At 40.9% G+C, this 117932-nt stretch overlaps 1 protein-coding gene across 1 annotated transcript; it reads left to right on the forward strand.

Moving 5' to 3' along the window:
* The first annotated feature begins 731 nt into the window (after nucleotides 1-731).
* iglon5 (IgLON family member 5) lies at nucleotides 732-109017 on the forward strand. The gene is made up of 12 exons (XM_036557911.1): nucleotides 732-787; nucleotides 22782-22843; nucleotides 27861-28094; nucleotides 54475-54517; nucleotides 58672-58802; nucleotides 70690-70771; nucleotides 74710-74942; nucleotides 80007-80126; nucleotides 94769-94900; nucleotides 96764-96884; nucleotides 97661-97812; nucleotides 105996-109017. Exons 1-12 carry the CDS (start codon nucleotides 732-734, stop codon nucleotides 106094-106096), a joined length of 1467 nt encoding a protein of 488 aa, XP_036413804.1. The 3' UTR covers nucleotides 106097-109017.
* The last annotated feature ends 8915 nt before the right edge of the window (nucleotides 109018-117932 follow it).

The following is a 117932-nucleotide window of genomic DNA, read 5'->3' on the forward strand; positions in this document are numbered from 1 at the left end:
GGAACAGCTAATCCTAATGTTTTGCTCATCTTGGACAGGAACAACAGAGAACATGGTCCGTTAAAGCCGTCACGCATGTTTATCGCGGCCTCTACTGTAAATCCAGCCAGTTAATCAGCGTCTTGCTCTGGGCATGTGCAGACGCTCTCCTCTGTCTTCTCTGTCAGGCCTGCTAATGAACTTCAGCAGGCTAATTAAGCAGCAGAGTGCGATTAGCTCTGTGGTTAGCTTGGAGAGAAGCTGGTGTGTCCACTGAACTCTGGTCACTGCCTCTCTCCAGGTCAGTAAACACTTTCTTGTCTCGGCAGGACAGTTTGTACGGTACCCATTGTTGCAGTGTAGCCGAGGCCGGGGGACGCACTAGCGGGAGAAACAGCAAAACTAATTATCCTCCCGTTCTCTGCTGCTGGGAGCCACGCAAGGAGCCTGTACGTCTCTTCCCCATGCGCCGAAAGCTCTCACTGCTCTCATTCACCGGGATAAAAATGGGAATAAAAAAAGAAAAAAGCACGCGTCTGCTCTTCCTTGAAGTCATTTCAGAAACATTTATAATCTCTTTAGAAAGAAGTGTTGGGGGGTGGCGAGGGAGTGTATTGGAGGGGGGGGTGATATCGCAGCGGTTGTTATTTCCCATTCTCCCACCAGAAACGCTTCAGAAAGGAAGCAAAAAGGAACAAAGAGACGCCAGGGAGCGAGACTGAGAGCGAATCCGCTGATTAAATCAAGACGGCATGGCCCCTCAGACGGTGGCCTGCCTCGGAGGTCCCTGCAAAGAGGGCCAGGACAGGTGGGCCGTTGAGTGACGCAGTGGCACGGGGAGCTGGGCTCCTTCTGTTCTCTAGGGCTGAGATCCTTCAGGTACCTCTTAATTAGCAGCTCATTAAATCGAGAGCGGCTGAAGAAAAAACAAATGTAGCCGGAATGATTACCTAAATAAGGAGCTGAATTTTGTAATTAAGATCTGAGGAGGAGAGGAGGGGTAATGAGAAAGCAGGGGAGGATACTGGAGGAGATGGCCACACCTGGACTGTCTGTTGGCTGAACCCCTGGTGGACTTTCAGGTGGCGGCGTCCCACCAGAGGGCCAATTTAGAGTGGCTAAGTGCGGGTGCGCGCAAACTCCCAAATAGCAGAGCCCGACTCTGTAGATTGTTTACCGGGGTAACTATGATCTAATCAAGTTTCCCTGTTGGAGCCACTTCAATGAGCGGGTGCTGAGTGTGGGACAGAAATAGAGAATGCTCCACAGAATAGAAACTCACCGCAAGCAGAAAAAACTGGGGATGAAAAAAGCAGGGTACCTCATCTAGTGGGAAATCACTGCTGGGAGGCAGCAGAGAGGCTGGCTATCTCGCAGGTTCTCGTGATTCATAAACAAGCCTGGCGAAAAGAGGCTTTGATTTAATCTCAGTCAATGTCAGAAGATTTGCGACACTTGATGGGAGAGATACAGTGGACTGTGTAGCACTTAACCCGCCTGCCATGCCGGAGGATTCACTCCAGCTCTCTGACTGGCAGTGCGATTCTCCGGCAGCCAGGCTGTCATCTGACTCGCATAGACTACACTGAGTCTCATTAGAAGTACGAAGAGGAAGACCCTGGCAGTTCTTCCTGCCTAGAATCTTCCCCTGTCTCCGCCTTACCTGAAGTCTGAAGGGGCTTCCAGGGATGCTAAGAGAAAGAAGCGGGGAAAGGCGGGTATCTTTGCCGGCCGGATGAAGGAGAATGGAATGATGCGAAAAGCAGATCCAGCACATCATTGACGGAGGAGAGGAAAGCTTTGGCTTTGGCTCAGGGGGTGTGTTTGTCTTTCTCAGATCAATAGCCCCTCCGCTGAAGCTCTGAAAGACAATTTATGAGCCATAAAGGACATGGGCGATGCTTTCGTTCTACTCTTTCTCACTTTCATTCTCTCCGTATGTGTGTGCGTCTTTTTCAGGGTTCTCTCTCCTTCTCTTTCTTTTGCATCCTCTCCAATCTTCCTTTCTCTCTCCCTTTCTGTCTGTCTGTCTCTCCCTCTCTCTCTCTCTCTCTTTTGCCAGCTGTGCTCAGGGGCATAGGGTGATGAGGGCTCTCTCGTGCCTTTCCAGATGGTTCACTGAGCAACAGCTGCCACCGGGTGGGGGGAGAGGGGGAGCTAGGGGGGTCCATGAGGAATGATTACAGTTTCCTGAAGCGGGCAGGTAAAAATGACAGAAGGAAAGAAGGAAGGAAAGAAAGAAAGAAAGAAAGAAAGAAAGAAAGAGAAAACATAATCAGTTGTCAGGGCAAGGGTCATTTTCAGCAGCTTGCTACAGTGGCTCATTACTGTCCAGCCATAGTTGTGCTGGAGCTCGTGCACAGTGCAAGATGTAATAGTCCGGGCACTGACCTTGTTATGGGAGGGCAAGAGGTGTCATTTTCGGAGGGTGAAGGTGAGTGCAGCCATTAGCGGGCCACTGCGCACAAATTAATTATAACCATATGCAGCTCCATAAATGATAAATGCTCCAATGTAAGTGTATGCAAGTGTTGTCTGCCTGTGTTACTATGAATAAGAAGATTTGATATGCAGCTGAATTATAAATGAAGAGCATGGGGCTCTAGATTGCTCAGATTGATGACCTTGTTTTTGCCGGCCGGGCGAGGCCTTCTACGGGGACTTCCATCTTTGAATAAGCAGAAGGGCACTTTGATCTCATCCTTTCAGTGATTGAAGTGGAACACAATAAGTGCCAGTGCTATAATGGTGATACAACGTTCTTTCCTTTGTCCGAAAGGACTGTTCGTCAAGACTTATGACATCTCTAATGTTTTCAGATGCTGCTACGGCTGCTTTATGGCTGCTCCAACAGGTTCTGTAGTAATACTGCTGCTACACTCTTAAATATAAAGGTTCCCAAATGGTTCCTGGCTTCTGTTCTGGGAAAAATCTTTAATTGGTATAGAGCCTTAACTTATTTGGATGTTTTTTTTTGTGGGTAGGTTAGAGCAGTTAATCAGAGGTAAAGCAGAGGACCAAAAGCTTATAAAAGGCAAAAAATCACAATAAATTAGCAAGAAAAAAAGGTATAGTACTCCAACGAGCAAACATGGATGTACCAGTATTGCATACCAGGGAGTATTGGCCCACTTCAAATACAATGCAACCATCTGACAGATCCTCCCTTTGTTGCGCCGCATTATAACCCTCGCACTGCTCACGATTTCACCCCTGATGGGCCCCACTGCTTGCGCTAAATTATCTCCTACACATGTTAATACAAGGGCAGGGAGGTCCACTTACAGAGGCATTTTACTATGACCTTTGGGAGGAGGTGAAGTGAGAGTTAGAGGAGACTGGCAGGAACAGAATCAGCTTGAACTCAGTGTCACCAATGAGCTCAGATTCAGAAAAAGGAACAGCCCTTGTCGTCTTCTACAGCAGTGGTTCCCAACCCTGCTTCTGGAGTACTTGTGCTCTGCATATTTAGGGCCAGATATATGTATGTGTGCCAGCGCAAAGCTAAATGTGCAAAGCTGTACCTACTAACCACAGCTCGTTAGGCGCAGGGCTTAAAAGATGCAGAGACATAATGGAGTCATCAGCAAACTCAAGACAAAAAAAGAAACTTCAGTGACAAAGAAATTGCAGTGTTAATAAATGAAGTTCATTTTTTTGCACCATCCTCTCATGTTATGTGCAGTTCTTCCTTAAATGTATGAGCAAACGCGTAACTTGCATATGAACAATAAGTTGCACATTTAGGCTTGTGCACCTTTATACATGCACTTACCATGTAGGTGCACTTTGTAGTTCTACAATTACACACTGTAGTCCATCTGTTTCTCTGCATACTTTGTTAGCCTGTTCTTTAATGGTCAGGACTCCCACAGGACCACCAAAGAGGTATTATTTGGGTGCTGGACCATTCTCAACATTCAACTCATACCAGCGCAACACACACTAACCACATCAGTGTCACTACAGTGCTGAGAATGGTCCACCATCCAAATAATACCTGCTCTGTGGTGGTCCTGTGGGGGTCCTGACCATTAAAGAACAAGGTAAAAGGGGGCTAACAAAGTATGTGGAGAAACAGATGGACTACAGTCTGTAACTGTATAACTACAAAGTGCACCTATATGGTAAATAGAGCTGATAAAATGGAGCAAGAAGGAGGTGATTTTACTGTTATGGCTGATTGGTGTACGTAACACATGACCAGAATACATTTGATTTGCACCTGAAACTGGTGTAAAAGGCTTGTAAACACTTGGCTTGGATGTGTTGGAGTAGGGAAAACTCCAAAAACCCTGCAGGACAGTGTTGCTCCAGGACCAGGGTGGGGAACCACTGTTTTACAGCACATTTCTCTTTTCACCCCACATCCAAAGTCACCAGATTTCCTGTCTGCTTTGAACAAGGCCTGCTTTCTTCCTCCATGTGTGGGAAAAATGGAGCAAGTAGTGGAGGGGCTCGGAGGGAGAGCGAGAGCCAGAGAGGCCGGCACAAGGAGATGGAAGGAGCCAGCATGCCTCCGTGCATGACAATGAGGAGGCCATTCAATTAGCAGCAGTTTATGGCCCCTGACGTTGATTACCTCAGACAGGCCGGCAGATCCTGGCCCCCACGCTGATTAAAATAAGCGCAAGCAAGAGCAGGGCAGCACAGAACTATGGGAACTATTAGGTTCTTCCTTTCAGAAGTCGTCATGGGGACACAGGCAGTCTGCCACATTTTTGTGGCCTCGTCCCCGGTTTGCACTCGTTACGTTTGAAGACTGTACCATGGCAAAGATGGGATACTGCAATATAAAGGTGTCTCTTGGACCCCTAGCTTTGCTACAGTTTAAATTTTGGAGGCGTCATGTCATTTTTGGACAGTTAAAAAGTCATAATATCATAATGGACATCATAATAGAAGCAGTATAACGTTTACCGTTTCCTGACAGGTTTCTGTATTCTATGCGGATGATGGAATTTGTCACGGATGATATTTGAGGATGATGGTCCAGTTAGGCGCGCGTCACGCTTAATGGCTTTCAGCACGAGAGGCTCGGCGCCAGCCGCATTGGGACGGCTATTCATCATATTGACACTTACATTATTTGTCATCATGATAGATCATCTATTAATTTGTTAAGCCACAGCACTCCCTGCTCGGTAACGGCGGATGGACGCTTGTTGCAAAAGACTGGCACGCTTTAAAGGGCATTTTAATTGAAGGTTTTTCATTAAGATTGCACATGAGACGCTGCCAAAAATCCATCATAAAGCCCCCTGACAGGCTTCCTATTTAAATACTGATATCTCATTTAAAGTTAGCAAGCTGGCAAAGGGACAGACGGGGCAGGTAAAGTTACTGGAACATCAGAGCGAGCGAGTGAGTGAGTGAGAGAGAGAGCAGTTGGGTGTATGTGTAGGTGTTTGTGTCTGTCTGTTTTCCTTTCTTTCACTCCAGGCAAAATACTTGTCAGACCCCGGGCTGCATAATTGCACGCGCACAAAAATAAACACTGACATTAACGTTGCAAAGGCCAGCCGGTGCAGAGCGCCGTATCTCTGGATCTCGTCTCCAGCTAAAAAGGCCGCTGACGGACAGGTTTGACGTCCAGCGAGGGAAACAGGGAGGGGAGAATGACGAGGACACAGGCCTCTTTAATCACATCACTCTCTGCTGCCAGCTTTGTTTTTTATTTATTCTACCTCTTTCATTTTTTCCTGACTTAATTTATCCCAAAAGCCACTGACCCACTCAATTAAATTTCAGTCTGGAGGTTTTGCCCGTTGTGCCTTTTTCTTGCGAAAGGCAGACGAAGAGACAAATAAAATATCACAAATTTCAGTATTCAAACAGGACTCGGGGGAGACGGAGAAATGTGATTGCCACGGTAATTAAGAAAAGAAGGCAAGTCGGAGGGAGAGAGAAAGAGAGAGAGAGAATGCGGTCGGGGAAGGTGTTAGTCATATCGCTAATGCGTTCGCGACGAGATTACAGAGGGGGAAAACAGAAGTGGATCATGAAGGGGAGGGGAAGGAGCTGTCCATGGTACCTCTCCGCTGGCAGGGTAATGGCTGACAATCTTCACTTGGTAAGGGTCAGACGTTTGTGCTCTTCTAGAAGGGAACACTGACCATTTCTTGGCCAATGCAGTCACACATTTTCAGCCATTATGGTCAAGGTCAAATAGCCCCAGCATTGCTTAGGTTTTTAGACACCTCAGTGTCCCTGCAAGGTTGAGAGGGTCCGCCATCCAGAAGCGTCTAACCAAGAGTTGCCATGTGGTCAGAAAGCAATGATGAAGGACTAGAGCAGGGGTCTTTTACGGCCCTTGTGCAGCTCCACAGCAGAATTAGATTTTAGGTAAAAATAAAATAATCCTCCTTTGTTGTGAAATAAAGCTCTGCTGATCGTTCAACACTGTTTTAAGATGAAATGGTCTTAAATGCTGGAGTTATATGCACAGCTGCTCATTCACCCTTTAACCCTGAAAGTTGGTGCACAGACTGCTGGTCACCGCAACAACACAGACAAAAATCTGGCCTAGCTAGTAACGTGGTTAGGGGGGTGTTTCTGATAAAGCCAGTTTGTAAAAAACCCCAGCAACACTACTGTACCCAAAATGCTCACTACTGTGCTGAGAATGGTCCACCACCCAGTGGGGGTCCTGTGGTGGTTCCTTTCCATTAATGAACAGGGTAGAAAGGGCACTGATGAAGCAACGGTTGGGCTAGATTCTTTTGATGCAAACCTAATCAGATGTTTCTAAAAAACTGGCAACTTATATTTATGTATATACTACTATGCAAAAGATATTTTTTCTCACCTCCAAAGTTAAGTCTTAGAAATTGTTTGCACTTTGGTATGCTTCTCACAATTCCAAGAAATCCCAAAGACATTCAGTGACGTTGAGGTCTGGACTCTGGGGTGGTCAGTGCATTGTTCAGCTTCTTTGTTTGATGTGTCTCCTTTTCTCTGTGAGGCTTCTTCACAGCTACACATCCTTTCAGGCCCAGTGAAAGGCATTGAGTTGTCTTCTCACAGTAGAAGAATAGACAGAAACAAGTGTTGATTCTTTCAAATGTGAAGCAACAATGGAGCTTAATCTCTCAAAGGTAAAAGCTTTAAGTGCTGTTAATTTGATGGAGACAGTTTTGGTGGTCTACTGTGGTCTTGCACCATTGTTAGGAGTCCCACGTTACTTGTCTTTTCCAGATTTTCTCCTTTCTTGTGCAAATGGATTGCTTTATACCTAATCTCAGAAATATCTCCTGAAAAAGGAATGACATACTAAATAGCTGTTGTGACTGAAAATTAAGTACATGAAAGTTGGTCTCTGACTTTTACACAGCACTTTATGTGCATGCAGTACCAATTCAACCTCACCTCTCTCTCTCTTTCTCTCTTCTCTAATTGCTGTAGAATAGAGGGGGTTTGCCTTACCCTGTCTATTACAGCAGGTGTCAGTCCAGTTCACTGGCCCTATACCAGCCCATTTGATCAGGGAGGAGGGAATGGACAGGAGTGGACAGGGGCTTTTGGAGTGGTTGGCATGATTGGGGGTGCAAAAGCCTGGCAGGCCTGGTGAAGGGTGTCCAGGATCAATGGCTTCTGGAACAAAGAGCTGCAGCCCCTGGTGCCGGCGCGCTGGAAATTGCTTCTTCAAGGAAAACGTGCTTGATGAGATTGTGGGATCAATAGAGAAAGGAATGTGGGGCTGAATGAGAATGGGCCTCGCTAACCTTCCCCCATCGCTCTCATAAAACACGTCTCATCACAGTGCCCGCCAAACAGGAGCGGGGGTCCGACCTTTGCACATCTGGCCACGTCTGTACACCTTCACCGCCAGATGGTAAATTGACCATTCAGTAGTGGGGGCTCATGTCAGAGGAAGTTGTGTAAAGGCATTTATTAAGGCTGGGTGCTTTAATACAGCTTTGCGGCTGATAGAACTTTTCTAACATGGCATACCTACACTGTCTGTCAAAGGTTACAAATGGGCATGATTTCTTTGTGAGTTTGCAACTTACTTAACATATTAAAGACTAACCAGATGTGTTTAGGTGAAAATAGCATTGTGTGTATATATATATATATTTTGATAATAACTTAGAAAAAAACACTAAAAATAAATAAAAGCCATTAAAATCCAGGGCTTTTTATTCAGTAACTACATGGACAACAATGTCAACTATTCTTAAGTTATATAATTGTAGAGGGGAACCTCATGACCTTCTAGACCTTCAACAAAGGCCTAACGCTTCATTCAAGTTTTGGTTTGAAGGGTTAAAATCTTGAAAATGCCGATGATTAGTAATTATCCAATTGGGTCTTTTTTTCTCTGTGGAATTATTATAGATACAGTCAAGCAAGCTATCCCATTGGTTAGAACTTTAGGAGCTGGATTGAAGGCTTCACACAATAGATTAACTGCTAATATAATAAAGAATTGACAGTGGGATCATCCAGTCAGTGTTTAATTTACAGTGGGACCAATTTTGTCATAAAACATCGATCTAGACTTTCTGGAAGTTCTGAATACATTACCGACTGCATATACTAGCTGCAGTCTATCCAGGTTAGTTGTTAGGAATGCAAAACAGTGGTGGCAGCTCTACGCCAGGACTCTTTACTAAAAGAGTCTGTAAAACTGACACAATGTAAAATATGTTGTAACAATAACACTAATGAAATGTCTTTAATGAGTTTTGATTGTCCACATTTAATCTAGAATGGCCAAAAAATGTGCACCAGTGTTGACTTGGTGCTAACAAATTATTGGAAATCTCAGAGGGGTGCTAGACATTTGATGTGGCAACCCTAGTCTCAGCCATTAAATTGGTCAAATTATAAATGCCCCTGTAACAGCCGCACTCAGTCTGTTTTTTTATATGAATACTTAGGAATGTCAGGAAAAGCTAATCATATGAAGAAAGTTTGTGTTTTTTAGTTATTTTTTTGATGAATGTATTTTTTTATTGGTGTTGGTGTGTAATAGATACCACTTCATAATGCTTTATGAATGCTTTATGAATGCTTTAAAATCAGTTCATGAATTTTAATTAGGTCATAAACACCTTAAAAACATGAGCAGTTATAGCATAAATAAATCAACGGTGACTTCTTGTTGGCCAAATAGTCAGACGCCGCTTATATACACCAACAAACTGTGGGCTGCCACTAGTGGGCCATGGTGGTACTGCCAAATTCCATTACAATATGAAGACATTAAACTAAACCAAATAAATATTACAGTTGTGACATGTTTGCAAGAATAAAACATTAAAAATACCCAAATATTTAAGTCGAGCACAGTGGCTGGTCTGGCGAAATGCATGACCAACATAGTTAGCTGAATATGTTTATTTTTAATGTCATCAAGTTTTAAATGGTTCTTTTTTCTATCATATTAAATTCCTTCACCATGAATACATGGCCACAAACATTTTTGTGTTTATTATATTGTGTTATTATACAGTCATGAAATTCGATTGGCTACATTCATGTCAATTCAACTTGATTTGTACAGATAGATCTTGTATGTCGTGTAAGCCTTTGTGGTCAGTTGTATGGGCCACAAGTTGGGGACCCCTGATCTATACCCTTAAAGCTCAGATGTCGTTGGTTACTGATCTTACTTGCTCTTCTCCATCAGCCAGAATTATACCTGTCAGCTTCATCAGATATCAGATGAACATGAAAAACATCTCATGTTTGCTTTTTTATTAATGTGTTATACCTTCTTAACAAATTTTAAACTCTTCATAAACCCTTTATAATGACAGTTTTATGGTAAAGTGGTGCCGTTTAGTCAGTTTAAGTATTGGAACACATGCTCATTTGCATACAACCATTATGATAAGCAAGTGTCCCCAAACTTATGACAGGCAGCGTGTATACATTTGAGCAGGCTGTAAGCAGCATATGTAGTGCTAGGGGCTCCGGTGCACCTCCGCATAAGCAGGTGGGCAGATCGTCCACACTTATATAAACAGAATTAAAGCTGCTTATTCACATTCAGATACATAAACACTCATTCATACAAGTATGAGTACACACACACACACACACACACAAACACACACTCTCAGCGAACGCACGTAAGTCCAGCAATGCGGCAGATCCCCCCACCCCTCCTTCCCGTGGCTGTTTCCATGGCAACAAGCTCCGGTTTCTGGCATTGAAAAGTGGAAACTGACAGGAAGTGCACGCCGCCTCCAGGGGGGCGGAGTGGGGTGTTGTTAGAGAGTGAGGGGGGGTGGACTGACTTGGGGGGGTGATGAAAGAGCAGGTGTAGGCTAGAATAATGATCAACTTGCCCCTCTTTCTCCACCCCCTCCACCTCCCCCCACCTCCCATGTTTGTACAGCAGCGCCGGGGGGCTAGGGGTGTGGGGTGGGGAAGGGGGAACATTGATTGGCACCAAAACATTTACTCCCTTTTAAATGGCTCTCGGCTGTAGGCACTGTTGTGTGGGTCAAAAGTTCAGAGATACACCACTGTTGATTTTTTAACCCCCCGTCGAATTTAGCCTGGAGTTTCTTCTTAGCCAAAAAAAAAAAACACTGTTGAATCTGGTGAGTCAGGAGATTTCACCTTCAGCTCACTCTGCATGCTATATAAAGAATATGCATGGAACGATATCCTGTCAAAAAAACAGTGAAACTTACTTGACTTACTTTTGTAAGTTAAAACATTGAGTCATTTTTATGGTGTACTTTCAAATGCATGTTGTTTATTGTTCTGTCAACTCACTACAAATTAAATCATCTTAAATCTAGTCAATATGTCTAATACAGGGATGGGCAGCCCAAATGTTAAGAAGAGCAGTGAAAACCAAGCCACCTTGGGAGCCACAACATTTTATGTCCATTTTACTAATTTACTAGCGCTAATGTAGGCTAACTAATTTATTATATAGGAAAACGCAAACTTACTTTGCTCTGCTTTAAGGTTTAGCTCAGCTATAGCTGCTTTTCTCGCATCTCCGGCAGGAAACTTTTCCGAAAGTGGAATAGTTTCTTGTAAAATGTCTCTCAATTTTCAATGTTTTGTGAGGCTGAAGTCAGCTTCTCATTCACCAGCTTCTTGTTCGACTTTTCCCGTTCCACCTTAAATAGTGCAGCAGGCACCCATTAAGGTGGAACAGGAGAAATCGAACAAGAAGCTGACTTCAGCTTTGCAACTTTGTTTGACAGTTTCTCGTTGCAGATTAAACGTATCAGGAAAACAGCTGGAGTGCTTATCTACACAAATAAGTCAATTTGTCTCCAAATTATCGATGTTCATCTTAAATCTCTCTCATTGCTGTTTTGTTAGCTACTAGCTAGGCAAGATTGTTGTTTAATTTGCTATAGTAACCAGCAGTCTGTGCACCAATCTTCAGGGTTAAAGGATGAATTAGCAGTTCTATATTAACTCCAGACGTTAAGACCATTTATTGTTGATAGCTTTATTTTACTGCAAAGGAGGATTTGTATTGTAGATTTTGCAACAATGTTAAAACATTATTTAACTTATTTTTAGGAATTTTTACTTATTTAAAGACTTTGTTGTGAAATTAGTGTTAGCATGTAGCATTACTTCTTGAAACAAGAAAAAAGTTAATAAAGTGAGTAAAACATGTTGAAAAAGGTTTTCTGTTCTGATTGATGTGTTTACATGGACGTATTCTATTCTGATTGAGCTATTAGTTGAATTATTAATGGATTATCAGGCAGCACGTAATGGTAGCTAGTGATATTGAGGTGGTCAGTCCTTTGTTCTGAGAACACCAGCAGCTCCTTTGTTTGATGTGTCTGTCTTTTCTCAGTGAGGTCTTGACAGCTACATATCCTTTCAGACTCATATTGCTGAGTTGTCTGCTCAGCGGAAGGATGGACAGGAACACCTGTGGATGTTTTCAGATCTGAAGCAGCTTGATTTTCTTCTCTTTCTCAAAAATGCTGTTTGTCTAATAGGGACAGTGTTGGTGTCTATCAGGTCTTCCAGGTGGTTGTTAGGAGTCACATTTTCTCTGTAGCTTTGTGTTCTTTTGCAGGTGAATATCTTATATCTTATATAATGTCCTCAGAAATATTACCTGAAAAACAATGAGTAACTTGTACTGAATGGCTGTTATGACTCACAATTCCATAAACGAAAGGTGCTCTTTGGATTTTGGACAGCACTGTACATGTCAGTTGACATTCTGTAACCTATCAACACTGCTAAAGCTAAAAATCGATATGTGTGGCCAGCTGTAATGGTTTTCTGAGAGGTGAAACTACATTTTGTTGGAGAAGTTCAGGTAAGAGTCAGGCTTTCTTTATGCCACTGAGTTTTTTTCTTTGGAAAATGTACCTGAGCTATAACAAATTCCCATTAAAACATCAAAACCTGGTCCAAAGCATGCAGCGAAAATCCAAAAATCACTGGAGGGGAAAGCGCTAAAAGCTTCTATTTCAGTTAAAGCAGAGATGCTCTTGAAAAATTACTGACCAAGACACCTGTATTTTATGCAGGCCCAGGGTTTACGCCAAAAACGTCACGCATTGATCCCCCCGCTGTGCTGATGCCTGCATTATTTCGAAAATACTGGAGGATGCAGAGTAAAGGGTAAGACGTTTATAGTAGGCCTTATCATTTCAGTAAGTAATACATAAAGCCTTTGATGAATTCAGCGAGCAGAGCAGGTAGCGTATGATGGATGCACTGCTAGCTGAAGCTGACAGAAGTTGGGGAGAATTACTCATGGCTTCAGCAGTCCTTGACTACCAGCATTTATTATGTAGCTTACTGAATTACTGCAACCTGATTTACCATCATCACCCATGCTGTTTACCTTTTTCGCTGTTTCGCCAAATGCGAACAGATCCGCCAATTATGTCAATTTATTTCGGAGGTCTGGCAGACTGGCCTGTGTCACTTCAGTGATCAATAGCTTCAGCTGCTCCGATTAGTTCAGTGCAGCACTACAGCTGCAGGCCCGGCTCAAACAAATGAATATGCGCTTCGCAATCTGACTGGTCTGCAGTGCAAGAGCTTTTTTTTTTCCCTCTCCTGAAAAAGATTCAGCGTAGCGTTAAAAGAACAAGTAATGGAGCAGAAAGTGAAAATCGTCTCTCAGTAAGTGTAGCAGGGTAAAAAGTTGTCAGATTCAGGGATTCTCAAGTGAAGTGCTAAAGATCTTTGGAAATTTAAAAAAAAAAAGGCTGTAATTTTACGAACGTTTTGTTAAATCGGGTTTGATTGACCAATTATGTCAATTTGAGGGCGGCGTAGACTTCGGCAGCTTTGCGGAAAAATCAGACATCAATTTTTAATCAGTGGCACATTTTTTGATCTTCCTTGATGACAGATTCTATCTTTAAAGGGACAAAACGGAAAAGTGTAACCATCACTACATCTGTTGTAAACATGTCTAGTCGCATCCTACACTCTGAAAAAGGATGGTTCTTTAAGGGTTCTTTAGGAAAGAAAATGGTTCTATATAGAACCTTGAACTATGCATGATGAAAGGGTTATTTGCATCATGAAATGCTTCTTCAGACTGATGGAGAATGTGCTGTAGATGGTTCTATATAGAATCTTCTTAAAAAAGGGTTCATTATAGCACCAAAAAGGGTTCTGCCATTGTAACAATGTCAAGCTTGTAATAATAGAAGAACGCTTTTGGGTGCTGTATAGAACCTAGTTCACTTTCCTATGCAAAGAATGTTTTGGTCAAGCAAAGAGTCCTTTCAGTGTTTATGGTTCTACATAGAACCATTTTCTTGACTAAAGAACCCTTGAAAGACCATCTTCTTTAAATGTGTATATAGCAACAAAAGGGTTCTGCTATTGTAACAATGTCAAGCATGTAACAGTAGAAGAAAACTTATGGATGCTAAACAGAACCATTGTCAAAAGGTTCTGTATAGAACCATATAAAACACATTCTCCATCTATCTGAAGAACACTTTCACGAAGAAAAGAATGCTTAAGTCATGCAAAGAGTTCTTTGAGTGTTCTTACTAAAGAGTCATTTTTTTTCTTTTTTCTTACTTTGAGTGAATTTACTAAAGATCCCTTGAAGAACCATCATTTTTTAAGTGTGTATATAGCACCAACAAGGCTTCTGCTATTGTAACGATGTCAAGCTTTTAACAATCAAAGAACCCTTTGGGTGTTTTATAGAACCCTTGTCAACAATGTTCTGTAGAGAACCAAATGAAACACTTTTTCCATCAATTCGAAGAACACTTTCATGATGTATATAGAACCATTTTCTCGACTAAAGAACCCTTGAAGAACCATCTTTAAGTGTGTAGGACCGCAACGGTCTCTACAGTGACATTTTCCAGTTTGGGATGTACAATAAACATGTTAATACCTCACAGAAAGTCATACTGTTCTAATCCACATTGATGTTTAGGTCTTAAATGCTAAATCAACATTATACTGATGAAGATATGATGACAGTAGTAGATAATTCACTCTCATCCTCTGAAGACACGTCCTTCACCAAGTTTTGACCGAGCGTGCTCACAGATTCATCTACACCGGGCTTGAAGCACAACCCATGTTACTATGTTCTTCTCCACATTGCATGCAATTGCACATTTCCACCACAGAGGTCTCCAAATCACCAAAACTTACATTGTGTAGCTTTAATGATACCTTGGATGCAGTTCAGAGATGTTTTGTGGATGTATTTCCAGAAAAGATTTGGGTGACTATTAACTTCTTGTGTTTGTCAGCAATGTAAGCCTCGTAGCTCCAGCACTAAACTAGAGAAGGAAGGTTTGGACACCAAACATGTCTAAGGTGACTGACTACATCTGGGGAATGTGGGAAATTGTGTAAATTAGATTTTTCACCAAACTATTCCTTCGAAGTTCTCTGTTTCTGTCAGCCCATTTAGACTCATTAAGGCCTTTCTGCGTTGACATGATCATCCATAAACAAGCCCAGAACAATGCTAAATCAACACAACACTAGAATCGGAGATAATAGTCTATAAACAACCTTCGCTTTCAAAATACAGATATAGTAGATGACAGGTGGTCCGCATTGACAAAGGAAGGCTTGCTGGTTTAATAGCTTAAAGAAAAGTTTTCATATAGCAGCCTTTCTGCACTCACATTATTCACTAATTAATTTGTCATTTATTATCTTCCTATGGGCCGGCCTAATAAATGAGCAAACAAATAAATATATAAATTAAGCAATTAAGTCAATAAACAAGGAAGATTACAGCTGGCTTTAGCAGCTGTAGCCTTTTTTTCTACTTCACTACATTTCTAATAAAACTGCGGAATCACATTGGAAAGCAGGAGTAAGCGTTCGATGCCTTGAGGCACTCTGTCAAATAACAAACTCATTATATTTAGCAGATAAAGTAACTTGACTGTATTCCAGGTGTCAAAAAGAGCATTAAGTGCCTAAGCAGTGGTGATGGCAGCCCGGAGAGTGCTATCCTGAAGTGTTCGCTGCGTCAGGCAGCTGGAGATAAGGGCTAGTTAGGACTGGCGTTCACATCCTTCTCACCATCTCTCTGTGGAGAAAGTCCTGAACAACTGCCTGAAAGCCTTCTCGTCCTCTGCACTTTTCCCCTCAGTTCATCCTCTCATCCCCCCCCTTCTCTCTGTCACCCTCTTCGTCTCTCTTTCCTCCTCTTTCTCCTTTCTGTACCTCAAAATGGACTTGATTGACATATCAAGGGTAATCCCCAAGCACTCGACTTAAAAAAAAAAAAAAACACTTTTTAAATTTAAGCGAAGCGTACACACAGTTTAAAGAGATGTGTCGCTCGTCACGTCTTCCGCTGCTTCCTCCCAACGGATTTACATGTTTACACACATATCAGTCGGTTCAGGAGGTAAGAGAGGAGCAGTGCTGAGTTTTTAACAATGATACCCTGACAACATCTTTTTGGATCATGTCAAAAAGGTTTTTTTGGCCATGTCAGACTGGAAAAAATAACTATTACTTCTTTGTTTGATGAGGTCATAGTGACGGTTAATGGTCCATAGGTAAAACAGTAGCATATGTAACAATTATTATTAACAACCATTAACAAACAATTTGATAATGATTGACTAGCTGTTTATTAAGGCCTGTTATTGTAGAGTGTCACAGAATACTTCAATCAAAAAAGCCAATGTTGCTAACAATAAGTGAAAATGAACAACTAGCATTTTGCAAATGGATTCATGCTAATTAGTTGCTACTTGCTCAGTTCAGTGTTAGCTGCATTGATCACGCCATTCGCTTCTTTCATTATTATCTACTTTAGCATTCTTGGTGAAACTATCCATTACATTTGAAAAGCTATCAGAGGCCTGAGAGGATTTGTATGGCGAGAAGATGATGTGCTGACCCAAAGATCTCAAGAAGGCCACGCAGGCTTAAGCCCACATCAAGGCTAGTTTCTATTTTTTTTTCAATTTTTCTTAAAACCCTCCATGCTGAATATACCAAGCACATTCAATTTCCCGAAACATATAAGATGACAAACACACACAATAAGAAAAGGTCAAGAAGGTCATGGATCTTTTGCTCTTACATAAGGACTGCTCGGCAGACCTTTGATATCCTGTGTTCATCACTTCAGCTCCATCCTCCTGCTTCGCCTGACCCACTTCCTTTAATTGAGCTTTTTTTTTCTTCGCCACATCTCACTCCTAATCCCTCGTGAGTCAGTGTTTCTCTCCTCTTTCTGTTTTTCTATTTGCTCCCATCCCTCTTCGCCCCTTTCCTCTTCCTCTGCTCCGGCAGCCTTTCATTATTGCCTCCCTCCGTCTCTTTCCTTCTATTTTTTTCCCCGTTCCCCCCCCGATGTCTAGCTCATCCGCTCCGACTCTTTGTCGGACTTTTCCCTCCTCTAACACACCCCCACAGAATCTATTTGTCTCCCTTTCCTCTTGAAGGGAGATGCGCTTCAATTCGGCTCCAATTGGGTACCATCTCTCTTCCCTGTCCTGCTTCTTGGGGCCTTCCGTGGCACTGAACAAATCTGATGATCGATTTTGCCTCTCCTGACCCGAACTGAAGAAAGAGCACCCTTGCCAGTCGCCTGCCAATCAATTACCACACGACTCGTGGCCCCACCACCACCGAAAAGCCTCCTCACACTCTCTGGATCCCACTATCCCTTCTTCCGTTCCTTTCTCTCAACAATAAGAAGTCCCACCACCATCACCTCCAATTACCCAGTTCGACAAAGGGTGCCCTCCCACAGGGTCCTTCCTGATTGTCTTAGCCTTCCTTCCCTGCTTCTCACCCTACGCTCTTCTCGCTCTGTCACCACCCCCCCCCACCACCCCACCCCCCACCACCTTCCATCTCCTCAACACAATTACAATTATCACAGTATCCTCAGACACCCTACCCATGCTCCTCGAATACTTCTCTTCCGTCTCTCTCTTGCCCATCTCCCAGAGGTATGTATCCCTGGTTCTCCGGCGCTTTAATTAAGGCCCCGATCCCACCGGTTCCTCACGAGCATGTTACTCATTACTCATAGTCTGGGTGCATTGCCTGCCGCCGAATGGCGGTCCACCACACTCTCATTTATGGGTTATGTCGGAGGAATGTGCGAGCCTTCTAGTGTCTAATAGGTACCGCTGCCATTCACCTCCTGCCTTTGGCCTGTTAGCGATCCGCTAATTAACACTACCACAGCACAATGATTCCTTTTTGGACTTCTCCCTTGGTCTCCATTCTGTTAGATTCTATTAATGTAACATTTTTCTCGCCTGAGCTCATGACGGGGTTGCTGTAGATATCTCCAGACTTGCTCCCAGAGAGCTACCCTCCTGCAGAGTTTAGTTCCAACACTAATCTAACACTTCTGATCTGAGGTTTTCAAAAGGATATGTATACATGAAAAAGGTGCATTGTAGTAGTTTTGAAAGTGTTAACTGGTTGATATAGACTGGCCTCAATTTCCAGGTGACAGTATCACCTGGATGTGTAGCAACACCAGCACACAGGAACTGATAAAACAGTACCAATATTTTAATATTTCCAATGCTGCATTTCTAAACCAGTTAGCACAAAATGACCAAGTGGTTACAATGCTCCTTTTTCAGTGGATGTATGTAGGTTTAATATAAAATATGGTCGACACAATGTTAGTATTTAGTGTGTCCACTCTTTGCCTTTATTACAGTTTCCATTCTTTTCAGGACACTCGCTTTCAGTTTTCCAAAGAAATTTGCAGGGATATTTTTCCACACCACCAAAGTTCAGTCTTAGAAGGTGGTTGAATCTTTTTCTTCTCACGATCCAAGTAATATCAAACACATTCAGTGATGTTGAGGTGTGGACTCTGGGGCGGTCAGTCCATTGTTTAGCTTCTTTGTTTAATGTGTCTGTCTCCTTTTCTCAGTGAGGCTTCTTGAGCAGCTACACATCCTTTCAGACCCATAGCGCTGAGTTGTCTTCTCACATTGAAAGAGTGGACAGAAACAACTATGGGTTTTTTCAGATGTGAAGCAAGCATGAAGCTTGATTTTCTTCCAAAGACAAAAAGCTTTAAGTGCTGTTTATCTGACGGGGACAGTTTTGGTGGTCTACCAGGTCTTGCACAGCTGTTAGGAGTCCCATTTTTTTCTGTAGCTTTCAAAACCCAAGTTTGAAAATTGCATCTTATTCTTAAAATGTAATTTTGATTTGAATCGATTTGGCAGTTTGGAAGTAAGACACATATAATACACTAGTGGGGCTACATGGAGGGTAACAATAAAATCATTATCTGCTAATAAAGGTTTCAAATGAATGTTGGTGATCTGGAACAGTTAAGTATGGCCGTGTGTTCCGTAGCATTTTTGTTCCTAGAAAAATACAGTCGATTTTCAGGGTTTTTTTCCCACTCTTGTTGCTCGAACAGGTTTGGAGCTCTGAGCAGCACCGTTCTGGGGAAGGGGGAAATGTTTCTTGCAAATGTCAGCCATTTTCCTCCAGCAATTCAAATAACCATAGAGATGTGACATGGGATTTAGAGTAGCAAATGAAGCTTTCTTTAATGCAACCAATCTGACTCACCCTCCTAAATGCCATGGAGGAACTGTGCTGGATCCAGACGTCATTGCAAAACTCATGAAGCCTGGAATGGAGACTAGATTTTCCACATGAGGTTTGTTTTATATTTGACAGGGCAAGGCTCGGTGGGTTGTCCAGGCAGCAAAGCTGCAGGCAAACACAGCTAATCTGAGTCCCCACTTTTCCTCCCACTTCATCAGTTCATTGCGTAACACGTTTATTTTTGTTGGTGCATCGCAGGACTCCCCATGCCTTTCATGGCCGTGTGGGATTTCTCTGGCTGAGTGCACACATTCATCCCGCTCAGCATACAGGGAGCAGCCCTTGTTTGTTTATGTGGTTCACTCTCATTTGTTTGCTTGGCAGTCTAATGGCAGTTAATGCTAAGGTCTCTTGCTTGGCTAAGCCTTTATAAGCTAGAAGTTCATCAGCAGTTCACTTTGATGGTCCATGATAGTTGTCTTGTTACAGTCGTATGCAAATTTATTTGAATGACTTTGGTCAGACTACATGTGCTGTTGATTTTCTAAGTGAAAATACGTTAACACGTCCACTACAGCAGTGGTCACTAACCCTCTTGCAGGAGATCTACTGTCCTGAAGAGTTAAGTTCCAACCTACATTTAACACACTGCCCCTCCCCTCAACAAGAGCCAATGCACATGATCCAGCCAATCAAGGACTTCTAAAGAAGTTAATTGGCTGGAGCAGGTGTAGCAGATTGCAGATCTAGATTTTACAGAAAGGTAGATCTCCAGGACCAGGTTTAGTGACCACTGCTCTACAGGGAACTTAAACATGGCATTTTCCTGTAAATTCTTGTGCACAGGTTCTATTTCTTTTACATATTGGAAAAAAAAAAAACAAAATTTTTGCACAGGGCACATTTTATGAAACGCATGCTCTCTGTAGACGGTGTGTTAACTTATTTTCACTCAGAAAATCAACAAAAAGTGTCATTTGACCAGGGGCGCACAAACTTTTGTATGCGACTGTGATGCTTGCTTTGTCTTTAGCTGACATTTCATTAAATTTCTATTAAATTCAACTTAAAATTAAACTCCACCTAAATTCTACATTAAACTAAAAGAATTTGATAGAATGATAAAAGAATTTGGTAGAATGATAAAAGGAGGATGTGACAGTGGAAAAAAATGAACGACTGATAAACATAAAGAAAGATTATCTGGAGGGCCCAAAGTGCAATATTTGTGGTGGGAAAAAGGCCAAAAAGACAAAAAACGTACAAACAAAGTAGGGCTGGACCCGAAAATTAGACCATTTGGATATTTGTTTGTTGGATATATATTTAATTTTTATTTTTGCCATTCAGATATTTTTTTTTTCAAATGTAGGGTATCAATAAAGGTGAAGTGCAGGTGAAAATACTGTAATGTTCAAGATTCAAGTTTCAGGAGAAATTTACACAATTTGAGGTTACAGTCCATAACTTTGGTTCATCTGGTCTACCAACAAAGTTTAGCTCCATTTTTGTAATGTGATGGAAATGTAAATTGTTTCCAAGCCTATGTGAAGTCCTTTTAACCCAGGGCGGCCCAAAGTTGGCATATGAGATCGCTTGATTCGGCCTACTAGAAATGTACACTAAACCATCCCCTCACAAAATGAGAGAAAACAAGTATTTTATACGAATTACAACTTATTAAATTCTTATTTTCTTTCTAAATGTTTGAAAAAAGTTCTTTAATAACACAAAAAAATATAAAAACTCAGTTTAAACCCACAAACATTCTGTATTTCAGGGCTGTCCTGAATACCATTTTTTGTGCTCTAAAGCTTTGTTAGTAATTAACAGTAAAGATTCAGTGCTTGAACACGGGTGGGGTGGTAGGTTTTCCAGAGTAGAACAGGGGGCTGTTTAGCGCTGGAGAGGCTGTGTTTCTTCTCAGCAAATTAAAAATAAAGTTGTGTTATGGACCATATCCTCGAGTCATCTAAGTTTTTGCCAAGAACCCTGAATGTTTCAGTATTTTCACCTGCAGTTCACCTTTACTGATAGCCTACATTTAGCCAAAAAACAAATATCTGAATCCCAAATTAGATTAATTAAAAACTGAATACCTGTCCAACGAATGAATATCCGAATGGTCGAATATTCGGGTCCAGCTCTACTCTATTTGTATGTTGTTTTGTTTATTTTGGCCCTTTTCTCACCACAAACCGTGCACTTTGGGCCCTCCAGACAATCACAAAACAGTTGCGTTACACATTCTCGCATCAGTCCATTCGCTTATCCACAGCACCTTGAAATGTAACGTCCTCCTTGTATCACTCGATTAAATTCTTCCGTCCGTTCATCTTGCCAGTTGCTCAGATTATTTATCTGAAAAAATTCTAAAGCATTCTGTTGTATAGATGTCACCAGTATGTATACAGTTGCCATGACTGAGATGGAATTTAGCCAGTTGAGTTCAGTTGGCTAGTTAAGTCAGTAGGCTGGTGTTTCCAAATGCATTGAATGAAGTTGGGCACAGAGTTGAACTATTTCACAGGTTTTGTGGATAAACTGTTTTGCTTCTACCAGCAGTCTCTTAAAAAAGGAGGCGCTGTATCCAAGCATGCAGTTAAAGGGACAAGAAGGGTTCTTGATGTCAGATCGGCAGCATCATTGTTTGGAACAATGCCTTTTGCTAGTTTAAAGGCTTTAGTGTGACCTTCATCTGATGAGCTATTGATATAATTCTGATGCCAAAACCGACGAACAAGGAACAGCAAGTAAATGAACAGCCTTAATTCTGGCATTTAGACCGAAACAGGCCTTTATCACATTTTCATGACATCAGTGCTTAGAACTGTATATAATACCACATACACTGAACAACTGACACCGACAGAAAAAGTATTGCTTCCCCTCCTCCAAAATCCCAGTTGAACTCCTGCTTGTGGGATGCTGTAGAAATAAAGTGTGACCACAAGTTCAGGTTCATGTACAGTGTTGTCTAAAAGTCAGAGATCAACCTTCATGTATTTAACCTGCAGCCATAATGGTGATTATGCACTTCAACAGTCAATCAGGAAAAGAGTAGAAAATCATATTTTAATGGAAAGTTGTGAAACTAATCATCAATCAAGCGTCCACTTTTTACCTTTATGTGTCTTTTAAATCTGTTGTTTACAATCACTTTTTAATGTTTTTACTTCTACATCTTTTACATTTTAATGTACGTTTGTATTTTCGTATTTGTAAGTCAACTTGAATGGCCGCGGTGTATGAAAGGTGCTATAAAAATAAACCTGCCTCGCCTCGCTTCCATTCTTTTCTCGCTTGCAGTTTTTCAGGGATTTTTTCCCCGCCTCCAAAGTTCAGTCTTAGACATTGGTTTAGCATTTTCTGCTTCTCACAATCCTCCATGATCTTGCTTAGTGGCCAATTTGTCTGGAAATGAAATAAGTGAAGGTTTGTCTTTGACTTTTGCACTGTATTGTACTGCCCTGCTAGACCTTTCCTCCTTCACAGCCAAAGTTCCTAGTGTGAATTGTCCGAAAAGCCCTGCCAGCTCCAGTGGGATTTAAGGTCCAGTAACTGCCGATCATTAAGCCTTGAAATAATAACACCATTCAGGCTTCAGACGCTGACCAGACATGCTGTATCCTTAAGAGGGACAGCACTGCGTGCCATGCATGCCAATTCTGCGCTCTTCCTGCCATGGCAGCATATCAGAAGATAATTCCGAGCCAGCTCCGTACCCCACGCAGACGGCCCTGGGCAGATTGAGATAACAGAGTACCTCTCATTTGTAACAATCTGTCAATAGTGTTTTTCTGACCTTTAATCCTGCTGCAATCTCTCAGCATCCCGTTTCTGACTCCTCACCCCAATCTGGAGATCCCCATCCCGGAGCTGAGGCATCAAAGTTGGTGCCCAAAAGAGCAAAAGAAGAAGAAGGAGGGGGGAAAAAAACCCTTCCTTACTCTTCATTTCAGAAGTTCTTTTGAAGTAAAAGTTCACTCAGTAACATTTTGCGAACAACTTATTCTCTATCTGTTTGCTTGATTTCCTATCGATTTCCCCGCGCCTTGGTCTCGGCAGAAAAGACGAGAGAAGAAAAAAGGAAGAAAAAGAAGAAAGACAGAAGGAGGGAGAAAGACAGATCAATGTTAGCGTGACCTCCCACAGGGATATCAGACGGATGCGCTTCTCGGCGATCATTAACCAATTCCACGCTGCTAGTCCAAGCAGAAAAACTTAAAAACCATTTCATACTTTTTAATATATCACTCCAGTTTTTTTTCTTTTTTTTCCCAAGGAATACCTGATAATCTTATTCCTGCGCTGTTCTAGGAGGGAGTTGGGGGCTTTTTCCATATTGGATTCACGAAAGCTGTGACCGTATGATGCTGGCCCATTATTCTAAATCGTTAGAATGCATCAATATCTGTGCCCGGAGGAGCGGAGAGGAAGGGAAGCGTGCCAGGTGCTGCTGCCAGCGCGCAGCTCTTGCCCGGAGAGAGATAGGGAGCGTGTGGGCCATGTTCACCTGCTCTGTTGGCATGGTTGCGGACCCGCGTGTGATTCATCCATGTATGGTTCACTTCAGCTCTTGATTCGAACAATTCCGCTCCTCGACACAAAGACGAGAGCATCGTGGAGGCCTGATCTAATGTAGACCTCAAACGATGCTCTATTTAGACGTCCTATGGGGCGCTGCCAGATTAGACGGAGCCGTCTGTTGTCGAAAAATGGGGTCACAAGAAAAAGCCTGTCAATATTTGCGCAGTAGGCCTTGAGGTTAGTTCAGTCTAACAATGCTGATGTAGTTCATAGTTGGCAGTCATTATTATGCTACGTTTGCTATTCGATTGACCTTTAATGCAACGAAATCAATTAAGCACGCATTAAAAGGCTTTGCAATGGATTGAGGTTTTTAAATATGTAATAATAATTACCTGGATATCACTGCTGCTGTTTGAAAACCATTTCAGTTTTAAAGGGTTGTTAGAGAGCAAAATGAAAGCTGTTTGCTGTTTTTTAAACTCACAGGAAATAAAAAATCAACCCTAAATGCATTAAGTTTGGTAGTAATTTAATAAACTGGTCCAAGTTCACACAATTTTCTACTTGTAATCCAGATGCAGTCAGCAAAAAGATGTTTTTGCTTCTTTGGCTTAGTGTACAAAGCTAATGTTGCTAACACTAGAAGTCAATAGTCACCCAAATGTTTTCTGTAAATACATCCCCAAAACGTTTCTCAGCTCGCTCAAACCACATCCAGGTCTTCATTAATGTTGCACAGTTGTCAATGTGGTTTAGGACACAGTGTGACCGACTGTGAACTATAAAAATGAACAAAAACTCACCGTGTAGCTGAATGCAGCAGGCATTTTAGACAGTGGGTGTTGTGCTAAATTCGGCTTCCATCTGCTGAATCCAGCTACCCCAGTATGTCACATGGACATATGGACACTAGATTCCATTCACGATTTCTGCTCTTTCTATTTAAAGTATTTATTTACAGTTCAAAACTAAAATTATCAATTATTTATAAAGAAAAAAACAAAACAAATTGTGATGCGTAGCATCCATTAGGACTGGGCACTATGACAATATATATCATTATCTTGATAAATTACATCACAATATGTCACAATATACTCTTCTGAGCATACTGTAGACATTGTCAGTACTTAAAAACACTTCTGAACAGCATATATAAACAGCATAACTGTGTAACGTCATTGAAATGTTCAAATCATTATATTCATAGGTTTTAAAAGTCAATAGCAATTTACCAGATGTCAGAAAAGCATATATATATATATATATATATATATATATATATATATATATATATATATATATCGCTGCTGTCGGAAGAAAACCTTGTATCTCCAAAATGGTAACTTTACAAGAGAAGGAAAAAACGTACTTTACTTTTAATGTAAGTCAATGGAACCAGACATTTTTCAAGTCATTTTCGGTCATTTCTTTTAGTCCGTTCATCATTGAAATTTTTCAAATTATGTCAAAAACTTGAAAAAGTCATAAATGGAGATATGAGGTTTTCTACCGACAACAGCGATATATATATATATATATACATACATATATATATATATATATATATATATATATATATATATATATATATATATATAGTGATATATTGTGTATTGTGAAAATTTCTTGAAAAATATTCATGTGATTATATTTTTACATTTTTGTCATATCATTCTCTTATAGTGTCCATGATTTAGCACAACACCTGTTGCCAGACATGGCAATGTACTGTGTACACAATGAAGTTTTGTTCATTTTTATAGCTCACAGTATGACTTACATGCCAAATCTTAACAACCTTCCTGAAGCTCTAGATGCAGTTTGAGTGGCTTGAGAGAAGTTTTGGACATGTATTTATAGAAAAGATTCGACTTCTGGTGTTTGTTAGCATATTAGCCTTGTAGCTCTAGCACAAGATGCCTAGGCACCAAACATGCCTTGGCTGATTGACTCCATCTGTCATAAGAGGAAAACTATGTACTTTTGATTTTTTGCCAAACCGTTCTTTTAAGATGAGCATCTAAAAGTAGGCTATGATGCTAAAAATGCTCTACTCAGACGTTCTGTTACCCCACAGGAGGAACAACACAGCTAACAGCAGATCACAGAATGTGAGCGAGCGCTATTTCAGGATAGATTTGTTACAGGATTGGAACAGATTCGCTCATTTTTTTCCCCTCAGATATCCCATCCAGTACTTTCTGCTGATATTGGCCAGGCACCGGTACATGCCATGTCTAATTCTGTTCTCGCTTAAAAAGCTGTTGTTTTGGAAAAATACTGTCTGCTGACAGTAAATCATATACAGTATGGGACAGTGCACATGCACCTACTTTCCAATGTGTCTGTAAAAAGATCGTCTGCACTCTTACTGACATAGGCCACTGTATGATAATGGCTAACTGGAGTCGAGGCTGGATTTAGTGCTCTTGCCTGCCCAAAATAACGCTTGAGGCAAAATATGACATGGTTTAGGCACATAGATCCACTGGCCTCCTCACTCTCCGAGTCTGAAAAGCCACACTCATTCCATTAAACAGGTCGTATTTACTGTTATTTATATTGTATAAAACCTGAGGGATGATACTCGGTGATTGGTTGCCTACGCTGCCAGATTGTTGTCATGTTAATCACGATTAAAATGTTTTTGCTAAGGGACGGGTGATGCAATTGGAGCTGTTTTGAGGCAATGGAGGTTGCGTGATCTGTATGGGGTCGGGGGCTGACAAAAGTTTGAAAGATGATATGCACATAATTAGAAGAGAACTTTGCCCAAAAAATGCTAATGTGGCCAGTAATGAATAAAAGCTACAGTTTAACAAATCATACATCATGCCTACTAGTTCCCCCTCTAGCTGTCCATTCACAGCCAGCTGTATTAGTACAATCACATTTTTGCAGTCCCTTAATGTTGACCAGGGGAACATTTAGGGGCCTTAAACAATATCAGACTTAAATAGCATTACTTTGTGTTTAATAAATCGTATTACTTTGTAAGAGTGAAAAATGAACTACTTAATGCAAATTAATATGTAATTTCATAGAAAAGTAATATGAAAGTTTAACAAATCACCACTGTTGGAACAAAACCTTATAGCAATATTTTTTTACACATTTTTTTTTTCCTAAATTTGAATAATCCAGCTGCCCTTTACATTGTATCTGAATTTCATGATGAATGGGTGAATACAAATGGTTCAGAATTGCTTGGAAATAAATTATTGCTGCATTAACTTCCACTAAAGATTAAGAACGTTTTTCCTTTCTCCTCTAAAGTTACCACTTCGGACAAGGTTGTCCACTTTTGATACAATCTTGTGACAGCGATGGTTAGGTAGCTAACTTTTATCATAGATGGGTATAAACTTGCTAGCTATCTAGCAACTTAACCCCTTAAAATCCAGGCTTATTAGATACTAAGGCTTATTATTCAGTGCAAACTGATTGAGCTATTCTTAGGTTATAGAAGTGTGTAATAATACTTTGGGCCTTCTGACAGGCCCTGGCCTTTTAAGGGGTTAATATGAGTTAGCCTAACAGTTCTTATCCTTGATGCTAGCTAGTTAGCCACGGACTTTTCAGCCACTGCCTGACTCACTGACCATTTTCACCAAACAAAATGCAAAAGATTGCATACTCACAGGGCCCCCTGGTGGCTTGGAGCCTTACATTACTGCTTATAGTGTTTACAGCAAAAACAGTCCTGATTTCCACCAATATTTTAAAATGTCTGCATAATTATTAGGATATATACAGTCTTGCAGAGTGGTTTGATGTGAAATGCTCTGTTCTAGAGAAAACTCACCAAGTTAGAATCACAGTGGTGGTGAGAGGAACCAGACGTCCACATCTAAAAGTTTCCTCACAGCAAGTTATTACATGAAATGGTTAGGAATACATTGCTGGATGCCTGAGACATATTTTACGAGAGTGCTAAGATAGGCTTTTGTCCTAAAATGTACTTTTTTAACACCTTTGTGAGGTAAAGGCAGGGCCATACCATAATCAACATTACAAATAAAAATTCAAAAGACAATTGCAATTCTCTGGTCATTTCAGATAGTAAATAAAATGGCCAGGCTTGTAATGCAGACATCACAATCCCTGGTTCTTATCACCGTATACAAATCAGAGTCTGTAAGTGTGTCTAGAATAGAGCCATTCATGAAACCACTCTAAATGACTCAACAATTCAATTATGCAGAAATGTAAAAAAAAATCAGTACCCCGTAACATTGGGAAACCAAAGGGAGTGTCCCAATTAACACAGCCCCAAAGGTCTTAGGGAGCATTGATCAAACCCACCAATTAGCACCCAGAGTACCTAGCACCATCTCTGGCCTCATGCTGTGTTGATGTCCCCCTCGCTGTAGCCTCCTCCGTGGCTCAGACCAAGCGTGCAAAAGGCAAATGGGCAGCGTCAGCCCTGGCAGCCCTGGCTGGCCTGTCATGTATTATTCATGAACGCTCGGGCACACGGCTCTCTGCACCACTGGCCGTCACACTCGGCACGCTCGGGCCAGAGAGGAACTCTCCCACGGCCTCGTCCTTCGTGACATTTTCGCTTTATGCGCCGCCGCTGCGCTCCTATTCTTCTGGGGAAGGAAGTAATAATGGTAATGGCTGAGCAGGACAAGGGCAGACGTGGGCCCATGCCAGCAGCATCTTGAGATGCTACGACACTGGAGCGAGCCATTGTGCTCGCAGGAATGTAGAGAAAAGAAATCTATGGCAATTCCAATTCCAGTCTACACTCTACTGGATGTAAGACGTGGATGCATTGCTGCACATAAACTGCTATGTGGGCATGAAGGGAGAAAGCTTCGCTCCACTTGCTATGCTGGAGTGGCGCAAGGACGTTCGCTTTAGCTGGGAGACAGGCCAAAAAACGAGGAGCCGTACCCCCTTGGCCACTCGCAAAGAACAGATGAGCAGTTAAGTGACCAGGCAGCAGGGATGTGCTGTTGCCATGATTACATGGCCATGGCGCAGTTTGGTTGCTGATTAAATTTCTCTCCGGAAAAACATTACTGGCCTCCAGGCGTAATACCCCAAGACCAAAGTCTGGGAGACCATTTAAGTGCTGTTTAAATGAGCCCATGAATAAATTAACTTACCAACACACCAGTCATAACTTTATAGCTGTCCAAGATTTGCAGTGTAGATGGTGTGCCAAGATGCCAAGAGTGTAAGCTAAAGTCATTTGCACTGAAATGCGCAATATCAGTTTAAGGGGCCATTACATTGGGCAGGGAGCATTGTTAACTGTGTCTATATCCCATTTTTATCAATCGTATCAATGTACATGTTAGTCTTTTTTATCCTTATGACTGTCATTTGGCCTTGATCCCAGCTGCACATTATTACGGTTGAAAGAAGACGGCAAAGACGACAGCTGCAGCATAATACAAAGCCCAGCAGATCACTACATCAACAGTCACATTTTCCCATATTTCACCGTAATGTTGTAGCTGTGGAATAAACCGAATGTTGCTGTTTTAAGAAAAATGGACACTGAACAACTAGTAGAAGTCCAGGTGTTTTCATTCATCTCGAATAAAACAAAGGTACAATGTGTCATTTATGCATCACTCCAATGAAACACCAAAAGTCACTGAGTTATAAAGCTGCATTTGACTAAAGCCCATATCTTGGAATTTCCCATCTCCATCTAGGAAAAATCAAAGACAACCCCCCCTCAACTGGGAATTCCTGCTCTGAACGTTGGTCAGATCTGTAAGACTGACCATTAAGTTTGCTGTTTTGAGGAGGTACATACATGATGATAATTAAATTTATCACTCATATCATTACCGTTAGCTGGCTAGTGTGTTGCTAATAATACTCGCTTCCATTTCAGGTCTTCTTCACTTTGTAACGTGAATGTGTGGATGTTAAAAATGACGCAATTCCGAGCTCCTACTTCACAATTCCAAGCCAAGTCAAACACAGTGGTCGTTATGGCAGTCACATGTCGAGATCAATTCTAGAGGGTGGCCCAGGTGAGAAACAGAATCAGATTGGGGGAGGGGGGATCTATAAATACTGTAATTTATCCTTGCAAGTAATAGGACTTCTATTTTGTAGACTTCCATATTCCCAAAACTAAACAGTCTTAATATGTCCATTAACATCTCCTATTATCATATATGCAAAAATATTTTACAGTCACTGGTGTTATATAAATGTGGTGTAACACCAGTGACTGTGACACCAGTGACATTCTGGTTAATACTGAGGATTTTGTAAACTCATTGGTTGTCAGGTGACCTTGTGCAACTATTTAAAATCAGTAATAAAAATGATATTTGGCATTATTTTGACAAAATTTTAATTACCCAGCCATTAAATCTCATAACACTGCCGACACATAGAAGTTATGTGCTGCCTGATAAACAAAATCTTAATAAATTAATGAAATATAGTGAATAAGTATGGCCCTCTCATGCCTTGAGATGCTTCCTATCTGATGAGTCTTGACCCAACGAAGCATTTTAGTAGAGCTGGAAATACTGTTAAAATGTAATATAAGTGTCCTGATAACACCAGTGACCAAAATCTCTGTGACAAAACTATTTTGTATATGAAATACATATTCTTTAAATGCAGTATAACGTTAATTATGTAAAAAGTAAACATGCATCTTTTTTATACAAATTCCTAAATTAAACCTCTTAAAAATATTGTTTTATGTTAAAAATGGTTCCTCAAATGTTAAAAGTTGGCTATGTTGTACATATGCAGAGCGACACAGCATACCTATGAAGACAGGATAAAAAAATCTGTGGGGGCCAAAATATAAGGGCCAATCTATAGGGGACCAAACTGTGGGGGTCAGTTAAGCACGTGGCAGTCTCTGGGGGCCAATCTGTGAGGGCCAATACCACCACAGCCCCTCTCCCCTCATGCTACTGAATAGCACCCCCTTGTGGAGAACCTTCAGCCTGCTAAATGTGAGTGAGTTTCAGGTCAGATCCATAAGAAAAATTATAACCTCCACTATTTTGTCAACCTTAAATAAACAATCAAGACTACCGAAGCTTTCCTTCAATTGTCATCAATTTTCTGATGGACTAAAAACAATGTCATCAACATGGCAACTATTTACATGGCAAAAGAAGAAGAAATTGGCTCTGCTCTGTAACACAATTGTTGATTTATAGATAGTTGTTAGTTCCAGATATATAAAAATAATTTGTCCTTGTTGACAAGCAGTAACAGTTCCATTGATTTTGCATTGGAGAATGTGCTTTTGCTCTCTATGTTAACATGGCTGCGTAATGCATAGTTCACCTACCGTCGCTGCTTCTACCAATTCTGTACCGAAGCAAACTCCAGTGCCAATACATAAACACAGCATGCTCGCTGTGTGATAAATATTGGCCTGGAGGCCGTATCTTCTCCATGTTTGGAAGGATTGAAGTCCTTGTCTTACATTCTGTCCTCAGAGGTCACACTATTGTGCCAGTAACTGTTTAAGTAGTGCAGAGTTCGCCAAGGATCAATTGAGCGATTACGTTTTAATGAGAAACTGTTGATGCGCATTCAGCCAGATTTAGAGCTTCTATCCATCATTGCCATCCCTCCTTTTCTTCTTCTCTTTAGCCCACTCAATCCATCTCTCCTCGCTAAACGATACGGGGACGGGAGGAAAGTGTTCCCTTATTAAAATTTAATTGCTGGCAATTTTGCTTTTTTTCAATCAAAGAGCCCTCAGTCATTTACAGATACACCTTTGTCTTGGTTTGCCGAAGCATTTTCGCTGCTGCCACTGTTCTGGATTCCACTGTTATGACTTTTCTGGGCAATTACTTGTACTATTAAGGTTCCGATTGGTTCTTTCAGCCACGGGGGCGAAAAAAGAACCATCTAGAAAACATTAAGCAATGATGTGGACGAAGCTCATTAAAAGGCAGCTCAGACTGCTGAGAAGAAAAATCCATGTTTCAAAGCTGTTGCTCAACGTTTTACCAGCAGCTGAGTATATAATGTTCATTTATTCTAACAGGCCATTCTGAGAGACTGCAGTATGCTACAGGAAGCATAGGGGGCGGTGTTGCTTCTGTTGTTTTGTTTGCATATTCTTAAAGTAAATGTGGCAAAACAAGGGCTCTTTTTTTTGCCTTGGGGTGCCAAAATGCAGTGTTTGTGTTTGGAAGCACGCCAAAAAATAAACAAAACAGTATGCAAATGAAGAAGGTAGGTGGTTTTTTACATGTTAATCGGGTTATAAACATGTTATTTTGCACTATTTATATTAATAATAATAATAATACCTCAGAATGCAACAACAGATTTTTTAAAAGAAGAATTTATATAAAAATGTACTTTTTCTCTCATTGTGATAGATGTCGAGCCAAATCAAATGTCCTTGAGGGTTGGGCCTGGGCAACACTTTGGACATCTTTTCATTGGAAGGTTCTTTTTTTAAAGAACCATCTTTGTACATGAGCAAGTCTGGAGAGAGCAAGTCTCCTTTAAAAAGTTCAAAGCAGTTGTTCTCAAACCGGTGCACAGTTTTGCTAGATCCCAGTTGTTCATCGTGGGCGGGGGCTTTGAGAACCACTTGTTTAAAGAACCTCCATATAATGTAAAGGTTTTTTACCAGTTCAAGATTTTCCCTAGAACTGTACATTTGAAATCCAAGAACTATTTCAGAACATTTAATTTTAAGGTACACTCTTTAAAAAGATGGTTCTTCAAAGTTTCTTAAGTAAAGATCCATGAACACTAAAAGAACCCATTACATGAGCAAATGATTCTTTGCATTGTGAAATGGTTCTTTAAGGGTTCTATAGTTAAGACAATGGTCCTATATAGATCCATGAACACTAAAAGAACGCTTTGTATGCTTTCAGGGTTTTTCAGCTTGATTGAGAATGTGTTGTACATGGTCCTATATAGAACATTTTTGAAAAGGGTTCTATATAGCACCAACAATGTTCTTCTTTTTCTACAAACTTGACATCGTAAGAAGACCAGAACCTTTTTTGATGCTATATAGAACCGAAAAAGGTTCTATATAGAAACATGTACAACACATTCTCCATCAATCTGAAGAACCATTTCTCCGTGCAAAAAAAGCATTTAAGCATGCAAATGGTTCATTGTCGTTACTAAAGAACCCTTGAAGAACCATCTTTTTTAAGCACTTTTAAAGAAGAACTTTGACTTATGGTGGCAAAGTAAGAAAAGCTACAGAAGCAAGAATGGTTTTAGTGAATTAATTGAATAATGTTATGTCCTTAATTGACCCTACAAGGGAAATTTGCCACCTTGGGCGGGGATGACATAACCAGGTATACCCAGCCAGTGCTAGGATTCGAAGCCATGACCTTTTAGTTGCTCCTGATTGGCTTAGTTCTCCTACCACCAGGCAGCCAACAAACTCAATAAATCAATCAATAGTCAGACAGATTAATCGATTATATAAATAATCATTAGTTGCAGCTCTAGATTACAGTGGTCTTGAAGCGCAGTCACCAATCCGTGAAAACCCTCCCATCTCCTTGCAGCTTAGAGTGGCTACTAGTGGCATAATTTCATTATTAGATCATCAGAGTTGACTGCCTCCCTTGTCCAGGCCTAATGGACGTCGGCCTCTCGCTTCGGCCTTGAGCTTTGATCCTCTGTAATGGTACAGTGGTCAGTCACCCTTTGCATGGGAGATTTCACTAAATTTCCATCAACGCCCTCCCTCTGCATTGCTGTAGACCCTCCCTCCCTCTTTTCTTCTCTCCTTCCATCTCCTGCCAGCACCTCTGTTCTTTAATGACCCATGACTTCCCCGTTGCTCGCTCGCACACCTCAGCCAAATTGTGGAGCGTCCTACATGCGTATGTCCTGTTGTTGTTGCCTCTGTGTTTATGGAGGGTGGTAAATGTGTTTGTGCTGCTGTGGCTGTGTACGGTCGATTGCTTCATAATGAATTTATAACACTGCAGTGAGTATCTGCATATGAACACGCGTACATAGGAGGGTGTCTCTGCGTGTGTACAGTTCTGTGCAATAATCAGAGACTCTTCATTCATTTTATTTCCAGTCAAAACAGTCATTAAATACAGGTTTTTCATTTTTAAGGAGATATTTCTGAGGAGATGAGTTATAAGACACTTAGGTGAGGGGCTTCACTCTTCACTCTTGCTTTAGATCCAGATTCAGTTTTTTGTCCATCTTCCACTGTGAGAAGACTACGGAGCCCTGTTGGTGACATACTGTATAAATAATAGTAACATATGGGAACGAGATCCTAATGCATGGCCATGACATAGGTGTGGGAACGGGATAATTAAGTTGTGGCCATGCCTTAGTAAGGCATGGGAACAAGATCATGCGTTACTAAGCTGTGGCCAAGATTTAATCATCTACAGAGCCCTGCTGGTGACATCCCATATAAACACAAATAATGTGTGGGAATGAGATAATTAAGTCGTGGCTACCACTTAGTAAGGCGTGGGAATGAGATCATGCCTTAATAAGGATTCATTAGAATCTTGTTCCCATGCCTTACTAAGTCATGGCCACACATTATTTTTATTTATACAGGATGTCACCAGTGGGGCTCCATAATTATCTCATTCCCACGTCTTACTAAGTCATGGCCACGCATTCGGATCTCATTCCCACACCTTATTAAGTCGTGGCTGTGACTTAGTAAGGTGTGGAAACGAGATAATTAAGTTGTGACCATGACTTTGTAAGGCATGGAAACAAAAACAGATGTGGCCAAGGCTTAATTATCTACAGAGCCTTGCTGGTGACATCCCATATAAATAAAAATAATGTGTGGCCATGACTTAGTAAAGCATGGGAATGAGATAATGAAGTCATGGCCACCACTTAGTAAGGCGTGGTAATGAGATCATGCCTTAGTAAGTCATGGCCACACATTAGGATCTCGTTTCTATGCCTTAATAAGTCATGGCCATGACTTAATTATCTTGTTCCCATGCTTTACTAAGTCGTGGCCACGTATTATTTTTATTTATACAGGATGTCACAAATGGGGCTCTGTAATTACCTCATTCCCACATTTTACTAAGCCATGGCCATGCATTCGCATATCGTTCCCATGCCTTACTAAGTTGTGGGAACAAGATACTTAAGTCATGGCCACGACTTAGTAAGTCTTAGAAAGTTACACTGCAGAAAATCAGATTTTGTCAGTAATCCGAGCAAGACGTTTACATTCACTTAAGTAATCAGACAATGCGTCTACATGAGTCAGGCAGTAATCAGATTTCTGCTTTGAAATCAACCAATAAACTCACAGAAGAAGACGTGACATAAATGTAACATAAAACTCAAACTTCATGCCGCACCTTTTTTTTTTTTTTAATCATCACACCACTTTATCTGAAAATATGAACATACATCATCTATGATGATGAAGAATATTTAAATACTTCATTTTGTCCATGTATTTGGATTCAGCGTCGCTCCAAAAGTGTTTTGCTGCCGTCTCACGGCAACGCTGCTTGCTTATTTCTGGTACTGCGGTCTGTTTCGCATATGCACAGACTGAGAAATCCGAAAGAGATCAGAGTAAGAGTTTACACGCACTGAGAAATCTGATTACTAAGCTAAAATCCAGCTCTCTTTATCGGACTTCTTAATCCGATTTCCAGACCTTACTCTGATCTAAGAAATCAGAGTATGCTGTTTACATGACCATTTGACTAATCAGATAACTGCAGAAATCCAATTGTGATCAGATTACTGAGTGCATGTAACCACACTCACTGTAAAACTGCTACACGGTAAAATATATATTAATGGCTGTTACAAGCTTGAAATAAAACATACGGAATGTCTTTTACAAACTTCAGATGTGCATGTTTAATCTAGAATGGGCATGTGCTTAGCTTAGTGCTAACATACTATTAGCATATTATCAGAAATAAGCTTAATAAGTTGTTTTTTCTTTTTCTTTTGACATTTACGGCCCGAGCTGAAGGCTAAGATCTAATAGTCATGCTTCAAAACTAAAAAATAACACCAAACCCTTAATTTTCAGAAAATGAGCTCAAATTTGATATTCAGTTTATGTTATTATAATCAGTTATAATTGGATTCTGACATCGCTGCAGTTTAATCAGATGCATTTTGCTCTCCTAGTGAACACAGCGGTGTGCCTCTGCATGCATGTGTACAAGTGTACATACAGAAGCATGTGTGTGTGTGTGTGTGTGTGTGTGTGTGTGCATGCTTGCAGTGCGTATATGAGTAATGGACACTGCAGTGCTTTGGTGCAATGGGTCCATAGAGAAAACTCTGAAGGGCTCCTATGACGGCCATCTCATTGCCCCATATAGGCCACTCCAGTCACTCTGCGCAGGGATGTCACTGCACAACACTGCATAGCGGCATTCGTTACTTCAACACTACAACTGAACAGCCGCGCTGAGGCAGAATTCCACTGGTAGAGTAACAGAAGGTGTTGTGAGACAGGTGCGCAGGTATCACTGGGCTATTGTACAGTGTCATTACCCTGAAAAGAACAAGTGTGATCGGCAGGCTTTATATGAAGACGGCAACAAGATGACAGAAAAGAACAGCCATCTGTTCTAAACAGCATGAAATATGAACTTTTCACGAATGAAGGTAAAGCAAAAGAGGAGGAGGGAAAAGGAGAATAAAAAAAATGATTCTTACAACTTGAACTAATTAAAACTATGTGGGATTATTAAAACCGAGAAACACCAGGAGGTTAGTTGGAAAGCTATTTCAGGCAAAATCTTGAACACCCCCAGTCAAGTAACATGTTTTGCTGAACACATCCTCCACAGGAAAGATAATGAAATATGACACTTTTTTTCTGCAAATTTTAGAGCACTTTGAGTTTAACACACTTGAAAAAATATTTAAATATAAAAAAAAATAACATAACTTTTGCACAGGCCATATTAGTAGAACCATAGTAGTGCATTCATACATATATATAAATATATAAATAATATGTAAGTATGAATGCACTACTACGGGCCTACTAATGTTGTCTGTGCAAAGGTTATAGATTATGGTGTGAACCTGGTCACTTCTTGATATAAATATAGACCCCAATTAGTATTAATTATCAGTTATCAGTATTATACCATAATCTATAACTTTTGCAAAGGCCACATTAATAGAAGTGATAATCAAAAAGTTAAAATGTTACCTACCAGGTTCACACCATAATCTATATATGAAGTTCAATAGAGTAAGGCAAGTTAAAACTCTAAAAACTGCTCACAATTACTGAAAACATTTACATATTTATCAGATACTCTTATCCAAACTTACAATGACAAGTAAATGGTAGATGGCTTAAGGGCTCTTATTTTGATGTTCTTCCCTGGAGACCAAATTGATTGTCCACAATAGACCTCTGAGATATCATCATGCTGTAGTCAGCATCATATCCACATAAGGAATTCTATGGGAAAGACAAATGGCATTTTTGAAAATTCTCGCTGTCAACAAAATAGGTAAACAAAATAGTTCCAATTACAAGGCAGCTTAGCAGTCGAAATATGAATAATGCTACACACATCCTGCAAGCAAGCTAATGCTCTGGCATTCAAATGGTGTCACATGAAAGTAACACCTTGTCTTGACAGCAAGCAACGTGAACAAGCCACAACGTCAAAACCAGAGCACTTTCCTCAGTAGAGCTAACTGCACTAGCCGTGAGTGGTAGAGTGATGCAGTGTGATGAGCAATCTTGCCTTTCAGGATGAAAGAGGAGAAAGTCATTGATAAAGTGGTGAAAAAGAGACCATCCAGTAAATATTACACGCATGTTTACACAAAGGAAGCAAATTGAAGAGAAATTGCCAGAGTGCTGGATGTGAATGAATGAATAGCCTGTCACTAATCGATAAGGATACTTAGCTAGTTAGCTGAGTAGCAGACGTTAGCAGAGCTGCCAAAAACAATAGCTTGGCTAAAGCCCTATTAGAGCTGGATTAGTTTAGCTTGGTGAGGTACTGTAGCTTGAGTAATTACCTGCAAGATCCATGATTTTAATCCAGTATGAATCTGCACTGTCCATAGTTTTCAAGCCCCACACTTAAAAAAAAGATGCTTCTTCAAGGGTTCTTTAGTAAAGCAAATAGTTGGCGTGATTAAAGGGTTCTTTGCAGCATGAAAGCGTTCTTCAGATTGATGGAGAATGTGTTGTATAAGGAGTTATATAGCACCTTTTTGAAAGGGGTGACCAATTTTGACCAATTTCTTTACCAAAAAAACCCCGAAGAGACATCTTTTTTGTATTAAGTAATAATTCTGGTGTGATTCACCTTCTGTAATTCACCCAACTCAAATCAGCTTGACAGTAAGGTAATAACAACTCACTCAATTTAGCTGAATTCTTGAACAGGTCAGCTCTTTATGTGCAGACCTGATGTGCACTTGATGCTTCCAGTAAAGACATCTTGAAAACTGTGCAGTACGATGCAGTACAACATTAGCTTGAGAAATAAGTCAACTATTAAACTTAAACTTTATTACACACTAACAACAACTGCTCAAACTGCGGCCTAAAACTACCAAAGCAATTCAATAACCACATTTGACAAAGCTTGCCGGTTTGTGTGGAGTATTATGGCAAGGTTGCCAGTCTTATGAAGTCAGGTCTGCAGTCCTTAACAACCTCATAATTCAGAGGGTCCAGTGACATTCAGGGGAAAAATGTGCGCAGTTTGAAATGCATCAGGCTTTAACATTTTTATATCACAGGATATATATATATATATATATATACACGATAGCAGCGATTTTCAAAAACGCCATTCATTTATCCCATGAAGAAAAATAGCTTAGACCTGGAACTCCTAATATGCGCATGACGACAGGATTTCAAAGGTCTGTTAGTTGCTATACGTATGTCCATCCCCTAATTTTAATATTGGACAAACAGCATCAGCAGGTTCTTTACATATTTACCACAGATTTGTTGTGCTGGCTGAGAAAAGAGCTCGGTGAAAGCACTGGGAGAAATAAGGAAAGAGAGGCTACTCCAGTTCTGCAGCTTACAGGACCTAATCAATTATTAATGCTGTGCAGATTAGCAGGGGAGCCAACAAATACTGCCATGATCACCGTCCACTCCATCTGGGAGGGGGGGGGGTTATTTATACCCCTTTATTTAGCCAAGAAAGCCTTTCTAAGATTAAAAATCTCTTTCATAGGGGTGTCCTGCCAAGACATAAAGCAGCACAAATAAAGTCCACATGTACAAATAACATGAAATACCTACCTGAAGACCAGAAACCAATAAAATAAATATACAGCAAAAAATCTACCATCAGTAGGGATAGTGGGGAAGGGGAGAGAAGATAGGGCTACAATTAATATTTGATAAAATGTGATAAATCTACTGATCAGAATATTCAAAAACAGTAGACTCATTTAAAAATCAGTATTTTTCTTTATGTTTGAAATCTGAATTAAACTGAGCATTCTTTGCTAACCACAAGAACCTAACGATCTAGGTCAGGGGTATTTAATGAGAATTCAAGTTAGAGAAAATTTCCTCAAGCAAAGGTCCAGAACTTCATAATGTCTAACTTGCATCATGATTCAATGCCATATACTGCATACTGAAGTAGCCTAGTAGGTATATCAACATCTTATGTAGTCAACAACTGAACGTCAAATCCAATTAAAGTACAATTCAGTCATATTTCAACAATATTTACTGTCGGTTTCTCTTTTTAGAGCTGCCATGTGAAATAACTTACCTATGACTCACTTTCTTCTCCGACTGCTGTGTCTCGCCCCGTCCCACCCCTGTGTGTGCGGCACTCACTCGAGTCTCAGTGCTCATCGTAATGCACAGCTCTGATTGGCTGAGTAGCATCACGTGCGATATGTACAAAAAATGAGATTGGTCTGTGAGTTTCCCAGGCCGCTAAAGCCATACCGCAAAGGCTAGAAAAGTTACGCTGATAAAAATAGGACCACCCCGTCGAAATGAAATAATTCTCCATCGTTTATCAGTTGGAGGTCCAGGTCCTCATAGGACAGCATCTGGGACCGGACTCGGACCGCGGCCTGCCTATTAGTGACCTCTGATGTAGGTACTGACCCCACTCACCCAAAAAAAGGAAAGCTAAATCTGTCGCCATACGAGTTACGTCACAGCAACAGTAAAATCATTTTAGCACTTTTTTCGTGTACATTATTTGAGCTGTCTGTGAGCTACCACTGTATAAAACATGCACAAGCCTTCCTTTCGTGTTGGATGAAGTAATTTAGAGTGCAGTTTGAAACAGTAGGTGTTTATTATTGTTTTGTTTATTTAGAGTAATATAATATACTGATGTGTGACTTCCTAAGAAACACACCCATGTGGGGCCCAAATAGGCAACTGGGTTCCATTTATGGAATCCCTCCAGGGTCAGTGATGTGACCCAAAGATGTTAAACATGGGCACCTTCTGGGCTCTACACTGGGCCCCACGTGGGGTGTAGGTGGGACCCATGAGCTAAAGGTGGACTGCAAAGATGGGACTGATTTTGGTTGCCCCAACTAGGTACACCTAACTGGTTCAAATCAAATTTTGTCTGTGGGTTACACGTTGGCCAATGTGGCCCAAATGGATATTTATTAGGATGGGTTAAACAAGGGCTCCTTCTGGGCTGTACATTGGGTCAACACTCGGGCTAGAGGTGGGTTTCTAAAGTACCACAGCACTTACTTTTTAAAACATCTTTAAGTTCCATTGACTTACAGAGAGGGGTGATGTGTGGGTGGACACATCACTGCTATCACAAAATAAAACACTAGCTCTGAGCTAATATGCTAATTGCAAGCTTACACACTAATCACAAGCCTCAGGCTGAAGTGCTAACTGCAAGATAAAGTCACAACTGCAAACTGACATACAAGCCCTGAGCTAATACGCTAGCCCCGAGCTAAAGTGCTAACAGTGAGCTAACACTGTAGCTTTAAGCTAACATTAGCCAACTACTTTATATATTTAAAGGTAAAATGTAAGTTAAAATTAGCCACAAAGGACTGGCAATATAAAGACATGAACTAAACCTTGATAGCCTATTCGTTAGCTAGCATTTAGTTAGCTAGCCTTTAGTTAGTGAGTGCTTTTCAAGTGTTATGCCATAATGGTGCACACACTTAGCCTAAGACCTAACACTAAATAACACTAGGTACAGTCCTAATGCGTTTCCTACTGTTCCGAATTGCTTGTTGGCTAGCATGCTCTCATTTATTCCTGAAAATAAAGACAACTGCAAGCCTGCTAGCTAACTGCTCACTAGCTAGTAAGCTATTCTAAGCAGTTAGAGATGAATTCAGGCTGCACATGGTGTTAAGCTCGGTACGGATGCTGAGTTTAATAGAAATGAATTGGAATGAAGAAGAAGAAAAAGAAATATACTGTAGATACTCTAATTTTGTTCTTTAGAATATTCAAAAATGAAAATATGTAATAGTTGCAGCCTTAAATAAAGTGAGAGAAAGAGCAAAAGAAGGACTGTGTGTGTGTGTGTGTGTGAGAGAGAGAGAGAGAGAGAGAGAGAGAGAGAGAGTTTTTGTTTATTCTGAGCCCACTGTTTGTGCTGGCTACCGTTAAAGGCCACGGCAGCCGTCCTGACCGCACGGCCCACGCTGCACTGCAGAGAGGGGGCCTGAGGGCCAGCTGCAGACAGGCTTAACACTCAGCAGGGGGCGCTACCACTGTGCCGCGGAGTTCCCTTAATTACCTCCACACCCGCCCTCTCCTCAGAGATCTGAATTAAAGCCTCAGCCAGGAACTGCCCAATCACAATCACGGCTGCCTTGACCTTATGCACTGGAGTTCAGAATTGCATTCAAGCTACATTTTGTTGCTCAGATCAGATCTTGCTGCCTTGATGGTTAACTTGTCTGTATGTAAGTATCTGGCATGAGTGTCCAGCCTGAAACAACCCAGATGTGCACATTGTTTGACGTCCACAAACGAAAGAATGTAAAAATTTACTACTGCAATTGCGGTAAAACAAGCAAACAAACACGCAGCACAGGCCTTCATCTTGAAGATTATTTGCTCTGGAGGTCAGCAGGTTTATCACATATCAAAGATGATTCAAATATTTGAAATGTTTTCCAAATGTCAAGCAAATTTCACTGATTCTCCAGTAGTTACAGTCACCAGTGCCATCCTCAGGTTTTTTCAGGTTAGCTCCTGATGACCTGCATGCCTACACTGCATGACCACAGTCATTTGATAGGCAAATGTGCAGTGAAGTAAGATGCGAAATGATATAAAAACAAGCGATCTGATATGATATATAGTCTCATTTATAGCTGCATACATCATGACCTCTCTTCAGATTGGGTCCTGTATTGTGCCTCATTCAAAAAGTATTGAATGATGGCTCTCAAGTGGTACAATTGTCTAAGCGAGGCATGTCAAACTGGGGACCAAAGTGCTGTGGAGATCAGCGTTTACCCTCATCTAAAGCTCTGAATTCAGTTCATGAAGGCCTTGCTGATTAGCTGATGAGCTGAATTAGGTGTGTTTGAGGCAGTGTGCTGATGTCTGCAGTGTTTTGGCCTGCAAGGACTGGAGCCTGACACGTGTGGTCAAAGCTTTAACTTTGACGTCCCACAGCCATCAGTGGAAGATTTATCTGATGGGGACAGTTTTGGTGTCTACCAGGTCTTCCAGGTGGTTTTTAGGAGTCCAATTTTTTTCTGTAGCTTTTAATCATTTTTTGAAAATTCTGTTTTTTCACTTATTTTCCTTTGACTTCGGATTGTTTTGTATCTAAGCTCCTGAAAAAAAGATTTACATGTGCTTAATGGCCATTTTGCCTAGAAAGGGTGGTCTGACAATTGCACAGTACTGTATAACCTTTTTCTTTGGTAAAGAACAAACGAAGAACCACTTTTCAAGAGCTAGATTTTCATGAAGTGTGTTTGAAAGTTATATATAGCGTATTAATGGACAGCTAAACCTGCTTACACACCAGACCCCTCAGCACAGGTTTGGGTGGTCAGCTGTGCTTCTCAGAAACTCCATTAATGTTACAGTCTTCCATGGCTGGCGTAATGTGTGTGCTGTAAATGGCCCTGAACTGCTGATTTGCATGTTGCGGCCGCCCCGGGAGTGGTTTTAGGGCACGGCTGTGCTGTTAGTTATTCAGGTGGCCACCCACGCCAAGCCCCATTTTACAGAGTCAAAGCCGGGAACAGAGCGAAACAGCCGTGCAAATCAGAAATGTGTGTTTGAAATAGGAAATGAGAGGAAGGGGGGGTGGGTGGGAAAGTTGGGGGTGAGTGACAGTGAGATATTAAAACGAAACTTTCCCCCAGCTGAAGAACATTGCCGTGGTCTTCTGGGAGATGTGTTTCAGCCCTAGAAGGAATGAACAGGGTTTTGCAATTAACTAAAGTAGGATAAAGGGATGAGCATGAAGAAGAGAGGGGGACAAGAGAGAGAGAGAAAGGAGGAAAGACATGGAGGAGAGAAAAAGAGCGAGAGAGAAGGAGCAGGAAGAGTGAGCAAGTGTGTCGGGACAAAGAGTGGAAAATGGCCTGAGTGTGAAAGTGTGGAGAAGGAGAGAGGCCATAGCCAGGAGAATAGGCAGAGGGAGGAAAAGAGCCTAACGGCCCATTTAATTTCAGTGAGCCACAGCCAGGGCCTGAGAGAGAGAGAGAGAGAGAGAGAGAGAGATTAAAAATAGCCAATGTCTGTGCTTCCATAGGCAACTTTATAGTCAAAATAATACAGTTTATGTGTCTAAGCTGTTATACAAAAACAGTAGCTTTAGCTTTTACTATCTACCCCATTTTAAAATACCTGCTTCCATTTATATTATATGAACACTTCATAACAAATGGATTAACAGAAATGCTCCAAAATTGCTTTGAATATGACCTTGTTACATTAACATAAATCAAAGCTGCACTATGTAAGATTTGGGGATTTGGAGACCTCTCTGGTGGAAATGTGTAATTGCATGCAACATGAGGAAGACCACTTTGTAACGTGGGTTGTGCTTCAGACCCCTTCCCCGAGTAGATCAGTCTGATGATTGTGAGTGAGTTGACAGAGCATTCAAAGTGAACTCGGTTAAAACTTGGTGAAGGACATGAGTGAATGATCTACCATTGTCATCTTCATCAGTCTAATGTTGATTTTGGGTTTGAGACCTAAACATCGAGCTGAACTTTCTTTTTGAGTCTGTTCATGAGACGTTAATACAGAAAGACATATAGAGTGGTCGGAAAAACTCCTCACCCGACACTTTGGACCGTTAAATCGCTATTTCAGGCTTTACAGGGCAACTCGCAGCAGCATACGAACACCATATTTAGCCTTTTTTGTCTTCTCTAAATTTTAACAAAAGAATTTACATAGTGGTGCTTTGAAGTCAAACCAACCTGAAATCTAAATTAACTTTTTTTTTTACATTGTTAGTTGATGCTCCTGGTCATATTAAGCATGATTCATCACATCAGATTGTTCAAAAGACAAAATTCCTGTTTTTTTGTAATCTTCCTTTAGAATGGCTTTTTTAATGGCTTTTGTCCACTTCTAAAACAGAGGTCATCAAGTCTTGACCATGAGTGGTTTATGGTTCTGGGCTGTGTTTCCTGAAGGCATCAATGATGTTTCTTAAATGGTAGAGCGAGCATTACGCTGAACACTCTCTCTGCCAGTTAAGATCTCAATACTAAGATGATTTTGGGAAACTGGGCCCTGATTTGTGATCACTGTTAATTTACTGATTGTAACTGTTATTGTAGCTGTTTGGCCAGAATGATTACAAATTGATTACACAGTGATTACAAAATACAGAACTGGATAAAGGATTCAAGGTCCTTGCCTGTAACACATTTTTTGGTTTTTGACTATGTCAACATGCACCAGCGAGGCAGCGAGTTCGGGTCGGGGAGTGGCAGAAATTATATCATGCTTAACTACATGCTTTTTTGTTTTTTCTGCTGTCTGAAACTTGATGCTGTGGTCTGAAGATATCTGAAATGTCCACTGTAACACAGTCAGTGTTGTATTTGCCTGCAGCACTGAGCATGTTCAACCAGCTCAGCTCAACAGCCACATTTGCAGAACAATATCATCTTTGTTAGATACAATTAATGCAGTTTTAATGTAGGATAGCACATTACCTAACACAGTGGTTTTCAAACTGGTCCTTGGAGACCCCCACATGGTCCGCAATTTTGCTCTAACCCAACTTAAAAAGCATAGAGATGATGGCAAAAATGTGGAATATTTGGGGGACCCTGAGGAGCAGTTTGAGAATCACTGACCTAACGTTTAAAAATTCAGATTTCTTAATGTTTGGGTAAACTAGTGTCTTGCTGCGGTTTGCATGAAATAAATAAATGTGATGTTTTTTAAACTCATGGCAAATGAGTTTTTATCGCCACTAGGGGTTACCGTGGTAACTTAGTTTACCATCACCGGGCACAGGCCTAGTAATTGTTTTTATTGTCTATATTGCACAATTCCTCCAGTCTTGTTTGTATTGTATTGTCTGTATATTTTATATTTTATAAATATAATTCTGAAAATCGAATCTACGTTTTTTCCACTGAATCGTTTCCCAAAGGATCAGAATTGGTCTGAGGTCAGAGATTTACAACCCTTAACAGATTTAAATGCTTTGGCAAGATGTGGACGTGCAAAGCTAAAGCTTCTTTGAGTTGAGTTGAGACAAAAAGAAAGAGAGAGAGATAGTGAGAGAGAGCAAGCGAGAGAGAGAGTAGAGGCATTCTCTTTTACCTCCTCTCTCCTCAGCCAGAAGCTGTCTGCTCTGCCATCTGTGTCTGCGAAAGTGCCTGAAATTCATTAACGTTCCGAGCAAGAGAGGACTGGAGACGCCGCCGCTGCCTCTGCTCTGCAGGGGGACAAAAGACAGAGAAAACGAGGCGGAGACGCAGGGCGAGGGACGGAAGATGGGAGAGAGAACGAAAGAGAGAGTGGCAATAGCTACAGTTGGCTCTTTGAGGCTGTCAGGGGGGCTGACTAAAGATCCAGCTTTTTGTGACACATCTGTACAAAATCTCCGTCACTCACTTCCTGTCTGGGTTTTTATCTCTAGCCCAGGGGGGTCTCTCTTCTCTTTTCCCTCTGTCTCTCTTTCTCTCCTCTCCGCCCTTGTCTTTCTCCTCCCCGCCCTTCTCCGGCTCCTGCTCTCCGGGGATCCGAGCTGCGAGGGGCCGCGAGAGAGTCTTGTCGAACGTGTGAGCTCAGATAAGCTGGGGAATTAGAGGCAGGGGATCAGCCACAGTGTCAGTGATGAGTTCACGGAGCACGCGAGGAAATGGGAACAGACACAGCCCCCCCCCAAACCCCCCGACCTGCTCTGCTCCTGCCGGTAGCTATCAAAGCGGTTCGGGCCCAAATCAAATCAAGTTTTCCTCCTTAAACCCAAAGGTAGTCGATCAGACAAGACATGTTTGGTGTGTAAGTGTTTTCTACTTTAGCTTTGCACTGGAGATGCAAGGCTAATGTGGCTAAGAAGTCATGAAAGCTTAAATGCTAGCAGTTAGCATTGTCCATACACTCGCCTCAAGCATTGAGTTGTAATGTCTGTGTGGTTTCTGACACTATGAATATGGACAAAAGCACAGAGACATTTCAGACTTGCTACTGCTGTTTTTAGCCATGCAACATGCGCAGTTGACGCGCAACGTAGCATTGCATGAAAAAGCGCATCTGCGCTACATACAGCACGTCATAATCAGAGAGCTGATAAACATCAAACTCAAGCTCTTTTTACTCTATAATCGTGTAGTTTTCTTGGAAAAAAGCTTTCATCATCGTTCAAATGTGTTTATCATGTTTGGTAAAAGCTAACCAACTAATGAATTCTTCACAATCTCACCGCTTTACGAGGGTATAATTCCCAGGGCCTTATGTCCCCAGGGTTCTGTTTTCCAAGTCCCTTTACTTTCTCATCAAAATTTCAGGAAACAGTTCCCCAGGCCCTGTAATTTTTGAATCCGCCCTATATTCCCAGGGTCCTATATTCCTACAGTCCTATTTTCCTTCATTAAAATCTTCATGGGAAATAGCTCTGTGTTCCCATGTTGCCTCAACATGACAATAAGAGTATATTTACCAACTTACATATTCAGATGTTATATGTTCAATAAATAAAATAAGAAAGTGTGCTTATGTACAGTGATGCTTGAATGTTTGTGATCCCTTTAGAGTTTTCTATATTTCTCCATAAATTTGACCTAAAACTCAGATTTTCACACCTAAAAGTCCTAGAAGTAGATAAAGAGAGCCAAATTAAACAAATGAGACAAAAATATTAGACTAGGTCATTTACTTATTGAGGAAAATGATCCAATATTACATATGTGTGAGTGGCAAAAGTATGTGAACCTTTGCTTTCAGTATCTGGTGTGACCCCCTTGTGCAGCCATAACTGCAACTAAACGTTTCCGGTAACTGTCGATTCATCCTGCACATCAGCTTGGTGGGATTATAGCCCGTTCCTCCACACAAAACAGCTTCAACTCTGTTACGTTGGTGGGTTTCCTCCCATTACCTGCTTGCTTCAGGTCCTTCCTCAATATTTCTATAGGATTATTGTCAGGTCCTTTCCAAAACATTGACTTATTCTTCATTAACCATTCTTTGGTAGAGCGAATTGTGAGCTTAGGGTCATTGCCTTGCTGCATGACCCACGAGCTTTAGAGTGTCAGATCATAGACAGATGTCCTAACATTTTCCTTTCGAATTTTCCTTTAGAATTGTGTTTGTGCCATGATACACTTCCACAAACGTGTTATGCAGATCAGACTGTGGTAGATCCCTGTTAAATAAAACAATATGTAATAAGATATGTAATATTGGACCATTTTCCTAAATAGATAAATGACTAAGTCTAATATTTCTTGTCTCATTTGTTTCATTTGGTTCTCCTTATCTACTTTAAGGGATGTGAAGAGAATGTGTTGTGTACACAACCAAAAAGGGTTCTTCTATTGTTACAATCTCATGCCTGTAACAATAAAAGAACCCTTTTTGGTGCTATATAGAACCATTTTCAGAAAGGTTCCATATATTACCATATGCAACACATTCTCCATCAATCTGGCGGATGCTTTTATGATGCAGCAAACCCTTTAATCATGCAGAGGGTTCTTTTTGTGTTCATGGTTCTATATAGAACCATTTTCTTTACTAAAAAACACTTGAAGAACCATCATTTTAAGTGTGTAGGCCACTTGCACTGTTAAAATTCCAAAATGTCAGAACCAGGAATGTTAATTTCAAGCTAACTTTAATTAGCTAACATTAGCTAACGATTCACAGAATTCACAGTTCAATTCAATATGATACAGCAGTGTCCTGATTCAGTCTGCTTTTTGATTTTTTGATTAGAATAGTAGTGCTATGTTTGGAAAATGTAATGTTTTTATAGCATCAGGATCTAAGATTCTAGCAAAAAATGTAATGTGTGTAAAATGTTAGCCTTAAGCTAACACACTAGCCACAACCTAACATGCTAGTTGTGATACAATATGATACGTTGCGATAGAACATGAAATGCTGTACTGTTACATCCTTGCTGACTGATAACCTAGACAAGATACAATTATGTTAGACACCAGGCAATCATTTCTCATCTCCCTTTAGTGCAAGACATTAGCAAATACTAATGAAGCACATACTGTAAGATATAGTTTATAGTACCCGATCTGAGGTGGTACTCACAGGGATGGACTCAGTCTACACCAAATCCAACCACAAAGATCAGGTTCAGGGGGAAATGTGTCCAACGACTGATTTGATTAGCTGCTCGCGGGCAGCCCTAGGGCTCCTGATGTTCGAGGGGAATGGGGATGTTCAGATGGCACGTTAATCTTTCTTCATGCCTCTCAGAAATCTGCGAAATGCTTTTTGATCGAGGAAGGCCAACTGTGAGTCGACAGTGTTGTGACACCGGCCCTGATCTGACTCTGAAGCAGTAATGTGACTGAATCATTACGGCTTTCCGTGTTGTTCGTCTATTGGATTTTGGCTGGCAGCGTGACCGGCATTCATGAGGGGCATGCTTGTTGTTTTATTTATGTTCGGAGGATGAGCTCACAGGCTTGACGCTTCTAAAGTCGGAGCATAAGAGCCGGGTGCTGGGGAAACGAGAAAGGGGCTTCTGAAAGCGCGGAGACAGGCGCGGGCTCTAGCGACCGGCAGTCCCTGAGGGCAGGGGCAGGTTTTTGTTCTGTGGGGCACCAATAAACATTGTGTCTAGGCCCCAACTGAAGGCATCTGCTGGTGCACTGAAACAGCTCTGTATAGATCTATAGATGTATCCACATCTAAAAATTCCACTCCACCGATGCATCCGATATTCATATAGATGCTCATAGGTTTAATTTTGCCGCATCTGTTCATCCCACCTCAATTTGTGACTTGATAAAGAGTATTTAGTCCTTTATGAGGTACAAGTTGGACTTTCCGAATGTTGACACCTCCAGCTGTGGTAGCAGGTGCTTTGCTCACTGTGCCAGGAATAAGAACTCATCTGAGACATCTCACTTTCCATTGTTTGTGAGTTAATGTTGTTTTGCTAATTTTGTTGCACCAATTTTGTGACGCTAATTTCGTTGTACTGTTAAATAGCCCTTCCTCTCCTCCCTCACCTCTACCCTCATTACCCACAACATCCTGTTGCATCTGCAACTGTCCGAATATGCATTTTTGAAAATGCTGAAAGGGAGGAGACCAGCAGAAATCAAGAGTGGGTGTACTCTTTAAGGCAAAATAGATCTCTGAAAAAAAACTGTTCTTATCCTGTAGTGCAGGACCGGGGTGTAGCAACAGGGTGGCCTCGGGTGGCCTAGGCTCTCTCACTTGGAAGCTAGGCCCCCAAATTTCTTACTACTCAAAAAAGTCCCTCAATGGCAAAGGAAGTGTAACAATATATAATTTGTCTTGCACTCTTGAACCGCAAGGCACTGAGTGCTTGTGTCATCATGCCTTTATTCTAAGTTAAATAAATTAACTAATTCTAACAAAGCTGAATTAGGTCATCGACAACTTTCAGAGACCATAGCAACATTAGCAGCGTTAGTAGCTACAATTAAGTAGGCTAGTTCATGTCATCATCCTCACTGTGGTCATGTTTTGAGACATAATGCTTCCTAGCTGGTTCCCCAACCAGTAACCAGACCCCCAAACTCTCCAAATTGAAAATTTGACTACACCACTGATGCAGGATTATTCAAGTCTAGTTGCCAGTATCCAGCACAGTTTGTTGATTACCCTGCTCAAACACAGCTGATTCATCTCTACTGTTAATTGCCATTTTAGTGGGTGTGTTTGAGTAGGGAAATCACCAATCTGTGCCGGATGCTGGCCCTTCAGGACTGGAGTTGAAGACACTTCTTTTAGTGCTACTTTCTGCTGTCAGAACTGAAACATCCTGAATGGTAAATTTAGTTTCCCGACCACCGAGTGGTCAAATGGCAAGTATAAAATCTTCACCTGATAGCCTAACCTCCTCTTCATTGAGTGGTTAATTTCTTGATTATTTAGGATGTACTAGGGTACAAACATTCCTTGAATGCTTTGGGTAAGTTAAAAAAGCCTATATTTGCTAGCAAGTAGTGGTATGTATTATATATAATGCCCCTAGTTTTTTGGGCCTTCAAGCATAAAAATGGGCAATATGATGATGTTTTTTGTTACTGTGATAAATTACGCCATGATATGCTTTTCATCAGCACTTCTAGAACACTGAACAACAGGATATATCATAAAAAAGCAGATCTGAATTATTTTTAGAGAGCCTGTAAACGACAACAACCAGTGTATAGCTCAATAAACTGCATAGGACTAAGATGGAAGCACATCATGACATTTTTTGCAGAGTTTCTTAAGAATGGTACTATTTTGCAGGTACATTTAGTCCATTTCAACTTCGTGATATTACATTTTTGCCATATCGCCCACCCTTGCACAAGCATTTACATGACTTGAATGTTCGTAAACAATGCCGCTATTTGTGGAAAAGGAAAAGTTTTCTGTTTCTGTTTACTGCTCAAAGAACTTCCACATTAACACTCAAGAACATTTTGGACATGATCAAGGTTTAACTGACATCCAATAGAAGTATAATTGTTTTACACATTTGATGTTGTGGGATTTCTGCTTTGCAAATTTGTGCCATGCAAGTTTTTCGAGCGAAAAGAAGCAAGACAAATCAGACAGCTGACTTAGTTGTTAGAATACCACCGAGACTGACTCATGTCTGTGCTTTTTATGTAATCAAGCAGATGAGGTGTTCACCAGGCGCCGCATGCTTTTGATTACAGCCTTAGTTAATACCTCTTGAATGCCAATAAATGGCAATGTCTCCATGAATACTCAGGGCGCCAGACATGAATATGAACAACTCAGACACAAAGGAAATTTCCATAGACATTACCCACTGGCAAATGCAGGGGACTTAGGGGTCTCAGTTACAACGAACACAATCAATCATACATTGTTTTAAAGCTTAATTTATAGATCGCGCAGCCCACTTTATAAGAAACACCTACCTTGTAGCTCTACCTCGCTGGTGTACAGTTCTAGACTATAGCACAGTCTGTACTCATTTTGTATTGGCCATTTATTAATCCTTCATCATTGGTCAGTTTCTGACAGCAGAGCCGCTCTTGGTTGGACATCTTTGGGTGGTCAACTTCGCAGTTACACTGACGTGTGTAAAAACCCCAGTAAGGCCAGTGAGTGGAAAGACAAGGTAGGTGTTTCTAATAAAGTGGCCAGTGAGTGGAAGCACAAGGTAGGTCTCATAGACTCATATCAGCACCACACACCACACTACTGTCAGTGTCACTGCTGTGCAGAGGATAATATCTGGACAAAGTGGTCCTGTGGTCAGAAACTGACCAATGGTATATGTAGTATAGGGGGGCTGATTAGCTGTGGAGTAACAAATGGACTACAGTCTGTAATAGTACATATATATTGTGGAGCTTTAAGGTAGATGAAGCAAAGAAAATGGCCAGAGAGTGGAAACACAAGGTTGGTGTTTATAATAAAGTGGCCAGTGAGTGGAAGCACAAGGTTGGTGTTTCTAATAAAGTGGCCAGTGAGTGGAAGCACAAGCTTGGTGTTTCTAATAAAGTGACCAATGAGTGGAAGCACAAGGTAGGTGTTTCTAATAAAGTGGCCAGTAATCGGAAGCACAAGGTTGGTGTTTCTGATAAAGTGGCCAGTGAGTGGAAGCACAAGGTAGGTGTTTCTAATAAAGTGGCCAGTGAGTGGAAACACAAGGTTGGTGTTTCTAATAAAGTGGCCAGTGAGTGGAAGCACAAGGTAGGTGTTTCTAATAAAGTGGCCAGTGAGTGGAAGCAGAAGGTTGGTGTTTCTAATAAAGTGGCCAGTGAGCGGAAGCAGAAGGTTGGTCTTTCTAATAAAGTGGCCAGTGAGTGGAAGCAGAAGGTTGATGTTTCTAATAAAGTGGCCAGTGAGCGGAAGCAGAAGGTTGATGTTTCTAATAAAGTGGCCAGTGAGTGGAAGCACAAGGTTGGTGTTTCTAATAAAGTGGCCAATAGCATGTTGCATTTTCACTGTCTGAAGAATCAAGTTTGATATGCAAGACATCAGTTGTACATGTGTTCTAATTAACTGACATTCGGACAAATCATGTTGTGTGCAGAGGACCATGCTCTAAATACCCAGTCTTATAAATAATTATGAAACAATCACACATACATATAATAACATACAGTGCTCAACACCCTCAGCTAACTACACACAGACTCAGTCAGTCTGCAGCTGCTGTATGAAACCCATAATGACACCACTCTTGAATGAAAGACAGAAGCGATGAGCATTGTGCTTCTCTCATCCAATCCACACTCCACCCGCTCCGAGAGCAAATTAAATAGCTGTCTATCGATTTCAGGCCTCTAATGGGCCTTCCCTCTCAAAAGCTGAGACATTAAAAAAATATGTAGTTGTTCAGGCGGGTGAGGACGGTTTGTCTGGCCTGGAGCTTCACGAGGCTGAAGGATGGGTGGGTTGCCGTGGTGAGAACTGTGGCGTTGTCGAGGGAAACCGTGGACTTGCACAAGTACCCTTTGCGAAAAAGAACAAAAATACAAGTGCGTCATGTGGAGGCATGCCAGGGAACTCTCGGAGCTCCAGTGATGTTTCAGGAAAGAGCTGCTTGTGTTTCAGTGCATTGTGGGAGATTCCCAAGTCAGTAAGTATCACTGACTGTCTTTGGGTTTCTGCTCTGCTTCAGAATAACAAGGATGTGCAAGTTCTAGGGAGCCAACAGACTTGAATACACTTCATAATAAAGGTTCCTGAACTGTTATTGGTTTGGACATAAACAGTATTCTGTGCAAAGGTCAGAGACCCCCCTTCATTTCATTAATTTTCAGTCAAAATGGCCATTGAGTACAAGTTCTTTCTCTAAGGAGGTTAGGTATAAGTATGTAGGATGTGTAGCTGCCAAAATGTCCCTACTGAGAAAAGGAAATAGACAAAACAGAAGAACATGTGCAAAACAAAGAAGTTACTGGTGTTCTCAGAACAGTGGACTGACCACCCAGGAGTCCAGACCTCAACATCATGTGAAGCAGAAAGTACAAACAACTTCTAAGACTAAACTTTGGAGATGTGGCTGCAGATTTCTTTAAAAAACTGAAAGTAAGTCTTTTGAAAAGAGTGTGAGCTCTACTAAGGGCAACTAGTGGACACTAAATACTGAATATGATTTGATACTAGCTGCTCATGGCTGCTTTGACTGGAAATTGAATAAACAAGGGATGGTCTCTGTCTTTTGAAAACTAGAGCTGTTCTAAGAAAAGCCTTTATTTGGAGGTGCTTCAAACTTTGAAAAGGTCCTTCACACTCACATATCTCATTTCCTCAAATGCTTCTTCAAGGAACTAGCCATAGGGAACCGAAAGTGGTTCTTCGACAGCATCTCTCTAAAGAACCCTTATGCACATCTTTAGTTTAGAGTTTCCCTGCAGTGAAGACTAAGAACTAAGAGTTATTGCCATTTTGCTCTACATGAGATGTAGTTACATCATTATTTAAAAGTAATTACATAGTAACATAATTATTACATAGTAATATAATAACAATTACATTGAATCTACATTCTGCATCGGTATTTTTAAGTTTGCACCTCTCATTTTTCTCTGTATGTTGAAAAAGGAAAATGTGGCAAACACATAAATGATTGTTATTCTTTATGCTAAACAGAAGGAGTTTCTAGTAAAGTGGCCAGTATGTAAGCAACCTTTAAAATCTACAGTCTAATGTCAAATCTGTTGTCCTGTTTCAAGTACAAGATGTTGGAGATGTGATCCCAGCAAACTTTTACTGTTCATATATTTTAAACAATGCAAGTCTGGGTTTATTCTCACTGTGGATTGTATACTGTTGCAATACAGATGTAACTACACAGTAACATACATTAATTACATAGATGAGTTACATTTACATTTGATTTTCACTGTTTTATGTTATGATGTCAAGACATCTGCAGTTCTCACACTGCTTCTTTAAGCACTGCTTCTAAAATTACACCAGTCTTTTGTTATGTTGTTGCTGACTTCCAGGGGTTAAACACTAGATTCGCGTCAGAAACAGACTTGATAGCTGGTGAGCTGAAATGAGCGTGTTACAGCAGGATAAACACTACTGTGTGCTGGGTGAGGGCCCTCCAGGGTTTGGTGTGCCATAATTGGAACTTATTGGATAATAAGGTTGGTACTGTCATGAGATCCAGTCAATGGCAAAAGTAGAAGTGTTGCTGAAATAAGAGGCAGTCGGCGATGAAGATGCTGAACTAAGGGTACAGGAGGCCATGCCTGGGAGGAAAACAGGAACACGGCAGTGTGGAAAATGGGTAAATGTACAACCGAGAAGGAAACATAGATGTAACCAACATAAAACTCTCTTTTCCTCTTTCTCGCTCTAACTGCAATGGCAGTCCCATGCCATGTGTTCCGCTCTCCCACCTCTCTTGCCCCCAGGGCTCCCTCCTAAGCAGGTGTTAGCTGGTTCGAGCTCCCCAAGGTAATTTGATTTTGTTCTAGGCACAAGTGCTGGAGTGCTGAATTATCTTGACAAACCCAAAAGCTCCTGGGTAGCAGGCCCCCGCCCCCCGCTCCCCCCAAGAGGAGCCTGAGCAATGAACCCAGTGTTGAACTGTGTTATGAAGGCAAACATTCTTTTTCTTTGAAAGACATAGGGACATGTTTAAACAACTGCATGAGCATAATGTACAATAATACACTAAATGGCCAAAAGTATGTGGACACCCAGCCTTATCCTGCATAACCTACCAGTATGCATAGTGCCAACTGAATTCAGGTGTTTCAACCACACCCATTGCTAACAGGTGTATAAAATTAAGCACATAGGCATGCAATCCCCATAGACAAACACTGGCAATAAAATGGATTGTACTGAAGAGCTTATTGGCTTTAAACATGCCACTGTTGTTGGATGAATTTCTGTCCTGCTAGATGCCAATCAAAAGTGCTGTTATTGTGAAACATGAAACAGAAACGTCTAGCAACAACAGATCAGCCACAAAGTGGTGGATTGTGCAAACTCACAGAGCGTGTAGTACATAAAAATCGTCTACCCTGTATTGCTTCTTGAGTGATGAATCTCGCTTCTGGAAGTCTGATGGATGAATCTGGGTTTGGTGGATGCCATTAATGCAAAGTGCCAACAGAAAAGTTTGGTAGAGGAGGGATAATGGGCTGGGGTAGTTTTTCAAGGTTTCGGCCCCTTAGTTCCAGTGAAGAGTGATGTTAACGCTACAGCACACAAAGATGTTTTATACAATGATATGCATCCAACTTTGTGGCAGCAGTTTGGTAAAGACCCATTCCTGTTCCACCATGGCAGAGTCCCATAAAGACATGGTTTGCCATGTTTGGTGTGGAGGAACTCCAGTGGACTGCACAGAACCCTGACCTCAACCCCACTGAACATTGGATAAACTGGAGTGTTGATTGCAAGCCAGACCCTCTTGTCCAACACAGTGTCTGACCTCACGAATGCTCTTTTGACTGAAAAGGCAGACATTTCTTCAGACACACTCTAAAATCTTGTGGGAAGCCTTTTAAAAAGGGGCGCAACTCCATATTAATGGCCATGGTTTTGGAATGGGATGTCCAACAAGCTTATATGGGTGTGATGGTCAGGTGTCCACATTCTTGTGTCCGTGTAGTATGTAATTTTATGTAGCCTCCCCTAAAACAAAACTTGGCAACAAGAGCATATCTTACTCTGCAAGACTGGATTGAGAAGTGTTGAAAATGTCACAATTCAGAGGAGCAAGAAGTTGCTTTATAAACAAGCACGTCTGATTCTTAACACTGTCATGACATCAAATGAAATGCTGATATGAGCTGATCAATCAGTGTGTATAAACAAGTATCAGCATGCGAGCGCCTTATTTACATATCATTTGCAAATGATATGCATTCATTTGCCCTCATATACGAAGATGTGTAAAAGTCAGAGACCTGCTTTTGTGCTTGATAGAGTCAAGTACAAGTTACGCACTTTTCAGTGTCAGGAAATAACAGAAAACATATATTTAAGAGAAAATTACACAAAGTCTGAACAAATAAATGTAAGATCTTTTTTGTTTATTTATTTATTTATTTATTGATAATTAGTCTGTCCAACCTTTGTTTATTCCAGCTTCCACTCTTTTCAGGAGACTCGCTTTCAGTTTCTCAAAGAAATCTGCAGCCACACCTCCAAAGTTCAGTCTTAGAAGGTGGTTGAATTGTCTACTTCTCATGTTCCAAGTAATCCCAAACACATTCAGTGATGTTGAGATCTGGACTCTGGGGTGGTCAGTCCATTGTCCAGCTTCTTTATTTCATGTGTCTGTCTCCTTTTCTCTGTGAGGCTTCTTGACAGCTACACATCCTTTCAGACCCATAGCGCTGAGTTGTCTTCTCACAGTGGAAGGATGGCTGTGGAACATTGTTGGCGTAAGATGGTTTATTCATATGTAAATGATGTATAGATTTGAACTGAGTAAGTTCGGTGCACTTTTTTAGTACACACAAAAAACAAAAAGGTACATTTAGTTTTCATCTTGGCAAACAGTTTAAATCAGCTTGGATTGTTTTGGCCATAAATAGTTTCAGCATCTTGCTTCAGCAACAATGTGATGATAGCTGGCTTTAAACCTGCTAACAATAATTTGATGTATTTGCTACCTAGGGAGTTCGATATGCTGACAACGTTTAGGTATTGTTAGCTACACTGTAAATATTTTCACTGTAAAAGTACTGTAAAAATTGAATAGTCAAGATCTGTTTTTTGGAGAAAAGGTTAAATTCCTGTAAATAAACCATACACATGCTGTGTTTTAACTCTGCTGTGGTTAATTTACAGAAATACACTCAAACAAATGATCTTTATTTCACAGACAATTGCGATTATTTTAATGATTGTTACTGTTATTGTTATGGTAGATTACTGTATGTCAGAATATAAGAATAAGCAGTTGAACTAGTGAAAGGGGTGAATTACAGTCATCTCTTAAAAAGCCAGCATTTCTAAGAAATTGAACTGTAATTTTACAAATTTTTACCATCATTGAGAAAACATATTTTACTGTTAATTAAAAGATTTTGTCTGCTTTTTACCGCTTTTCTCAGCTTTTTAATTTGTTTTTTTTTTCTTTGTCAAGATTTTCTAGCAAAGTCTAAGTCAGCAGAAAACAAGCAACTGAGTAATTAGCTGCCTAGCAACTTAGCTCAGCAAGCATTGACTTAATGTTACTGTAATACAGAGGGGGTGAACTGAGGGTCAAAGTCCAGCACAGTTTGGTGATTTCCCTGCTCTAGCACACCAACCAAACTTAGTAATTAACTGATAGGCTGAATCCAGTGTGCTTGAGCAGAAAAATCACCAAACTGTGCAGGAACCCGGCCCTTCAGGACCAGAGTTTTTGCCCCTGCATTAACAGAACCCACCCTTAAAAGAACACCATTTTCACTAAAAACGCAACACCACACCTTACACCTGTCTCCTTTCCTCACCTCTCATAACCCCCCAGAGTCAACAGATGTATCCAAGACACGCCTCATATACAGAATGAGCCTCCATACTGTATCTTTAGCTTTGGATCAATCTAAGATAGATAATACCGAAAGTTAACTTCTATTTATCAATGTCAAGTGCAGAGCAGCTAGCAGAATTAATGCAGTATGACTGTGTATTCATGCTGGGGTGGATTCTGAAGGCCTGAAAAGTGAGCAGAGCATCAACAGACTCCTTTGTGTTGTGTATTCTCGTGTCTTGAAAGCAGAACAGAGAGGGTGACATATGGCAGTGTGGTTGGAGTGCTGCTTTTCTCTGTCAGTGGCCTACATTCTCACTGTCACCGAGTTGCTCCTCTGAGCGTCGCGCCGCGTATCACGCACGCTCTGCTAAAACATAGCGCGAGACTGAATTATTAAAAAGCCACAAGCACTGTGCAGCGTGGAGCTGTTAATAAGCTAATTCCATTGTGATCCGCCGCTGAGCTTAGGCACGCAAGAAACTAAACAAAAAGTCAAATGAGATCTAAATGCCAGCTCCGAAATGAATACAGATTTCTTCCTCGAATTCAATTTTGCTGACGCTAATTTTTCCGCTGCGGTCGGCTGGAGGAAGCTCCTATTTCACGCACTCGCTCCGGCCGTTTCTTCCCCTTTGCTTTTTCACTCACACTGACTTTTTTTTACCTCCACCATTTTTACTCGTTCTGACCGTTTCGTCTCCTCCATTTTTCATGCTCGCACCTTGGCCTGACACTTTAGCTTTGCCTGCACTGCGAAAGTCCCTCAGCCTCGGCAGAGCGATGACAGTGCCTCTTTAAAAAAGACTCTGAGTCCCCCTCAGTGGCAACTCTGTCAAATTATCTGTTCAGCCAGGACCATGGGACCTCGGCCAGCGTTCTTTTTTCTTCTACTACAGAGGAAATAACAGTTTAACTAGTATATCGATTTCTGAGAGCAGAGGGGATTTTGAGTTTCTTTGCAGCCAAAAATGGGGGTTAAAAACGGACAGGGCTTCGGGGAGATTGTCCCGCGTGCCGCTCTTGGCAGCATGCACGGAGCTGCTTCAATGCTAAAGATCCACAGCCGTCTATTGAGTCTCCGCTGCCGTTGAAGTCTGGAGCTGCATATTGACTGATGTGTGCGGAGGGAATGGCGTCTGGAGAGGAGATTGAGTGCTGCGGGAGGCTTTATATGCAGCAGGCGCGCGCCGCCGCTTAAAGGATGGAAACAGACGTCTGTGTGCTGGTTGGGTGATAGCAGTCAAGTAACAGAGCAAGGTATTAGACTCGCGTTTGACAGCTGTGTCTTACGTAGTCTGGTGTATAACACAACATACGTATGCAAAGCGAGCTTTGTAAATGAACTCATTTCAATCCAAACTAGACATGGAGCCAATTGTATTCTATGCTATAAGCGTGGGAGTATGAAGTTTGTTCACTGGATCCCTCAAGGATTGGCCTTGAGATTCAAGCAACTGAGGTCTGCTTGAGTTATAAAAATTCAGTCCTTCAGATTTTTAGGGGATTTCATTTGTAATGGAAATAATATCAGAACGAAATATGTGAATGCTTATTTTATTCACTTTTGACAAGGTTACTGCTGTGAAAAGGAAAACAAGCCAGAAATTCTCATATGTAGTGGCATATGACCTGAGCTAGGAATGTGGATTGTGACTAACATTGGCTTTCAGGCATCTGTAAGAGATAATGAAAAGATATTTGGTTAAGAAAAACCAAAAAAGGCCAAACTAAAAACAGATCTACAGCCAGCGTTTAACCGAGGCTGCCCCTTCGGATGAGCTACTGAGCTAACACTAGAGCTAACCAGTACAGTGTTGAATGCAGAAAAGGACTCGTCGTCTTCCACACAAGGTCTTTTTTTCCTCAGTGGACGATGTGCCTTTGTCAGAGAAATATGTTGTTACTGTCATTAACCGTTATTGGAATAGTACAGGGTATTAATAAGCCAAGGTAGAGAATTTCCACCGTCTCTGCAAGTTTTGAAAACTGCTACATGCCTGAAGAGAATTCTAAGCAGCTGATGAGGCAACTATTAGCAAAGGTGTGTGTGTATCGTCAAAAGGGAGGAAACTGGGCCTGTGAACCTACACCAGACAGATCTTACAAATGTGGAATGCACAACTTATATAATTACTGAGGTTAAGATTAACATTAAATAACATTCAGTAAAACAGATACTCTAACATACTGACAATTATATTTTTGCTATTATCCTGTCCTACACAACTTAATCAATCATGAAATAAGCTGTCAAATGCTCTATCTTATCTAGCTAACAGCTCCTTTTCCCTATATGTCTTCACACTTCAAAAAAAAAAAAGTTAACTTCACAGAACAGCACTCCAGGCTTGTCTCCCTGTTCTCCTCATCTCCATGCCTCTTCACTGACCAGTCCAAGTAAGAGCATTTGTGGGCGTTGAGTGATCCCTCTTGTGCTGCAAGTGGTGTCCAGAGGGCAATGGTCTACTTCCATCAGTCGGGTTATCAGAGAGAGGCGGGTGAAGCGAGACAGGTTGAGTTGAACAGTGAAGCTCTATGGGTCTAAAGGAGTGTTTGTTTGTGTGTTTTTGTACATTTTCTGGACACAAATAACTTTGTAGGAAAACATGAGAAAACAGGAGAACTCACCCAAAGTGTGTTTTAATAAAATCAAAAATGTATTTGTGTAACAGATTTCCACTTGCCACTGCTAACAGGTGGGTCAAACTAAGCATAAAGCCTTGCAGTCTCAATAGACAAACACTGGCAGTAGAAAGGGTCGTACTGATGAGCTCAGTGACTTTAAACATGGCACTGTCATAGGATGCCACCTCTGCCACAAGTCAGTTGGTGAAATGTCTGTCCCGTTAGATCTGCCCCGGACAACAGTAAGTGCTATTATTGTGAAATGGAAGCATGTAGGAGGAACAGCAGCTTAGCCATGAAGCACAAACCCACAGAGCGGGGCGACCAAGTAGCATTGTGCCAACTGTAAAGTTTGGTGGAGGAGGGATAATGCTATGGGGTCGTTTTTCAGGGGTTGACCCAGGCCCCTTAGTTCCAGTAAAGGGAAATCTTAATGCTTCAGCAAACCAAGACATTATGGACAATTGTACGTTTTCTAACTTTGTGGGAACAGTTTGTGTCCCTAAAGGCATGGTTGGGTGAGTTTGGTGTGGAAGAACTTGACTGGCCTGTACAGAGCCCTGACCTCAACCCCATCGAACACCTTTGGGATGAATTTGAACGGGGATTGTGAGCCAGGCCCTCTCATTCAACATCAGTGTCTGCTCCTCTGGACAAATGGGCAAAAATTCCTACAGACACGCTCCAAAATCTTGTAGAAAGCTTCCCAGAAGAATGGGGACCAACTCCATGTTAATGTCTACGGATTTAGAATGGGATATACTATATAATGCATGGGGCTTATATATCTATATTAACATATAGATAACGGCACATAATACATGTAGGACATATGTATTAAGTCTACTTTCTGACAAGATATAAAAACAAAACTGTCTGTATGTGTGGAGTGGGGGTGGACTGGGGGAAGGGAGAGGGGTCGATGCAGCCTGGCCAGTGTTAATGGGATCAGGCGTGGAAGAAAAGGGGATCTATCTGCCAGTTAATGTTTAATCCTCTCCTGCCCCAGGCTTCTAGCATCTGATAATCCTCTGGCTGCCTCTCTTCATCACCGAGGTGTCGGAGGGAAGCGCCTCTGTAAATATTTAATTGGCTGCAGCGTGCCACTGTTAATTATGCGGGTGTGCCTCCCCTTTCTCACTCCTCCTCCCATGCCTTCCTTCCTTCCTTCCTTCTTGCCCTCCCCTCTTCCATCATCGTTCGTTCCGCACCTCCACGTCTCCTGCTGTCTTGCTCCGGTGGGTTGCTGTGGTGTTCTTTTCTTCTATTCTGCTCCTCATCGCTTCTGTTGTTCCAATGTCCTTCTCAGAAGCATGTTTATTTCCATTTGATTGCATACCTTCCAGTGGTCATTAGGACCCTCACAGGACCACCGTGTCCACACAGAGCACACGACTGCCACGTCAGTGTCATTGCAGGGCTAAGAATGATCCACCACCCAAATAATACCCACTCTGTGAGGGTCCTGTGGGGGTCCTGACCATTGAACAGGGTAACAAAGTATGTGAAGAAACGGATAAACTACAGACAGGTACAGGGAGGTGCTTAGTGAAGTGGCTGGTTGGCATATTCTTCTATATTTATATACACTTTTAATAATGACTCCATTACTTATATTCCATCTACATATATTTGAATGTATTTGAATATATTGGCATATATGAAGTGGATCATGAACCCTGTTCTCCCACATATGGGGCAACCACGGCAACACTATGCTATCCACTGACACTAAGAATAGCCATGGCATTGTAACATTTATTGAGACACATGCAAAATTGGCCTGCATTCATTTCAAGGAGAGTGCTTATAATAGTTCTATATTATAATGAATAATAGTTTAAACAATAATAATTATAATAATGGCTATTTGTTTAGCCTGATGTTTATTTGATTGTTTTAGTAAAGGTTTAAATTAACCCCTTAAATGGCCTGGGCCTGCCAGCAGGCCCAAAGTTGTATTACACACTTCTATAGCCTAAGAATAGCTCAAGCAGTTTACAATGAAGCCCCTTGGCTACTGAATAATAAGGCTTAGTATGTAATACGCCTGGGATTAAGGGGTTAACTTTGAATACCAAGTTGGACTCTTAAGGAAGGACATAAATAACATAAAGAACATAAAGAAACCTATTTGGTGTCTTTATAACATCTCATTATATTGTCGTTTAAAAAGACTTGACCATGCACTATGTGACATATATTTGGAATTTCAGTACTGAGACATTTTGAGTAATGAAGCACAGTTTGGTAGTTTCCCTACTCGAACACACCCACTAAACCTGGCGATTAACAGATGAGTTGAATCAAGTATGTTCAACCAGGTAAATCACCAAATTGTGCTGGATGCTGGGCCTCCAGGACCAGAGCTGTGCACCCCTGCACTAGACACTTCATTCCTCCTGATGTGCTTAGGTATGCTGTTAGATCACCAGCACCTTTATTTGTCACTGACCCCAACCAAAATGAAAATGTGATTTTCTTCTGTAATTCGTCTGTGAATTTGTGTTTCCGTTTGGACATTTATAAGCTGTTCAGGCACCATGAGCTGCTGTCGACAAGCAGCTCTGTCTGTTGCAGTGGTACTGAGGGTAATGATAGAGATGCAGTTTGACCAATGTTTGTGTGAAGGGCGTGTACATGACTGACCAATGGTGGCGTGCGAGAGGATGGGACCAAAAGAGAAAGGTCAAAGCAATGCAAACATGCACACAATTAACAGGTGATCGTATCAAGTCAAAGCTGAATACTGGACATTTTTGGCGATTAAGAAATCCCTGCTGGATGCATTTTTGAGGTAACAAGAGCTGCATGTGGCTCTTTTACTGCCCTGTTGTGGCTCCACAGAAAAATTAGATGTTCAGGTAAAAATAAAATAATCCTCCTTTGCAGTAAAATAAAGCTCTGCTGATCGTTCTAACACAGTGTTAACAATAAATGGCCTTAAACTGCTGGACACCATAGCAATGCAGACAACAGTCTGGCCTAGCTAGAGATTGTTGAACATCGGATGTACTTACCTGCATTCATAATCACTCCAGCTGGTTTCCTGATACGTTTAATCTGCAATGAGAAACTGTCAAACATTAAAAGGTCGTGAAGCTAAGGTCAGCTTCTCATTCACCAGCTTCTCATTCTAATTTTCCCGTTTCACCTTAAATGGTGCAGCAGTTACATACTGGCGCCTCAGGCACCATTTAAGGTGAAATGGGAAAATTCGAACAAGAAGCTGGCGAAAGAGACACCTGGTAAAAAAAATTAACAGTTGAGAGACATTTTACAATAACTGTTCCACCTTTTTGGAAAAGTATCCTGTCAGAGATGTGAGAAAAGTGGCTATATCTGAGCTAAAGTTTTCATTTGTATTAAATTTGATAGCCTATACTAGGACATTAGCACATACTGAGACATATTTACAGTCAAGAGGTAAGGAACAGCCAAGGTGGTTTGATTTTTGTTGAAAGGACAAAATGGCTCTTCTTAACATTTGGGTTGCGACTCCTGATATAAAGTATTCAAGTTTTTGACAGCATGACTGTATATGTAAGCATTAGCGGTGTAATGATTGATTTGTTTTCTTGAAACATTGCTCATAATTCCATTGCAACCTTTTGAATCGATTGAGTCAACTCAAAGATTCACCCTCCTAATAAAAACAGATATAAGTATTTGCACATCAGTAGTAGGAGCCATACTTTCGTCCATTTTTATATATTATACAATGTCAGAAAGCACATTAGCAAGTCTGAGGCAAGTGTTTGGTGATTTAGGTGGGCTGCTAACCGATGCCGTAAGATTCCATTACCTGTAAATCTTATAGCTCCAGTGTAAGATGTCCAACATGTCTTCACTGATTGACAACATTTGGGTTAAATTGTAGAAAACTGTGTACAATTTTCAGCTGAAGTGTTGCTTTAAGAGGATTATTATTATGCGGCGCTCTTTCCTCAGTGCTGCTACCCATCTTGATGGGCTGGCTTTCAAAAGTTTCCTGTGTTTATTTGATCGTCAAGGGCAACAAGCAATAGATGTACAGTACAAAGACGGCAAGGCCTCTTCAGTGTCTGGCTCCGGCTCGCTCCGGTTAATGACTCTGCGGCAGAAGCAAGCGCAATTACACACCAGAGTATGTAAAAGTCAAGAGGATACAAATCACGCTTAAATGAATGTCCCGTGGGTGTTGAGGAATCAAGCCCCACAGCTTTCCTGTTTTTTTTTTGAGGTGAAGTACAAAGCGTGGAGAGCAGAACATGCGTTTCAGGCTGGCAGAAGCAGCAGGACCAAGCGTGTCTGTCTGGACAGCAGGAGGTTAGCAACCCCACCACATCACTAAGCCTTTGAGATGGTAGCTTTGGAAGCAGAAGCTTGCAAGAGGCCAAGCTGTTGAACGTATGCCAGAGTTTTCGGAATGATGTGAATTAGCTAGAGAGAATATGGTGCAATTTGGAGAAAAGGGGGAAAAAAAAACAAAAAAGCTAGACCATGAGAGCTTTCCCCAAGTCATGCTGATTGAATCTTCCAGCCCATCATAATAGCAGCCAACACAAAGCCGCAAGGTTACATCAATTTCGCTGTAGCTAGCGTGCAATCTGCCTGAATCTCAAAGCATCTCTCTTTCTCAAACTCCAGCTCGCCCGCCCACGCTCTCCCACCTCCTGCTACTCTTTACGTTCTCCCTCACTCTCTCTCTCTCCATCTCACTTTCACCTCGTCTCTCACTCTCCCACAGAAACTACGTCTCACTCTATCATTCATTCATTACGCCGCGCTCCATTCTGCATCACTGATACACTCTCTCACTTACACTTTCTAGCTCTCCATGCACACTTGGTGCATTATTGATGTTGAAGGGTGGCGGATGTCTCCCAGGTGTTTTCGCACCCTGTCTATGATCCTTAACGGCCCAGAGCCCAGATCTGACAGCACGCCGTCAGCAGCGTGAGACGCAGTGGGTCCTGCAGCAGGCTTGGTCGATACAAAGAGAAGGGACTGGCATGTGGGAAGCAGGGGCGCACCCCCAGATTTCAGGGTTGCAACCGCTAACAATATTCATAATAAAACACAAAAATATGAAGATCTGAACTTTGTAATACTTTAAGCCTACTAAAGACCCATGTGTGCTAGTTTTAGAGTGGAGGTTCGATCTTTCTTTTGGTGAATTTTTAAAGGCAGCACTGTCGCCTCACAGCAAGAAGGGCCCGGGTTCAATTCCCCGGCCTGGCGACAAGCGTGTGGAGTTCTCCCTGTGTCTGCGTGGGTTTCCTCCTACAGTCGAAAGACATGCAGTCAGGCCAATTGGAGATGCTAAATTGCCCCTAGGTGTGAATGTGTGTGTGAATGTGTATGTCTGTGTGTCTGCCCTGTGATGGACTGTCAAACTGTCCAGGGTGTTTCCTGCCTTCTGCCCAGTGAGCCTTGGGATAGGCTACAGCACCCATTGCGACCCATGGCTTGGTAAGAGGTTAACTGGCTTTGGTGTTGCTATGGTATTCCAGGTGGTTGCTAAGCTATTGCTATGTTATCCTAGGTAGTTGCTAAGGTGTTGCCATGTTATCCAAGGTTGTTGCTAAGGTGTTGCTAGGCCATTGCTATAGCATCACAGGTGATTGCAAAGGTGTTGCTGGGCCATCGCTATGGCATTCCAGGTGGTTGCTAAAGTGTTGCTAGGTTATTGCCATGGCATCCCAGGTGGTTGCTAAAGTGTTGCTACATAATTGATATGGCATCCCAGGTGATTGCTAAAGTGTTGCTAGACCATTGAAGTGACATCATAGGTGGTTGCTAATGTGTTGGTAGGCCATTGCTATGGCATCGCAGGTGATTGCAATCATGTTGGTAGGCTATTGCTATGTTATCCCAGGTGATTGCTAAAGTGTTGCTAGTCCACTTATATGGCACGCTAGGTGGTTGCTAAGGTGTTGCTAAGCTGTTGCATTGTTATTCAAGGTGGTTGATATAGTGTTGCTTGGCCATTGATATGACATCCTAGGTGGTGGCTAAGGTGTAGCTAGGCCATTGCTATGGCATCACAGGTGATTGCTAAGGTGTTGCTGAACCATTTATATGGCATCCCAGGTGATTGCTAAAGTGCTGCTAGGGCATTGCTATGGCAACCTAGACGGTTGCCAAGGTGTTGTTAGGCCACTGACATGCTGTCCCAGGTGGTTGCTATCTAAGGTTTTTGCTAAAGTGTTGCCACACCACTGATATGTTATCCAAGATGGTCGCTGCAGTGTTGCTAGGCCATTGCTGTGGTGTCCCCCGGCAGTTGCTAATGCATTGCTAAGGCAATCCTATGTTATCCCAGATGATTAAACAAAGTATAAAAATAAACAGTTCTTTAACTTTTTATTTTATTACAAAACGTTCAGTGAACTCACGCTGTTGTTTTCCTTTCCCCATACAGATAGCATTTGGAAAAAAACAGGTTTGCTTCTGACAGCGAAAATATGCTTATTTATACTTGACTAGGCAGGGTGAGGGATGCCATGCATGCCAAAAAATTGACTTAGCACATAGCGAATTAGGATGATATCTTGTATTCCCATAGTAATTCAGCATGTATGAGCGAGTGCCCTCACTAACATATTGCATCAAGCCAGAGAGAGAAGAGGGAGGCTGCTATTAGAACCATAGGTGCCAATTGAGCTGTGAAAATGGGAATTGAGTAGGGAATAGGGAATAGCCCCCCTCTTCGTTTTATGGCCTACTCGGTGCTGTTTTGGGGTTTTAGCTTACACACACATCGCCTACTTAGCATGTGTGTGTGCGTGTGGGTATGCGTACGTGTGTGAATACAGGCGTTTGTGAGTGTATGAGTATGTGAGGGAAAGCAGTGAATTGAATTAACCTCAATACTCCACTTCTAGCGTGCAACTCAATGAACTGCAGTTGTTCCACATGGATGGAAAAGCAGCAGCAGCTATTGCAACAGCCGCAGCTCGCGCACACACACGCTTTCATACATCAAGCACCCTTCGTCTGCTCTCAGACACACAGACGGAGGTGCGCGCCGCTGTGTGTGCAGCGTGCTGGCTGGCTTCAAGTGCGCAGTGGCTGGTGCTAATGTGATTAGGGCTTTTAGCTGGAGATTTCAGGGTCGCGCTCTCTCCTTCGACGATCCATTTAGTTAGCACTCCGCCTGTTCCTTACCTTACTGGGCTGTTAAATAGGCGCATATGTTCGGTTGTTGTGTGCTTCTGTTTTCAAAGTGTTCGGAATGTCTGCATACTTCAGCGGTTGAGATGTAAACAGTCATTCAGACTGGTTTGATATGAAGTGGTTGATTGTAGAGAAACTTGCTGACTCAGATGTCTTTACAGTGGTGGTGATAGGAACCAGGGGTCACGATGTCTACAACACAAGTATAGCCATTTTTCTCACTATATAAAACCCCCAGTGAACCTACACATGTCTTGTAAGTTTTTATATGGAATGTTGATGATGGTAAAATTGTGAAAAGTCTATCCCTTCACAATTTATGGATTTTAAAGGTATGTTTTAGACCAAAGCCTTCTCCAAACTCTCATAAAACATTGTCTCAGGCATAAGGCACTGTATTCTTAATCATCTTATGTAGCAACTCTGTGGGGGGGCTTTTAGAAGCATTAAACTCTAATGACATCTGGTTCCTATCACCATCACTGAAAACAGCTCTGACTGTGCATGTTTCTCAAGAATGGAGCATTTTACATCAAACCACTCCGAATGACTACGTTTATGTCTTAACCGTAACAAATTTTGAAATATTGGTGCAATTTCCCTTTAACCTTAGCAACCAAAAGATCCGCTTTGGCCTCTTTTTTAATAAAAGCTGCAAAAAAAAACATTTCTTCAGAAAAAGACACTTGCGTATCTTTCTTTGAAAAATAATGAAGGCGATTAAGCAGCGCTTTCCATTCAAATCAGACTGATGCGTTTACGCTCCCTGGCAGAAGAAGGAAACTTAATTTAGCGATGTCATTGCTGGTCACTCCGGACGGTAACGCGCAGCAGCTTTGTGCAATTTGTGCGTGAGACCATGACGCGGCATGACAGCGGTGCGCTCCTTTTAATTAGTCACGTGCAGTTTGGCGCATCTCCTTCCTCCGAGGCATGTGTCCAAATTAAAAAGCCAGTGGCCGGTCAGCACACAGTGCCGCTTCAAAAGTGGGCTCTTTTCCCTTCTCATCGCTTCAGTTCACTTGGCATTCTGTCAGCTTATTGGCCTCAAACACCCTTCTGTGTTAAAACACAAGAGTAAGCAGTCTAGTTTAGCTGCATCATGGATACAACATCCCTGCTAGCGTTCAGGCTACCCTGCCAATCACAGTTAGCTGAATCTACAAAACATAGCCTAGCTAATGCTAATGATAGAGAAACCCTACACCTGCATAGCTCTAGTCAGAGAATTTCTTCTTCTTTAGCCACCTACGAAGTAAATATTAGAGAAAATGTAAATGTAGTTAGTGAACATCAGACAACTAGACAACTTTAAAGAAAACCTAAAGCTAGCTAGCAAATATTAGAGGAAATCTAAAGCAGGCTATTGGTTGATGGCTTGTTAACCTGAAGAGCAACCTGAAGCTAGCTAACATTATAGAAAATCTAAAGTTTAGCTCGCTAATATTAGAGAAAGCCATAAATCTGTCAGTAAGTCACCAGGCTTTCCAGTTAGTTATCCTGTCAGTAAGTCAGTCAGCGAATCAATTATTAATCAGCTAGTGAATCAGTCAGTAAGTCAGTGAATCAATTAGTCAGTCGGTTTTCGAGTCAGTAAGTCGGTGAATCAACTACTCAGTAAATCAGTGAGTCAACCCTTCGATTAATCTGAGAGGGTGAAACAACCAGTCAGTGACTAAGTGAGTAAATCAGTTAGGCAATCAGTCAGTGAATCTGTCAGTCAGTCAATCAATCAAACAATCAGTCAGTCAGTCAGTCAGCGAACCAGCCATTCAGTGAGTCAGTGCGTAAATGTATCAGTCTGTGAATTAATCAACCAGTTCGTCTATCAGTGAATCAGTCTGTGAGTTCATTTAGCTGGGGACAGTATTACTGGTTCACTGAGCAGTGTAGCAAAAAAAAAAGTTCCAGGAGCTTCTTAACTCTTCATTGCACTTGCCCCCCCAACCCCCCATAAGTCGGCGTATATTAAACCTCACAGGCAGGACGGCCAAATATTGGCTAGGAGATATTAAGGACAGCGGCTGTTTATGAGTGTGATAGGAGTAGCTGTTGGAGATGAAGCTGAAGGCAGTCCGCAGCGTCCGCCTGTGCCACACTGGCATTTTGGCAGCATCCACGCGGCTTGAGATAGTAGGCTAGTGAGAGCAAGCGAGAGAGAGAAGGAGAAAGAGAGAGAGAGGCCCTGCTTCAGGCACTGCTGTGACAGCAAGCTCGGGGTTTGCTCATCAGGGGAAAACTGGAGCATATTTCACCAAACTTTGCTGATAAGAGCTCTCGTACTCTGTCTTGAGAAATGAAAAAAAAAGCCTGGCTCAGTCTGTTTTCATTTTGGGAGGCCGAAGAGGCCTCCTCCAGGAGAACTGTGACAGAATTGTCATTTCCTCTGATGTCATTTGCCGCTCTGTATCCAATTCGGTCGTGGCGCACACGCGTGTTTGTGCCTTCATCAGCAGTTGCAAATGTACTGTTCCTGATGTATATGCAACAGGACAATATGGCTGTATGTTATTTGTATGCTGTGCGTGTGTGACTGCTCGAGCTAGAGTGTGTGCGCGATCGTGTCCCTCGCGCGGCCACGGCTGTCCCTTCATTTCACGCTCTGCCGGCTCTGTGTGAATCCTCTTCCCTGGGCTCATTATCGGTCCTGTTCGCCGAGCACACGGCCAGGCCAGGCGCACCACAGCCCAATCATTATTCAAATATACGAAGGGTCAGCACAGACAGCTCCGCGAACCCCTGCATGTGTACTTATTACTTTGTGCACACAAATAACTAAGCAGACGTCAAAAACAGTGGATCGATGGCGCAGGCCGTGACGGACGTTCACAGGTTTTGATAGCTGCGGTCTGACTAATTGCCCTGGTTTTACCCTGTAGGTGACGTAATAGGAAAAAACATTGCAAAATAGGCAAAAGCTGTCAAGCTGAGGATGCTGAGGATGCTGTGTAGGTGTTATTAATCTTGGTGGTGTTAATGGGAAACTCCAAAAAAAACAAGAACACTCAAAAGCAGCATTATTACACTGAGCGATGAAACATACCAGACTCGCTGGCAAAACTGAAGTGACACTGGCGCTTTTAATCGCCTACGAAAAACTTTTAATGTTGCCAGGATGAAGTTAGGTAGGAAGGTCTTAGTAATAGAACAGTGGGCTGTCTGGGAGGGTGTTTTTAATGGGGGGCCCTACAGGGTTTTATTGCTTAGGACTTCCAAAACCTCAGAAATGCCACCGTTGATGAGATCCTGTCTTGCAAGCTGTGCTGGTGTGGGGGGTATTGGCACGAGCAGGCGGGCCGTCTGCTGGTGGAATAACAGCATTATGCTCACCATCTCCCCTCCTCGTTTCTCTTGGCAGGACCCAGCAGTGTCCAGGCGGCGGAGTTCGGCCACCTGCCCGACAACCTTACTGTGCTGGAAGGAGAAAGCGTCATTCTGAGGTGACTACACAGTTCACACTTGCACTACTGTTCAGTTTGGAATCACCTGTTAGATTAATAATTCATAGTCAATTTATATAGAAGACCAATGTGGACTGAACTACAAAATGATTTTCAGTATTTTTTCTTCAATATTTCAGGTATTTAGTGAAAAACAAAGAAACTTGTATAAATTCTTCATGTTTATTATTTGTATATAAATAATTGTCATTATTTACAGTCTGTGAAGTTGCACAGGATTAGCATATTTCAGTCTTTGGTAACACTTTAGGATACATTCTTAGCAAAAAGAGTTCTATGTAGTAGTGAAAAGGGTTTTTTTGGCTTGTAACAAGAGTGGAACCCTTTTTAGTGCTATAAAGAACCCTTTTCAAAAAGTGTTCTGTATAGAACCATCTACAGCACATTCTCCGTCAATCTGAAGAACGCTTTCATGATCTACAGCACATTCACCATCAATCTGAAGAACCCTTTAATGATCTAGGGCACATTCTTCGTCAATCTGAAGAACACTTTCATGATGCAGAGAACCTTTTAATCTTGCAAAGTGTTCTTTAAAGAGTTTATGGTTCTATGTAGAACCATTTTCTTTACTAAAAAACCTTTGAAGAACTTATTTAAGAGTGTAGGGATGGTAAGATTCACAAATTTGTGAATCTTAATTATTAAAATGATTTAAAAATGTAATTATTAGTAGACACTCTATGTCTTTATTACTTTAGAAATATTACCATTAATTTTAGATTATTTTATTATTTCTCCTCTCTAAGCTGTTTCTCAGTGCGCTCTCTCATCTCCAATGCCATCAGCGGCCAATTCTCATCAAGTCTCTTGGCCAAGTCTCACGCGAATTAAAGGTGTGTTCAGGCGAGTCACAGATTATCGTGGAGGAGGAAGAGCTACACTTCCCTCCGAATTGCTACAAATCAAATGTTTGGTGACACTCCAGATTTTTCAAGAGAGACAGAAAATTTCACAAAACACATACAATTTGAAAATTTGCCATGCTGCTAAAAACAGGCAGCACGACTAACTTAAAGGAGCAAAATGTAACACTGACAGCGGCTTAAAATAGGTACAAGTCCAAACTCAAAATATTGGAGACAGTTGTCTGCCCCGCCCCTGTTCCCCCAGACTCAGAGCTCACACAGGATGCCAGGTTGAGTACTCAGAACCCACACAATCGAGCACAACATTAGACATTGACAATAGCAAGTGTTAATCAGTTCTACACTGTAAGTTAATCAGCTAATGTGCAGCTAATGCTTGCAATGTTTTTATTGTTCGCAAATTACAAACCATGGATTTTCTGTGGTACAATAGCGAAAGCTAAGCAGAGCCCACTGCTCTGAAAATGCTCAGTGTCTTGAATGAAGCTAAACTCAGCTTCTTATTCGCCAGCTTCTTGTTTGAATGCTCCCGTTCCACCTTAAATGGTGCAGCAGTTACAGGCGTCATAATGTTTAAGGCTAAATGGGAAAATTCAAACAAGAATTTTATTTGAATATTATGTATCACAATCTTTTGTGCAACATTTTAGTTCTTTATCTAGATTAGGATCTATTATTATTTGGAGTTACTTGAATTGTGAGCAGCCAGTTAATAACTTACCAAGTCAGAATTAGTCACAGTGGTGGTGTTAGGAACCAGACGTCCACCTCTAAAAGCTCCCTCACAGAAGGTTATTACATGAAATGGTTATAAATACAGTGCCTGACGTCTGACATTGTTTTATGCTAGTTCTCAGATACATTTCTGGGCTAAAATATATGTTGTTTTTATCTATTCATGGTGGAGGGGTTCCTGTAAGGTGCTATAAGGCAAAATTGTCCCCAAAGAAAACATATTTTTTTCAGATTTACCACTATTTTACCATCAACATTCATAAAAACATGTGTAGGTTCACTGGTGGTTTTGGATAGTAAATAAAATGGCTATATTTGTGTTGTAGACATGGTGACCCCTGGTTCCCATCACCACCACTGTAAAGAAGTAAGTTTCTTTAGAGTGTTATCTAGGTGATTCCAAACTGCACACTTATACATCAGTCCATCAACCCTTCATCTGATTGAATTCATCTCAGATCTGTCAGACAGTTTTGTTATTTTTTTTTTAGTTTAATTCTGCTCCCTCTAGTTTCCTGTTTGTCACTTTGCCTCACGCAGACAGAAACGACTTGGTTTCAGGCTATGAGCCAACAATTGAAGTCCTGTACTGCCTGTCAGATGCCATTCCACCTAGCAGGAGCGCAGCAGTATTCTAACAGCCAGCATTCAGCCCTCTCTCGCGCGCTCTCTTTAGTATTCCAAACACTCACGCGCACAGAGCCAACGAGCTCTGATTTGATATCATGATGCGACGAGTGAAAGTCAAAGTCGACATGAATTGGGGCACTGTGATCTCTTGAGGTTTTCACCCAGAGATGTGCCACTTTTCGCTCCTGTGACAGAACGGAACTCACTGCTGACATCTAGTGGTGGGCATAAAAACAAAAACATGGAACTCTTCTGTTAAACTGAGGCTGATTTGTTAGCAGGGTGTTATGTGTCATCATCTCCGAGTCACAGGGCTCATCAAACAAGCATCATCGAGAAGCAAAAAGGAGGCTTCCTTCAGGGCAGCATGAGCTGATATTTGATATTTGCTGAGTTTGTTATTAAGGGTGTAAAAATGTGTCTGAAGGTGGTGATTCAACTACACTGACTTTAGAATCGATTCTCACTGGGTATAATAATATTTAATAACATGGGCTTGTTTTTTGCCCAAAATGAGATTCTGAGGCTGTTTTCATACATAAAACACTTCAAAATACAGGACATGGACAAAATAATGGAAACACCTACCATGCACAAGTTTGAACACCCTCCATAGTGAACACACTTATGCACATTTTAACACACTGCTTTTTTAACATATTGGGGGAAAACATAAAATATAAGGTGTGCCATAACTTCTGCACAGACCTCATTTATCCAACATATTAAATTTCAGCAAATAAACAGTAAGTATCCATTAAAATGTGCAGAGGTGTATAGAGGATGTGTGTTAACTCATTTTCACTTAGAAATTCAACTAAATGGCATTTGACCACGACTGTAAGTAATATTTCTCATTACGAGATTATTGTAAGAATATGAAAAATGATATAAGATGATCTGCCAATGGAATAATATACTTTAACCAAACATACAAGTTAAAACTTGTTATGTTTCTATATTTTCATGATGAGAAATATTAGTATTAGTACCAGGAGTACCCAAACTTTTGAACACGAGTGTAAGTAATATTTCTCATTATTGTAAGAATATATAAAATCACATAAAATGATCTGCCAGTGCAATAAGATATTTTAACAACATATAATTACTTGAAACAATTAAAAACTTCTTATGTTTATTACTTAATTACTCTAAACAAGTAAAATCTTATTATGTTTATACATTTTCAGGATGAGAAATATGAGTATTAGTACTTCTGAACATGACTGTAAGTAATATTTCTCATAATTGTAAGAATATGAAAAATGATACAATCTGCCAAAGAATTAAGATATTTTAACCACATAAAATAACTTAAAATAAGTTAAAACGTCTAGAAATGTGTTGAATAATCTTATTATGTTCGTGCAACATTTTCATGATGAGAAATATTTCTGACTACATTTAAGACGTTTTCACTTGCTAAGACTTGCTGTTGACGGTAAAAATCAGGTAAAGTGAAGCGTTTCCGGAATGTTCCGCTGACCGCAACGGTGTGCTACTGTTGCCACAGCCAGTGGTAGAATTCCCCGTCACTCCTCTATTGAAAACAATGGAATATCAGATTCATTGCTGACCATCTACCATCATAATGTAAACACAGCTTAAGTGGATTATTGACTGTCTGTGTGTTCATTGTTACCACACTGACACCATATCCTCATATCCCGCTCCTCACAGATGTAAGATCGATGAAGAAGTTACCCACAAAGCCTGGCTGAACCGCTCCAACATCCTGTTCGCGGGGACGGATAAGTGGTCGCTGGATTCGCGGGTGTCTCTGGTCAACAGTAACGACAGCGACTTCTCCATTCAGATCGAGCGTGTGGCCGTGACGGACGAGGGCCCGTACACGTGCAGCTTCCAGGCGCGGAACCAGCCCCGCATTGCACACGTCTACCTCATCGTCCAGGGTGAGGCCAGAGTCACTCGTCTGTTTGTTTACTCGTTTTAAAGGGGCAGTGGACACTGAACTACATGTCCAGAAGTGTATGAGATTATCTTTACTAAAATTTCTTGTGTTTATGTTTTGAAATTAAAACTACAGATGTTTCTGCAAACAGAAGTTCGGTCTGATGAATAGTTTGACAAAAAGTCAAATACAATTTTCCACTTACCCCAGATATAGTTTAGTGCACAAGCTACCAGGCTAATGTTGCTAACAAACTCTAGAAGTCAGTAGTCACCCAAATCTTTTCTGTGAATACATCTAAAAAGTTCTCTCAAGACACAGACAGGTTGTGGTAGTATGACTTACTGCGAGCTATAAAAATATGCAAAATTTCATTGAAGTTGAAAGATTTAGATTTGTCATGAGTTTCATTTTCAAATTAAAAACAACTTCATTCCAAAAATGCAGCCCCATGTTTTCATGTTACTACCAAAAAGTTTTAATCCATAGGCGGAGCCTTATTTTAGCCATGCCCCTGTATTTTAGAGCAGGAAGTGAGACTGAATTTAATGAAAAATATTATAATTTTGTTTTGTGTTCAAAGCTGTGTTTGCTCGTCATGTACTGGCTAGCGTTTTTGAGTTCTGCTCAAAATGAGCTAAAGTTGTCACTACTGAAACAGTCACTACTGAAACTTTACTAAATGTTTCAATAGTGTTATGATTGCTACGGTAGTGACAAAATGGAATGTGCAATTCTAAATCTTAAATAAAATAAACATAATTAAGATGTAGGCTCACTCAAAGCAAAAGCATTTTAGTCCAAATGTGTTTTCAACTCAGACTTCGAACCAGTTCAGATAAGATAAGATTAGATAAGATAAGATAAGATAATCCTTTATTAGTTACACAATGGGGAAATTCACAGTGAATGAATAAAGAATATTTAGTTCAGTAGAATCATCCATGTTTCTTAGATTATGTTTGTGATTTCTGTTGGAATGTTTTGACAGAAAAGATTTGGGTGACTATTGGCTAGTGTTGGTTAGCAACATTAGCCTTATAGCTTCACTGCTAAAACTAAAGAAGCAAACTTTGGACACCAAACATGTCTGATGAATTACATCTGGGGTCATCTGGGGGTACATTTAAGATGATTTCACTTTCCTAGTTTAAAAGAAATCCTGTATGCTTGTAATCCTCACTATGGGAAGGTTAGTCAGCTTTTAGTTCAAATGTTTATCATTAAGAAAATCCTGAATTGGAAATTTAGGAGTCAATTCACAGTTTTTATTGGTGCTGGAATTTGCTATAAAGATGACTTCCTGGCCGTTCTCATTAATGGTCACATAACCGAGGATATGTATTCCATCTCAGAGCACATTTGAAAGTAGCTCAGATCTGATTTGAAACGATTCAGATGTCTGCGTTCACACTGCTCTGAAAAAATCAGATCACAAAATCAGATTTGTAATGTGAACGCAGCCGTAGTGGACAAGCGGCACACAGGGAACAGAAAGAGGGGGCGCTATTGGGTTAGCGGGGCAGCTTCAGTGAAGTGCTTGACTGGATATTAACGCACAAACAGGTGCCGTGTCCAAAATTTCCCTTAAATCCCTACACCCTACATTCGACAATCTGGACCACTATATATGGGGAACAGAATTTGCGATGGCAGCAAATGATTTATACAAATTTGCTCATTACTTGCAAACAATGCATTATGGGTAAATCCCCTAGGGAACATCAGTTGTACACTACTTACTGTGGTGCATTGTGGGATTGTTTGAGTGCACTGGATATCTGCACAATGTTTTCGGACACCACTGCAAAATGGTGTAACAACAAATTGCACTAAATAGAAAGTAGGGCCGAGTTTTGGGCGCAGCTAGGGACTAAGCCAATCGTCACGGTAATGGCTGAGTGACAGGAAGTGTGAGTGATCCTGAGTGACGTAATTTATTGCCGTCTGACAGCGCTGGTGATGGATGGCGGACCCTCACCCCCCGAAAACATGTCAATCGTTATGTATATTGTATTTTCTACTTGGTGTTGCGCCGTAATAACAGAGGTGGTGTTAGGAAAATGAAAAATGGACTCTAAAACGTGATTCGGCAGCGCCACGCTGCAGTTAAGAGGGGTGTTAGGGGCGGGTGGGGGGTATCCTTTTTTTTCCACAATGCTTTCGAGCAACTTTATAGCCATTCAATGTGCAAAACACACCTCAGTGCACGCAGCTTTTCTGTGGGCCGTACAGAGACATGATCGTATTTGTTTGATACTTTGCTGCCCTCAATTTTAAGTCTTCATATGATATCACAGAAAAATAATTACACCCTCGAGACACGGCACCAGTAGGAATGACCCTGCAGCGGGTCCAATTTTGGCTTTATCGTTAAAAGTGGCTTTTGTCCAGCAAAAAGCTGGGAAAAGGAGGGGGGGTGGTGTTCTGCTGGAGAATGCCTTGCAGTGTGAATTCCTTGGCTATATTCATTACAGCGGCGATGATAGAGCATTTAAATTCAAGGGCCATCTGTGTTATTTGTCTAGCATTATGCACAGGCCTTCACAACAGGGTTTCAGCACAACACAACAGCTTATGGCTATCATTTTTTGGAACGGGAGAAAGACACAGAAACCGGTCTGAGTGGTGCTTGAGTGAAAGTGCTCAGACAGTTTTGGGTTGGACTGATTCATCATGTAGGCTGTAAACAAGCCGGTTCACCCCTTCAATTGTGAAGGGTACGTCTGAGGGTCCCTGTTTTTTAAGTCTTTGCAGGATATCTAGGCTGAGGAAATCATCTAAAATCTAGTCAGTATGGTTAATATTTTTCTTGAGATTGTTGTAAGAATATTTCAAGACTAACTTATGTCTAAACAATTTTTTTCTTGTAAGTGAAACTGCTTTATTCTTCTAGCAATGAATTTTGCTGAAAAAAAGTGAAAACCTTTAGAAATAAGGGTAACACTTTAATTTGAAGGGTGACTACATAACATAATATCTTACATAAACACTTCATAACATGTTCATGAAGGTTTAAATCAACTTTTATAAAGCATACATGTTTTACATGATGTTAATATGGATTGCTATGTCATTTTACTGAAATATATTTTTCAAAATAAAAGTCTTCATATGTTTTATTTTGAAAAAGTTCTTCTTCTTTGTTCTCGGAAAAACACCTTATGTTTGGACAGCCAAAATAAAAATGGCCTGGCTTTATCCCTTTGGTCATTACATGCTTTTACACTGAGGCATGTTTCGTGTATACTTTTGACTTCTTTTTTTATTTTTGTTTTGTTTTTTCTTAAGCATTTATTTGCTTAACATGTCACTATACTATATGTACTACTATATACAACTATATTTACTATATGGACAGTGAATTGCTCATGAATATGATGATGATCATTAGTATGATGGTGGGATTTATTGCATGAAGGAATTTTACTATAACTCTCAATCATTCCTTGTAGATGCTGGATAGCCACATTAATGTAAGTGACTACTGATACCAACAGTGAAACTCGTGCCTTCTCCAATACCACAAGCATGAAAGGACATGACTAACAGTGTTAGCATTTAACCCCAAGAAAGTTCAACTTAGGATAAACAACGTTTCCCTCTACAATATATATATAGACTGTTGAATTAACCCTTTGGCAAGACTTTGACTAAAGTTTTAAGGAAGACACAGAGTAAAAAGGGGAAAGGATAGTAAAGTGCAAAATACTTGCAAAATTCCTAAGGAGAAAGAAATAATTAAAAAGAAGTTTCACTGAAAATTAAATTTTTCAAAATACAAAAAATGGGACTTTTATTTTTAAAATATTTCTCAGTAAAATGACATAGTAGTCCATATTAATATCATGTAATACATAGTTTATGAATGTTGATTTAAATATTCATGAACGTTATGCAGTGTTTATGTAAGATGTTATGAATGTGTTATGTAGACACCCTTTAATTAAAGTGTTACCGAAGTTCAACAATCTCATAACACACTACAACTTTTATGAGACGATGAGATAACAATCTCATAACTCATAACATTCTGACAACAATCTCAAATTGATAAATATTAGGTACAGTTGTATGCAAAAGTTTCAGCGCCCCTGTCAACTTACACATCCTCTACCACACACAACAGTAATTTTAATTAACTTAAAAAAATTCTCTGCACCACAATGTTACATTCTCATGTCAGATTATTTCTATTCTCATGTTGATGTTTCCTCCTTATTAAGTCCTTTGCTTATTTTCTGCTTATTGCTTATCATTATTATTATTATTATTATTATTATTATTATTATTATCTTTTCTTGTCTTGCCATTGTTTGTCTGTTAGTTTGTACTTATATGTCCTCCCTCATGGATACATCACAAATAAAAATAAAGTTTTATTAGTCCTCTGATGGGGTTGGAGGGGATAAGTAAATAAGGAAATAAACAATGAAAGAAAGAAAGGAAGAAAAATAAAATAAATAAAATAAAAAAAAATAAAATAAAACATTGCCTGTCCAAAACTTATAGCATATTCTTTATTTTTTTCTAATATGTTAAACTCTTAAAATTAATTAAAATTGTGCACAAAAATTTGCATAAAATGCCATATTATTCCATAGTAAGTTTCCTGTAGATGATGTTAACTTATTTTTACTTAGAAAACCTGAACAAAACATGTCATTTGACTGTTCAAACTTTTGTTTACCAAATTATTATTGATTTTTAGCATCATATTCAAATAATTTAAGTTCTTCTGCAAAAACATTGTTCCATTGTATTGAAAACTGTGACTTCAAACATTTGATCAGATTTATGTTGATGAAACACAGTATCACACCTGATCTGGTACTTTGCTTTGCTTCATTTTTAATCACTTGATTTGAACAAAGCCAGTTTACCCACTGCTCACCACACTTAGTGTGTTTTTCAAGGTTGAACTGACAGTATTCTTCACAGTGTAGCAGATACAGAATAATTGATAGTAGTTAATAAGTGGAATAATTCGTTTTGTGATTAATAACTGAGTAATCAATCTGGCGTTTCAGTGATTAATCAAGGCTTTGATGTGCTTTTTCTTCAGTGCCAGCCAGGATAGTGAACATCTCTCAGGATAAATCGGTCAACGAGGGCGACGACGTGAACCTGTTCTGCCTGGCGGTGGGGCGGCCCGAACCCACCATCACCTGGAAGGACTTCAGATGTGAGCCGCTTGCCAGTTTAAGCTGGGATTTCGCAGCCATCTCACAATCACATCACGCATAATTACAGCCATAACCAGCGCGATAATCATCAACATCTGTCATCATCTCCGCTGCCACTGTCGCCACAATCGCTGCGATACTAATAATCATGTTTGTCATTAAGGCACTATTTATAACTTCCATCATCATCGATATAAATCACATTCATTACGGGTGGCCATGATGGAGCACCTATTAGAACTCATTACGGTTCGATGTTTTTCGCGAGAAATATGACTGTTCGTCAGGCCGGTTGGCAACCTGGTTGGAAACCAGTCGTTTATTTTCATTCTGAACGCTCGTCCTCTGGAAGCTCAGCTGTGGCTCCGCTTACACTGCCAGAAAACAGAGCTAGAACCACTTCAGTCTCAGATTCAGGCCCGAGGGAGAGGTTTACATACTCTCACATAAACACTGTCGCAGCAAACAAACAACAACAAAAAAAGCATCTAACGAGCTCATGCAAGATCTAGGAGAAGTGGGAATCACTACCGTAGATTAAAAATTAATAAAGGAGATGAAGAGGGCCAACGCGCTGAAGAAAAATGATCAGCAGCTATGTTTTGATATGTTTTTTCCTTTTTTTATCCCAATCAGAATACAAATTCTGGACTGCACAAGAGTCCAGAGCCTATACAGTAGTATACTGAGAGCTGAACATCTCCTGGTCCAACTGCATGTTAAAATAAATACATTATCTAAACTTAAATATGATATTTTTAGATGAAATTTATGAAATGTTTCTACACTCACTGTCCATTTTATCAGCTCCACTGACCATAGAGTTTGTCTTCCTACAGTCATAGACTGTAGTCCATCTGTTTCTCTGCATACTTTGTTAGCCCCCTTTCACCCTGTTCTTCAATGGTCAGGACCCCCACAGAACCGCCACAGAGCAAGTACTATTTGGGTGGTGGATCATTCTCAGCACTGCAGTAACACTGATGTTGTGATGGTGTGTTAGTGTGTGTTCCGCTGGTATGAGTGTTCAGACACAGCAGTGCTCTTATCTCCACCCACTGTCCACTCTATTAGACACACCTACCTTGTTGGTCCATCTTGTGGATGTAAAGTCAGAGACAGTAGCTCATCTGCTGCTACACAGTTTGTGTTGGTCATCCTCTAGTCCTTCATCAGTGGTCACAGGATGCCATTGGCTGGATATTTTTGGTTCTCAGTCCTGAAACTGAGGTGAACCACTCACACCAGCGCAACAAACACTAACACACTACCACCACATCAGTGTCACTGCAGTGCTGAGAATGATCCACCACCCAAATACTACCTGCTTTGTGGGGGTCCTGACCATTGATGAACAGGGTAATAAAGTATGCAGAGAAACAGATGGACTACAGTCTGCAACTGTAGAACTACAAAGTGCTCCTATATGGTCAGTGGAGCTGATAAAATGGACAACATACAATCCATTCGGGTTTCTAGCCCATAGTTGCAGCGTCTTGTCCACAAAGTCTCACCACAGTCTCATAGCTCATATGAGATTTTTACCCCTTTAAAATCCCAGGCTTATTACATACTAAGGCTTATTATTCAGTAATTACAGGGTATTCAATGCAAACTGGTTGAGCTATTCATAGGTTATAGAAGTGTGTAATAAAACTTTGGGCCCGTTGGCCATGTAAGGGTTTCAATTAGACTAGATCAGTGGTGCAAACAATATTTACCCAACAAATACAACCTCAATCTTGTCCTCGTCTGGTGTGTGCAGGGCTTGCTACCCATTAATATCGCTTTATGAATGTTTGTAGCGATCTACCCCGAGTGCTAGCCAGATGTTTTCAGACACAATCATTGAATACAATGTTTTTATGAGTCAGCTTTGCCAGCATTTATGAGCTTCGATCATTGATCTCATACCAAGAAAAAAAGTCTTCTTTTCCCTTTTTTACTTGGCCTAACAGCATGTTACTTTCACTTAAAACTATGATATCAGTTAAGCAGTAGGAAACCATTAGGGCCTTCTACTTTTTTTTAGAGCAGGCTTAATGAATTCTGTGAAATATACCAAGGCAGGGACCAATTTTGTGAGAACAAACATCATTTTAGGCCTTCTAGAAGTTCTAGATACATCATTGACTGTCATTATGAGCAGTAGTATAACCAGGTTTCAGGCAGTTCAGGCAGGACTCTACTTAAATCTGTAAAACTGCAACATACAAGGTAAAATATATGTTAATGTCTGTTCGAACACCTATTACAAGTGTTGAAATGTCCACATTCAATCTAGAACAGCCAAAAAATGTTCATGTGAATGGTCATTAGCCTAGTGCGAACATGCGACTAGAATCCCATAAAGGTGCTGGCGAAATAAGCTTTATCATAGACATTTTTCTTTACCTTCTAATTAACATTTTGAGATTCATGGCCGAATCTGAATGCCAAGCTTAACAGTCACTGCAATTAGGTTACGATATCTAACAAGGCTAACTTGCCAACTGATTTAGCTAATGCTAAAGCTTCATCCTCAATACTTTGAAGGACACTGAAAGTAAAGGTGTGCTATAATTTGAAATATTCACAGATTATGTTACATGAAGAAACTAAAGTTGATAATTAATTCATGATGAGCACATGCCTACATAGCTACCAAAATGGCCACATGCGCATTAAACTTTATCAAAAGCAACTACAGTTATCTGTCTCATTCAACAGACTCATGCATAATCACATACACCAGGACGAAAAAAGACTCTCATATCTAATTAGCGCCCCTACCTCCAGTGTATCAATCAATCCCTAGTGTGCACCAGTTAATTTAATTACATGTCCATCTGTTCCACTATATGTCTTGTTTCCAGCGCGTTTCCGTTCCGCTGATTTCTCTTTGCATCGGTTAATTTCCAGCGTGAAGCCATTAGCCACTGTAGCTTCAATTCCAGAGCTAGGGGATGCATATCTAAAGACTAATCCCTTATGGACTGTGCTATGTAGTACATGCTATTTTCGCTGTCCTCTAAACAGGTCTAGTTATCAAGAGTGGCCTGTGTGTATGGCAGAATGTGGCAACTGCCATACCTCAGCATTGTGATGTAGTAGAAAATTATAAGTTAGGTGCCCATTTAAGCTGATCTAGAATCAGATTTCTCGCACTCAACAGGTGAATTCAGCTTGTTGGAACCACATGGGTACATACCATTGATGTAGGGCTGTTTTCTGAAGTGCTGTTTCTAGCACCACGTGGTGCCCTGGAAAGCCTTGACAGGCCAACTGGCAGCTCCCTAGCACCACCTAGGGCCCTGGAGGGCTTCACCAGGCCAACACCTACCTCCCTAGCATACCTGAGTCCTCCAGAGGGAGCATGTCAGTGCCCAGTTCTCTATTGTCACTTAGTGCCCTGGAGGGCAGTGACAGGCCAAATGCCAGCTCGCTTGCACCTCTTGCACAACAGGTCAACACTTGGCTTCCTAGTGCTCCCTAGTGCCCCACAGGGCACTGTTAGGCCAATGTCCAGCTCCCTACCACACCTCAGTCCCCCAGTGGGTACCAACAACCAGCACTTAGCGTCCTAGTGCTGCGTAGGGTCTTGAAAGGCTAACATAGCTCTCTAGGGCCACCTAGTGCCCTGGAGGTCATAGACAGGGCAGTGACTAGCTCTAGTACCACCTAGGCCTCTGTATGGCAGTGACAGGTCAAAGGACAGATTTACAGCACACCAGAGGGCCCCAACAAATCAATACATAGCTTCCAAGCACTCCTTAGTGCCCCAGAGGGCACTAATAGGCCAACATCCAGCTCCCTAGCATATCTCACTGCCCCAGAAGGCACCGACAAGCTAGTACCTAGCTCCCTAGTGCCGCGTAGGGTCTTGAAAGGCCTCCAAGTGCCCCGGAGGTGATAGACAGGGCAGTGACTAGCTCCCTAGTGTCACCAGCAACATTTTTTTTATTTATATATTGAGCTAAATATCTATCTCTCTCTTAATATATATATATATATATATATATATATATATATATGTCTATCCTCCATACATTGGGTATTTTTAAAATGCAGCCACTGTTCTCTACGCTGGCCCAGATAAAGGTGGCAGGCAGGTGAGCTAGTTGAGCTTTCTCCCTGCGGAGCTCTGGGTTTGCTGCAGGCCTCCTGCAAAATGCCCCACTCAGCACTTCAGGACCCTCCCACCCCAGCTACCATCGCTCACAGCGAGGGAAGGGGCTAATAGGGGGAGGAGAGAGGGAGAAACAGGGAAATAGAGTGAAAGTGAAAAAGGGCTGCATTGTTATTCTGTAGGAGTGGCTGCGGTGGAGCCACTGGCTGCCAGCACAGCGGTGAGGGCGTCCACACACTCATAGATGGAGAGAACCATCTGGACCCAAACCCTGAGCCTGCAGGGGACCAGACAGACTGCCTCGACTACTGTCCATCATTTATCCCCTCAACCCCTCCCAGCAACAGTCTCGCTGTTCTAGCTCCGCCCAGTGATAGAAACCTGCTGTAAAGACCTTTATTCACCAAATCAAGGGAACACTTTTTCTAGGCGTATGTTCTTTGGGAACACATCTTTTTTGGAGTATAAACACAAAAGTGGTGATTCAACTGCACTGAATTTTTAATGTCAGAATCATTTATAATCAGCAGACTTTACAGAACGCTGGCCAAATTCCCATTCAGCTTGATGAGAAACTGTAGTACACAACTCACAACTTTATCATAACACCTACATTTACAGTTTATTTATTTTGATATATAAACATATTTTCTTCACAAGAGGCAGATCACACCATATAGAGATCTTTAGTAGTTTCTCTAGGTTTTCTTGTCGACGTTAGTGTTTGTTTTCTAGTTTGTGTGTTTTTGTCAACATTAGCATGGTGGCAAATTTGTGATCATTTCCAATCTGCCTAGTTTAGCTACAACACTTGGTCTCAATAACATTTTACACTGAGAAATATGGAGCCCTGCTGGTGACATCCGTATAAATAAAAATAATGCATTGCCACGCCATATTAATGCATGGGAATGAGATCCTAATATGTGGCCAGAACATAGTAAGGTGTGGGAATGAGATCCTAATGCATGCAAAAATAATGCTTGGCCATGACTTAGTAAGGCATGGGAACAAGATCATGCCTTGCTAAGTCGTGGTCAAGCATTATTTTTATTTATACATGGAGTCACCAGCAGGGCTCCGTAGAAAACGCAATGTTATGTAGCGAATCTAAACAGTCTCTGATTAGGTTGGATGGGATTTCTGCTTGTCCAGCTTGTCCAAGCAGTTATTACCAGAAGTGAGGAAAGGACAAAATTGTGTAAATGTGTAATATTCATGTAGAAAATGATGAACACATTTGAAAGCACCAGTTTTTCCATGTAGCACATTTTTCATTTAGAATTTTTCCTAAATCAAGCCGGTTGCTCCCGAGTGGTGCAACCGTCTAAGCATTGGTGTCATTGGTAGTCACACTGGTCCAGATATGATCTGGGGACAACCATGACAATTTTTTGGTAAAGAAAAATGCTAGGTGTGAACATTGCCTTATTAGGAAGTGAACAAACTGAGGGTGAACATTCAAAGTCAATCCAATGCTTTGTGAAGGCAGAGCTGAAAGTAGAGGGTGATGGTGCACCTGATAACACTGTCCAACAAACAACAAGCCTGTTGTTATCCAACAGATGCAGCATAAATTAGCATGGATGTAAAAACTCCAGTTAAGCATGCAGTTACTTGAGAAAACATTATATATGGTAAAAATAAACATTTCCTCTTGCATGAAGAACACTTTACCCAATCTCTGTAGATGAAAGCTGCGTTACTAAATGATTTAGTTTCTTCAGTTTTACTCTGGACTTTAAAAGAGCACAGACTAGAAGAATTTGTTGGTTTTACAGTTGTCTACCCATGTTAGCGTTAGATTAGGTAGCGCAGATTAGATATATAATAGCTATATTATATACTATATATTGAATTCAATTTAATTCAATTCAATAAACTTTATTTGTCCCCATGAGGCAATGCATAATGGAGCATATAAACATATGACACAAATACAGGGTGATTCAAAAAGATTTCAAAAAGATTTCAAAATGATTTATTTCACTTGTAAATCATTACAAAACAATGCAGTAAACTGTAGATGGTTTAAGTTTATTCTGTAATTTTATGTGCTCAATATGACCTCCTCCAGCTGTACAGACAACATTAACGCGATAGTCAAATTCATCCCACACTCGATTGAGCATGTGGGGTGTCACTGTACTCACGGCTCTTTCAGTTTGATTTCGGAGATCATCCAGTGTTGTGGAACCAGCGACGAAAGCTCTGAGCTGATGGAGGTTCACTGGCGACGAAAATCACGTTGCACAGTTATGACTGGTTCACTCTTATTGAAGTGGAGAATGCAAAATGCTTTCTGCTCAGGGGTCTCATCTCCTCGCAGACTGAAGGGAGACCTTCCGGTGACAGTCAGAAACTCTGTGACCCCCTCTTTCAAGTGGTCTGTGATTGGTTCCTAGGCGCCTCACGGTTGTAAAAAATATGGCGCTTTGAAATCAGATTAATCTTTTTGAATCACCCTGTATATAACATATATGCATGTGCAGACAGTAATAGACAAACATCTTCATGAATTAGAAGCAAATAAATAAGAATAAAAAGCATTGTAAACACATGGTTGATGTGAGTGGTCATTGATTAACTTGATGGCCTCAAGCACAAATGACACTCTCTGTCAGACAGACCAACATCTAGGGCATCGACAGCTTTGTCCCAGGAGTGTGTGTGATGCCATGTGTAGTTTCTCAAGGCTTTGTTTTGCCTAAACATACACTAAACATTTGCTTCTATTTTCCAACACTGAAGCATTTGTGTGGCTGGGTTTTGTGAAGGTCGGACGGGTTTGGAGGCTGTTCTGCTATGTTGTGGGGGTTGCGTGGGCTCTGTGCCAGTTGTGCAGATTGGCTAAACACAGATGGGTGTGGACGAGGACCATAAACATAGGCGGCTGCGGGTGGGCAGGAATGACAATAGATTTTCCAAGTGCGGTTGGACATGATATGTGGTGGAAGCGAGCAGGTGCAGGCATTAATAATCAAGTCTGTGCAGAACGCTAGAGGGGAGTCCAAAAGAGCATAACTGGCCTCGCTCACTTTGGGTGTGTAGGATGGTCCTCCTCCCTCTCCCTCCATCACTCATGCAAGCCAATGCAGGCGTCTGTTAGCCGATATAGCAGCATGTGTAGCTTTCCAGTGACTTGGCATTAGCGACTGATGCTTTATGAGGAACCAAGCCTCGCAGCTTGGTAGCATTTTGCAAAAGGGGGACATGTAGTTAGCAAGTGGAATTTATTGTGACTTAATTAATGGGGAAAAAATGGATACAAATCCAAATATTTATACAGTGGGGATCACAAGTCTGAGACCACTTGCATTCTTTTCTAATTTAACACAAAATGTTTCATTTCAAATTGTAATATTAGCATAAAAATGTGACAAGTAGACTTTTTGAAATATTTACATGCTTTACAGAATTTCTTGGTGTTTGGTTTCTCCCATTTTGCTTTAATGACAGCGTGCGCTCGAGCTGGCAGGGACTCTGATCACTTACAGTGACAAAAGCCTCTGATCTGTAGATCACATTCACACAAGAGTCGTCTGAACACAAGCTTCGAGAAGGAATAAGACATTTGCAAAGGCCTCAACATGGTCAATTCATAAATTTGCTGAAATTTGAACAGTGACCTAAAAATAGCCCAGAAACTCATTCATAATACTGCTCATAACTATTCTTTTTGGTCCCACTTTATATTAAGTGCTTCTAATAACTGTGTAGTTACACCCTATGTAATTACACATGTGTATCAACTTCAGTTTTGCCTAATGTAATTACACAAGTGTATCTTCTACACAGGAACTTTCCTGTAGTGTAGTGTTAAAGTTACACTTTAGAATAAGTGGACAGTTCCTGTGTAGTTGTTATGTAGTTACTGTGTAATAATGGAGTGATAATATAGACATTGCTTTGGGGATAATGCAACACATTTTCATTAATGTTATAAACATTGCATGTTAAGATAAGGGGACATCTGCTGTACTGTCACATTGCAGAATGGTTTAAAGTTTAGACTGGTTACAGTGTCACAGCATTAGCAACATAAATATTAGCTAAATGTTTGGAAAGCTGGCAGATACAGTATAAATAATGTCTTAATGTAAGTTATTACATACTTCCCTTTACTGCTGGAAAAAACTTCTGAAAAAAAACACTCCTGTTCCAGTCTGATTACAAATGTAATTACATTTATGTTATTACCCTTGTGTAATTACATGAGAGAGAATAGGCTGTTACAACTATTAAGATACACTTGTGTAATTACATGAGGCGAAACTGAAGTTGATACACATGTAATAACAAAGTGTACTTCTGTAATCCATCTGTAACAGTGACTAAATCATTAGTAGTTACATTGTTGTTGCATTTATTGTTCACATGTAACTACAAAGTTATTAGAGACGCTTAATATAAAGTGGGACCTTCTCTTTTAAATTTGTAAAACTTTCTGTTGTTTATTTGCAGGTTTAAACGTAAACAATCTTAGATTTGGACCCCACTGTATATGCAAGCTATGTAACTTTAGCCTTTCCCAGCAAAATGGTCCTGCTGCCAGCCATGCCCTCCTTTCTTTCCTCTGTCAAACAAGAGACTTCACGGTCTTCCAAGACCAAACACCATACGCGCATGTATGACAGAGGCACATCCTCAAACCAGCACATGCTTGACAGAGATAAGCATCATGTGTCATAGAAAGCATCAGCCCTGTCCATCAGCATTCACCCACTCCAACACGCACTCGCTTTCACACATACGGAACATCTTTGATCCATAAACACTTCACATCTGTCTCTATCTCGAGGAACAGCTCTCTACCCAATCTCCCGAGATGAGGCACATCAGCAGCTATGAAAGGCGCGCGCTTTACTGGCTAAATATCACTCCGTGACACCACAAAGGACTCTAGATAAAAGTCAAAAGAGGCACAGCCTACTCTCTCTCGCTCCAGGAATGAGAACAAGGCAAGGTAAATCTACCCATCATCACCGAGACCCACCGATCCATCCATGTCTTCAGGGTTTTTTTAGCCGATTTCAATCAGCATAGCAGCTCCTTTGGAGAGGTCGTCGAGTGTTAGCTTCTATTTTACCAGCCACTCAGGTCTCTTTCAGAGGACAAAGTGCACATTACAGCTGCCAGAAAAGAAAAATAGAAATGAAAATGGAGAAAATGTGATGTACTTAGCAGTGGGGTAGGACGCCGCTGCTGATTTTCTTTTTGAGTCGATCCTGAGTGATACGAAAGCTGGTATTCCCATACCAAAGCTAATAGTCTTCTTTTGCACACAAAAAAAACATTTCAGAATGAAAATTGGTAAATGTAAGCGATGCATAAAACAGCCATGTCATTTTGTGTAATAGAGATTTTTTGCATGTATTAAATTTGACCCTAAAGAAAGATTTTATTCCCATTAAAAAACACTATATTTTGTTATCAATAGATGAGGGGGCATAATCAGCTTCATCACAATGTATCTGTTGCTTTCAACAATTCAATAACATTATTTTAATTGTGTTAATGAAGAATCTGAGCATGTTTACACTAAACACAGTTTCCAGCTTTCATCACCGACTTTCAGTGAGAGCAACAGTGTCTGCATGTTCCAACTAGTGAGTGTACATATTACATTGCTGCTGTTAAACCAAACTTTGTATCTTCATGTTTATTTTTCAGTTTTGAACATAATTTAAGAACGCTTAATACCCTTTACATTATGTGTAAGTTTCATGATGAATGGACCTAAAAATGGCCCAAAAGTACTTGGAAAAAAGTCTGATACCACTGACTTACATTAAAAAGTGAAGTATGTTTTTTCCTTCTCCTGTAAAGTTAGCATTTTGGAGATGTGAGGTTTTCCTCAGACAACAGTGATATATATATAAATAACCATGCATATCCAAAATGGTTCTATGGAAACGTACATTTTTGTGTCCCTAGCCTTAGGGTTACAATTTATTTATATTTTAAAATAAAACAATACATTATTTTAACAATTACACCTTCTTGAGACATCGATTTAGCAATATTGGTTTTTAAATCAATTATATAGAATTCCAAGCACCACAAAAGAGCTCGTCCTCACAGTCATGTGTAAAGGATGAGCACCATATTTTGAGGCAAAAAACATGTTTTTCTGCAATTTTAACTGCAATAATCTATACATGACTATGAAATATATGATATGAAGAAAATAAATGCCAAATACATATTATAAAATATATAATGAAAGTTGTGGTCCCCAGGAGTCGTGTCACTGATGTTACTGCATAACAAAAAATCTCTTTTGAAATAAAAATCACGCTGATGACATCACTTGACTTCCTTTTACCTATTTTCTGAAGATCTATGAAGAAAAGCACATGGTGAGTCCACTGTGTCTATTTCAGTTTCTCAGAAATTTTCTCATTTAGCTCCTGATTTCATATGAAGCTTTTAGCTGACATCACTGGTGTGACCTACTTCATTATGTAAGTAATAGAAAAAATAGAATCCAAATGGATTAAATTACATATTTTAGTGGATATTCCATAACAGACAACATGTGGTTTGCTGCTCTGTAGCAGCCATTTTATAAAAAGGCATTTTTTATTAAAAATGTCACTGGTGTTACCTTTTCTTATGTGTAACACCAGTGACCATCAGTAACACCAGTGACCCCTATGGAAAGATAAAAAAGTGGACGCTTCTATAGAATGAGCCCGTTTACAAGAGAGGGCAAAAACATACTTTACTTTCAATGTAAGTTAATGTTAAAAGACTATATTCAAAGCAGTTCTGGAGCATTTCTATTGCTCCAATCATGGAATTTTCACACATTTCAAAGGATACCTGCTGAGCTCAAATTATGCAGAAAACCAAAAATCTTCAAATGTACTGCAGCTATCACATCGCACTAACATAATACCATGCCATTTGGCAATAAGCAGTATTACTAGTGTAAATCAGACGAAATTCTTATGAAGCAAATAAAAAACTTTGCTACATTAAAAATGACAACAAAATGGCTCACAAGTTGACTGTATCTGACTCTCAGTGTAAGCAAAATTATTTTACACCATGTCTCAGCCAATCAGCCTTTAGAACCAGACCTACACTGTCCAGAGTAGCTTGCTAAAGGTGCTTAGGGTATCGCATTAAAAGATGGATTCTATCATCGTGACATACAGCACACTGCAGCTGCTACTACGCAAAACAGGAAAATATGCTAACGCCGCTGGAAAAAATGTGTGCTCTGAATAATGATTGACACATGTTAATTTTGTAAGCACTAGTTAATGTATTTATATATAAAATAATATATCGTAAATAAAATGTGACATTATTTACATTAAATGAAATCTAAGCATGTATGTTCCTGTTTGTTAGTCCACTGTTATAATATTGTGCTCCTCAACAAAAAATTTGGTGTTTTGCTTTTATTTTCATTTTTCCAGCATCATTTGCACAATCAAATATATATTAAAATTGCTGGTTAAACAAAACATTTTATGTAAGGATGAGTTCTCAAACGTAAACATTTGGATGGGAAGTATCAATCAGCAGGCATCACATTCCTCTTTTCAGCTTTGTCTTCTCTCATGTGAGCACCACAATAAATCGGAGCTCACGTGAGGAAGACTACAGTCTGCTTACTCACAGCACCACTGAAAACACAGGGCCCTAAGAACATTTCCTCTCTCTAGCCCTGCAGCTTGAAATGGGTGCTCAACGCAGTAGACGAGAGTGACACGGGGGAGCGATATTTAATAACTTAATAGAATGAGTGAATAACATTGCCGTAGCCGAAGCCCCAGCGTGCGCTCGCCGGGGCAACGGCTGCAGCTGCAAATAATCGGCTTCAGCTCAGTGGCTGTGCTAATAATCCTCTGGTATAATCTTCAATTAGAACAGCCGCTGAAATTTGTGACAGGAGGAAACCCCCCCCCCTCGTAGCTTTATGAATTACGACGCCCGCAGTGGACTGCGCTCCAAATCGTCTAATGGCAGGTGAGAAAAGGTAGCAAGTCTAAAGTGGATTTTGTGGTTAAGGCAGAATTCATTTCTATTTTTTTTCTCTAATGGGAAAATAAAGTGTAGAGGCAACCTTTTCAAAATGTTTCCATGCAAAAGTAGCCACTCTTTACTAGTCTGTTTTCAGACTAAAGGACATATAGAACACTTTACATTAATTTTTTTTTTTTACTTTTTTTGCATAACATTGTTTGATGAAGTTTGTTAATATTGTAAGTTTCAAAACTAACTACACAAAACATTACATGTAGATGAGCCTTATGACATCCCATTCTAAATCCATAGGCATTAATATAGAGTTGGTCCCTCCTTTGCAGCTATAACAGCTTCCACTCTTCTCAGAAGCTTTCTACAAGATTTTGAAGTGTGTCTGTGAATTTTTGCTCATTTCTCCTGAAGAGCATTTGTGGGGTCAGACACTGATGTTGGATGAGAAGGCCTGGCTCACAATCTCTGTTCTAGTTCATCCCAAAGGTGTTCCATGGGGTTGAGGTCAGGGGTCTGTGAGGGCCAATCAAGTTCTTCCACATCAAACTCACCCAGACACACCTTTATGGACCTTGCTTTGTACACTGAGGCTCAGTCATGCTGAAACAGAAAAGGGTCTTCCCCAAACTGTTCCCATGAAATTGGAAGCATAGAATTGTCCAAAATTTCTTGGTCTAAAAAGCATTATGATTTCCTTTCACTGGAACTAAGGGTTCTAGGCCAACCCCTGAAAAACAACCCCAAAGCATTATCCCTCCTCCACCAAGCTTTACAGTTGGCACAATGCAGTCAGGCAGGCAATGTTCTCCTGGCATTCGCCAAACCGAGACCAGACTGCCAGATAAAGAAGCGTGATTCATTACTCCACAGAATGCATTTCTAATGCTCCACAGTCCAGCGGTGGCATGCTTTGCACCTTTGTGGCTAAACTGTTGTTTTATTCTAGATGCTTCCATTTCACAATAATAGCACTTACAGTTGTCTGGGGCAGATCTAGCAGGGCAGAAATTTCACAAACTCACTTGCGGCAGAGGTGGCATCCTATGACTGTGCCAAGTCACTGAGCTTATCAGTGCGATTCATTCTACTGCCAGTGTTTGTCTATCGAGACTGCAAGGCAATGTGCTTAGTTTTACCTGTTAGTAATGATTGTGGCGGAAACACCTGAACTCAATAATTAGGAGGGGTGTCCCAATACTTTTGTCCATATAGTATATTCACTTGCTCCCCAGTCTATATATGCAAACTAAACTTTTAAAATTCATCATGGTTGTGAGGTCACAATCATGAATGTTGAAAAATGAAAGCATAGTACATGACTGATAAATGATAATAATAAAGTATTTGTAAGTACATAACACATATTCTATTCAAGGATGTGTTACCTTATTTTCACAAATCAACAAAACATGTAATTTGACCGGGTGTGTTCAAACTTTTGCATCTGTATATATGTGTAGAGATGTAATTTGGTGCCTGCTAAATTACACCTATATTAGCCTAAATCTAGATTTTTTTGGTAGTGAAAAAATGAAAAAAAAAATGATTTAGTTGTCAACAGGCAGGTTCTAGAAGGTGACATAAAATACATAAAGTAATAAGGGGTAAAACCAGATTACTCCCTAGGCCCCGCCTATTTTTGTTGAAGTGACGAAGTGTGTTGTTCCTGCTCTGCAGGCAGTCTATAGCAGAGTTATTGGTGTAGATTTTGTAGGTAAACAATTAAATGTTGTGCTGTTCATGGTTGTCGGCAAGCTAATGCCTTCCAACAAGTCCACACAGAGGCTGAAGTTTAGTTGTGAGGATTTCAGTCAGAATGTGACAGTTTGTTTCACATCTCAGCCTGAAATAAATATCAGTAAGAGTAACAAAAAACGCCTGTTTAATCCTAAAGGATAAAGCCAAGTTGGAAAATGGCCATTTAAAAGTGAATTACAACTGTTCTGGTGCATAAAAACTACAAAAACATTATAAATGGAAAGGAAACATAAAATACAAGACAAATGTAGGATAACAATTTAAAACTACCCAGTGATACCCAGAAGTAATATATCACCATTAGTCAGAACAGGGATGCTTGGTTTTTAACATGAAATATCTTTGTGTTTTTCCCCCAGTGTACTCACAGCTGAATTCCGCCACTGAGGGTCACCACATCATCCGTCAATGTCAGTTATGCGCTGTAACCTATTTCTGTGCAATGCGACGCTACGTCTCCTGAATGTTATCAATGCTGGCAGTGCTTCACACAGGCCACGGTCCAACCATCGCAGTGGCACGGCCAAATGAGCCACCAATTAGGCCCGTCGAGTTTCAACAAATAGTTTGATCAAAAACGTTAGCGTGGTTGACAATGAATGAAAGCCAGCAGCCGCTAATTAGCATGATCTCATTTACATTACTCTCAGGCCGTTACACTTTATTCATTATTAGCAACAGGAGCATATTTGGCTCGCCTGCTTCTTCGACATCCTCCTGAGCGCCCCGCGGGTGACCGCTGACCCCTACGTCTGTCGTGCTTTCTTTTACTCACAGATGGCCGCATTTATGAGGGAGAGTTCCTGGACATCACGGATATCAAACGACATCAGGCCGAAGAGTTTGAATGCATCACCAACAACGGTGTGGCCCCACCGGACACACGTCGTGTCAAGGTCACAGTTAACTGTGAGTCTGGTCACACACACCCTCTTTCACCCACATGCATGTGCTCTAGCATTTTAATAAGTGACTCTTTTCATCATGAGGTCCTACAGCTGAAGAACAACCTCTTTAAGCAGGCAGCAGGCATTCTCTCATATTCAAAAGCACATTAACTGAGATAAAGCAGCTCACTTTTGGAAAAAATAACATGAGTAGATGATCAAATGAGCCCAGAGTGTGCCCTACATACAAAGTTCAGTCAGTCATGTCGTTTAAAAGAATAGTTTGGTGGAAAAAATCTATTTTACACAATGTCCCATTACTCTAAATGTATTACCGAAGACACATCCAGTGTCCAAAGTTAGTTTTGTTGCAGAGCTAATCTGAAACAGCTTTTCTTATGTGGTTTCTTGCACTGTGTGAGACACAGTGTGCAAAATTCAAGATAGCCGCTACTACTGTTAGCATAGATACAGATAATATATAGACAGATACATAAATGTAGATAACAGTATTTCATAGAGTGCTATATATGGCAGAGACCACATATGTATGTATGCATATGTTAGAGATTACTTAACAACTCGACATGGTTTCAGGCATATGTGTGATGATTTAAGACCCTAGGACATAAGGCAGTGAGGACAGAGAAACCTGGGAACATAGGGCCCTGAAAGCTGAGGACTTCTAGTCAAGTCAAGTCAAGTCAAGTCAAATTTATTTATATAGCGCCTTTTACAACAGATGTTGTCACAAAGCAGCTTTACAAAGAATCCGGGTCCAAGCCCCCAGTGAGCAAGCCTTGGCGACAGTGGCAAGGAAAAACTCCCTCAAAAGGAGGAAGAAACCTTGAGAGGAACCAGACTCAAAAGGGGAACCTATCCTACTCTGGTCGACACTGGATAAGAGGACAGACACAAAACAGTATAGTGGATACAGTTTAACACCACTGTGCAGTGCACCGGCCGCATCTCAGGTCAGACCCTCTTAGGACAGGCAGCCGCTCAGCTCAGGGAAAGAGAGGGGGAGGGGGAAGTAGAGGGGAGGGGGGATGAGAGGGACATAGTTAGAAAAACAAATTAACCAAAAGCTCGACTAAACAGGTAAGTTTTTAGCCTAGACTCTAGGAACATAGGGCCCTAGAAACATAGAACCCTGAGAATATAGGGCCCTGAGAGGTATCTGGGAATATAAGACCCTGAGAACATATAACCCTGGGAATATAAGACCCTGAGAACATATAACCCTGGGAATATAAGACCCTGAACATAGAGTCCTGGGAATATAGGGACCTGAGAACACAGAACTTTGGGAACAAAAGACCCTAGGAACATAGGGCCCTAGGAACATTGACCCCTGGGAACATAGGGCCCTGAACATATGGCCATGGGAATATAGGGCCTTGAGAACATGGGAACATAGGGCCCTGGGAAGGTAGAACCCTGGCAAAGTAGGGCCCTGAGAAAATAGAATCCTGGGAACATAAGGCCCTGAAAACATAGGACTTTGGTAACCTAAGACCTTAGGAACATAGGGCCCTGGAAACATAGAACCCTGGGAATATAGGGCCCTGAGAACATAGGACTTTTGGAACACAAGACATTGGGAAAATAGGGCCCTGAGAAGATAGAACCCTGAGAACATAGGACCCTGAGAACATAGGGATGACCCCAGAATGTGAAACTAAAGAAGCAGTTTCTGACTCCAAACATGTTATGGCTGGTCGACAACATTTGTGATAGAAATAAAAATAACACAAATGATCTTTTACCTCAAATGTAGTCGAGTACAAAAAACACTGCGAATTTGCATAAAACTGAGAGGGGACTTGTGTAAATTTGAATTTTTGAACCATTGTGTGGGACACTAATCCACCTCTTCCTCCAGATCCACCAGTAATTACAGACGTGAAGAATATGCCAGCTCAATTGGGGAAGTCGGCCATCTTGCGTTGTGAAGCCATGGCTGTACCTACTGCAGTCTTTGAGTGGTACCGGGATGACCGGAGGTAAGTGGCTTGGCCAGCACATGAACCCAGGAGTGAAAAAAACTCATTGACTTTTCATAAAAAAGTCTCAGATGTTACCTTTTTCTGTCGGGGATCAGAGGACTTTTACTTTCTTTTAAAAGATCCAAGTCCAGAGCTAGCTGCTCTGGGGTTAATTCCCAATTCAGCTAGATTTTCACTGCAGGGGGCCGCACCGAGGTGGAATTCCAAAGCACTGTAGCATTTATTGGCAGTTACACAGTTTTTCCCCACAGCTTGGCTGATTGACTATCTTTGGGGTTTCACGTTTGGTTCTTTAAGAGCTATAAGGCTAATGTTGCTAACAATTAACTATTAATAGAAGCTTGTATCTCTTAAAATTTTAATAGAGAAAAGAGGGGGGGCGAGCTGTGGGATGGCTAAGGCCAAAAGATAAAAGGGGAAGGACACTCAAGTACTGATACTTGTACAGACTATACTCTGCATGTAGCAAGAAGGTAGAAGAGCTACCTTAATTTCCAAAATTTCCCAACAAAGTCCGTGCCTTGAGCTCTGAATCCATTAAATATTCCTGTTTATTTGGTCAATTTGAGTGTAATAGTTAACCAGTCTACTTATAAGTTTAAAGAGTTTTGTGGAGGACCATATCTGGCATCTGGTTCATTTCTTTTGTCTTCTTTCTTTAAACTCTCAGTGGGAATTTGGCGAGAGTACGGGGCACAGTGAAGACAGTGGTAGACAATGAAGTGTGCACTGACTCACATATGAAAGCTGGTTATTTATGTGGTCTCCGGCAGGCCGGTGGAGAGTGACAACACGCTGAAGATTAAAAATGAGAAGACGCGCTCCCTGCTGCTCTTCACCAACGTCACGGAGAAACACTTCGGCAACTACACCTGCTTCGCCTCCAACCGCCTGGGGGCCTCCAACGCCAGCATGCTGCTCCTCAGTGAGTACACACACTCACCCTCACCTAGAACTCGCTCACTGGGCACCTTGCTGTCATATACTGGCAATCAAAAGTTTGGGGTCACCTAGCTTTTTGAAATGTGTTTAACTTTTTAAGGTCGTACGCGACATCAAAGGACGTCGTAGATAAAAGAATAAATATTTTGTTAACGCTGCATACTAGAGACGTACTTTCAATTTGCCCAGAAGAGTAGTGTTGTCCTGGCGACAAGTGTCTGATTGGTCAACAGACCCGACCCAAGGCAGCGTGCGGCCCTGCTAACAGCTAACAGCCCTACTAACAACAACAATAACTCTTTTCAACCTGAAGAAATGGATAAATAATCACAGAAGATATGCAGCATTGGATTCATCATTAGGAATTTGTTTTTAAAAGTCTCCAAAAAGACTTGCTGGATTACAAAGCTGGTGAGAGGGGTACGATCACACCGGAGGCCTCATTGAAACAGCAAAATATTAGCCTTCTGGGAAGAAATGAAAGTAGGTCTGTAGCACGCAGCATTCCCAAGATGTTTAGTCTTTTATGTATGACGTCCTTTGATGCTGCAGACGACATTGTCGACCTCAGAGGGTTAATACAAACGTGCATGTTTTCTTTGTGACTTGAAAGCTGTTCAGACCCTGCTATTTTTCTTTTCTAAGACTGCAACTTCATCAGCACTCAAATGTTTCAGGTGATTAGACCATGCTAAGCCAAAAGAGGTCCAAGGGTTTTAACAAAATTTGGAAAAGAAAACTGTTAAATCGTTATTCAAGTTCTGACAACGTCTTCAACATACTGGAGACTGTGTGACTGTAAAAGGGGAGACAACTCTGGCGGCTGGCCTAGAGTCCCAAAGAATGAATGCAGTTTCCACTTTTAATTGCTGATGTCCAGGGAGAGCAACAGTAGGTGCATGTTGTAACCCAGGGGTCGCAACCCGAATGTTAAGAAGAGTCATTTTGTCCTTTCAACAAAAATCAAACCACCTTGAGAGCAAGATTTTCCATCCATTTTAACATCTTGGCTGTAAATATATCTCAGTATATGCTAATGTACTAGCATGAGCTAAAAATATAAAATAAACAAAAAGACACACTTACTTTGCTCTGCTTTAAGCTTTAGCTCAGTCATAGCCACTTTTCTCGCATCTTTGGCAGGAAACTTTTCCTCAAAAGTAGAACAGTTTCTTGTAAAATGTCTCTCAACATTGGATTTTTGTACGAGGCTGAAGTCGCTTCTCATTCGCCAGCTTTTTGTTCGAATTTTCTCGCTCCACCTTAAATGGTGCCGGAGGCAGCAGAATGTAACTGCGGTACCATTTAAGGTGGAACAGGACAATTTGAACAAGAATCTGACTTCAGCTTCGTGACCTTTTAGTGTTTGTCAGTTTCTCATTGTGGATTAAACATATCAGGAAACCAGCTGGAGTGATTATAAATGCAAATAAGTCCGTTCGTCTCTAAATCATTGATGTTCGTCTTAAATCTCTCTCCTTGCCTTTTTGTTAACTACTAGCTAGGTGAGACTATGGTGACCAGCAGTCTGCATGCCAATTTTCAGAATTGAATTAGCAGTTATACATTAACTCCAGCATTTAAGACCATTTATTGTTAAAACTGTGTTAGAACAATCAGCAGAGCTTAATTTTACTGCAAAGTATGATTATTTTATTTTTACCGAAAATCTAATTCTGCTGTAGAGGCGCAACAGGGCAGTAAAAGAGCTGCATGTTGCTGACCCCTGGTCTAACCAATGAGATTATTTGTGCCACGTGTCAAGTATTAATGCTGCAAAAAAAATATGAATATGTTCTTGTGCAAATTGCACTGGGTCTCGTTATGAAGATATTGCCATAGGTTGGGAAGATTTCACACAAGTAGCTATCATGGTGAAGATGAAAGACAGATATTTCAACAAGACCACAACTCCAAACATACAGCAAAAAGAATATAAACAAAAACACAGACTTACTTTGCTCTGCTGTAGCTGCTTTTCTCGCATCTCCAACAGGAAACTTTTCCTCAAAAGTAGAACAGTTTCTTGTAAAATGTCCCTCAACATTCGACTTGATTCCCATTGAAAATGTATGAAGGACTTCGAGAGTAGGAACAGAGGGACCAGCTCAGATGTGTGCTTTAACCTTGAGGAACTGAATATGGTTTGTCAAGAGGAATAGACCAAAATTTAACTACAGTGCTGCAAAACATACTTTAGACATCTCAAAGCTGTAATTGCCAACAATGGCTTTACAATACAGTACTAACCTTATTCATCTGTGCTGTGTGAATATTTTTCCTTCTCCATTTTGTGTTTCATGACATTATGTGTGTAAATTTGCAGTGCAGATATGCTCCCCTCACTGTACGTGCATCGTGTTGACAAAATATTTTTTCTTACTTAATTGAAAAGTAACTTTACTTGAGAATTTGCTCCAGACTGTCAACGGCCAGAGTGCACTCTCAAATGCAAAAATCCCTTCAGGCACATTGTCAAGAGCCCACAAATACCTTCTTGGAACAAGGACCACCGCATGTCTTTGTATTTTAAGTGCTCTTTCCTTCCTCAGTAAGACTTATTTGTTCATACAAACGTCACACAAAGGCACAGAAGACCTTAATATCACTTCCAGCACCGCTTGCATTACATGAAATGCAGAAAGGCCTCTGTTTTTTTCTCCTCAGGTACTTGTCACTTTTCCGCCTTTCTTCTTTTTCTAACCCGGCTCAGCGCTCCAGAGCCTCTGCATTCCTTTTACCCGTTTATTTCCCTCAATCCCTCCATTCTCTGGGCCATTATGCTCTCGCTCGTTTATCGTCCACCCATTCTGGCTCTTTGTTCTGTCCTGGTACCCCAGGAAGCTGTCATTTTTCTCCTTTCTCCCTCTGTCTCGCTCTCTCTCTATCCCTCTCTCTCTTCGTCTCATTCCGTTCCTCACATTACCGTCCCCAGTGAGTGATTTCGTCTGCCGCCGGTCCCCCTCTCCTCCCTCCACTCCCTCTATCCCTCGCTCCTGCCACACTACTGCACATTACCATCGTAAGTGAGCCCTCCATCTCTCTCTCTCTTTTTTCTCTCTCTCTCACTCTCTCTCCTATTATCTCCACGAGTCTCACCTCGGTGAGTCACTCGCTGTCAGTCTCATACATCTTTTGGCTGATTCGTGCCGTCGCCTCCCGCCTTCGGCCTCTGCCTCTTATCTCCTCATCAGCGGTCCTTCTTTCTTTATCACCTCCCTCCCATCTTTAGAGAAATAAAAGACAAAAAAACACAATCCACCTCCGCCGATACTTGGACAACAACAAAAATAATGCTGTAAATGTTTCCTGGATGATCAGATGACGTAAACCATCTGTGTTCTTTCTCCTGCAATAGTCCAAGGGTGCGTTCAGTCTGTCCTCATAAATTTCCAAGTTTTTCCAAAGAAAGCACTCAAACGGCTACCAAAGTCGTAAATATAAGAGGTAAACTCAAGCAAGTTCCATGTCACCAGAGTTCATGGGATGTGACATCACCAGCCAGAGCTTTCTTTGAATACACAGTAGCTTCGGTTAGCAGTTCACTTCAGTTAGCTGGCATGACAGTAGCTTGCTCACCTCGCTCTCCTCACCATTCAGGCACATGTTAACTGCCTCTGTAGTGGGTGTGTGTGGAGATGGAGACGACAGAGCAGGATTCATTGAAAGATTTTCTTTGTGTAACTTAAGTGTGACTGTGCTACCTCTAGGTGATGTCATAAGGAAACTTTCATAGCCATGCTGATGACACCCAGTTATACATTCCCATTCCTTCTGTTGATCAAGACTCTGTGGACAGACTGACCAGCTGTGTCAGATATTTCTTAGCGGATGTCGCAAAATTTTCTACAATTAAATCACGAAGAAAAAATACTGATTGTTGGTACAAAAAGCCGCTTCATGAGAAGCTCACTTCTTTAGCTTCAGATACTAAACCTGAAGTACGAAACCTGGGTGTGATCTTAGTGCTCTGTTTTACCCATGTAAACACAGTCACTAAAGTAGCTTTTTTATCATTTGAGAAATAGGGCCTTTTCTATCTCACAGCGACGCAGAGAAACTTGTACATGCGTTTGTAATAAGCAGAGTTGATCACTGTAATAATCTTCTTACTGGGCTGCCTAAGAAAAGAATACATCCTTTACAACTCATACAAAATGCGGCAGCGCGCATCCTGACAACAATAAAACAGAGATTATATCACTCCAGTTTTAAAAGCACTGCACTGGCTGCCTGTTTCATTCAGGATAGATGTTAAAATTCTGCTTCTAGTTTGACCTTAAAGCACCATTTACATCACAGAATGTCTGTCTGTTTATGTTCCCGCATGTAATCTAAGATCTGCAGATATTGATCTTCTGCAAACACAGAAAACATGGAGAGGCATCTTTCAGTTATTCTGCTTCCAATCTGTGGAACTCAATTCACCTTTTATTAGACAATCAAGCTCAGTGCACACTTTTAACCCTGTACTGCATGCATTATAAAAGCAATTTCAAAAAATATTCAAACACTTTTCTTGCATAAAATGGTCCTTGATTTGTTTTTTTTTGTTTTTTTTTTGGAGCGGATTTTTAAATTCAAAAACGTTTAAAAGAAATAATGTTGAGGCAACATTATGCGACAATAAGAAGAAATGATAAAGTGTTCCCTGAAGTGGTGAGACCTGGTTTGTGACTGGCTAAACCCATTCCACTGCATTCCATTCTGCAAATTCTCATAACAATAAAAAAATTGTTACTGAATGTTGAACTAAGAGATAGTATGACCAAGTGCATGTGTTTCATTGACTTACTCAAACTCTTCCCTTTATTGTTAACCAAATGATGTCTTTAAATATGTACAATATTATTGAAAAGTGAGGAAAATGAGTGTGTTGTCCTGCGGCAACATTTAGCAGTAGAGGGTTAAGATGCATCTAAAAACGTATCTCTTTAACTTAGCATTTAAAACTCTATGTCTCATAGTATTTATCTTTTAATTTGATCTGTGTCGTTTCCTTATATGATTCTAAATTAATATTAATAATTTCTTGTATTACTGTTAAGCTTCATCACCTGTCTGTAAAGCATTTTGAGCTGCTGGCAGCATTTATATAGCAAAAGTGCTATATAAATGATAATTATTATCATTATTATTAGTAGTAGTAGTATTGTTTTATATTATTAAATTAAAAAAATTCTCATGTCACGGCAATGTATTTTTTTGCAGTTAGCATTGTTATTGCTCTTACCTAGTGCATATAGATATTGTTAATGTGACAAAGTTACCAGTTGACACTCAAACACACAAAAATTTCATGATAAGACAATTTTCCAACTTTAGAACTTGACCGGGAATGTCCATACACCCCACTACTTTTGGCTCATTTTGGCACAACCTCTCATTGGCCATTCATTCACCACCTACTGCAGTGGTTATCACAGTCTCCTGTAGTGTATACTACATTTTTGTGTACTGTCTGGTCTAAAGCTACTTTTACCGTACAAGCCTGATTACTCAGGTCTGATGTTTTGCTCAGATCTATGCGACATTGGCCTTGTTCCCTTGTTCCTATTTGTGATTGAACCATATCTACCATCATTGTGGACCACATGAAACAGTGCATTCTTATTGATCTCATGAATTTTAGACTTTAATACAAAAAAGCTTTCAAACATTTAACATCAAGTGTTAAACTCAAGCAAGTTCCATTTTACCTGGATTTTTGAGCCAGTACATTCTCTGACATACGACGACAACAGCAGACCAAGCTGTTGTTGACATAATAAGTTTATCACTTGCTGATAACCAGCATGCAAACAACTGGTAGCCACAACTTTGAGACATGACAATTTTGATGAGGAACATCTAAATGCACATTATTGCTTGATTTTTCACTTAGATCTGATCTTATTTCCTTGATCCATATCATATCACATCGTTAGATTGGATAATGAATTTACCTCATGAGTGAGTTTACCCCAAGGAAGTTGCACTCAAACTGCTTACAAATTCTGAAATACAGGTAGTACAGTTTCCAAGTTGTGACCTCTCACCAGCCAGAACATTCTCTGCTATCACCTGAACACAACAGAGCAAGCCAGCATCAGTCTATCAAAGCAGATATGCAGTTCTTCACATAATAAATGTACCTCTTGCCAATGACCACATAAATGCAACCAATTGATAGTTACAATGAGATTTTTCTGACTTTACGAGTTGGCGAGGACCAAGCAAACACACCATATGAATTATTATGGAAAGTGGTTTGGAATCTGGAAAGTGGTAGAACTCACCACTGAGCAGGGGAACAATGTTTAAATTTTGGTTCAACTGTTAATAATTCATAAAAAGTTTGGAATCTGGAAAGTGGTAGAACTCACCACTGAGCAGGGGAACAATGTTTAAATTTTGGTTCAACTGTTAATAATTCATAAAAAGTTTGGAATCTGGAAAGTGGTAGAACTCACCACTGAGCAGGGGAACAATGTTTAAATGTGGGTTCATTTGTTGCTAAAGTACTGTAGCTATCTTAGCTTCAGAAAATGGCTTAGTTATCTAGCTCCCTCAAGTCACAACTTAGCCTATAATGTGCCCATACCAACTAGCTAGGATTTACACATAATCTGACAAACAAATTTGGACATCATGAAGGCTAGGATGTGTGTAAGATCAACAAATATAAAACGGATAGTTCTGGTCCGAAAATCTGATTTTATGTTGTAAAATCCACAATATACTCACACCTATGACCACTTCATAACAACTGAATTATGTATTACTATGCCACGGCACCAAAAAACCCTTGTGCTGTTAATGGAATAATCTTTGACTCTCATGCTGCTTGTATGCACCACCGAGCATACTGATGAAGTAAGAACCCAGTTTTTGTTTAAACTAAGGGGCTGGCATCTTATGTTCTTATCTAGAACTAGTGTGGTCAGCTAGCTAACAGGCTAAACAACTCCATTATTAATATCACAGACTTGAATTAACATACTTATGGTATGATTAAACTGTGAAACGGCGGTATATAAGTGTAAAAAAAGTCACTTGAATGAATTACACGCTTCAAATGTTCATATTTCGGTTAGAAGTAGCGACAAACCCAGGCTGAATCCTAAATGGCTCTGTTCTCCCTAAATAGTGTGCTAGCTATGAAAGTTTAGAAATTCTAGCCTCTACAGCCAAATAGTGCATCATTTGTTGAGTATGATTGTGCCTGAGTATTTAAATTCCCACATAGTGCACTATGTAGGGAGCAGGAAGACATCTGAGATTCAGCCCCAGCACAAGAAGAGGGGCCCTCCTGGACTGGTGCTAAATAAGACCCGGTAGTATTTTGGTGACCAAAAAGTGCTTATAAAGCAAAGGTTTTTGCATTAAACAGTGCTGTGTTGTAATGTGTTCATTGCTATACGATAAAAAATGTAAAAATTCATGAAATGAACGCAGTGTACAGCGATGGGCAACCAAACATTCTTATTTAGTGGTACATGGTTGCTTGGCAATGATACCATACTCTAAATGAACACTTGTTTATGTCAATTATGATGAATAATAACTTAAATTATTTTCTGAAAAATTGCGTATTTTATCATATTTTATGTTGGCCACTTCGCGCCATGCCTAACAACACCCTGATGAAATCACAGTAATGCAGTAGTTTTAATATATCACTAAAGGTTTGGTTAAGTAGAAATCTGGGGTGGCCCTAGTGATCTACTACTAGAATAACTGGTGCTAATCTTCAGATGCTCCAGAAGGCCTTAACTGGATCAGGTTTATTATATAAAGGTGAGAACTAAACTCTCCAGGGTGGCACATCACGAGGAGCAGGTGACTTACGTAGGTTATGTACACAGTAAATCAGCTTCATTGTAATTGATTTTTGTGCATGCTCATTCAAACAGCTTCTACACACCATCAGACTGGCCCTTAACTTCTCCTGTGAGACATGATTAGTCCTTCTTCTCTTTCTATGATGCAGCAACAGCAAATGTGGTTAATGATTCAGATCCACAGCACTGCAAGAAACTGAGCTCATGAAGGCTCATGATTACCTGACGTGTTTGGGTCATGTGTGTTGTGTGCAAACACAAAAGTGCAGGGAAGTGTCTCCCAGGACAGGGATTGAAATCCTTGGTTCTTCCTCCTTAACGCGCTGTCTCCTGTCATCCACAGGGCCTGGGGCAGTGTACGGCGGGGGGGCGCCGCTGAGTCCCTGCGTTTCGGGACTGGGCTTGTGGCTGGGCCTCTCCGTCTCCATCCTGATGAAGGTCTAAAACTTCGCCGCCTCGGAAAAGGAGTCTTTAATTACGAACCCATCACTGTGAACAAAAAGAATTATGCATTAACCCAGGAGCCATCGCTACATCACATAATCACCCCCTCCCTCCCTCTCTCCCTCCTTCTCTCATCTCTCTCTTTACCCACTCATCCGCCACACTCATCATCAGCAACTACTCCTCTTCCACACTAGCCAATGCCTCTCCCTCTTCTCCAGTGAAGGTCACCTTTTTCGATGTTCATAGCTGTTATGTGATGACAATACAACGGTAATGCTACGAATGCTAAATGTGAGGCCGCAGTATGTAATGAATGGAATTATAGCTGTTATGTGACGACAATGCGACAGTACAACTACGGTAATGCTAAATGTGAGGTTACGGTGTATAATGACCGGCTGTTGTGTGACTGAGGTTGACCTTTTTTGTGTGACGAATGTCAGTAATGCTACAAATGCTAAATGTGAAACCACAGTATACAACGACTTGAATCATAGCTGTTGTGTGACAACAATGCAAAACGAATGCTACAAGATATAATGGCTGGGTATACAGCTATTATGTGACGACACGATAGGTAATGCTACGAATGCTAAATGTGAGGCTATGGTATATAATGACTGGAAACATTGTTTTCAACTTGTGTTGTCTCGTCTTGGTGTGCGCGTGCTGGGCATGCTGTTCGATGTGGTTGTACATTGGTGACAAAAGTGAAGTTTATGAGGAGGGCGATGATGATGGTGATGATGATGATGATGATGTTGAAGGTCTGGTGACCCTCTCTATACCTGTCTGTGGCTGTTCACCAGCAGGCCCCGTCGGGCCTTCGCCTCTCGGACTCCAGCCCAGCCATCTGAGCGTGCCGAATGATGTCAAAACTCACCCTTACTTCCTGCGCTAAAGGGTCAACAATGGAGGAAGTGGGGGGAGGTCATCGTCTTTCTTCCCTTTCTCTTGCATTTGCTGGAAGTCTTGACCCAGGGCAAAGCATGTGACCCCAGTCCGGCCTTCCAAATCCCTCCTCCTCCTCCTCCTCCTCCTCCGTCTCTTCACTAACACATTACCAACGTTGACCCTTTTTCACCTCCAGTGTAAATATTATATGCAGTAGAGGCAGTCCCATATCGCCAGAAAAACAAAACAAAACAAAAAAACTACACTTCCCATCAGCCTCTCTGTTTCAGTGTTTTCGGCTTGGAGGTTATGTTTCCGGCATCCCCTGTCCATGAAAAGCTGTCGATCACTCTTCCTTGTCGCTTGTTGATAGCATGTACTGGTTAGAGCTGTTTCCTGTTGTGACGTCCATCCAATGCCCCAATGCCCCTTCTTCTCGTCCCACCCCCGCCCCCTCCCGTAGCCCCTCCCCTGCACTGTGTACATTTAATCTGCAAGGTTAACTGCTAATTACTTTTTTGGTGTTAATAATGATGATGACGATGACTATGATGATGTTAATAAGTATTTGAATAGACATGATGATGGTGATGATAATTACATGTGAGGAAAAAAAAAACAAGAAAAAAAAACAACAACAGAGCCACGTGTGCGAAAATATTTTGTACTTTGCTCTGATAAACCGCATTCATTGAAACAGAAAAAAAAATAATAAGTTGAGTTTTTGCAAAGTCTTGTGCTCTATTTTGCCATGACAAGCTTTTTAACAGAAGTGGTTTGACTCGAGTCAAGTCACTCGCAAAGGGAGCAATCAATGAAATGTAATATAATTTGTAATGTGTATGTATTCAAAGTTTGTTTGTTTTTTTGTTTTTTTTTCCTTTTTTTAAGGCTCTGTACAGTGTCGGATGTATGATAATCCATTTTCGCTGTAACATTTTCACGTCCATCCCAATGACACAATCAAAAACTCTCACAGCATTAGTGCCCCCCTTCCCACCCGTTCCCACAACCAGAGAACCAGATTAGTGGAAAATAGAGATGTAATTAGCTAGAGAGTGCGGCTGGCCAGGCGAAGGGACCGCAGCGTCCTCCTCGTCTCTCCATCTGCTGCAGGACAGGGCTCATAAATCAAGCTCAATCCAGCCGCTGACAGGATCCTCTTCAAGGACGGTGGCGCCTCGGCATGCCGAATCTTAGACCCCCACAGACTAATTAACCGCCACTTAACAGCGTATGGCGAAGACGCTGCACCAAGTATTCAGTGGTGTGTAGCTTAAAGGGCCCAACTAATGGAAAAACATATTTTCCTTTGATAAATCAATAGTACATGTCTTTTTTTGACGTTTTGTGTTAAGATGTAATGTTCTCTTGACCACAAGTTTAACTTGAAAATGAAAGTATGAAAGTGGTCCAATGTCTGCTACACATGCTAAGGACCATTTTTTTAAGAAATGAGTTTGAGGTACTATATAAACATTGTTACATTTTCAAAAGTGCAAAAAAACAGCCTCATGGTTGTGATGTCAGAGCCATCAAGATATTTACATAGGACCACAGCAGCCCCATGCATTCACTGAAGTGATGGGGAGTGTCGTTTCTACAGACAATCTGTTGCAGAGTTATAGAAGTGGAAGCGATTAAACGTTGTGCTGTTCCTGGCTGTTGGGAGGGAATGCAGCCTTTTGAAGGATCCATGCCTCTGAAAGTTTGTTTCTTTCCACAGCTGGTAACACTGTTTTGAGTGGTGCTTTGTAGATGATTAGTAAACTTTTAACAGTGTATCAGTAACACATCAGTAAAGAAGCAGTAGCCCAGCATATGAATACATTGAGGTAAATATCTTTACGTTCTTACTTACATTAAGTGGATGTATTGTTGATATGTTACCTGAAGTAGACTTAATATGGTACTTCCAGTAAGCAAAACCTAAGCCTCACCCTAACCAAAAACCTAACCTTAATCACAACCCAAAACCTAATCCAAACCCACACCCTGGCCCTAATCCTAACCCTAACCCTAACCTCAACCCAAAACCTAATCCTAACCCTCACCCTGGCCCTAACCGAATCCTAACTCTCACCTTAACCTCAACACAATACCTAATCCTAACCCTCACCCTGGCCCTACCCCTAACCCTAACCTCAACCCAAAACCTAATCCTAACCCTCACCCTGGCCCTAACCTAATCCTAACCCTCCCCTTAACCTCAACACAATACCTAATCCTAACCCTCACCCTGGCCCTAACCCTAACCCTAACCCTAACCCTAACCTCAACCCAAAACCTAATCCTAACCCTCACCCTGGCCCTAACCTAATCCTAACCCTCACCTTAACCTCAAAACAATACCTAATCCTAACCCTCACCCTGGCCCTAACCCTAACCCTAACCTCAACCCAAAACCTAATCCTAACCCTCACCCTGGCCCTAACCTAATCCTAACCCTCACCTTAACCTCAACACAATACCTAATCCTAACCCTCACCCTGGCCCTAACCCTAACCCTAACCTCAACCAAAACCTATTTCAGTTATCTCCAGGTACAGAATGGTGTCAGCAGTGTGTCTATAACTGCTTGTTGAGGATGTTGAGATGGTCAGTATTAGACCTGTTACATGTTCAGTTACCTCTCAGGTTGAACATCTACAGATATGAACTTGGACACTCCAAATAAAGTGAAAGATGAATTCAGCAGATTATGAACAAATTTCTTTACACAGTTACTTAAAGGACAATCTACTAAATGTATTCACTGCTGCCACATCATTGATATGTTGTTGATATGTTACTGAGAGTCTGTTGAGTGTTTATTTAATCTAAAAAGGACCTCTCAAAATAAAGTGTCACCAAACAGTCTCATTTGAATAATGAGAGATAGAAAAATGGTCCTAAAAATGAATTGTCCTAAAAAAAAGGCAGATCACGGGCCCTTTAATGCTAAGCACCGGCCACTACACACACATATGTATGCAATCTCTCACACTGAACCTGCTTGAAGATCATGAGGACAAGCTGAGCATTCGGTTTGTCCTGTATATAATACAGTATGACACTGTCGTTGCCCAGTGTGTGTCGTTTGTTTAAACCAGCAATAACCCCAAACTAATACATGTAAGAAGTGTGTAGAGTGCAGAGCTGGATTGATCTATTAAGCGTGTGGAGAGTAGTGGCATTATTTTTAAACGTAATCCAGAAAGTGCTGTGCATTTAAATGCAGTCAGGTGATGTGCGTGCTGTAAACCTAATGGAGTGCTGTCGAACTCTCACAGTCCTGAGCTTTGAAACTGATGTTCGCTCTTCAAAGTTGTCCTGGCCTGTATGCATCTTTGTACCTGTGTGATTTCTATCGATCTATCTATCTATCTATCTATCTATCTATCTATCTATCTACCTGTCTATCTATCTATCTGTCTATCTATCTATCTATCTATGATGTACAAATCTGAATTACTATATAGCCACAAATACGACACGCACACTCACAAACCCACACTTGCATGTGTCCCCCACGTCCAAGATTCTGTCCAAAAGCACCTTGTATGGGTCAGTTCGAAGCACAAAAACGGGCCCATATAGTCAACGGTGCGGTCGTCTCACCTCTCCATCTCTCTGTGTGTCCTCGTCCATTCTCCTCCTTCATTATAGCGCCATCTGCATAAAGTTCGACAGTTCATGCCAAACCTGTGCACATGTTTTCTCCTCGAGAAGAAGTAAACAAAAAAATGCTAACAAGTATGTCATGTTTCTCAATGTGGGTTAAAAAAAAGCATGTAAATGTTTGTTATGGGTGGATTTTTAAAAAAATATACATGTAGATATATAAATATATGTGCATCTGAATATTCTGTGTGGGTTGGAGATTGAGGAGGGTCTGTGTCTGTGATGGGGGAAGGTTAGCATTAGCGCTAATGTGAATTCCCACGCAAAGATGAGTAACGGGGGAGATGTTGGGGGTGGGTGAGCTGGAGGTGTTGTTCGGAGGGTGGAGAGAGGTTTCTCACGTGATTGCATTCGTTGTTTCCAGTGAGGGTCAACCAACCCTGACCGTGCGCAGTTAGCTAGCTAGCCTGGGTGAGATGGGCCGACGCTGACCAGACGGTGAACCCCACAGAAAGAGCGCAATGCGCTGAGATGGGCTGACTGCAGGTCAGCTAAGAGATGCATCTTTTATGAAGGCCGACTGGGTGCAGCTAGGGGTGTAAAAATTTATGGCAACAGATGCTGGGCATGTTAGTATTGATAATAATTGACTACAATAAGCTTGAATAAACTGTTTAATGCTCAAAATAAAATTCTCCAGCCAGGGGGGGGGGCATCTGGGTGGGAGGTAGGATGATTCCAAAGGCCTGAAGAAACAGTTTGTTTTTTATTATTGCATGTGATTTTAGGTTTACTGGAAGATTCTTAAGTAAAACGCTTCATTTATTAAATAATAATAAAAGACTAATTTTAGATTCAGTATCTACAGCAATGCATGTTGCATTCTTTCACCTCTACAGTGGACCTTCAGTGATTTAGCTCATTCATTTTTAATTCAAATGATGCCACCACCTTGGCAGCCCTGCTATAAACAAAACAATGTTTCTATGTTTTTCCTTATAAAATAATAGTATGTCTTCTGTGTTTGTGTTAAGATGTAATGTTCTCTCAACAACAAGCTTAACTTGAAAGTGAATGTATGAAAGTGATCCAATGTCCACTATATAGGCTAAGAAACTTTTTTTTTACTGTGTAAACATTGCTACAGCTTCAAAACTGCAAAATAGCCTCATGGTTGTGATGTCACAGCCATTAATACATTTACATTTGACCAACCATTTAGCCTACAGCAGTTATATTTCCAATGAAGTGATGCAGAGTGTTGTTCATGCAGACAGTCTGTAGCAGTTATTGGAATGGAATATGTGGGGAAAACACAATTAAACATTGTGCTGTTCATGGCTGTCAGGAAGTAAAAGCAGTTTACAAAGCACCCACGGATCCTCTAGCCTCCCCTTCTATCTTTTCCGTCGGGATAAAGTAGGAATTTAAACCGGAATATCTAGACTTTTGCTTGGACAGCCAAAATGCAAACATTACAGTTTCAGTCAGTCATGTACAGTAATATTGCTTATATTCATTTTCACAGCATGCTATATGCTAAGTAATACTTACAGAGCTATAGGGTTATGGAAATTTTAATGTTGTGGCAGGTTCTGTGAAGAGAAAATGAGGTGAGGCGATTGGCCTACACATGAAATTTTATAAGGAACCCAAAATTTTAAATGTAAAAACGCCAAAAAAGTGTTTGCTGTACTATTTTTATTCATTTAATCATCTTATTTTCTTAATTAATTGTATAATACCAAAATAATCCAGCTGAATCATGATAAAAATTTGCCCTTGTTTTCTAGAGAACTGGTCGGAGATTTACACCCCTAGCTGCAGCCTAAACAGCCTTGAACTAGCATTGATTTTTCCCGCTGCTTGGGTCCACACTGATTTAAAACACAATCAGTGTGAATATCCCTCCCCCTGAGCTTAATCCCACTTCCACTGAGACTGATGGATGGTTCACGCACCAGGGACGATTCACAGGGCTTCTTTTTTATGAACCAAATATGAAGCCATTGATCTGCAAAGTCAGTTGACCCCCCCGGCCACCAGGGGGCAGTGCCAAATCACACTTGCTTTCCTCAGGCCCTTGGGCGTTCTTTTTTGTATATAGCTTGGTAGTTGTTGGGCAGATGATCCTCATGCAGTGCTAAGAGGAAGCTAACTGGGTGTCCGTGGCGTTCTATGTTACCGTGAATGGTGAGGTGCTTCAGTTGTTCACTGTTTCTCTGGTTACTTTCACTCAAGGAAAAACCACCGCCATGACCAGGCGGCTCAGTCGAGGGGATTTCTTTTAGTAAATGCTTTTAACCAAATTTCAGACGTAAAAAAGTTCAAAGCAATTGCTCATACATCTATACTTATAGGGCTTAGTGTAGAATGATTGCCTGACTGTGAATGTGCTATTAGGCCTTTCAGAAGCATCAGTAGGAGATTTCACCTTAAAAATGTCTCTGTGTTTGCAGATTATTGATCATAATTATAATTGTCATGATTGCTTATAATTCATGGTCATTTTTTCTGCATTTGTATGCTTAGATGACAACATTATGTGCTTAAATGAATCATATATATTTAGATTTACTTTTAGAATAAGTTCATAAATTTAAAATTTAACAATAAGTTTATAAGATGAGTAATAATTTAATATTTTTAAAGAATGATTTACTTTTTAAACATGCCGGTGCCTACTGATACTGTGTATCCTAAGGTTTCTGTCTGAATCAGTAAATATAACTATGTAGACATTAAAGTTAGATCAAGCCAGTATTAGAACCAAGATAAACATACAAAATAAAAGTGGATTTTTACCAATGAAACAAAAATGTGGAGTTACTTATCATATTAATAGATTATTTTATTCAGTAATAATATCTACACTGCATATTTAAAGAGGAATTTCTACATAGTTTTCAAAATATCTGCATAATTAAATGATTAAGATGTAAAGGCATTAAGGGTGTGTGTTCACATTGGTGGTGATAGGAACCAGACACCTGAAGCCCTAAAAGCTCCCTCGCAGGAATTTATTATATGAAATAATTGCAAACACATTGCTCGGGGTCCGAGACATGCCTGACATTTTCCACCAATTTTGCAATCAATTTTGGCTGTCGGAACAAAACCTTGTATCTTCATTTTTGTTGTTTTTCAGTTTTTGACATAATTTGAAAAGGCCTGTTGCCCTTTACATTGTTTGTTAATTTCATGATGAATTGACCAAAAGAAACAACCCAAAATGATTTGGAAAAAAGTCTGGTTCCATTGACTTACATTAAAAGCAAAGAGGGTTTTTTCCTTCTGTAAAGTTATCATTTTGGAGATAGAAAGTTTTGTTCCGACAGCCGCAATATTTTTTAACACATGAAGAGCAGACAGTACAGCAAATAGACTTTTTTGTTTTTTTCCACTCCTTATGTAGGTTCACTGGTTGTTTTGGATTGTAAATAAAATGGCTATATTTGTGTTGTAGTCATGGCAACCCCTGGTTCCTATAACCACCACTACTGCAAAGAAACAAAGAGTCTCTACAACCATTTCACACCAACCCACTCTGAATGACTCTGTTTACATCTCACTGATTAAATTGTGCAGACATTTTGGAAAAATTAGTGGAAAAAAACAGCAGACAACAAAGAGCATTTATAAAAAAAAAAAATCCAGGATTTAAATGTGTCAAATGACAAATAATATACCATAGCTAACAGAAATCAAAGAATTCTTTGGAAATTGATCTCTCCTTCATAAATCAATAATTGTTCCTTTCCCCAAAAAAGTATCTCCAAAATGGCGTCTTTACAAGACAAAAATGTTTAAATTTTTACTTTTTTTACTTTATTTTTAAAAGAGATGAAGAGATTTTATTCTAAGCTATATCATTTATGTTCAGCATTAAATTTTGCCATGCTCAAATGATAAAAACATTGGAAAAAAACATGGAGAATTAGAATCACCTACCGCTTCCTTCATCATTCTGGACACACTGAAGAGGGGCTAGCTTTGCATTAGCACTGTTTTGTATATATTTACAAAATAATTGCTTTTTATTGTGGAAATCATTTCCACAGTGGCTTACTGATGACGTAAAGAATTACTTTTAAATAGATTGGGATTAGGATAGATATAATGACTTAGATTAGATTAGATAGATAGATAGATAGATAGATAGATAGATAGACAGACAGCAGAAGTGATGATGGAAGTTAACAGTGTCCGGTTGTTACTTTATGTTTCCTTTGCGTAACGCAAAGCACCACTTGTTCACTTTCTCCTCTGTGCTTCCTTGTTCTTACAGCTGTTATCACGTCTGAGATGTTCTGAACAGGTGCGGTGCGTCAGTCACGTACGGCTGTATCAATAACACTGCGCTAATTACCGGCGCGCACAATTCGGCGGGTTTTATTAAACAAGACGCCGAAAGTGGCCCACGCTGCATCACAGAGAGCGCGTGTTCTCCTTTAAATCAAAGGGGGGCTGAGCTCCACCACTGCGCACAAACAAGCCCATCACTCTGAATGTCAGCGCCGCGTTCCGCTCGCCCACTGAAATTTACATCCGGCCTGTCAGTCAGGCGGGTAAATACGGGCTGCGCTAAAGCTCTCCGACACAGAGCTGTTTGTTTGGATTCATTCAGGGTAGAAGAGCTGGCTGTAATACCGGCAGCCTCAACGCTCTGTGTCAGATAAATGTGCAGTATTGGTGCTTAAAGGGACGAGTCAGTCAGTCAGTCCGTCAGTCAGTCAGTCAGACAGTCAGACGGTCAGTCAGTCTGTCGGGCCCATCTCTCTCTCTCTCTCTCTCTACTGTCTCGTTGTCTCTCTCTGCCTTTCCCTCTCTCTCTGTCAGTTTCTCTCTCTGTCCCTCTCTCTCAGCTCTCTCTCTCTACTCTCCCTCTCTCAAATTCTTCTCATTCTTTCTCTCTCCACTTCCCCTCTCTTGCTCTCCCTCATTCTCTCCTTACTATCTCTCTTTCAACTCTCCCTCTCTACTTTTTCCCCATTTTATCTCTTTTATTCTCTCCAACTCTCTCCCTTTGTCTCTCTCTCTCTCTCTCTCTCTCTCTCTCTCTCTCTCTCTCTTATTCTCTCCAACTCTCACCCTCTCTCTCTAGTCTCCCTCTCTCATATTCTTCTTCCTCTCTCTCTCTTTCTCTCCATACACTACCCTCTTTCCCTATCTCTCTCTCTCTTTCTACTCTCTGTCTATTTTCTCTCTCTCGCTACTCCTCTAACTCTTGTTCTCTCCAACACTCTCTCCCTTTCTCTCTCTCTCTCTCTCTACTTTCTGTCTCTCATTCTGTCCAACTTTCTCTCCCGCCTTCTACTCACTCTCTTTCTCTTTGTCTGTCCTTGTCTCTCTATTTTTCTTTCTCCCTTGCTCTACCTCCACACACCCTTATACTCTTGGTCTCTCTCTCCCCTTCTCCCTTTCTTTCAACTTCTGTCTGTTCCTGTTATTTTCTTCTCTTTTTTTCTTTCTGGCCTTCTGACTCTTTTCTTTCTTTCTTTCTTGCTCTGTCTCTCACTTTGCCTCTCTCATTTTCTCTTTTTCTCTCTCACATTTCCTTTTTTCTCACTTTATCTGTCGTATCTTCTCTCAGTTGCATTCTCTCATTTATTCTCCCTTTCTTTCTTTTTCTCTCTGTTCTGCCAAGATTCTCATTCATCTTCTCATTCCCTATCTGTTTTTTCTTACGCTCTCCTATCATTCTTTATTTTATGTCTCTCTCTCTTTCCACTCTATGTCTGTATGTCACTTTCTCTCAACTCCTCAAACTGTCCCTGTTGCTTTCTCTCTCACTCTTTTTTCTCACTCCACTTTCTCTCTCTCTCTCTCTCTCTCTCTCTCTCTCTCTCTCTCTCTCTCTCTCTCTCAGATGACCTCTCTCGGCTCTCCTGCACCTCCAGATCTCTGTTAGTGTCTGTGTATTAGTGGTGTGTGTGACAGTATGTACGCATGTTGTGTGTGAGGGGGTGTGTGTGTTTGTGTGTGTGTGTGTGTGTGTGTGTGTGTGTGTGTCCTCTGCTCTCTTCAGGGCGAGGTGTTCACCACGAGTGTTGATGAGTTGATGAATGTTCCTCATCATCTTCAGCCTGACCCCAACACACACACACACGCACCACCAGAAACCCGGTCCGAAAAAAAAAAGAAGGAAAGAAACCCCAAAAACATCGTCTTCCGTCTTGACGAACTCTGTGCCGTGCTACGATGTTTCGATGAGTCATTTTTTGTTTTCGGTTATGTCCGTTTCTGTCACTTTTCTCGGGTGTGTACTGTTTTTCTTTCTTTTCTTTTCCAAAATCCATAAAGGAGAGGAAAAAAACGTAAAGAAATTCAATGGAAGGGGAGAAAATAAAACTGAATTTTGTTTTTAACAGAACCTGTCGCTCGTGTCTTTGTTTTTTTCTTAGCTCTCTTCTGTGGCAGTTACTCGCAGGGACAGGAAGAGCTACAGCTTGGGTAAGAGACGAGTTGCCTCAGAAATGATCTGACGGTTGCTGCGCTTTTCCTTTGAAGGACGAATAACGCAACGTCTTTGAGCGGCACGTATACAGACTGTGCTCTCAGGTACTTTGCTGCTGAAGAGGCTGTGAGCTCTCCTGACACGTAGCCAATGGCCTTCAAAACCACAAACAGTGATGCAATGACCAAACCCGACTTCAGACTTAGAATCAGCTCGGAAGCTGATTATGATGCAGCCTGTGTTATTTCTTTCGCTTCTTAAAATGGGAAGTTGGGCTCTTAGAAGCAGCACCAGTGAAACCGCTAGACTTGTTGCATGACATTTATGACCTTTAACTGGGCCTGTTTTTGCTTGCATCGAGTTTAGAGAACTAATATCACTTATATTTAATAGTGTCTTCAGATTTGTTGTATTTAAACTCTGCAAGTAATGTAGTAATACTCTTATGTCATTAAGATCTTTATTAATACATGGATTTGATCTACTCGTCAAACTTGAGTCCATGCTAGCTCATATACTAATACAAATACAAGGAAATTCTGAAATTTATGTTAAAATTTCAATGAATTTCCACTTTTCACGCAAATTGTTATGCTGATAATACATTTGGAATGAAACTCTTTATATTAAATGAGAATGCAAAATAAAACAATTTTCAGTTGGGGTCTTGGACTTTTGGACCCCACTCTATATGTTAACGTGTTACAAGCTTCAAATCAAACATAAGGAATGTCTTTTTCAAGGGTTTAAACATCCGAGTTTAATCTTGAATGCTACTGTACACCAGTGTGTCAACTGAGTGCTTACATACCATTGGAAATCCCAGATAGATGCTAACAGAAATCAACATCATAGGGTTTTTTTTCCTTCCAAGTTTTT

This window comes from Colossoma macropomum, unplaced genomic scaffold, assembly GCF_904425465.1.
Source record: "Colossoma macropomum unplaced genomic scaffold, Colossoma_macropomum, whole genome shotgun sequence".
In the NCBI taxonomy this organism is placed as follows: domain Eukaryota; kingdom Metazoa; phylum Chordata; class Actinopteri; order Characiformes; family Serrasalmidae; genus Colossoma; species Colossoma macropomum.

Excerpts from the sequence above, each read along its gene's own strand:
- iglon5 (XM_036557911.1), top strand. The coding sequence starts at position 732 with ATGGCCCCTCAGACGGTGGCCTGCCTCGGAGGTCCCTGCAAAGAGGGC. Across the intron at positions 80,127-94,768 it reads CACCTGGAAGGACTTCAGAT|ATGGCCGCATTTATGAGGGA; the intron begins GTGAGCCGCTTG and ends TTTTACTCACAG. Across the intron at positions 97,813-105,995 it reads CGCCAGCATGCTGCTCCTCA|GGCCTGGGGCAGTGTACGGC; the intron begins GTGAGTACACAC and ends TGTCATCCACAG.